This window comes from Pinus tabuliformis, chromosome 1_2, assembly GCF_031772625.1.
Source record: "Pinus tabuliformis cultivar Carrire ecotype Pingquan chromosome 1_2, CPIR1, whole genome shotgun sequence".
Taxonomy (NCBI): domain Eukaryota; kingdom Viridiplantae; phylum Streptophyta; class Pinopsida; order Pinales; family Pinaceae; genus Pinus; species Pinus tabuliformis.
The window spans coordinates 708,546,845-708,691,023 of record NC_142298.1 but is presented as its reverse complement, the minus strand read 5'-3'; positions in this window follow the sequence as shown (position 1 = coordinate 708,691,023).

Below are 144,179 nucleotides of genomic sequence, written 5' to 3'. Positions count from 1 at the left end.
GAAAAGAAAAGAACATGTCAGGGAGCCATGGTTTATGGCAACACTCTATACACTTCATCATGAATTAACAACATTAACGATTTGAAAAGGATATCTTGTTTATATTAGCTACGATTTAACCAGTAATTTCCAAATTAACAACAAAGCAGTGTAAGGAGGCGATTTCTTTACAAAGAAAATATTAGAAAATTTAACATGATTTTACAAAATTTGGTTGAAATTTTTGAAAATCTAAGTTATAATTGTCAAATTTCAGGATTTTAAGTGTCAGGGTTGCATTTCCACCATAAAAAAATGATTCAAACACTTCCATAGTGAAAAAGAAAACACCATATTCCAATGAGAAATTCACTATCCAGATGAAATCGTCCAAATTCTATGAACTTCCTATAAATTATATAAAATATTTAGAAAATAAAATATTTTTACAAAAATATTCACATACATTTTATAGTGGGCATTTTAAGAAACCACTGAATCCAATGAGATTCTTGATGGAACTGAATCACCATTAAAAAAATATTCAAACATTTCCATAGTCAGAAAGAAAACACCACTTCATCGAGGTGAAATTGTCCAAATTCTATTTAATAAAAATACTTTTTTGAATGTTAAAATTTTCTATAAATTATATAATTTTTTTTTACAAAAATATTCTCAAACATTTTAAAATTGGTATTTTAATAAATAAAAATATTTGCCAAAGTTTTTACTCCTTAAAATAAGCACATATCCTTAAAATTTCCCTTATTGTAAGTTTTGAATATTTACCTAGCCATATCTTACCTTATAAGAATATGCATGATCATGTTTTAGCTCATAAATGTTGTTATAGTGGGCTACATCAATGCATACATGATATGATGGTGTTTAGTGATTTTAATAAATTGGATTTATAAGTTCGGATTCTCAAAATGAAGACTACAATAAGTTTTAGCTTGTAAATGCTTTGGCAATTACCCACCTCAATGCATACATGATAGCGTGGCAATTATTCCTTTTAATTGATTGGATGTTATAGGTATTCCTTATCGTTGTTTTGAAGTTTGTTCTCGCAACACTTCTCGTGAAATTTACAATAAAATTGATTAGAGCCAAAAATGCTTCATAGTTTACCATTTTAAAATAGATAATAGTGATAAGTTGTAAGAGTACATCTTATTATAAGAAAAAATAAATACATTATGGTATGTTTTAAGATAGAAAAATTATCTTGGACACATAATTTTTTAGCTAATTAAATATATCAATTTCACATAAAATTAGGAAGCTAATTAGTTGAAGAGAATCTCTCAAACCAACTAGGCCTCAACGACATCCTAAATATAGGAATAGATTTCTTTTTATAGAGACTATAACTCTACATAATAATGACCAATAAACTAAATAATAAAATAAACTTGATCACACAAAGAAAAGGCAAGTACGAGATACATACTCTCACACTCCCCCTTAACTACTACTTGTCTTAATCCTGATCCAGGTGAATATTGGTGGCCACCCACCTATTCTACTTGGACCCCCACCATTGTTACTTTTTTGTTTTCTTAATTGTATCACAACTTACTACTTTTGGCAGTTTTCAGGGCCTAAACTTTCGGAGCTATTTTGAGGGACTAAAATACGTTATTAGGGAAAATAGAGAGAACGAAAAAGTGCCAAACTAATATACAGATTTATTTTTGGCCTCCTCTTTGACATCTTCGAAACAAAGTATTATGATAACCAAACGAAGATCGTATGCCAAAGTTACAACCCCGGGAAGTTGATGTTCCAACTTACCCGAACAAGGCCCACAAGTTTTTGGCGCTTCATCTCCGAGGGTTAGGTTTTTAGATGTTTATGGTTTCTCATAGTTTCTCAATGATAAACAAAGCCACTAAGCCTCATTATAACATAGTTCAGAGGCGTGTAGTTGCCACATCTCTTCTCAAAGATAAGCTAGCATCGTCTGAGCTAGTTTATTTCAATTATGTATGTAAGCATATTTCATTTCTTTGATATTAATGAAATGAAGTTTTATTTCTATTGCATCTTGGTGTTTATGTTTGTATATGTATTCTATTGGGTTCCAGTATAAGTCCGGATCAATGGTATCAGAGCGGTCTACTCTTTCTCTGTTTTTCTTTGCATGTCCCCAACAAGGTCAGGATATAAGGAGTTAGGGCTCGAACTGGTTGAACCTTTACAAGACTTGGAAAACTCCGACAACCTCCCATGGCAAAAGAAAAGAAAGACGAGGGAGTAGGAGATCCTTTCAAAATATTGCTCAAGGAAGCCCTTGACTGACAAAGGAACACGATGATGGATAACTTTACCTAGACCCTTCAGTGGCTACCCACAGACGACACATCTTCATCTAGCAGCCACTTTGGAGGTGCCACTCCCTTTAAGGTACAAGTCAATTTTGACATTCCCATATTTGAAGGCCAGATAGATGCAGACACTATAGATACATGGTTAAATCTATTGGAAGGATATTTTTTGGTTCATGACTTTTCCAATCGGGAAAAGATTACTTTTGCACTCCTCAAATCTACTCCCCATGTCAAGGACTATTGAGAAACCTAATGTGAATAGAAGGATAAGAGGGAATCCTCATTTTTTTCAACCGCACCCACTTGGAATTATTTTTGAGATGCCATCAAGGAACAATATTACCATTCCGGGAGCTATGGAGATAAATACAAAAAGTGGACCACACTGTGACAGGGAAGGGACCAAGACGTGCCAAAGTTCATAAATATTTTTCATACCCTTTGTACAAAGTTGGGTATCAAGGATTCTAAGCGGAAATTAGTACTCAAGCCCTGTGACTGTCTACGCAAGTACATCTAAGATGAGATGGAGTTCCTGGACATCTCTTCACTTGGCACTGTCTATCGATATATTGTCAAAATTGAGCAGAAATTTAAACAAAAGAAGTGAAAATTTGGATCTGCAAATTCGAAACAAGGGAAAGGCACACCCGAATCGCAGAACAAAGGACAAAGCCAAGGAAAGGTGACCCAGGACAACCCGCTAAAGCCGCAAGTAAAGAAAAACACCACGAAGACAAAGAAGGACACATGGAAATGGTGTGAGTTCCATAAGAGCCCCACTCACAAGACAAGTGAGTGTTGAGGCAAGCTGTCACTGGTGGCCAAGTTGAAAGCTTCAGAATCAGATGCATGTTCTGACTCTGAGTCAAAACCCGACAAGGGGAACGACATAGGGAAGCAAATTTTAATGCAAAGACTAGTGCCATCATTGCGACCACCAAGCTCCAAAAGATTAAGCCCGAAGATCCAGAGGAGGGGGAGCGGCTCTTCCACTCACAAATGTGGGTGAAGGGTTCTCCGCTGCAGTTCATTTTCGACAACGAAAGCCAAAAGAACCTCATTTTAGCAAATATCATGAAGCGGTTGGGCCTATCGACCACACCAAACCCACAACCGTACACCATATGTTGGCTTCACCAAGGATGAGATCTCTGCATCAACCAACAATGTTTCCTTCCCTACAACATCAAACCCTTCGCAAATGAGGTACTGTGTGATCTTGCTCCTCTTGAAGTTTGTGATGTATTATTAGACCAACTATACTTGTGGAAACGTCATGTTGTGTATGAGTCTAGACCTCACATTGTTATTATTTCTTTGGGAAATAATTTATATAGGATACTAGAGGTAGCACCGCCTACTGCCATCTCTTTGATCTATACGAAGCAATGTAGTAAGATCATTTCCTAGACTGGGAAATTTGTCTTCCTTATGATTCGCCCTCAGGGCAAGAAGAAGGTTGTGGCCACATCTGCACACTCTAGACAGGGCTCCTCCTCACGACAACAACATATGGACAAGGTCGTGGAGTGGTACAGGGATATCTTCACCTCCCATATGGGTACCCCTACATTGTAAGGTCAAGAACTCCACCGATCTGACTCCAGGCGCACCGATACCCAATGGGTCAATCTATCAATGCTCTGTTATGGAGAACGATGAACTCAAGAGGTAGATTTAGGAACTATTGCAGAAAGGGAACATTAGGCCAAGTTCATCACCCTATGGGAGCTTGATCGGTTGTTACAGAAGAAGGATGGGACCTGGAGACTCTGTATTGACTATCGGGCGTTGAATAAGAGAATTGTCTGGAATAGGTATCCAATCCCACATATTGATGACCTTCTGGACCAACTCAAGGGGGGGATATTTCAACAAGATTGATTTGAAGTCTGATTATCACTAGGTACCAATCGAACCCTTTGATGTGTGGAAGACTTTCATCAAATACAAGGAGGGCCTTATTGAATCGCTGGTCATGCCTTTCGGGTTGATGACTTCCCCCGCAACCTTCATGAGTCTGATGGAAGACATCTTGTGACCCTTCACCAACTCATTCATGGTAGTGTATTTGGACAACATCCTGATCTTCAGCCAGAGTTGGGAAGAGAACCTCCTCCGTATTTGACAAGTCCTCCAGCAAGAGGGCGCTCGTTGGGAGATGGTTCTTCCCGTCTATGGAGGATTCGCAAATTCGTTCATGGATTGCGGCCAGGTGGGCTCCTCTTTTGGGATACTCCCCTACCATTGTTTGCCTCATGAACAATTGGTATTGTTTTCACTTTCTCCGGATCCGTGACCTAGAATTCATCTTTTCGAGACCCTGGGTAAAAGAGAGGAGTTTTTTAGCTCTGCACAGATGGTTTATCGGATTTAATCCGCTCCGTTGCACGCCCCAGAATAATTATATTTGGCTTAAATTGCCTGGATTGCCTCTCGAATTGTGGACCAAGGAATCTATGGAAAATATTGGGAACGCTATCGGGCGTTTCATTTATGTTGACCCTCGTTGTATTGGGGCCAAAGACAAACGTGTGGCCTGGATTCTTATAGAAAAAGAATTCAGGGGTGGTTTTCCTGAGACTATTGATCTTTCTTGGGAGCTTTCCAAAATCCAACAGCGTTTAGACTACTGGGGCGTGCCTTTCAGGTGTTCCATTTGTCATAATACTGGTCACCTTTTTTCAAATTGTCCTCATCGCCGAGGCGGCAAGCAGAAGAAGAAGGTTGTTCATATTCCCTCCTCGACTCATGACAGAGATGCTTCGGCCTTTGATTGGCCTTTCCCCCAGGAGATATTTCGGGCTCCTGTCATTTCCAATGCCGCTCCTCATCCCCGGATGGGCTGCGCCCTTGATCGTTCTGCGAGCCTCCCACATTCTCGTTCTGTCTCTGTGGGCCCATCTATTCGTATTCCTAATTTGTCTGCTGAACTACAGAGATCTTCAACTGTTTCAAAGTCCCCTTCTCTGCCCCTATTTGACCCATCGGCCCGAGCTTCGAGTTTCTCCAATATTTCGCCGCCGATTGAACCGGATCCTGACCCCGTTGTTCCCCTCCCGCCCGCATCATCTAATCCCCCCGGTATTGACCCTGCGGCAGGCCACATTTTATACATTTCTTCGTCTCCCCAATCCCCCTACTCCCTCACTCATCCTATCCCGGGACCCTCGTCTCTCCCTCCGCCTGGTCGCTTTTCTGATATTCGATCTCCTTCTCCTTTTAGAGCTTCCTCCCCTATCCCCCCACCTCAGGGATTGGTACCTGATCGCAAAGGGAAGGCGCCATTTATCCCTATTTCCCCTCCACCATCCCCCCGTACCTCTCCTCATAATTCTTTTGACTAGGACATCGACCTCCTCCTCAAAAGAGCGTCATTAAAACTCCAGCCTTTAACTGTTCATCGACCTTCTCGTTCCCCCTCGCCTCATATTAGCCCTAAATCTGCGGGGAACATTACCGTCCGCTGCAAAGAGAAGCGTGGCAGCAGGCATTTTCGCAGAAGGAAGGGAAGACGGGTTTCCTCTACCAAAGATCTTTCCTTAATCGACATTCCCGTGATTGAAATTGCAGATGAAGTTTTCTTTGAAAATAGGCCTCTTAGAGCTTGTCGGCCTCATGAGGTTCCCAAATGATTGACATCTTGTCCATGAACATTTGGGGCCTTGGTACTGATCACAAATTTCTGGCCCTTAAACATCTTTTTGTCTCTTCGAAATCTAAGATGCTTCTAATTCAGGAAACCATGCACGAAAGCTCTCAAACCATCTCATACTTCCGGCGAATGCTTCCGACATGGCATATGGTCGCTTCTAATGCTGAGGGCATGTCTGGGGGACTTGCTGTTTTGTGGGACCCCAAGTGGATTATTGCTGTGGGCTTTCAATGCTTTACAGGCATCCTTGTTCTGGCTCATTTCTGGGGATCCACTGATCCCTTCCACATTTTGAATATTTATGCTCCTTATAAAAATTGATTCCCTTTCTGGAATCATTTGCTTTTATCTGAACTACTTGATATAGACTCTTTGATAATTGGCGGAGACTTTAACTGCACATTTTGTAATGACGAAATATGGGGCAATGGCAGGAAACATGATCCAATTGGGAGACTCATCCGGGAATCTATTTTTCAAAATGATTTCATTGATGTCTTGCCTATTGATCAGGGACCAACCTGGGACAATGGAAGATCGAACAGCTCCTACCTGGCGAAAAGGATAGACAGATTTATTTTCCATGAGCGACTGATAGAAAAATATGGGCCTCCCACTATGAACATCATCCCATCCTTCATTTCCGATCATCGGCCCATTACCTTTCAATGGAAAAATGTTGGACGCAGATATGGATATCCCTTCAAGTTCAATCGTACTTGGCTTGCTGATGAAAAATTCAATAAATTTATAAATGATACTTGGAAGCAATCTCCCATGCTGGTTAATGACTCTCCTCGGCATTTCATTGATCGCTTGCAATCCCTTCGAATGGAGGTCAAAAAATGGCAAAAAGAGAAAGCGGCATCCAATAAAAAAGAGCTAAAGAACATATGCATGGAATTAGAACGCTTATCTTTACTACTTAAAAATCCTTGCATGCCGACTTACATCAGAAATCGAATTTGGGTCTTGGAAAAAAGAAAACAGAAGATTTTAAAAGAAGAAGAAGCCTCGTGGAGGCTCAAAAGTCGCGCAATATGGCTCAGAGAGGGTGATCAAAACACCAAGTTCTTTCACAGGTATGCTAATAAGAGAAGGGTGACTAATGCTATTTGGGAGATCAGGGACGAGCATGGAAATTCTCACTCCACACAGGACGCTATCTCTAAAGAGGCTGTGAAATATTTCAAAAAGGCATACAACGAGGATTCTGTCTGTGATTTTGAGGATATACTATGGGGGATAGACCCATACCCCACCATGTTTGATGTAGATCTTAACAATGCTCTTTTTGCTGAGGTTACAGAAGAAGAATTATTGGCAACAATGAAAACATTCCAGAAAGACAAGTGCCCTGGGCCGGATGGGTGGACCATCGACTTCTTCATCCACTTTTTTGAATTATTCAAGGAAGATATCCTCAAGATGGTCGAGGATTCGAGAACTCAGGGCATCATCAGTCAGAAGATCTCCTCTACTTATATCGCCCTTATTCCAAAGAAAAAGCTCACATCATAATTTTCAGACTATCGACCCATCTCATTATGCAATGTATTATACAAGATTATATCTAAGACTATAGTTTTCCGTATCAGGAACACTCTATCTCTTCATCTGTCCACTGAGCAACACAGGTTTCTTAAAGACAGAAATATCTTAGAAGCGGTGGCTCTCACCCAAGAATGCTTACACTCAATGCACTGCAGAAATATTGATGCGGCTCTTTTGAAGATCAACTTAAAAAAGGCATACGATTGTGTGAGCTAGGGCTTCATAAGATGCCTTTTGTCTAGGATTGGCCTTGACGTCAGGTGCACTCAATGGATCATGGCCTGTGTGGTGGATGTAAATTTCGCAGTCCTAATAAACGATGTCCCGACTCCTTTTTTCAAGGTGGCCAAGGGATTACATCAGGGCTGCTCTCTATCTCCTCTTATCTTCATCCTTGTCATGGAATCTATGAGCTTACACATAAAGATTGCAGTACATCAAGAGAGATTTAAGCCTCTTCCCATTAGCAAGTATAATTTCATGTCTCACTCACTTTTTGTCTATGATATCCTTTTGTCAGCCATCTTGTGTAGAACTACATGGTTATGTATCTTTGAAATCTTGGAGCGATTTCAAAAAGCCACCGACATGCTTATCAACGACTTAAAATCTTCCTTTCATGTCGCTGATGTAAGTGGTAATACAATCACCTTTATTACAGATCTTTTTCACATCAAAGTCTTCCTATTAAGCAGGGTTTCAAATATCTTGGTTTTTATTTGAAACCTGTGAGCTACAAAGTGGCTGATTGGTCGTGGATTTTGGACCGATTCTACTACAAAATATCAACACGGGAATTCAGATGCTTATCTATTGGAGGGCGCGCCATCCTTTCTCAATCTGTGTGGTACAAATCATGGTTTATTGGGCTCTCCTATTCTATATTCCTCCATCTATTATAGACAATTTAAACAGAATGATTGCCAACTTCATTTAGGGTGGATAGAAAGAGAAGATTAAATTTCATCTCAGCAAGCTCTCGAAGCTAACTCAGCCAAAAAACATGGGAGGCTGGGGCATATTGGATTTACACTCTTTCAAGAGAGCGCTTCTTTGTAAAAAAATGTGGAATGTGATTATGGGGGAGTCCATCTGGAGTAAAACATTCAGAGCTAAGTATATGGAAGACCGCGACATAACTTATTGGATCAGGCAGCGATCCATTGGGCCCGCCAATGGCTCATACATATGGAGAGGCTTTAAAAAATTGGAGCCATTTTCAAAAAAAAATTGATTTGGAAATTTCATACAGGATCCAACATTATTATTGGTATCGATGACTTTGCTGGAGCAGGTGAAATGATTCATATCTCCCCTCAACTTCTGATAAATTTACATAGCAGGGGATATTTCTTTTGGGCCTGTGTAATTAAAAAATGGGACGGTGCCATCCCAATCTGGAAATCTGTCTCGGATTTGCAATTGACTGGTGTTCTTGAATCCCAATGGAACGATATCACTCTCTCCCTGCAGTCACATGGTTTATATTGTTCGATGGACAGGGATTGCATCATTTGGAAAGGTCTCGGTGGCACTTCGGTAGTTTATGCAAGGCATATTTATCTACAGATTTTACTAATAGAAGTCGATTCATTAAACTATATCTTTCCGCCTACATTCTGGAAATCAGGTTGTCCTCTAAAAATCATCATATTCGCCTGGCTGGTTTTTCATAACAGGAATCTCACTTGGGAGAATCTCCAGAAGCGCAAATGGTGTGGGCCTGCTATATGCCCCCTCTGCAGATCGAACACTGAAAATAATTTACATCTTTTCCTTCAGTGTCCTCAGTCCCTGTTGATTTGGTAGCACTTATCTGCACACTTTGGATTCGCCAATGTCATCGCTCCTTCCATCCACGAGGCTTTCAATTTATGGAGTAACATGTGTTGCAAGTGGAGGCCGATCCCTCTGATTACTATCTGGACCATCTGGAAATGGCGCAACCGGATGATTTTCGACTCCAAAAGGGAACCGTTCAAGATTGTCTACGAATCTATTCTTAGTTTAAATGAAGCGCTTGATCGGCATCGACAACCCAAAGTCAAACATGGAACGAAACAACAGCCCATCGATGTCTATGAATATCCCTGTGCTTTCTTTGATGGTGCTGCTCAGCATGACTTATGCACCTGTGGTGTTTATATAATCCCAAAAGAAGGTCAAGCTTTTGAATTACATTGGAACAGAGGACCTGGAACCAACAGCAAGGCAGAAATTATGGCTCTGGCCGGTCTCATCTCCTTCTCTAATTTCCTTGGTCTCAAAAACCTTCATATTTTTGGAGATTCCAAAGTCACCATTGACCATGTTCTGTCCAAAAATAGCATAAAAAATATTCACCTCTCTGGCTGGCTGAACAGGCTTGAGGATTTGTGGCACAACAGGAAGGACTACTCAATCTCCCACATCGTCAAGGAAAAAAATCGGATAGTTAATGCTTTGTCAAAGCAGGGGCTATCATCGCCACGAGGATTATGGAGGCTGCAGATTACAGTGGACAATATATCCTATCAGATCCAAGATTTTTTCATGCTTGGTACATAATTCTCTATTTTATGAAGTCAAATCTGATATGAATTATGCTACCAATCCATTGTCCTTTTATATGTTGTTTCTACATACATATCAGTGGCTCATGGGACTGTTTTTTTTTGGACTTCTATATGAAGATATGTCCATATTGCAATATTTTTCCTCATAGGACACATATATCCTTTCTTTCTGGAGAACTTGGAACATCTCTTCTCTTTTTTTTGATCAGATATTGTATATTTTCCATTTAGATAAACATAATATAACTATATCGCTTTTTTTCGTGCTGAAAAAAAATATATTGAAATATTTTATTTATGAGTTACATTGAGATGATTTTTTTATTAGAATGAAAGAATTAACTTCTCTCTCACACTAGGATATATAAAGCACATTTCAATATAGTACATAAATCGAAAAGATCAACTATAATAATTTCATTTATGATAATAACTACTTGGAAAAAAATTCTTCATACAAATATAAGGGAATTGACATCCATCATCAGCTCAATTGGAATTACAGCTTCAAGAAAAGGATAATTGGAGGTTGGAAAGCTTATTATGGGCTTGAAAACACTTGTAAATTGATAGATCTTTGGGTATGGAGTTAAAAAAAGGTTAATCTTTGAGACTCTCATCATTATATGGATGTGAGGTTTGGGTTTGTAGTATATCTAGATAATCTTGGAGGAAGATTGAGTTGATCCAAAATCAATTTATAACCTACAACCTCAAGATTAAAGGAATACTCTCTACCCTGTCCTCCTGATTGAAGTTGGATTTCCCCCCATTAAAAGCATGACTATGACTAGGTATCTCATGTATAAGCAGAAATTATACAACATAGAAGCCAAGAGGTATCCTTAAATTGCTTCGTATCTCATGTATAAGAAAAAGCTATACAATGTGGAAGCCAAGAGGTATCTTAAAATTGCTTCTAACTCCAGCCAAAACCCCCACCTTTGGCTCGAGTGAGGTTTGCATAAGGATGCCTACTTTTGGCTAGACCATTAGGGGGTAAAGGAGGAGATCATGTTGAAGGATAAGGATAATATAATTAAAATATTATTACTTCCAAATTTAAGGATAAGCTATGGGACAATAAGGAGTTAGAGGGAAAAATGAAGGTAAGGTATTAGAAGGATGTGACCAATCCTAATCTTGAAAACCAAAATTATATTTTTGTCTTGATTAGTGCTAAGAAGAAAGTGAACATTGCCAAGATAAGAACTAATTCTCACGAGATTCAAAGTGAAACAGGGTGTTGGTCTATTCCCAAAACTCTCTGGGACGAAAGACATTGTCACATTTGAATATCGAAGATGAAAAACACATTCTCTTGGATTTCCCAGCTCATACTCATATCTATTCTAATTTTCATAATCTTTGCCACACTACCAACCTTCTTGACTTGTTAAGTTAGTAAAACTACAAATATCTAAGAATACTTCTCTCTCTTCTTTTTAATCATAGAAATAAAATGTTAAAAAATCTCAATAAATTTCTTACTTTCTTAAATTTCAATAAATCATATTAATTTTAATGAACATTAATTATCATCATCACATATAAAAATTTCTATTTATAACTTAACATTTTTTAAAGCCCACCTACCCACCTCAAAAAAAATTACATATAAAAAATATTAATGAAATAAAATATCTCTCCACAGATATACTAAATTTTAAAAAGTATTTAAATATAATGAGTGGATAAGTCCTAAAATGGCTAGTATATATCAAATAGAGAAATTTTAAATATAATAAGTGGATAAGTCGTAAAGTAGTTAGTCCATATCAAATATAGTGGAGAAAGTAAATAAGCATCAGGTTGAATATAAAAATTGAAAAAAATACAAAATTTATAATATCATCAGTAATTGTAATATAAAAATAAAACAATAAAATAAAACTGAGTAGAATGGATCATCAAGAGCAAAATATCACTTGAAAAGTGATCATCACGATTAAAATAATTTTGTAAATAAAAATCAATAATAACATTTAATAAATCTATATTAAATGTTTTTAGTTTATTTTTATATATTTTAATAATAAACTTATATAAAATTATGTCGCAACTATAACCTTTTTGACCCATCAAAAAAATGAAATGAGTAGTTTAAAATTCTATCATCTACTTTTATTTTTGTTAAATCAATTTTAATAAATTGTTTTTTGTGACTTTGAATTTTTTTTTATTAAGAGTTATAATATAAAACTGTAAAGTCAAAGAATTTTGATTTGCAAACGAAAAGTATACTCGCTTTAATAGGAACTAACCTAGGGAATCTCATTATAATTTTTAAAACATCATTCTTACATTGAAATATTATGAAAATGAAAATTTCAAAATATTTGTGAATAGTTATTAATTGTTTTTTAAGTTTGTAAATTTTTCTGATTTTCAGGTTTACTTGTTTATTATTCACTTTATAAGGGAGGGTAGTCCAAGATTTGAACCTAAAACTCCGATTTAGTAAGACAATTTTATTTTCTACAGCGACTAGCCCAAGATTTGAACCCAAAACTGCTTCCAGTTCAACGAGACTTCATTTCTATGGCCATTGCCACTTGAGCTACCCCAAACGTACAAATAGTTATTAAATTATGAGATAAGGGAAAATTATGTTTTATATTATTAATATGAAGAATTAAATATGACTTAGACTAATGATGAGTTAAGTTAAAATGAAATGATAGGTTAAGTTATAAGGAAATGACTTTTTTTCTTAACTTTATTTGTATTACATATTTTATAAATTCGTTCATTTGCTGATAGGTGTATATATATGAACTTTATATGGATGAGGTTTTTTGACTTATTTTTTTTAATTGAGAGTTTTGATTCTCAAGAGAATATGTTCAACATATGCTTAGTCTTAATGCTTATCAACAACTTTAGTGTATTATAGAGGTTTGTTAGGTTGCATTGACTTTTAATAAATTTAAAATATTATATTCGTGTCATGTGGCTCTCTGCGCATGAATTTCTTAGGGATTTGAGATTATTCCAATTCTAATAAGTTCCTCCATGATAAGTTCATCATTATTATTTATAACATTTATTTATATATAAGCAAATTTTATTTAGCAAAATGGTTCATTACTTTTAATAAATTTAAAAAATTATATTTGTGCCAAGTGGCTCCCCACCCACCAATTTCCTAGGGATTTGAGATTATTCCAATTCTAATAAGTTCCTCATTATTATTTATAACATTCATTTATATATAAGAAAATATATAACAAGGTATTTTCGTACGTCTTCTTTACTAGTATTTGAACATCTTCCCTGTCTTCTTTACCAGTATTTGAACATACATATTTTTGTACGTTGTCACAGGCTTCTCATAGTGGCAAATTTAATGTGGACAACTTCTACGAGAAGTTTGGGCATTTGATACTGGATCACGAGGTTGACTTATGGGCCCTTACTCTGAATTTTCCTATATTCGTGGCAAGAACTTACTTCCCTGTCTGCTTTACCAGTATCTGAACATACATATATTTGTACACTGCCACAAGTGTCTGATAGTGACAAATTTAATGTGGACAACCTCTATGAGAAGTTTGGGCATTTGATATTGGATCATGAGGTTGACTTACCAGTGGTTGACTCTCCAGAGGAATATGGGTCGCCGGAGTACAAGGTTTGACCGGCTTATGCCAGGAATTTGAGATCAATTATGTGTAATAATAATATAATTTAATAATAATAATGATTTAACATAATAGTAATAATATAATAATTATTATTATTAATATGATTCTTATATTTATATTAATAATATTGATAATAACATTAATTCTTAATATTATTTATAATTGGTATATGAGCTTATATAGGCTTATTGGTATTTATCAACCACATTTATTAATGTGGTTGTCCTAGCACTAAAATACTTTTGAAATAGTTGAAGAAGTAATTTCATTATGGAGGTGATAAGTATTAGCCATGAAATCGGCAATATTTATTTTGTTCTTATAATATGTTGTCTTTTGAAATTGGTGTAGTTTAATTATTAGACATTTTCGAGGGAATCTGTTTTTGGTGAAATTAAAATTTTAGTTCTTTAAAATATGTTTTTAAATGCATAAATAAATTCATTACTCTCAATTTTTTTTAAAAGGTTTATATTTTATATATTACATAATTGAAACTACTTGCAATTCTGACAATTCTCTACTAAAATTTGAACAAAGCAAAAAAATTATACCAAAAAAAATTATTTTTGTTTTTTACATCCACAAACACTAAATCACTATATGAAATAATCTTTATTTTAGTGAATCATATAATACATTTTTGTAAATATGACTAAAATATTTGAATATCGTTAGTCAAACTTCAAGGAATAAAATTGACACACCATTTATGATGCAGGACTCACCCTGCAAAACCCTGAATCTCTCCATCCTCAGGCATATAAAAAAAAAAATGCATCTTCAAATATTTGTCCAGACAAGACTCCTTCTGGCGATTTTCATCATACCTGAATTGCGGAAGCTTCTCAATTGAAAGTCATAAACTTAAGCATCTTCATTAGGGTACTCATTCTATATCAATTTCTTACATGCAGAACAAATATACAGAGGGTCTGCAATTAACTGCTATCACGGCGCCCTTGAGTTAATAATCACACTGTGGACCATTATTTACCAATTCCAAAGTAAATATGCCCAGCTCCATTTTGGCTCATTCTTGTATGACTGCCAGCACATTTCCCTTCCTTGGACGGCCCTCATCTTTGATACGCTTCTACTATAGTACGCACAGAGACTTAACGACCTCTGCGTCCATCCCCTGCCGCCATTCATTCTCACAACTTCATTCGATTCAACCTCATCATCGAAGGTCCGTTCATTGTTTGCTCTGGTTCAAATTCTCTGGTTCTGCCTTAATTTGTAAAACCACTGAACTGTTCTCGATTCTCCAGTCGAACGATACCAATCTGCATCTACCAAAACACTCGAACATATATATCGGTGAGATGTAAACAACCAAACACTTACATAACAGTTTTACTGGAATTTGCCTCCAACATCAACACGACAGTCCGCTCAATCAAACCCTATCAATTCTGTCTCCAGTGATTGCTCTAACTCCACGCAGACCACTTCGAATTCAGTTTTGGAATCTGCATTCTTCCACATAATGACAGATTCTGTATCATCCAGACCATGGTTTGTTTTCACCACTGGCACAATCTCTGCGCCATACCCCATCACGCAGTCGGTTCCTCAGTTATAATTCAGTCTTCCACAGATTCTTTCAAAATCCCTCCGTTCATAATTCCACCGCGCTAACCTGGAAATCGACCTTCCAAGCCGATATACGAATACCAACTTGAATCGAACCTCGATTCAATCTTCCTCCAGAGTGATCAGTCCCTTTTCTTACATCCCCTTTAGCATGTGTAGATTGAATTCCATTCAATACATAATTTGATATTAATTAAGAACAATGCTTCCCTCATATGCTTTGCACAGTAAATTAAACATTCTCTAAACAGAACTTAACCAAGAATATATATATGATTCACACAGAATTTCCAGAACAAATTCCTCATCAATTTAGCCAAATGTAATCAATTACAAAAACTCACTTGGTTCATGGCCAGATTTTCAGATCGATGGCCCTTTTCAAATGCCCAGAGGCTTACAAACTTCTTGCCTTCCAAAACCTTCCCTCCCTCTCCTCCCCAAAAGGAAGTTATATCTCTATCATACCTAACTACCCCTTTCCATACATGAAAGAATTAGTTACAACTCAATCTTTATCATCTTTTAACTAAACTAGACCACTATTAACTACCTACCCTTATTGAAATTAACACAAATTTAACAACTAAGCTTTCCTCAAGTCTTGCGTTTAGCCGCAACATGTGACCATCTTGTCACATTGCTGGCCTGGTCTAGATGCTCCTGCATCAATTTAGATGGTTCAAAGGTTAAAATACTGGCAACACTTACATTTCAATCACCAAAAAAACCAATGGATCCTTAAGTTTTAAGACCACGTAATTTTTAATAATTATAAATAAATTCAACAAAATGTGACACATATATATAGCTACAATTGAATTCTCCCAATAACATTAAATTCCAACATCTTCATTTCAATGCTCCTCAAGAATTAGAGTTTATTCGAGAACTAATTTATTGTCGTAACCACGTCATCATTCTCCCCCGAAACCAACTATGGGAGATTCCACAAACTTCTCATGTCAGGGACCCATGGTTTTTTTTCAGTGAGAAAAAAAGCTGTATTATATTCATAGATAATTTTGATATATACTACATTTGTCAGATAGCTGGTGACAGTCTATAGGCTCATATAGACAACATCAAAAAGTAAGAACTATAAGTACACAAATTTTGGCATGCAAACCAGTAGGCTGATATACATCCATATCAGTTCAACAAAAAACTGATTCCATCTCTAGACGTATAAAGATATATAAAGATCTTCTGTAAAAAAAGCAACTGTGATGGGGGTTGCTGATAAATATAAAAGAAAAGAAAAGAACATGTCAGGGAGCCATGGTTTATGGCAACACTCTATACACTTCATCATGAATTAACAACATTAACGATTTGAAAAGGATATCTTGTTTATATTAGCTACCATTTAACAAATAATTTCCAAATTAACAACAAAGTAGTGTAAGGAGGCGATTTCTTTACAAAGAAAATATTAGAAAATTTAACATGATTTCACGAAATTTTGTTGAAATTTTTGAAAATCTAAGTTATAATTATCAAATTTCAGGATTTTGAGTGTCTGAGGGTTGCATTTCCACCATAAAAAAATGATTCAAACACTTTCATAGTGAGAAAGAAAACACCATATTCCAATGAGAAATTCACTATCCAGATGAAATTGTCCAAATTCTATAGAATAAAAGTAATTTTTTTAATGCTAGAACTTTCTATAAATTATATAAAATATTTAGAAAATAAAATATTTTTACAAAAATATTCACATACATTTTATAGTGGGCATTTTAAGAAACAACTGAATGCAATGAGATTCTTGATGGAACTGAATCCATTTCCACCACTAAAAAAATATTCAAACATTTTCATAGTCAGAAAGAAAACACCACTTCATCTAAGTAAAATTGTCCAAATTCTATAGAATAAAAGTACTTTTTTGAATGTTAAAATTTTCTAGAAATTATATAATTTTTTTTACAAAAATAGAATATTTTAGAATTGGTATTTTAATAAATAAGAATATTTGCCAAAGTTTTTACTCTTTAAAGTAAGCACATATCCTTAAAATTTCCCTTATTGTGAGTTTGGAATATTTACCTAGCCATATCTTACCTTATAAGAATATGCATGATCATGTTTTAGCTCATAAATGTTGTTATAGTGGGCTACATCAATGCATACATGATATGATGGTGTTTAGTGATTTTAATAAATTGGATTTATAAGTTCCTTGTACTAAATTCAGGATTCTCAAAATGAAGACTACACTAAGTTTTAGCTTGTAAATGCTTTGGCAATTACCCACCTCAATGCATACATGATAGTGTGGCAATTATTCCTTTTAATTGATTGGATGTTATAGGTATTCCTTATGGTTGTTTTGAAGTTTGTTCTCGCAACACTTCTCGTGAAATTTACAATAAAATTGATTAGAGCCAAAAATGCTTCATAGTTTACAATTTTAAAATTAAAGATAATAGTGATAAGTTGTAAGATTACATCTTATTACACAGAAAAATAAATACATTATGGTATGTTTCAAGATAGAAAAATTATCTTGGAACATAATTTTTAGCTAATCAAATATATCAATTTTACATAAAATTAGGAAGCTAACTAGTTGGAGAGAATCTCTCAAACCAACTAGGCCTCAACCACCTTGTAAATATAGGAATAGATTTCTTCTTATAGAGACTATAACTCTACCTAATAATGACCAATAAACTAAATAATAAAATAAACTTGATCACACAAAGAAAAGGCAAGTACGAGTTACATACTCTCACACTCCCCCTTAACTACTTGTCTTAATCCTGATCTAGGTGGATATTGGTGGCCACCCACCTATTCCACTTGGACCCCCACCGTTGTTACTTTTTAGTTTCCTTAATTGTATCACAACTTACTATTTTTGGCAGTTTTCAGGGCCTAAACTTTCGGAGCTATTTTGAGGGACTAAAATACGTTTTTAGGGAAAATAGAGAGAACGGAAAAGTGCCAAACTAATATATAGATTTATTTTTGGCCTCCTTTTTGACATCTTCGAAACAACGTATTATGATAACCAAACGAAGATCGTATGCCAAAGTTACAACCCCGGGAAGTTGATGTTCCAACTTACTCGAACAAGGCCCACAAGTTTTTGGCGCTTCATCTCCGAGGGTTAGGTTTTTAGATGTTTATGGTTTCTCATAGTTTCTCAATGATAAAAAAAAGCCACTAAGCCTCATTATAACGTAGTTCAGAGGCGTGTAGTTGCCACATCTCTTCTCAAAGATAAGTTACCATCGTCTGAGCTAGTTTATTTTGATTATGTATGTAAGCATATTTCATTTCTTTGATATTAATGAAATGAAGTTTTATTTCTATTGCATCTCGGTGTTTATGTTTGTATATGTATTCTATTGCGTTCTCGTATAAGTCTGGATCAATGGTATCAGAGCGGTCTACTCTTTCTCTGTTTTTCTTTGCATGTCCCCAACAAGGTCAGGGTATAAGGAGTTAGGGCTTGAACTGGTTGAACCTTTACAAGACCAGCTTGGAAAACTCCGACAACCTCCCATGGCAAAAGAAAAGAAAGACGAGGGAGCAGGAGATCCTTTCAAAATATTGCTCAAGGAAGCCCTTGACTGACAAAGGAACACGATGATGGATAACTTTACCTAGACTATTCAGTGGCTACCCACAGACGACACATCTTCATCTAGCAGCCACTCTGGAGGCGCCACTCCCTTTAAGGTACAAGTCAACTTTGACATTCCCATATTTGAAGGCCAGATAGATGCAGACACCATAGATAGATGGTTAAATCTATTGGAAGGATATTTTTTGGTTCATGACTTTTCCAATCGGGAAAAGATTACTTTTGCACTCCTCAAATCTACTCCCCATGTCAAGGACTATTGAGAAACCTACTGTGAATAGAAGGATAAGAGGGAATCCTCATTTTTTTCAACCACACCCACTTGGAATTATTTTCGAGATGTCATCAAGGAACAATATTACCATGCCGGGAGCTATGGAGATAAATACAAAGAGTGGACCACACTGTGACAGGGAAGGGACCAAGACGTGCCAAAGTTCACAAATATTTTTCATATCCTTTGTACAAAGTTGGGTATCAAGGATTCTGAGTGGAAATTAGTACTCAAGCACCATGAATGTCTACGCAAGTACATCTAAGATGAGATGGAGTTCCTGGACATCTCTTCGCTTGGCACTGTCTATCGATACATTGTCAAAATCGAGCAGAAATTTAAACAAAAGAAGTGAAAATTTGGATCTGCAAATTCGAAGCAAGGGAAAGGCACACCCAAATCGCAAAACAAAGGACAAAGCCAAGGAAAGGTGACCTAGGACAACCCGCTAAAGCCGCAAGTAAAGAAAAACTCCACGAAGACAAAGAAGGACACATGGAAATGGTGTGAGTTCCATAAGAGCCCCACTCACAGGACAAGTGAGTGTCGAGGCAAGCAGTCACTGGTGGCCAAGTTGAAAGCTTCCGAATCAGATGCATGTTTCGACTCTGAGTCAGAACCTGACAAGGGGAACGACATAGGGGGGAATCAGATGCATGTTTCGACTCTGAGTCAGAACCTGACTAGGGGAACGACATAGGGAAGCAAATTTTGATGCGAAGCCTAGTGCCATCGTTGCGACTACCAAGCTCCAAAAGATTAAGCCCGAAGATACAGAGGAGAGGGAGTGGTTCTTCCACTCACAGATGTGAGTGAAGGGTTCTCTGCTGCAGTTCATTTTCGACAACGAAAGCCAAAAGAAACTCATTTCAGCAAATATCATGAAGCAGTTGGGCCTATCGACCACACTAGACCCGCAACCGTACACCATATGTTGGCTTCACCAAGGATGAGATCTCCGCGTCAACCAACAATGTTGCCTTCCCTACAACATCAAACCCTTTGCAAATGAGGTACTGTGTGATCTTGCTCCTCTTGAAGTTTGTGATGTATTATTAGACCAACTATACTTGTGGAAATGTCATGTTGTGTATGAGTCTAGACCTCACATTGTTATTATTTCTTTGGGAAATAATTTATATAGGATACTAGAGGTAGCACCGCCTACCGCCATCTCTTTGATTTGTACGAAGCAATGCAGTAACATCATTTCCTAGACCGGGAAATTTGTCATCCTTATGATTCGCCCTTAGGGCAAGAAGAAGTTTGTGGCCACATCTGCACCCTCCAGACAGGGCTCTTCCTCACGGAAACAACATATGGACAAGGTCGTGGAGTGGTACAGGGATATCTTCACCTCCCATAGGGGTACCCCTACATTGTAAGGTCAAGAACTCCACTGATCTGACTCCAGGTGCACCGATACCCAATGGGTCAATCTATCAATGCTCTGTTATGGAGAACGATGAACTCAAGAGGTAGATTTAGGAATTGTTGCAGAAAGGGAACATTAGGCCAAGTTCATCACCCTATTGGAGCCTGATCGGTTGTTACAGAAGAAGGATGGGACCTGGAGACTCTGTATTGACTATCAGGCGTTGAATAAGAGAATTGTCTGGAATAGGTATCCAATCCCACATATTAATGACCTTCTGGACCAGCTCAAGGGGGGGAATATTTCAATAAGATTGATTTGAAGTCTAGTTATCACTAGGTACCAATCGAACCCTTTGATGTGTGGAAGACTTTCATCAAATACAAGGAGGGCCTTATTGAATTGCTGGTCATGCCTTTTGGGTTGATGACTTCCCCCGCAACCTTCATGAGGCTGATGGAAGACATCTTGTGACCCTTCACCAACTCTTTCATGGTAGTGTATTTGGAAAACATCCTGATCTTTAGCCAGAGTTGGGAAGAGAATCTCCTCCGTATTTGACAAGTCCTCCAAACCCTTCGACAACACAAATTCTGTGCCAATTTAGAGAAATGCACTTTTGGTGTGACCTAGGTTCAATTTATGGGGTACATCATTGATGAGAGGGGTTTGAATGTGAACCTAGCCAATATACAAGTTATTCGGGACTAGTTAGCCTCAACCACTCTAACAGAGCTCCACAACTTTCTAGGTGTTGTTAATTTCTATCGTAGGTTCGTGTTGGGGTTCTCTCATATCACTTGGCCTTTGAGTCAAGTCACCAAGGGTGGAGCGAAAGAAAAAATATTTTGGTATTAACCCAACATAAGGCGTTTGTCGAGTTAAAGCATCGTCTCTGCTCTATACTAGTGATCACATTACCATACCTGCAACAACCATTTGAGATTAAGAAATATGTCTCCAACTATGCTATTGGTATAGTTCTTACTCAACAAGGGCATCTAGTGGCATATCACAGTGAGACACTTTTAGACACAGCCCAAAAGTATCCAACCTATGAAAAATAGATGTATTCCATTGTGAAGGCCTATCGACAATGGAAGCATTACATTCTGGAGAAGGAAACGGTCATCCACACTGATCACCGACCCTTGCAGTTCATACAGACATAAGGAAAGTTCCAGAATGATCGCCATAAGAAATTATCCACATACCTACAATAGTTCTATTTGTATATTAAGTTCAAGAAGGGAAACACCTATAATGTTGCAGACTGCCTCAACCAACCGTCGGTCATGGCACTAACCACTGTGGTTGAATCTTGTGGACACGATACTTTGGGGTGGCTGCATCTATAAAAGAGTGAACCAAAATTCGGCAACACATAACAGATGCTCCTAGAAGGCAAGCAAGTTCTTGATTTTCACCTCTAGTGTGCACTGCTATGCCACCTAGGACACCTCTGTGTTCCTTCAAGCGAGCATGGCAATATTATTTTGGAGGTGCACTATAGTTGGGTCACTAGACATTTCAAAGTAGAGAAAACAGTGGCAGTGTTGTAGAAGTATTTTTATTGGCCGAACCTTCGATAGGATGTTGGGAAGTACATCATATCCTGCACTACCTATACCATTTTCAAACTGAACATTAAGAAGCAAGGCCTATATAATCTTATACATACTCCTAGTCATCCTTGGGAATCCATCTCCATGGATTACATGTAGGGCCTTCCTTATACTAAGCATGGCAATGAATGCATTTTCGTTGTCGTCGACAGATTCTTTAAGGTGGCCATTCTGGCGGCCTACAAGAAAAGTATCACAACAGAAGCCACTTTGAAGATCTTCTTTGAATGAGTGTGGGTACACTTTAGTACCCCACAATCCGTTATCTTAGATCGAGACAACAGGTTCCTGAGTACATTTTGGTCAAGCCTCTAGTCAATGTTGGATGCCAAGCTCACTAAGTCCACGACCTTCCATCCCCAAACTGATGGCCAAACAAAGGTCGTCAACAGGATGATCATGTACAATCTATGCATGTACGACTTGAAGAATTCACACACATGGGATGAAAGCCTCCCTTATGTCCATCATAGTTACAACAGAGCTCTCCATATCTCAACTGACCATAGTCCCTTTTAGGTGGGATTGGGATTCTAGCTACTATGTCCCATTGATGTGTCCATACCATTTGCAGCTACTTAGGTAGATTCAGCTCATGTCCAAGCCAAAGCTGACAGGGCTAACAACTTCCTTGAGCACATTGAGAAGATATGCCAACAGGTCCATGACATATTGCATATATCCAATGCTAAGTAAAAATAACATCATGATCAACATCGAGTGGCTTAGAGGTTCTAGGTGGGAGACAAAGTTTGGTTACATTTGTAGAAGGAGCGTCTCGCTAGGGCCCACTACTAGCTTCACCCACTCCGATATGGTCCTTACACCATCATTAAGGCTGTGGGAGACAATGCTTTTAAGCTCAACACTCCCCCATTCCTTGGCTTGCGCCCAATGTTCAATGTGGACCGCCTTCGACCATACTTTCCACCATTACTAGACACATCAGACATTGCAGAACAACTCACACCAATAGAGCTAAACCCAAACTACATGGAATAGGCCACAACTAATCGGATCATGGACACGCATATCCATAAAACTCACCAATAGAAGATCCAATTTCATCAGGTTTACAAAGATAGCCAACTCCTGCACCAAGGCAAATGGCTCACCAGGGACCAAGTTCAACAGAAGTTTCCCCATCTTATGGAGGCACTCAACGCAATGGGGACCATTGCTTCCTAAGTGGTGATGACTAATCTAGGTGGATATTGGTGGCCACCCACTTATTACACTTGGATCCCCACCATTATTTCTTTTAAGTTTCCTTAATTGTAGCACAACTTACTATTTTTGGAAATTTTTCGGGTCCTATAATTATGAATCCATTTTGAGGGACTAAAAGATGTGTTTAGGGAAAATAGAGAGACTAAAAGATTGTCAAACCAATTCACTAGTTTATTTTTAGCCTCTTCTTCAATATATTCAAAATGAGGTATTATGATAGCCAAATGGAGATTGTATGCCAAAGTTATGACCCCGGGAAGTTGATGTTCCAACTTACCCCAATGGGGCCCATAAGTTGTTGGCTTTTCATCTCCTAGGGTTAGGTTTTTGCATGTTTATGGTTTCTCATAGTTTCTCAATGATAAAAAGGCCACCAAGCCTCATTGTAACACAATTTAGAGGCATGTATTCGCCACATCTCTTCTTAGAGATAAGCTACCATCGCCCAAGCTAGTTTATTTCCATTCTGTATGCAAGCATATTTCAGTTCTTTGATATTAATGAAATAAAGTTTTATTTCTACTACATCTTAGTGTTTATGTTTGTATCTATATTTTGTTGTGTTCCTATATAAGTTTAGATCAAATCCACTCTTAATGTTCATCAGCTGAGGTCTTCAACATCTTCCTTTTTGCAACAAATTCTTCACTATGACTTGAAGAATCTCCTGATCAACAAATTCTACCTTTGGTCCTACCTGATGCTTTCACCTCATTCCTCGATCATGCACACATCACCAAATTTTCAATGTCCATATAAATTAATAACCATCCACATGAATGCATGGTTACCTAATTGCTACAACCATTAGTTCACTGTGATGTCCTTATCTCAACCTGCAACCAACACTTGGTTTCTTATGAAGTGAGAACAATGCAACTTTCCTTCACCTCAAAAAGTTCCCATGCTCCTACTTACACCTATAGAATTGTTGTCTCATACTAGCTGGAAACAAGTTGTACCATTTGTACCTCAAATCAACTTGGAACTTGTTGTACTTTAGGGCCTAACATCAATCTGACATCACCAAGAGATTATCACACATGACAAGAATACCACTTTCTTCTACAATGGTTTGCATCTCAAAAATATCTATTCAGTCTTTGTCTTGGACCTTTATACTGTCCCTATCATTTATTATAGTCACAAATTCTAACAAAGTAACTCCTATGTCATATTGAGGTCATGAAGCTTAATATGAATGTTAAGACACAAATTAAAAATATTTTGAAAATACTTTTATGGTCAAGGCACAAATTAAAAATATTTTGAAAATACTTTTATGGTCAAGGCACAAATTAAAAATATTTTGAAAATACTTTTATTGTCAAGCATGTACAAGTAATCAATGATCACTCAATGGAATATCTATTTCTTATGTATTTCATTCACAACATCACACTTACCTTCATGGTGTCCTCACATGTGTACTTGCGCATCCTCCTAATGCATTTTATAAAGCTAGATTTGTGGCTATCCTATCAACAAATAGTTCTATTTATAGGATTTACTATTCTCCAATAAACTTCTCTTGGTTCAAACCTTCACCCTTATAATATGCTTTGTTGGCCTTGTTAATATAAAATATGTCATTCATCACAACAACCTTATTAGAATCATTTTGTATATTAGCTTGCAAGTGTTCATCATGTAGGAATTTACAGGGTAGGTTCCTTAGATAGAACACTATTAATTTTAGGTATGTTCTATGCTAGAGCAATTTATTTAAATTTTCCCAGTTAGCAATCACATCAGCATTAAGGTAAACTGCAGATAGAACATAAATATAAATCACAGAAGACAAGCCAAGACAAGAGGACACAAGATGTGGTGCCAGCCAGGGACAAACCCCAATGTGGGGAACCCTTGATCAATTCTTCTTTTATGTTCTTCAAAGTTCAACAGAGAAAGTGAGAAAGATAGTACATTTACAATAGAAGTCAATATCTTGACTTTTGATATCGCATGAGATTAGTTGAAGACATATTGCTTCAACTGATTCTCTAAGGTGACTCCTTCACCTATCAGAGTGCTGCCTTTCATCCATTTGTTGCACATAACCATGTGACACCATGCTGTACTGTCACATGTGTCAAACCTTGATGACTGAGCTGCTCCTGCTCTCATCATCATGCTACTCATTATTTATCATGCCCATCATGCTGCATCATACATCATCACGCTGTCTCATACATCAGCATGCTGTCTCATCAATCATCATGCTGCTCATTACAGAGATGGTTTCTACATATTCTTCAAGCCTTGCAACTGCAACTGCTGTAGATTATGTAGCATCATAATATTAGACCGTTCATTCTTGCCATCCTTTATTATGGTTGAGATCAATATGTCATGCATTTATGTGGGATCACTGGAATCCTTCTCATCATAATGATGACAGGACTATGACTATAGGTCGAGACAAAGAGTGTCACTTCAAGACTCTTGTCTTCACAAGTATGCCTGAGACTGTTATGTCTCCATGACAACGTATCTTCATGATTGTGTATAAGGTGTCTTCATGACAGTATATAGATGACTCCATGATGCGCATATAAATGTTTCCATGGCTGCGTATGAGTTTCCATCCATGACTGTATATAAATGAGTCTTTATTGCCGCGTATAAAGATTCATTGACAATGTTGCATTTGACTGCGACTCTTCCACTGCGGCTTCATCAAATCTCCTTCAGGTATGCCAATAGCCTAGAACGTATGATTGCATATGACTGTGGCTACACCTCCTCATTGCTACAACTCCTCTTCTTTATGACTGCAGCTCCACGCCTTACCTGCGGCTTCACCTCCTCGTGATTGCGGTTATGACTGCGGCTGTTCCATATGACAGTCACTGCGTGTAGAGAGTCTCTCTGTCCTACGTATATCCATAACATCGTATAACAATGACCAGCATATAACCCATATGACAATCACTGTGTATAGGGAGTCTCTCTGTCCTGCGTATATCCAAAACAACGTATAACATTCACAATGACCAGCGTATAAAGATAGTGCATAAGTTTTCTGCATATATGTCTCCATTATGAACAATGTATAAGTCTCCATCATGATCTATGTATATGGGAGCCCCCCTTGACTGCGTAGGTTAGGGCCTGTGTATAAGACTTTTGGATAGTGTATTAGGCCCTGTGTGCTACGTAGATCATCCTCATATGCCTGCAGCTTCCTGCGGTTAGGGCATCGCCCTTGGGCCAATGTATCTTCATTGTGTCTCTCCTTCTCCAAAACCCAAAGACGTGGAGAGGAGGAGACCACATATCAAGAGGATGTGTCTTTAAAATGATTTCAAGTCCTCTATATTTATACTAAAACGTAGATGATGAATAGACACGACTATTGGGCTTCTGAGCCTACATAGGATGCTGACCGACTTGACAATATGTCTTATAATACAAATAAATACATAACTCCATGAATACTTATCAGAATCGGATGATATTTAGATCAATCCTACACCTCTCGATGAGAGGGATCCAATAAAAATATGAGCTGCCATAAATAAGATGACCCACATGGAGTTTGGCCCTAGTTTCCAATTTAACACTCCCTCTCAACTAGGGAGAACTCCATTCATTGATCCATATGTCCGATTGTACTATCTCTGCCATCAGTGCCCTGCACTACTCTGCTCAGCTCTGTTGGCTCTGCTCTGCTCTGCTAAGCTCTTCTTAGCTCTACTAGCTCTGTTCAGAACTGTTGGCTCTGCTCCGCTCTGCTGAGCTCTACTACCTCTGCTTAGCTCTGCTGGCTCTGCTCTACTCTGCTCTACTGAACCATGAAGAAGAAGAATTGATTGAGAATGTGTCATACCATTCTCCACTGACCTGAAGTCAGTCTCAGAGTGTGTACCACTGGTCCCAAACCAGTCCTCAACTGACTTGAAGTCAGTGTCATAGTGGGTACAACTCCTACAACTGGTCCCAGACCAATCTTCTACTGATTCGAAGTCAGTCTCAGAGTATGTACCACTGGTCCCAGACTAGTCCTCAACTGACCCGAAGTCAGTTTCATAGTGGGTACAACTCCTACCACTGGTCCCAGATCAGTATCATTGATCCCAGATCAATGAAGGTCATCCTAGCATAGGGAGTATGGTAGATACAACGATGCGTCCATCGACACTACTATGGTCCCTATCCTCATTTCCCTGCTCATTGATCAGATGAGAGGTACTTCCCATGAGTCTCGCACTGCATGGGTAGGATGCATTGATAGGAGAACTAATCAATCCTATCCACAAGAGAGTGAATCATCCTGTCCCACAAGAGAACAAATCATATTGTCCACAATTTCCATGGAGAACACATCATCCAAGCCTCACAAGAGAACTAATCATCTTGCTACACAATCGTCATGGAGAACACATCATCTAGACCTCATAGGAGAACTATTCATCCTGCTACACAATCGTCATGGAGAACACATCATCTAGACATCATAGGAGAACTAATCATCCTGCTACACAAGAGAGTGAATCATCTTGTCCACAGGAGAGAGAATCATCCTGTCCAGTGCGCACCACCAGGGGAGGGTGAGTCACCCTATGGTCGTATGTTGCTCTAGTAAGAACCACAAGCCCCTAGAGCTCCCAAAGCTTAATGTATACAACATGCAGGACCCTTGTACAAGGGTCTCTTGACGACTCCAAGTCGTTCGGGAAAATCACAGATTTGATCTTTCCCCCGGGGCTTAGACAAAGTGTAGTGACCTGTACATCATCTCATAGCGATGGAGCTTCCTTGCTCATAGACTTACCATATCCCAGATAAGGTAGTATCTGATGTCTATCTGCTAGAGCAATCGTCGAATACAGGATTCCTCAATAATCAAATCCCACCTTTGGTTGTCACAGAGAATCACAGTGGTATTCATCATGTGTACAAACAACTCACTGAAGAGCTTCCCCAACCAGGCAGCTTCATACGAGATCATACTCGTAGATATGTATCCGGTCTCGGTGGTGCTTATAACAACCGACTTCTGCTTCCTGCTCATCCATGATATCGAAGCAGAATCCAAAGAGAAACAACACTAAGAAGTGCTCCAGTGATCCTCCACACTGCCTGCCCAATCAGCATTCGAATAATCATGCAGTTTCATATTTCTGACAGTGTATCTCCATCAATGAGATATTGTGCCCTGAAGACATCTCAGAAGATGCTTGGCACCAATCCAGTGAGGCTCAACCAAATATGAGCTCCCTGTGCTAACAACAAAACATATGTTCGGACGGAAGTTCACCAAGAAATTTCCCAAATCTAGTCCGACATCACTACTGTATAAATTCTGAAAGTTAAGATCCTCGAGGTAGTCATAGGCTTGCAGTTTATCATTTCACATCCGGAATCCAACTCTCTCTTATTTCTGCAAGTGAAAGGGTCTACATAGGTCATCCTCATAAGGTGCTGGTATGAGAGGTCTATCATCCACAACATTCAGATGGTTTGGATATGTTTCACTCCTAGTGAATCTCAGCTTTATCAGACAGCTATCAATCCTCTCATAATATGCCCGGGGTGTTTTTATTCAAGCCATAGAGGGCTTTCTTCCACCTGCATATGCGAGATTCCTGATTATCAATCTCAAAATCCTCGGGTTGTTTCAAACCTGTGGACCTGCTGTATGAAGGGAATGGTCCCCTTATAAGATTTTCCTTCGGTACATCTCAGACATGTACCTTCATTCTCTTTTTGAATCCAGGCATTCCTGTCACCATCTGACTCACAGGCCTCTGGTGCTGTGTCAATGGACATGGTCCCCAGTGTATTTCCTACAACTTGATACAACCCTGAACTCAAAAACATCTTGAAAAATATATTTTCAAACACGTACCTTTCCATTGATGAGTGCCATCCTGAAACCTTTGACTTCCATTTTCGAGATGGACACCAGGTTCTTCTTGCGATCAGGTACATAAAAGAGATTTTGGGGTTCCTTGCTTTCTTTGAAGAGTCAACCATTTCCTTGATGACCTGCATTATCAGTCATTCCTTTGATCATTGAAGATGTCCCTGGAATGATTGTTATCTTCATCAAGAGATGTGTCTCTGCCATTCAGACACTCCTTTGCATGATGGCCAAACTTATTGCAACCAAGGCATCTGCCTTTCCTTCCACCCTTAGATCTGAACTTCCCAATGAAGTGATCTTCCGCTGTGCCATTCTAATAATATTCTCTGCTTCCACTTCACCCTTAGTGAATGAGAAGAGGGATAATGATCCCATTGATCCTTTTGTCCTGTCCCAACTGTCTTCGGTGATTGCTCTTTCACTCTTGCTTGGGCATTGTCTTCACCTATGCTCTGATACCATGTTAATTTTAGGTATGTTCTATGCTAGAGCAATTTATTTAAATTTTTCCAGTTAGCAATCACATCAGCATTAAGGTAAACTGTAGATAGAAAATAAATATAAATCACAGAAGACAAGCCAAGACAAGAGGACACAAGATGTGGTGCCAACCAGGGACAAACCTTAATGTGGGGAAACCCTTGATCAATTCTTCTTTTATGTTCTTCAAAGTTCAGTAGAGAAAGTGAGAGAGATAGTACATTTACAATAGAAGTCAATATCTTGACTTTTGATATTGCATGAGATCAGTTGAAGACATATTGCTTCAACTGATTCTCTAAGGTGACTCCTTCACCTATCAGAGCGCTGCCTTTCGTCCATTTGTTGCACATAGTCGCGTGACACCATGCTGTACTGTCACATGTGTCGAAACTTGATGACTGAGCTGCTCCTGCTCTCGTCATCATGCTACTCATTATTTATCATGCCCATCATGCTGCATCATACATCATCATGCTGTCTCATACATCAGCATGTTGTCTCATCAATCATCATGCCACTCATTACATAGATGGTTTCTACATATTCTTCAAGCCTTGCAACTGCACCTGCTGTAGATTATGTAGCATCATGATATTAGACCATTCATTCTTGCCATCCTTTATTATGATTGAGATCACTATGTCGTGCATTTCTGTGGGATCACTGGAATCCTTCTCATCATAATTATGACGGGACTATGACTGTAGGTCGAGACAAAGAGTGTCACTTCAAGACTCTTGTCTTCACAAGTATTCCTGAGACTATTATGTCTCCATGACAATGTATCTTCATGACTGTGTATAAGGTGTCTCCATGACAGTATATAGATGAGTCCATGATGTGCATATAAATGTTTCCATGGATGCATATGAGTTCCCATCCATGACTGCGTATAAATGAGTCTTTATTGCTGTGTATAAAGATTCATTGACAATGCTACGTTTGACTACAGCTCTTCCACTGTGGCTTCATCAAATCTTCTTCAGGTATGCCGATAGCCCAGAACATATGATTGCGTATGACTGTGGCTACACCTCCTAATTGCTGCGACTCCTCTTCTTCGTGACTGTAGCTCCACACTTTACCTGCGGCTTCACCTCCTCATGACTGCGATTATGACTGCGGCTGTTCCATATGACAGTCACTGCGTGTAGGGAGTCTCTCTATCTTGTGTATATCCAGAACAACGTATAACAATGACCAGCGTATAACCCATATGACAGTCACTGTGTGTAGGGAGTCTCTCTATCCTGCATATATCAAGAACAACGTATAACATTCACAATGACCAGCGTATAAAGACAATGCATAAGTCTTCTGCATATATGTCTCCATTATGAACAGCGTATAAGTCTCCATCATGATCTGTGTATATGGGAGCCCCCTTGACTGCGTATATTAGGGCCTGTGTATAAGACTTCTGGACAACGTATTAGGGCCTGTGTGTTGTGTAGATCGTCCTCATATGCCTGCGTCTTCCTGTGGTTAGGGCATCACCCTTGGTTCAACGTATCTTCATTGTGTCTCTCCTTCTCCAAAACCCAAAGACATGGAGAGGAGGAGACCACATATGAGGATAATGTGTCTTTCAAATGATTTCAAGTCCTCTATATTTATACTAAAATGTAGATGATGAATAGACATGACTATTGGGCTTTTGAGCCTACATAGGATGTTGGCCGTCTTGACAATATGTCTTATAATTCAAATAAATCCATAACTCCATGAATACTTATCGAAATCAGATGATCTTTAGATCAATCCTACACCTTTCGATGAGAGGGATCTAGTAAAAATATCAGCTGCCATAAATAAGATGACCCACATGGAGTTTGGCCCTAGTTTCCAATTTAACAAACACCAAAGGACACCACTCACAAACAGATCACAAATCAGTACACCAGTATTCTTGACGTGGTTAAAACCCTCAAAGAGTGAAACAGTCCACGACCTGAGCCAACACTGCCACTTCAGGCAATTTATTAATGTAAAAGAAAGAAAATTTCCATAAGCTTCTCTCATGAACAGTCAACTAACAAATGACCCTCCATGCTCTTTAAATAGAGATCATGGACCAATTAGGTGTTAAGCCACAAATCAAGTGTCGGTAATACCAAGGAGATAATGAATTGTCGAATCACTTCATTTCTAGAAAATATTGTGACCGCTGGATTGTAAGCTATAAAAAGTATATACTAAATAAACGCACTTTACCTAACTATACACTAGACCAAGTTATACTTAATTATTTCCTTTGTGTCAAAATATCCTAACATCCCCCCTTAAGAACAACTTGGGATAGGATTGAAGAATATACAAAGATGACACAATAGGAGAAGGAAGGAGGCATTAGAGCCTATCCCTCCTTAGTGACAACTTCCTGAACTCCAACCATAAATCGAAGTTTAGTAAAATTCGCCTCTGTGAGAGCCTTTGTAAAGATGTCTACAACTTGATAATCGGTTGAACAATATTGCACTTTAAGAACATGGTCATGAATGCGATTTCTGATGAAGTACATGTGTAGTTCAATGTGTTTTCTACATTGATGTTGGACTCAATCTTTGCATAGTTGAATGGCACTTAGATTATCACACCAAAGTGTAGTCGTATGTTGTTGTTGAAAACCAAACTCTGACAGGATTTGAGGAAGCCACAGGGCTTCCTTACTAGCTTCAACAACGCCACGATATTGTGCTTTTGCTGAAGAAAGAGAAATGGCATTTTGTTTCTTAAAATTCCCATGTAATAGGTCCATAACCAAGACTGAAGACATAACTCGCAGTAGACTTCTGATCATCAAGGTCACCAACCCAATCAGAATAAGTGAAACCAACCAATAGAGGAGATGCTTCTACACTGTAATGAATCCAAAACTGAATTGTACCTCGAACATAATGAATTATTCTTTTAGCTGCTTTCCAATGACTTTTATGTGGGTTTTTCACAAACCGAGCAATAAGGCCAACAACAAAGGAAAGGTCAAGACAAGTATGGGTCAGATACAAAAGTTTTAAACAAGCTGACAATATAAGGTAGCATCAAATTTAGGGAAAGTACAAGTGACTAAAAGTTTGCCTTCATACTGAAAGGGAGAAGGGGATGGCTTATAGTCTTCCATGTGAAAGTGGCATAGAAGATCACAAACATACTTGGATTGGGAAAGGGAAATATCTTCTTTAGATTGCAAGACTTGAAGACCAAGAAAATAATGCAAGTGTCCTAAGTCTGTCATTTCAAATTGCTTTTTCTGGCTGGACTTCACATGGTTTATAAGGTTGGGATCACTTCCAGTAAGGATAAGATCATCAACATAAAGAACAAGAATGATAAGAGACTTACCCACTTTCTTGGTGTAGACAATATTGTCAAAATGACACCTAGAAAAGCTAGTATCTAAAATAAAGCTATCCATTTTGGCATACCAAGCCCGAGGGGCTTGTTTGAGACCATAAAGGGATTTCTTGAGCCAACATACAAGGCTGGAGTCTGTTTGTATAAAGCCAGGAGGTTTTTCCATATAGATTTCTTCATGAAAGTACCCATGCAAGAAGGTGGATTTAGCATCCATCTGATGGACTTCCCATTTGAAAGAGGCGACAAGGGAAAGAACAAGGCAGATAGAGTACATTTTGGCAATAGGGTAGAAGGTTTCAGTATAGTCAATGCCTTCAACTTGTGAAAAACCATTAGCAACAAGATGAGCTTTATGTTTATCAACGTTTCCATCAAGTCCAAACTTGGTTTTGTAAACCCATTTGCATCTAACAAGTTTTCGTCCCTTTGGAAGAGGAACAAGGTCCCATGTATCATTTATTAATAGTGAACGACATCCTTCATTCATAGTTGCATCCCAATCTGGATGCCTTGAAGCTTCTGCAAAAGTGTTAGGATTATAATTCGCTAAAGTTTGTGCCAGTAAAGAAGAGGCTCTATCGAACTGAGAACATTTATGACACTAATATGTAGGATCACCTACAAGAGCACCTGTTGCATCCTGAGTAGCTTAGACCCATTTTGGAAGTTGACGATCTGAAGGAGGATCCAGAGAAGGTGGGGGAGTTTTCCATCCTCACGGTCATCCTTTGAAGAAGGAATATTTTCAGAAGTAGAAGGGATAGAGAGAGGTGGTACATCCGCCAAACTAGGCTCGTATGTTGATATATTTTCAGCAAACTTTACACCTCTTCTAATGATAAAATTTTTGGATTTAGGTTGAAGAAGTCTATATCCTTTCACATCTTTAGAATATCCAACAAATATACATTTTTTACTCTTAGGTTTTAAGGCTTTATGTTTCTCATCTGGAATATGGGCCCATGCTTCACTTCCAACGAAAGTGACTTACATCTGATTTAATTGAGCTCCATGCTTCTTCTGGAGTGATATTATTTAAAACCTTAGTAGGAGTGCGATTTACTATGTAATTTGCACAGTTAATTGCTTCTATCCAAAAATTAAGACTAAGTCCTTTAGATTGAAGCATACAATTAGCCATTTCCTTTAAGGTGTGATTCTTCCTTTCAGCTACACCATTTTGCTGTGGACTATATGGAACAATATGTTGCAAGTGAATTCCATGCTCCGTGCAAAAGTTGATGAATTTGTTGTTAACATATTCTCCGCCATTATCAGATCTTAGCTTAAGAATTTGATGTCCAGATTGTTTCACAACAAAGGCCTTAAAGGCCAAGAACATGTTAAAGACTTCACTCTTGAGTTTTAAGAAGTATACCCAAGTGCGTCTGGAGAAATCATCGATGAAAGTTAAGAAATACTTGTAGCCAGAGAATGAAACAACTGGAAGTGGACCACATAAATCACTATGCACAAGCTATAAAGGGGTTGAGGCATGCCAAGATGCACGTTTTTCAAAACTATCTTGATGATGTTTTCCAAGTACACATCCGGAACAAACACCATCTCTGCAAGATACCATAGGAAGACCTGTCATCATATTTTCTTTACATAGAATTTGAGGGGAGCGATAGTTTAAGTGACCAAATTGTTGATGCCAAATTTTCTCACTTCATCATTATGAGCAACAAATACCGATGGAAGAGCTGATGACCCAAAGTTGTTAAACTTATACAACCTTGTAGAATCATCAATAAAGCCAGTAGCTAAATTTTGTCTAGGATCTCTTAGATCCTTAATTACAACATCATGAGGTGAAAATTCGATGGTTTTACCTTCACCTGAATGAGTTATTTGATATACAGATAGAAGGTTACAGGATAAGGTAGGAACACATAATACACCATTAAATTGGCCATTATCTAAATGAATAGTTCCACTCCCTACAACAATAAGATATCTATACCAACATATATATTTTGGTGTTACAATCATTTAAAGAAGAAAACATGGCTTTGTTTTTGGCCATGTGATAAGAAGCTCCAAAATCAATGAGCCACTCATGAGAATGAGAAGAAGAAGATACATTTAGTGCATAACCAGACCGAGATGCTTGACAACCACATGCAGAAAGTGTTATTCCTGAAGATGAAGTTGAAGTTGAAGAGTGCTCTAAATGGATGTTATGCTTCTTCATTGCTGCTTCTAAGGATTCCATCTTCTTAAATCACTTGGATTCTAAGTGGCCATCATGATTACAAAAGTTGCAATGTCTATCAATCTTCTTCCCTTTTTTTTAGTTGCCTTATCATTTTGTTGAGTTGATTTTTCATTTTGAGACTGAAATTGCTTAGGACCCTTGTTTGGTTTAGGACCATTCTTTTTAGGTTTCTTTGAATTTGGTTGCTGCTGAGCTACTAAGGCTTTCTTAGAAGAGTTTCCAGTATTAAGAAGACCAAGATGTAAGAGTTTTTCTTGTTCTCTTATTAAAGAATCACAAAAGGCATCAAAAGAGGGGGACTTGTAGGTTTGTCCTTGAGAAATAAAGGCTTCTCTAGTAGAATGGAAGGTGGAAACAAACACAGAGTAGGCCGGTCCTAACTTAGTAAGAATGGAATAGATAATGCTACCATCTTCTTTCTTAACCTTACCACCTTCTAAAAGAAGTCTAATGGTTTTAAACTTGGATAAAAACTCTTCAATGGAAGAAAATTTTTCAAGTTGATGGGCTCTAATTTCATTTTTAATTCCAAAAAATTTATTGAGTTGTTTCATTACTTCATCAGGGGTATCAATTTCTGCGCTATGGAATCTAAGGTCTGGAGAAATAAACATCCCTATCAACCCACGTGCTTGATATTGCTTATTTTCCCATTTGGCTTGCTTATCTTCATCTTTAGGTTTAGACTTTTGGCTTGAGGCTATTCTATAAAGACCTTTACTTCTAAGTAAATCCACAATATATGATAGCCATTGGAAGTAGTTGGTGTTGTTAAGAGTAACTAGGCATGGACTTTCCATTTTAAAAGAAACTGGAGTTGTAGATGCTGAAACTAAGTATTCCAATGGAAAGATCTCGAAAAAATAGGCTAATAAAAAAAAACAACTTCCGGATGAAGAAGTTATGGTTTTTTGAAGAAAAGTTTTTGAATATGCCGACGAACCACGCGAATGTTGGGAAGTGAATGATAATGTTATATTTAAAAACAAATCTCTCCCCTTTCCAAACTTAATCTAATTAGCTCACTTTTAAAAAAAGATTAGTTTATGTGACCCACTTTTATAAATAAGTGAAAGTCATTTTTACAATGGTACTTTATGAACTATCCACTAAATTGTAACTTAAATAAAAGATAAAGTGACTTTAGAATTATAAGTGACCCACTTTTTATAATGGGTGAGAACACTTCTACATAAAGTAATTTTAAAATAAAAGTTACATGTGCTTTTTGAAAAATAACTCAACAAAAAAAAAAGACTTGAACCCAAGACCTCTATTCTCATAAAGTAACTTTGGACCAAGTGAGCTAGTTTAAAAGGCTAGTAATTTTTGGAAAGGAGGAGGGACTTTTTTTTTTTTTTGCTCACTAAAGCTTTGGAGTGTGCTTACTTGAAAAACTCATTTTTGCCTACAAAACAAAAAAAACCACAAAAACCAAAACAAACGCACAAAAGAAATCCAAGCCTTACGACTTAAAGTTAGATTTGGCCGGAAACTATATATTTTCCTAAATGTTTCTGGTTTTCTGAGATCACACTAAGGTGCAATGGAAAAGAGCATACGCATGAGAAAAATCATTTCTATATGTTTATGATTTTCTCAAATCGCACAGAGTAGCGGGGCAAAGAAAATACACAGAAATGAAAGGTATAGATCTAGTAATAAAAAAATATAGAGGACTATAAATCGAAATAAACAGAGAGATAAATAACTAAAACTGCAAATAAAGACTGTATACCTCCAAATCTTAAAAATGCTGTAGCTAGGGCTACTCGAAACCCTTTCACGTGAAACAAAACGGGTTTTTCATTGGAACAGACGCTCCTAACACAATAGAGTAGTCCTCTCGGTCCGAACGAGGTCAAAAACAATAGATCTAGGAAACAATAGTCAGATGTAGTTGTACCGGTTTCGGATTTGGACCACCAACGGATCCGACCCTCGAATAGATCTGATACCATGTAGGAATTTACAGGGTAAGTTCCTTAGATAGAACACCAAAGGACACCGCTCACAAACAGATCACAGATCACTACACCAATATTCTTCATGTGGTTAAAACCCTAAAAGAGGGAAACAATCCATGGCGCGAGCCAACGCAGCCACTTCAGGCAATTTATTAATGTAAAAGAAAGAAAATTTACATAAGCTTCTCTCATGAATGGTCACCTAACAAATGATCCTCCATGCTATTTAAATAGAGATCATGGACCAATCAGGTGTTAAGCCACGGATCAAATGTCGGTAATACCGAGGAGAGAATGAAACATTCGATCACTTCATGTCTAGAACATATCGTGACCATCGGATTGTAAGTTACAAAGTTTACATGCTAAAGAAACACACTTTACCTAACTATACACTAGATCAAGTTATACTTAATTATTTCCTATGTGTTGGAATATCCTAACACATCAAGGGTAGTGGATGGTGGGAATTCCTTGAAATTCCCATAGACATCTATAAAAAATATGTTATTCTTTTAGTAGCAAATTAGGCTTGGAGATAAAGATGTATATTTTTTTCTTATTTAAACACACCTTGTGAACACAATAATTTCGTAATACTCTTCTATAAATTCAATGATAGTAATCATATTCAACACATAGATTCAAAATAATATCCCAGAACTTTGGAAACAAACCCCAAGCAATTTCCCCCTACTATTGACATATTCCATGCACCTTCATCCTAGACCTAAACCTATTCTCGCTTAAAAAACTACACCAATGCCGACATTCTAAGTCCACTTAATATCTTCCATCACCAAATACCGCATTCCTCATTTCTTGAAGCTCAACATGAATTCATTTAGTTACTCAGATGATTATGATGATTCCCTATCTTATTGTTTCATGGCCAAGGCCGCAGCTTCCAAGTCCTTCAAGGCTAATTCAATCAACTCAGAAGTGAAAATCATCCCTGATATCGAATCCATGACTAAATAGGTAGATAAATTTTGGGAAATGCTCAAGGCATTTGATTTTCTGTACTCAAATCCAATCCTGACATTGAGATCATCTGTACTGTAGGAGATCATATCAGATGTGGCCTCTTTTAGGAATATGGATCCAATATTGAGTGAGCTGACAGCTAGTGTATCAATGGATTTGGAATTGATCAATTATTCTGGATGCATCCTTTAACTATGGAGCATTCTTTCTAATCGCATGAACCAGATCAACTTGCACTTACAGAAGAAACACTTTTTCATTGTGAAGAATATTTTAATGCTTTCAATGAGTTTCAAATGGATAACAACGTAGAAATTATGGTGTATATTTGCAATTGCTCATGAAATTTTAATCAAAATCACCAAACACAAACCTACTCTACTACTTTGCGGAATTCAATTCACAATTTAGAACATCAATCACAAACATGCAATGAGAAATAATACACATGCACGTGGCATTTATTCCAGGGAAAGAAATATGCTAAAAAACCATTTTCTTACTTGCATTAATATGATGAATATAGATGTATTACAATTGCTAGCTCAATATCAGCTCAACCTGTAAGTGAATAACCTATATCTCTGCTCACTGAGAAGCTCTAACCCGGACTTAATCAAATTTTTCCTTTGACTGAGCCCCTATTTCCTTGCACAATTACTGAGGAAATTAGGCCCTTATTATTTAGGAATTTCCTCCAAAATGCTTGTGAAATTCCCAAGGTTGATCATTTGAATGCATGCAACACCTATACACTCAAGACCAATCTACAACTAATGTTACATTGCCTTGGAATATCCACCACAACTAGGGAACTCAAATTCTCTACATGCACTAGTTATTTTGGGATGATTGATAAATTAAATAGATGATCACTGAGTTAGATTGAAGTCTCACTGCATAACTCACCTTCCACTAGTTCCTCCAACAGTTAGAACTAGTTTAACTAAAAGCAACTTGAAATAACTAACCTTGATTTCTACAAATTATCAATCACACATGCTTAAATGAACGCTAATTCCTCTAACTCAAATTTACTGAGTTAACTGAGTGACAAAAACCATGTCACAAAATTTAAATGCATCCAAGTTGTCAGCTGATGTGGAAATTCAAATTTTCTCAATTTGACCAAAGCAAAATCAAATTGAGACTTTCTTGTTGCATTTTTCAACACTCCCTCTTAGCAAGAAAGGGATTATCAACCACCCATATCTTGTACCTATGGAACTCGAACTTCCCTCTTGAAAAAGCCTTTGTCAAAATGTCAACATCTTGTTCCTTAGGCGGAATGTATTATAGCAACATTATTCATCTCTGCACACAATCCCATAAATGGTGATATTGGATATCTATATGCTTGGATCGATTGTGAAATACATGATTCTCAGAGATCTTGATGCAACTCTGATTATCACAATATATCATAGTTGGATCCATCATCTGACCAAACAATCCCACAAGTATCTTTCTCATCTAAATCGCCTCACATGCCGCTTGATTTGCAACCATGCATTCTGCTTCTACAGAGATGAGTGCCATAAATATTTGTTTCCTGTTGTACCAAGAAACCATTGCGGACCTAAGATTGAAAATTCCACCTGATGTACACTTTCAATCTGATGGACTCCCCACCCAATCTACATATATGAAGCCACATAGCTTCACTATCTTTGTTCGTTTGTACCAAATTCCAAACTGGGTAGTGCCTCTGAGGTACCCTAAAACATGCTTAGCTGCCTTCCAAAATAATTTGGTTAGCCTAACCATAGCTTGGCTCATCTAGTTGATTGCATAGCACATATCTTGTTGTGTGTTAAAAGGATACATCAGTAAACCCACTAGCGGTGGATAAATGGTAGCATCCACTTCTTCACCTGGAGTGGCATCCCCCTTCCTCCAGTTGGTCGCTAGAGGTGTCTCCATGGGTTTACAACTCTCCATGCAGAATCTATGTAGTATCTTGTTTGCATACTTTCCTTGAGACACAAACAATTCCCCATTGCCTTTCCATACTTCCAACTCGAGGAAGTAGTGCATGAGACTCATGTCTTTATTTCAAATTCCCTTGCAAGGTCCTTCTTGCAAGATCTGATAAGATGCTCATCCCTAGTTAAATTTAAATCATCAACATATAAGACAATAATGAGAAATTTACCTTTTACCAAGATGTGATAGAGGTTTGCATCGATTTCACTTTTGGTGAAGCCCAAAACAGTGAGATAGTTTCCGATCTTGGTGTACCAAGAATGAAGGTGCTTGTTTGATATTGTACAACGCTCGCTTGAGTCTACACACATGAGACTCCCGATCAAATGTCTCAAAACCTTGTGGTTTCTTTATGTACACCTCCTCCTTAATAACTCCATTGAGAAATCTTTTTTTTACATCCATTTGGTGCCAGATATTCCACCCCATCTGCGCAACAAGTGCAAGAATTGATTTAATGGATGAGTACATTGTTACAGGAGCAAAGGTCTCCTCATAGTCAATTCCCTCAACTTGCAAGTATCCCTTGGCCATAAATATATCCTTATACTTCTCTATGCTTCCATCTACTGCATGCTTAACCTTGAAGATCTATCTCTAAACCACAATTTATGTATCTCCTGGTCTTAAGACCACTTCCCAAAGACAACTCTTTACAATGGATTCATATTCCTCCACCATTGCATTAACCCATACAGGTTTCTCTACCGCTTCCTCGAAAGAGGATGACTCAATATCTATAAGCTCAATCATTAGATCCATGTAGCCAGTGTACCAATCATGTGACCTCCTCTTCCTGCACAAATTTGAAGGAGATCCCACATTATCCCTTGCATCATGCACAAGTCTATCAACATCCCTGGTACTTTTCCTACCTTCTCTAGATGGTTCTGCTTGAGTGGATGTCTCCACTCTTTGCTCTCCACAACTTCCTGAGGCTCCTCCTTTGGAGCTAAAATCTCCTCTTCTAGTGGGATTTGAAGCTCCCTATCAAGAGAGCACTACATCACTTTATCCTCATCAATCTTAACATCCATTCACACAACTATCATTATGAGGGAAGGTAAGTACACATGGTAGTAGTTGTGAGGAGTTTCTGTGTAACCCACAAAGACCCCCAACTCTGCTGTCAACTCAAGATTAGTCCGTGATTCTTTGGAGACATGGTAGTAAACAAAGGCTCCAAAAATCTTGAAGTGTGATACATCCGACTTTCTCCCCAAGAAGGCCTCTTATGGTCTAATCATACCAAGAGTTCGATGAGGACTCCGGTTCTGCAAGTAGAATATTGTGTTGCATGCCTCCACCTACAAATTTAGTGGTAGGCCTTGGTCATGCAACATAGCCCTCGCAACTCCCACAATGCTATAGTGCTTTCTCTTAGCCACCCCATTCTGTTGTGGGTTGTCGAGTGCTGTCAGTGCTCTTCGAATGCCTTCTTTCGTGCAATAATTTTTTAATTCATTCAAAACGTACTCACCTCCATTATCGCTCTTGATAGCCTTCACCTTCTTTTTATTTTCTTTCTTAACCAGTGCCTTGAATTCTACAAAATTGGAGAATGTCTCATCCTTCTTCTACATGAAGAAGATCTAATAATTCCTTGAGAAGTCATCAATAAAAATGACAAAATATTTGTGTCTAGAAGTGGAGGTTGTCAAGAGAGGTCCACAGACATCAGAGTGGATCCTTTCTAGGAGTTCTTTGTTGTCTTGATCATGGAATGTGGATTTTGCATACTTCCCCTAGGTACATCCTTTTCATACATCCTGTTACTCAAGCTGTCCTTTGGGAAGGCTAGTGGTTATTTGCTACATAATATTTAAGGCACCATGATGCAAATTGCCAAGTCTTTTGTGCCAAATTTCACCGACATCGTGGCTCTGCAATTTCTCTGCCTTACTGCTTAACGTAGCAAAATATCCCACATCTATCTTATACATGTTCTTCACACGAACCCCAATCTACTTCACCTGTCCCATGGCTACGTGTCTTAGGAATGCTTTCCCTTTGCTAAAGATCACATCATAACCATAGTCTTCTAAAACTGCAACAAAGATGAGATTTTTCTTTAGGCCTAGAACAAACATGACATCCTTGAGTCTGATAGGGGAGAGTGAATCCCTATGAAAGGTGACTGTACCAATCCTGATCATGTTGTACCTTCCATTGAACCCCAACTCGATGTGCATTAGAGATATTTCTCCTCTAGGTCATTGAAAAACTCTCTACACCTTGTCATGTGGAACGATGCACCCGAGTCCAAGTACCACACGCTCCCCATCACTATGCTGGCCATGCATGCGATAAGGGTGAAGTCAAGCTCGAACTATGAAGCCAAGGCTTCACCTACTGCTCCTCCTGAGTTCTTCTTGCTTGACTTTTTGTGTGGACACTTTGTGGAATAGTGCCTAAATTCATGACAATTGAAGCATTTAATTTTGGACAAATATTTCTTCTTGTGCCCTTGGCTGGATTCTGGATTGGTTTGAGATTTCTTCCCTTTTCCCTTCTTTCCCTTCCAACCCATGCAATTTTTTCTTCATCCTCGTCCTTGGATGAAGTCACATCTCTGGTATTCTGTCTTATTTCCTCCTATACCAAATCATACCATAAATGTTCTCAATTCGTAGTTTCTCCCTCCTGTTCACTAAATCTTGGTAGCTATGCCAACTCTTGGGAAGGCCTAGAAGGGCTAGGCTTATCAAGTCATCTTCTACAAAATTAACACCAACCCCACCAAGTTCATCACTAAATTGTGTAAATCTGCTTAGATACTACGAGATAGTGTCATTCTTCTGCATCTTGATATTTCGAAGTTTATCCTTGAGTGATAGCTTCTTGTGGTCACTACTATTCTCGAAAAATTCATTCAATGCTTTCCACATTGCGAAAGGAGTTTCTTTCCCATGGAGATTTGAGACAATGTGATCCATACTCCCTCCAAGATTATTCTCCCTGCCCTGGCTACATCTTTCTTCCACTAAGCAAGGTTATGGGCATAAAATTCCTGTGGTTTTGTAATGTCAATCTTGACATATTCTAGCAATCCATCATACAATACCGACTCCATGTGATTCTTACATGCAATGAAATTAGAGCTGCCTTCCAAGGCATACTCTAGCCTTAGCCTGTTGAAGGTCATCTTCCCACCTTTGTAGAGATCCTACTACACTGAACTGCAAAATCGTCCTCCTGAGAAACAACTTCAAAATTCATGATCTAATGTGAATCCTTCTCTGATACTATGCAGAAATTATGGTGTAGATTTGCAACTGCTTATGAAATTCTAATCAAATTCATAAGACACAAACCTACTCTAATGCTCTACAGAATTCAATTCACAATTTCAAACATCAATCACATACATGCAATGAGAAATAACACACATGCACACAATATTTTTCTAGGGGAAAGCAATCTACTAAAAACTCCTTTTCTTGCTTGCGTTAATATGATGAATAGAGATGTGTTACAATCGCTAGCTCAATCTAAGCTCAACCTGCAAGTGAATAACCTATCTCTCTTCTCATTGAGAAGCTCTAACCTAAAATTAGTCAATTTCTGCCTCTGCTTGAGCCCCTATTTCCTTGCGCAATTCCTGAGGAAATTAGGCCCCTATTATTTAACAATTTCCTCCAAAATCCTTGCACAATTCCCAAGGTTGACCATCTGACTGCATGCAACACCTGCACACTCAAGACTAGTCTATAACTGATGTTACACAACCTTGGAATCTCCTCCATAGTTGTGGAACTCAAATTTTCCACATGCGCTAGATATTTTGGGCTAATTGATCAGTTAATTGGATGATCACTGAGTTAGAGTGAATTCTCAATGCACAACTGACCTTCCACCAGTTCCTCCAACAGTTAAAACTAGCTTAACAAAAAAAAATTGAAATAACTGACCTTGATTGCTACAAATTAGAAATCACACATGCTTAAATGAACTCTAACTCCTCTAACTCAAATTAATTGAGTTAGCTAAGTGAAAAAAGCCATGTCACACAATTTAATTGCATCCAAGTTTGTTGATATGGAAATTCAATTTTTATCAATTTGACAAAGGCAATATCAAATTGAGACTTTCTTGTTGCATTTTTCAACTTTCCAATCACATGAACCAAATCAACTTGCACTCATGATAGAAACAATTTCTTGTCGTGCAAAAGATTTGAATTTTTCAATGAGTTTAAAATGGATAACAACGTCATTTTTAAGTCTATGACCCATTTCAACTATCCTAGATTTTAACAATTTGAGAAAAACATATCTAATACCCATATTACTTCATCCCTTATGCCCTTTGGTATATTTACAATATACAGCTAGACCTTGAGAGATTCTAATATGATCACTCTTTAGCACCATATATTAATCCATGTAGTGGAGGGTGACTTTCATTATCTTGATGAAACCTTAGCATTCATTGATTCCATCTGCAACAGTAACACCTGCTATCTTATAACCAACCACGAAAACACCCACCACGTAAGCCAGGTAGTCCACTTGTTCTACTATGAAGCAACTCCACCAATACAAAAACTCCTAACCAATACCAAATACATTAAGCCCTATATAAGCCCCATGTTAACCCAAAAACCCCTAGATATTGAGTGATTAAATTTATATTCTTATATTGCCATGTCAGCTAGAACGACTCATGGTCCTATTTTATTATAATTGTAACCTTTTGTCTCCTATATACATACTAAGGAGACCTAGTATTAGGAGCATCAAATATTGTCTTATTCATTGTATATATTGTAGAAGGATGTTTCCCCCTCAAACTGGACTGTAATTGTTGGTTTATTATCATTTTTAAGACACAAGAATCATAAAATTTGGTATTAGAGCTCCTAATCCTAGGGTTTTTCTTCTTCAAATAGGTCACCATGGCATTTTCACTATAAATTTTTTCTTGGGTGGTTATGAATGGTGAAACCTAGAGAATATTGAGAAGACAAATCAAGAAATATTTGGTTCAAGTTTTAGATCTTGGTTCGGTATATTTTCAAAGATATGGTCCCAGGAAGTCAGGGTTTCAAAATGTTCCTAAATTTTGTCTCATATAGGTCAGTTCAAAATTTTTGCTATATTTTTTTGGGAGGTTTCAAATTGTGAAACTTGACCATATTGAGGAAAAATCGTGGTGAACATCTGGTCTAAGTTACAGACCTTGGTTCACTATATTTTTAGAGATATGCTACAAGGAAGTTAGGGACTTTGTATGTTCCAAAAATTAGTCTCAATCAAGCCAATTTAGAATTTGTGCTATAACTTTTTTTTGCGAGGCATCATAAGTGAAACCTGAACCGTATTAAAGTGAAACTTTGAGGAGTATTTGGCTGCATTCTTAGGATTTTGTTCGCTATACTTTCAAAGTTATACCCTATGGAAGTTATGGTTTGTGAATAATCGAGAAATAAATTTTAAACATGTCATCTTGGTATTTTTGCTATATCTTCATGTCTGGAAAATTTTAGATTGTGAAATTTTAAAAAATTTAAGGAGACAAATAGAAGTACCTTAGGTACTAGTTCTATAATTATATTTTAAGAATTGATCATGTGGCACACTATACAAATTTTCTCATGGGAAGAGGAAAAAAACAAATCAACAAGTTTTGGGAAAGTCACTACAACTTTTAGTTGGCACATCATATTCAATTCACACCTATAGAATTACAAAAACTACATATCAAAGTATTACAAAATAATTTTTCATATCTAGAAGGTTTGAAATCTTAGATATATATTAAAAGAGCTTCAACCATTATGATATTCTCCAAATTAAGGTATGTAACTTACTAGTTACCTATTTGTTCATTAGAATATCCCTTTTTTGTTGTAATAAAGAGGAAGGCTATTATTATTTTCCAATGTACCACCAAATAAAGTTACTACACCAAGTAAATCTACCAAGGGCCCATCCTAGATTCATGAAGAAAGTGAATACTTAGTCTCAATTACAGAAGAAAGTTAATGAAATGGATGGTAGTATGGTTAAAATGTGGATTTATAAGGTTCTCAAGAAAATATTAGAAGAGAAATGGAAACTCACTTCTCTGCGCTATCTTCTATCGACCCATTACATCCATCATCATCAGATTATAATGCCTTAGACTCTCTAAGACACACCTACTTATACAATCCCATGGTCCGCGGACCATGGGTGGATCTCAAAACCGACTCAACTTTACATAGACAAGGGGCTAAAACCCCTTTTACTCCTAATTACCTATGCACTCCGCATCCACAAATCGCGGATACTTTACATATTTTCACAAAAATTACATCAAAACTTGGGTTTTTAACCCCAAAACTGACCCAGGGGACCCCATCCCAACAAATATAAATGGAAATAAGGAAGAAATAAAAAAATCCATGATTAACATCGAAAATATTCTCTTAGAGAGGCTTTTTAAAATGGATGTGGAGATCCAAGGAAATCATTAACATAACGAGAAATATGTTATTGAGAATCAATCTCATATGGGGAAGTATGCTATCGCAATTAGAGAGGACAAATTTTGAATTGTAGAACCATAATAATGAAATTTCAATCCAAGATCCACAACATGAGACCTTCAAGTCAATGCCAAGGAACTAGTACATTCTATAATTGATATGAGGAAATTTGATGGCAATGATCCCATAACATGGTACTTTAGATGGAACAATAATTTGATCTACACCATGTGCAATCCTTACAAAAGGTAAATATTGCATCCATGTTTTTAGAATAAGACCAAAATGTATAGTATCAATGGCTTTGTGAAAGAATAAAATATTTTATTATATCTTGGTCCATTTTTACAAAGGAATCGATAGACACATTATGGGGATATTAAGAGCAAAAAATTCTTTAGTCAATTAGCAAATTTTTGACAAAAAGGTCTAGTTACATAACACATTCAACAATTCGAAAAGTTGAGTCTCAGAGTAAAGAATATTTTAGAGGAAAACTTGTTAGACCTATATATGGGAACTTTGAAGGAAAACATCCAATCTGAGGTGCACCTCATTGAACTTAAATCTCTAGAGCATGCTTTCAATCTCGCAAGGAAATTTGAAAGTAAAATTATGTCCATTAGAAAATTATTCCCTAATAACTATAGAGAAAATCATGCTCCATTTCCTAAACCAACAAGGTTGACTTAACAAATGGATGAAAGAAGAGCAAAGGGATGTTTCAATTGTGACAACAAGTATTGTAAAGGGCATAAATGCAACAATAATAAATTATTATGCATACAATGTGAAGATGAAGATGATCAATAAATGGAAATTTCACAAGATCGAGAGCTAGATGAGACTACTCCAACAATCTCTTGTCATGCATTAGCCAACATTATTACTCTACAAACCTTCAAGATGGAAGGATATATCAAAAGGAAAAAGGTAACAATATTGATTGATTAAGTTAGTACCCATAACTTCATCAATTACAAATTGGCGAAACTTCTTGATTACTTTGTATATATAACACTAGAATTTCAAGTGATGATTGTAGATGGAGGTACCATAAATTATTTAGGGAAGTGCTATAATAGTAAGCCAAATATGGGGGACTATTTATTGGTTAGTCCCATGATTGCAATCCAAATAGGTGGTGTTGATGTTGTACTAAGGGTCCAATGGTTACAATCATTGGAAATAATGACTCTTAATTTCCAAGATATTTTCATAATATTTTTCTCGGTAGGAAAGAAATTGAGCTTAAAGGTATCCAAGGGAAACCTGGTAAAGTGATAAACTCTATTAGCATGAAAAAATTGCTAAAAAATGGACACCAAGGTGTAGTTTCATAATTGTGTTCATTAGATGTTCAAACATCTATATCCTTTGCTCCAGTGGATCTTCAAAAAGTTATCAATAATCATGCTAAGGTATTTGGAGAAATTCCTAAGGGTCTTCCACCTATCTGAGATCATGACCATGCTATTCATTTGAAACTTGGAAGTGTACCACCTAACATTAGGCCTTACATATATCCACATGCACAAAAGAGTGATATTGAGCATATGGTTCAAGAAATGTTAGAGGTAGATATCATTTAACCTAGCCAGAGTGCTTTCCCTTCACTAGTGGTGATGGTTATAAAAATGATGGTTCGTGGCATATGTGTCCAGACTACATATATCCTAACATAATGACAATCAAAGATAAGTTTCCTATTCATGTCATTGATGAAATGTTAGATTAATTGCATGGAACAATTTTCTTTAGTAACTTGGATCTTTGTTCTTGATTCCATGAAATCAGAATGAGGTTAGAAGACATTCATAAAATAGCCTTTAGAACACATGAAGGTCATTATGAGTTTTTGGTTATGCCATTTGGACTTACAAATGCACCTTCAACATTTCAAAGCTTGATGAATTCTATTTTTAAAACCTTCCTTAGAAAATTTATGCTAGTATTTTTTGATGACATAGTATGTTCCAACAAATATTAGGAAGAGCATGTACACCATTTGGACAGGGTATTAACACTATTATAAGAGAAACAACTATATGCCAAAGCCTTCCAAGTTTTACTATGGGGTTAAAGAATTGGAATATTTGGGTAATATTGTATCACATGATGGTGTAAAGGCGGATCTTAACAAAATCAAATCTAGGAGGGAATGACCAATCCCCAATACCTTGAATAAATTCAAAGGATTCTTAGGATTGATATGATATTACCACAAAATTGTCAAGAATTATGGTCAAATATCAACACCTCTAACAAAATTATTAAATAAGGAATCATTTTATTGGACTAAAGAAGTAACCAAAGAATTTGAAGAACATAAAGAGGCTATGTGTACAACTCCTGTCTTAGCAACATCTGACTTCACAAAAATATTCACTGTGGAGTGTGATGCCTCAGGCCATGACATTGGTTCAATTTTGATGCAAAAAGGAAGACCCCTTACCTTTGAAAGTAGAGAACTTAAAGGAAATAACTTACTTAGATCCATTTATGAAGAAGAATTGTTGGCCATACTACATGCAATTAAGAAATTGTGTCCACATGTTATAGGAAGAAACTTCAAACTAAAATAAATCATGATAGTTTGAAATGCTTCTTGAAGCAAATACTATCCTTAGAAGAGCAATAAAAATGGGTCACAAAGATGTTGGATTATGACTTTGAAATTATTTACGAAAAGAGAAAATAAAATATTGTGGAAAATACATTTTTAAGGAAAGATGAAGATACAAATGGTTTACTATCTACTATTTCCATTCCACCATCTAACTAGGTGGAAGAAGAAATGTAGAATAGTAGCAGTATGAGAAGATATGCAAGATAATTCAACAACTACAAGAGGCCCTAATGAAATAGAAAAAATACATGGAAAAATAATATGTTATGGTATCAAGATCACTTATACATATGTAAGAATTATCAACTCAAATATAAGGTCCTATTGGAATTACACACTTCTTCTTTAAGAGGACATTCATGGTTCTTGAAGGCATAACATAGGATCAATAAATAATTTTTTTTGGAAGATCTTAAAGTAGATGTGCAAAAATTTGTGGTGGAATTCATGGTATGCCAACAAAATAAAGGAGACACTATCAAGACCCCAATACCCCTTCAACCATTAGTCATACCAAGCCAATGTTAGGAAGAAGTTTCATTCATACCTTCTCCTATTAAGAGGACATCCATGGTTCTTGAAGGCATAACATAAGATCAATAAATATTTTTTTTTGGAAGATCTTAAAGTAGATGTGCAAAAATTTGTGGTGGAATGCATGGTATGCCAACAAAATAAAGGAGACACTATCAAGACCCCATGACCCCTTCAACCATTAGTCCTACCAAGCCAATGTTGGGAAGAAGTTTCATTGAATTTTATTATAGGTTTACACAACTCTGAAGGAAATAATGTCACTATGGTAGTAGTATATTGAATGAAAAAATATACCTACTTTTGATCTCTTTCTCATCCTTTTAAAGAAAATTCCATATTAGGAAAATTAATGGAAACAATCCAAGAGCTACATGGAATACCAAAGATCATTGTAAGTGACAAAGATCCAATTTTCACTGAAATTTTTTGGACTTGATTATTTTCTTGTTTGGGTACTCAATTCGCTCACAACTCATTTTACCATAATTAATCTAATGGGAAAACTAAGATTGTGAATAAATGTTTAGAAATATATCTATGTTGCTTTGCATATGATAAAACAACACATTGGGTCAACTGGTGGTACAACACATCCTTCCATACTTCATAAAAAATGTGACCATTTATGGATATCATCCTCCATCCATTACATCACCTTGAAAGGGAATATAAAGGCTCAAGCAGTGGAGGACCACATACAACACTTATAAGAGGTTCTCAAACTTACGATACAAAATATGATAAAACAACAAGCAAATCAACATCAGAGTGAAAGGGAATTTGAAGTGGGGGATTAGGTATTTGTGATACTATAACCATATATACAAATGTCCCACCAACAACGATATAAATGATCTTAGAAGTATAATGGCACCTATAAGGTGTTCTAGAGGATTGGAAGTATGGCTTACAAATTGGAGCTACCTCCATGTTCACATGTACATCTAGTCTTCCATGTTTCTTCTTAAAGAAGGCAATCGGTGATAAGATCCCAATCCAAACTATTCTACCAGAGATTTAAAGAAGGGGAAATAACACTATAACCATAAACAAATTTTGAAACAAGGACTAAGCAGCTTAAAAATTGAGCAATTAAACAAAGTCTTTCAGTAGAAATCACATGAGAGATTTTTTTTTTTTTTTGGCCAATGCGTTTCGAACCAAAAAGTGTGGTTCATCATCACGACCAGATGAAGAGGCAGACCATGGCAAAGGTTTAAATAGAGAGCAATTTCCATTACTTGAAATTATGTCTCTACATTGCTCTCTATTAAGCCTTTGCCATGGTCTGCCTCTTCATCTGGTCCTGATGATGAACCACACTTGTTGGTTAGAAACGCGTCGGCCAAAAAATTCTCTCATGTGATTTCTATTGAAAGACTTTGTTTAATTCATTATGGATCACAGAAGCTTGAATACAAGAATTGAGCAATTACTAAGTACCCCATCAAATGGAAGAACCTACTAGTGGAAGAAGCAACATGGGGAGATTAGCTGTTTATGCATAAAAACCCATAGATAGAAAACTATTGAGGATGACACTTCTTCGAAGGGAAGGGGCATGTTAATCCATATATAAGCTCCATGTTAACCTAAAAACCCCTTATTAAGCCCTATATATTGAGTGATTACATTTTTATTGTTATATTGTTATATAGGTAGAATATCTCACGGTCCCATTTTATTATAATTGTACCCTTTGTCTCCTATCTCTCTCTCTCTCTCTCTCTCTCTCTCTCTCTATATATATATATATATATATATATATATATATATATATATATATTTATCTATCTGTCCACACACACACTATGGAGACCTAATCTTAAGAGCATAAGATATTGTCTTGTTCATTGTATTTATTGTAAAAAGAGGTTTCCCCCTCAAAGTGAAATGTACTTATTGGTTTCTTATAATTTTCAAAGAGTAAGAATCATAACAAGATCCACCAAATAAACGTCACATTTGATTACATACAATCTCTCGTGCAACAATGAAAAAACCATTAAAATTCCTCATTTCAGAAGCCATGGCTAATAAAAATTATACTTACACTATATTCTGATTAAAATAGAGGTCAAGGGATAATTTGCATCCCTTGCAACCACTACCATACCTGCGGCTAGAACTATACCCGTAATTTCCTCCACAACATGATATTCTTCTGCAGAAAAGGACTCAAGTTCCTAGCAACATAGCAAAAGCCAAAAACACCTCACCAAATCAGACACATGCAATATTAGATAGAGAAAATACTATAGAACTTATATGGATTCGAGTTTCTCTGATAATGGCCTCTTTGGATATAATAATTTTTTCGAATTCTTTTCTTCAAGATCAAATTTGAGGTGTCATAGTGCACCAATGGTGCTAAACATATGATCCAGAAACTCAATCTTGTAGAGGTCATCTTCCTCTTCAAAACTTTCTATGGTATTTTAAGATAAATGTCCAACCATTAAGGGAATTTTGAGGTCTAAAATGGGCCTCCTAAGAAAAATGTACAACGAAAATAAACTTTAGAAGAACCAATAGGATTCAAGATGATGATGTCAACCATGGGGGATGATTCACCATTTTTGGAGTAAAAAAGTAAAAATATTAAAAAATAATAAAATAATAAAACTACTTTTTCAACTTGTATTTTCAACTTATCTCCCTAAGGTTTTACCCAAATTTCGAGTGGGAGTACTCGTTGGATGCAAAATTTAATTCCTCATCCAAGGATCACCTATGTTGCATACTTTTGATGGACCCCGCTACACGAAAAATGAGAAATGCATGAAAAAATGCCCATCAGAAGTATGCAACATGGGTACTCCTTGGATTAGGAATCAAATTATGCTTCCAATGAGTGTTTGTGCTCGAAATTTGAGAAAACCCATAGGGAGATAAGTTGAAAATACAAGTTGAAAAAATAGTTTTTTCTTTTTTCCCTCTAAAATTTGATGATGTCATCTATTCTTATTTTATTATTTCCACTATTATTTTATAATTTCCTTAGGAGGCCCATTTTAGACCTCAAAATTCCCCTAATGCATATTTATCTTGTTATGGAGCACTTCGGGTCCCTTTCTTCAAAGTTTCAAACTTCTATTCAATGTTGGGAACGACAACTTTTTGAAATGCCACTAGGAAATTTTTGCATCCTATAGTGTAATTGTGTCCAGTCATATGGATACAAATAATCGCCTACATATGTTTCCCTCCACTGCAGATTGGGAATAGACCTACACATTATGCTATTTCCTTTCACCAATTTTGAGCAATGATTCCTCTTAAATGAATTATGGATCTACATCCCTCTATCACTATGATGTGGACCTTTAAAAATCTATGCCTGTGATGTGGACCTGTGTCCCTCTATATCTCTGTTAAGTGGACCCTTAATGCTCTGTCATTATGTTGTGGCTATAATTTCCAACTATTTTATGGGGTGGTATTTGGTCGAGAGCATGGTTTGGCTTCCACGATGACGTGACTATAATTTCCACCATTCACACCCAATTAATTTTTTTTCCACACTGAAGTCAATGCCATAGCCGCAAGCCGCAATTATGTTTGAGTTGCTTGATCTCTACCTCATCCACTCTTTTGCGTGAGGTTGATTTCTCTCGAGACCTTAAAGTTCAGCCCCATCATCCCAAAAAATTTCAACCAATCTACATGTCTCTATACCAAATTTATTGGAGATTGATGCAGCCTATTGTCATAGGCTCTCCATTGTTCAATGGATTTTGAGCATATTGACTCTTTTTTAGTGAGACAACTCCTTCACAATGATATGCCTCCTTTGGGTTGAGTTCTTTACTCTGCATTTCCTCATGAAAAACATACACACCAAGCTTCATTTCCATGCATGAACCAATGGTGGATGAATTTCATTTGAGGTGTGCCAAATCTCTCAAACAATGCTTTCTTTTTTCACATGAAGAAATCATGCCTGGAGCAGCTCTGAGGTGTACATAATCATGTCTGGGATTGGACCATGAGACCCGTGGGCACCAAAATTCCCCACCTAACCATTGAACCACATCCTTTGGACTAATTACTAGACATTTCTTACTGATGCTTCCACTCGTTGTACCTCCACTAGTGAACATCTTTTCACTCTTCGTAACTTTCTGCAAAAAAAAAAGGAATAAAATTTGATATATAAAGAAATTTAATATATATATATAAACAAAAAAAAATAAAAAAATATGTAACCGGACTATGTAAGTCTGTAAACAAATATATTTAAGTTAAGTTAGAACATGCTTGCATAATTCTAGTGAGTAGACCTTGGAGCACAAATTTTACAGTTTACCTCGGGACGTAAGTCTGGATGAGAAAAGGAAAAAAATCCACTCCCATTGCCCCACGCTACATCCTTGGGTGTAACGAAAACCATGGGTCCAAATAAAACCACATGGATTTGATAAAATCAGAAGAAACTAAAAAACCATGTGCCCAATACTATTGCCTTGCTGAATTTCAATGCCACAACTAAATTTCATAATGCACTAGCTCCAAAATCACCGAATGCGAAATGAAATTTGATTTTGAATTTAGCGAATTTGTTCCCAATTTATTCAACTCTTCTTCAAATTTGGTGAATTTTGAATCTTTTGCCTGAAATTTGGCAGATACGGTGACACAGTGTACAAATGTAAATACATCATGTTATGTATCAAAATAGGAAAACTATGTTGGACATGCAATCCTGGTGACATAGTGTACAAATGTAAATACATCATGCTATGTCTCAAAATAGGAAAACTATCTTGGACATGCAATCCCTCATTTGAGCAAATGTCACAACTTCACACCAAGCTAAGAAGTTAACTAGTTGGATAGAACATCTCAAACCAACTAGGCCTCAAAAACATCTTAAATATAGGAAGACTCCTCATAGAGACTAGAACTCTACCTAATAATGACCAATAAACTAAATAATAAAATAAACATGATCACACACATAAAAGACAAGTAGAAGTTACATAACAAATAATTGTTATAACATTCTCTTAATTAAAGTTGGACGCATAAACTTAGAGTCTAAATCCATGATTATAAATTTAGATTATAAATACAGATTGCTTAAGTTAAGCAAAGATGAAATATAAATATTCATAATGCTAACTATAATACAATTATTAAAAAATATAAAATGACCCATTTCATAATACATTGCTTTAAGCATAGCATAAAGCAAAGGATAACATATAATTGGGAAAGATGAAAGATAAAATGACCATATATGCAAAAAAACATAACATGATTATTCAATTATGCTCATAAAGGTTTTGAGGAGACACACTCTTGAAGTCTCATGCTTAAAATTTAAGGTTTTGAGGAGACATACTCTTGAAGTCTCATGCTTAAAATTTAAAGTTAGAGATCACATTGGCTATGTGCCCCAAGAAGTTCTCTTTGGAACTTTATATATACAAATGTCTATAAAAAGAGTTCATAATATTTGTAAAATGAAATGTTCTCATCCAAATAAACCGTGATGGGACTCCTTTTAACCATAAAATAGATGGAAAAGATATAGAAGAACAAAAGAGGAAACAATTAGGTATTTCCCTTTGACATTCAAATGGACTCTAAAATGAAATGTGAACAATTACTAATTGAATGGAATATGAGAAAGTTGGGACTTAATGAGGGATTTTCTTTACTTACGATATTATAAGAATTCTCTCTTTCATTTGCAGGTTGAAGCCTTCTTAAAATTTTGATCAATTGGAGTAGCCCTCATGGTTATAACTAGTTCTTGATTTTTAGGATCAATATATTGTCATAATGATTCCCCTATTAACTCATGTTTAACCTTGATTTCGAATAATTCTTCTTTGATCTCCTTTAATTCGATCATAACCTAATTGATGAATAATAACTTCTCATTCCTCATTTTTATTAACAAAATGAATTAATCATTTCTCAATTTCTTCCTAGCGAAATCAATGAGGTTATTGAATTCATTTTCCCAAGAAATTCAAAAGAAACTAGTTGTTTTTATATCTGATCTTTTGTGAGCAATATAACATCCATTATGAAGTGTGGCTGCTCCATTTTTTTTTGTTATATAAATAAGTTTGGTTAAAAACTCTCTTCTCTTTGTGTTAATAGTGTCACATTTAGAAATGATTTCATGAAGCAATTTGACACTCTTTAACTAGCATGCTTCTATTATTTGGAAAAATATAATTCCTACTTCTCTTTGTTGTGATGTTGGAAATAATACTGAGAGGGGGGGGGGGGGGGGGGGGGGTGAATCAGTATTATCAGATCAATAAAACTTTTTCAATTTCATATTCAGAAACATATACGCTACTTCAGTTAAGTGAACCCGCGTGTACACGCTGCTGTGTCTAAAGCAACTAGCGTATATCCAGAAATCTTATGATTCAGTTAGCTTATCTTCAGTAAATGCATCAGAACATTATTAACCATTTTAACAGTAAACAGGTGCAGTATAACAGAATAGATCATCACACAAAAGCCACACACATGAACACCAAGATATAAGGTGGAAACCCAATGTGGGTGAAAACCACCTGCTGCAAGTCGTCTCTATCTTTCTTTAATCAGAAACTTCAGTTTACAATCTTTTGTACTGGTGCAGCCTTATACTAGTACGTAGGCTACAACCTGCAGAAGGCTACAACCTTCTCTCGTTTTCCAGGCTCTCCTGGAAGGGAGCTCCAACCCCCTTTGCTCTTGTACTAGCTAAGATACTAGTACGTAGGTGCTGGCCTACAATCTTCTTTCCTTCAGGTACCACTTTTCATCAATTTTCAGACTGGATACTCCTGAAGCACAACATTACAATCTGAAGACCACGATTCATTCACAAATCATTGAAGCACAAAACAACCAATACTAGCATCATCAATCTTTGAATCACTGAACCACTGAAACCCTGTCAACACCCAGTCACCAGAACACAGAGCAGACTACAGAACTCTGCAATAACAGTCAGACCCAACTGCAACCCAAAAATTAAGCTTCAAAAGATATACGCTACTTCAATGAAACAAACCCGTGTATACACGCGCTTTTACCGAAGCCAACATGCGTACATATCTAAAAGTATTTTCTTAAAACTTCGCAGCTGTACCAGACATCAGTCATACCCAGAACATAACATTGCGTCAGTATGCAGATCTAAAAATACGCATAATCAACCATATAAAGATAGTTCATTTCAAACAATTTGATCCCGATCTATCCTTAGATCTAGTCTTCCATCAACCGGTGTGATCTCTCCTTAGCTCAGATCAAGCAATGTATCATCAACCCAGAACCTGCATACTAGATCTCTTTCTTCATTAGATATTCAAGACTTTTTCGATGCATTTGCCTAATGATCTTCTTCTCCTTATATAGCCTTAGGCCCTTCACAATACCACGGTCCAAAACCATAGTAACACAATACCATCAACTTCAAAACTCGGGATCAACACGACTGTCGAGATACCTTGGTCCAAAAACATAGGCTCAAGTACCGAGGACTAACTACCACGGACCAAAAGAAAGCTTCTCGACATGTACGCTCTTTTCTGTTCATGAAACTGCGTGTATACACGACTTCGTATATAGCGAGCCTGCGTATCCGCGACTTAGTATATAGCGTACCAGCGTGTATACGCAACTTGGGCTTAATGAACCTGCGTATATGAAGTTTCTCTTCATTCTTGTAGTCTGGACTGAGATCTGTCTTCAAAGAGAGTTGCCATCAAGGACAACACCTGTACCATAGCGCGCCACACCTGTGCCAAAATGCCAACATGTGATTCATTCTATGTTCAAGAGACTGTTCCTATTGGTTAGGAGTTTGTTGAGGTCTATTTGGTTGAGAGATTCTCTCCAACTAGTTAGCTTCCTAGATTGGTGTGTGGTTGAGATATTCACTGAACCAAAATATTGTATGTCCAAGATAGACTAGTTATCTCGAGACATAGCCTGATTTATTTATATTGTATTATTATTTTCATGTGAATACAATTTCTAAGTGAATTTATAAGCTTCACCTGCTGCTCTTCCCGAGGTCTTATTGCTTTCCTTCTTGTGTGGACACTTCGTGGCATAATGCCTGAATTCATGATAATGGAAGCATTTATTTTTTGACAAATCTTTCTTCTTGCCCCCTTGACTGGATTTTGGTTTGGATCGGGATTTCTTCCCTTTTCCCTTCTTTTCCTTTCAATCCAATGCAAAGTTTTATTCATCCTCGCGCTTGGATGAAGTTCGATCTCTGGTATTCCGTCTTACTTCCTCCTGCCCCAAATCGGACCATAAGTGCTCCCAACTCAGTAGTTTCTCCCTCACATTCACTGAATCTTGATAGCTATTCCAGCTCATGGGAAGGCCCAGAAGGGATAAGGTTACCAAGTATTCTTCAAGACATTAATATTGACCCGCCAAGTTCATCATGACACCGTGTAAACTTACTCAGATATTGTGGAATTGTGTCATTCTTCTGCATCTTGATACTTCAAAGTTTATCCTTGAGTGCCAGCTTCATGTGGTCACTAATATTTTTGAACAATTATATCAGGGATTTCCACATTGTGAATGGAGTTTATTTTCTATGGAGATTCGAGATAGTATGATCTCACACTCCCTCCAAGATTATTCTCCTCGCCTTGGCTACATCTTTCTTCCACTGAGCAAGGTTCTAGGCATCAGATGCTTGAGGTTTTACAACATGTGTCTTGATGTATTCTAACAATCCATTGTCATCCAATACTTCCTCCATGCGGTCTTTCCATGCAACAAAATTAGAGGTTCCTTCCAAGGCATACTCTAGCCTTAGTCCATTGAAGGCAATCTTCTCAGCTCTGAAAAAATCCTGCTACAATGGTCTTAAAATTCGAACCTCTGAGAAAAAACTTCAAATTTCCTGCTCTATTGTGAATCCATCTATGATACCATGTATAAATTAGGCTATATATTTGCAACTACTCATGAAGTTTTAATCAAAATCACAAGACACAAACCTACACTAATGCTCTGCGAACATTAATTCAGAATTTAGAACAAAAATCTCAGACATGAAGAAGAAATAACACACTTGCAATAAATAATTTTATTTGGAGAAAGAAATATGCTAAAAACCCCAATTCCTACTTGCATTAATCAAAATAATGGAGATGTATTATTCTTTACTCAACTGAGCTCACCCTGTAGGTGCACAACCTATCTCTCTACTCACTGAAGATCTCTGACCCAAACTTAGTCAAATTTTGCCTTGGCTTGAGCTCCTATTTTCTTCCGTCGTTCCTTGAGGAATTAGCCCCTATTATTTAGGAAATTCCTCTAATTGAATAGTACAATTCCTTAGGTTGGTCATCTGATTGCATGCAATGTAGGTACACTCAAGACTAGTCTACAACTACTGTCACACTGCCTTGGAATCTCCACCTCAACTAGGTAACTCATATTCTCTGCATGCACTAGCTATTTTGGGTTGATTGATTAGTTAACTAGATAATCATTGAGTTTGACTAAAGTTCTATATTTGCTTAACTGACCTTCCATTAGTTCTTCCAAAAGTTGGAACTAGTTTAACTGACAACAATCCGAGATAACTAGCCTTGATTGCTACAAATTAGCAATCACACATGCAAAATTGAGCTATAACTCCTCCAACTCGAATTTACTGAGTAAATTGGGTGACACAAGCCATGTCACACAAGTTAACATCATCCAAGTTGTTTGCTGATGTGGAAATTTGAATTTTATCAATTTAGTAAAGGCAAAATCAAATTGAGAATTTATTGCTACATTTTTCAACATTGACTAACATTTTAAAAAATGTTACTAGCGTCGATAGGTGTATATAAAAACAATTATATAAATAATTAATAGAAATATTTAAAGAATAATATTATACAATAATTCATAACGTTAATAATAATAATAATAATAATAATAATAATAATAATAATAATAACAATAATCATAAATAATAATAACAACTATAATAATTAAAAAATAATAATAATTGCTCATGGGGCTTTAGATTGATGGTGAATGGGTGCATTGTTAAGGAACTCCTTGCGATATAGGTCATTGGTTCAAATCCCCATGGGTACTTACCTACCAAAAAAAAAAAAATAATTAAATAATAATTTAAATATAAATATATTAATATGAAATAACTATTTTATAATAAAATAGAAATATTTTCTTTATAGTAATTAAATAATAATAAATAAAAAGTAAATTATAATTATTTCAATAAAAAAAATAATTATATTAACAATAATAAAACATACATTATTAAAATTAAATATTAATAAATAATAATTATTTTTTATTATTAAAATATATAAATCATAAAAATAACAATATTGATATACAATAAATATTTTATAATAAAATAAAAATGTTCTCTTATAATATTTAAATAATAATAAATAAAAACTAAATTATAATTATTTTAATATTATTAAAAGAATGATAATTATATTAACAATAATAAAGCAAACATTGTATTAAATATTAATACTATAAAATAAGCATTATGAACAAAACTTAATTAATAATATAATTTAATAATGGAAAATAAATAAAAACTAATTAAATATGGTTAAATAAATAATAATTATATTAACAAAAATAAAGGCTAAATTATTTATAATAATTAATAATCTAAATGTATAATATTAAAAATCATAAATTAATTATACAAATAGAAAAAAAATAATAATGTAAACTAATTTTTTTTTTAAGCTTGGCAAGACAACATCTCCAACATGTCCAATATATTACCTTGATTGGACAAAGAGTGCCTTAACAAAACCCCCATGAAGAATGTAAATTAAAAATAATAATTAAACAATCATTGTTTAAATATTCCTAGCAATATAAATTTAATAATAATTCTTTAAAATAAAAATATAAAAATAATTCATAAAGTAAATAATTAATATTATTGATAATGTTTTTGTTTATCAATAATATTACACAAAAACATTATTATTATTATTAAATGTTTATTAATAATAATAATAAATAATAAGATTAATTATTAACATCAATAATAATAATATACTAATGATAAAAAAGCATTGTCAGTTGTCGCGAATCAGTAATGTAAATTAACAATAAATAATATTATTACCATCAATAATTGATACTATTAATAATATTACTATTTAAAATCTTTTAGTTTAGATTATTATTATTCTAATAATAAAAAAGTATTAAAATTATATTATCAATACTTAATAAATATAATAATATTTATAAAACCACAAATAAATTAAAGAAAAAAAATTTAAATTTAAATATAATTATAAGAAAAATGTAGTTATAAAAAAATAAAAAATAGAAACAATATAAATACAAAAACTCCAATTTAAGCATAATTATAGGAAAAAATAAAGGTGTTGAAGAGAACATAAATTTCCACATGATTAGTCGTTGTTTTCAATCACTAACAATCATTGATGATGGTCAACAAAGGACCATTCTAACAATATTTGTTGCATTGTGGCAAAAAAAATGATAACCAATTTGAAACATCACAGGGCCAATGACAATGACAAGGACTTTACTAACATTGAAAGAAATAAAGAATATAATTTTAATTAGATATGTTTCAGTTCTAACAATAAGAACAAATTCAACAACGAAACCCAACTCTCAACACTCGACCAGAACACAATTATTTTATGCCAACCTCTTCAAAATACATCCAGAGCGGTGATGAAATAAACACCAATTCAAATCAACAGTATAATGATCACGATAGTTCACGCTTTCAAGCCAGTCCCTTCTTGTTTTCCTCCTTGATTCTTTCTAGTGCAAATGATATAAATTTTCAACATCTAATTTCATTCCATTCAATACAAAAATATGCTCATCGACAAAATTTGGATGGAAGCCATGTCTTCTATCAAACCTTTTATGAATAAAGGTAACAAAACTAATGGTATCTGCAATAGATTTAATCACTGAAATGAATATACTATCATTGTTCTCCATATCTGCTTTTCATTGACAAAAAGATACAATTGAAATCAATACATTGAAACAAAACGAATAAACGCAAAAAAATGTTGTTATAGGTTTTTGGTTCTTTCGTATCAAATATAGAAATTTTTTTATCAAACATATATCTAAAAATATTCCAAACAAGAAGGAAAAAATGTGGAAACAAGTATAATTCAACCAATCAAACAACAACAACACCATTAAAAAAATTAATTTCTCATGCATTTGCTCCCAAACGGTCAATTCACTTACTTCACCAATAAAAAAATCTATTGAAGGCAACAATAAACGGAACAAAGAACCTATCAAGGTGCATACAAATAATTGAAAAAAACAACAACAACAACTATAGAGAACTATTCATCTTTTTCTAAAATACATGCCAAAACACCAAGCTCAAATCAAGACAAATACCGTTGAAACAATATCGACTTCAATCACTCCTCCTCTTTCTTTCTAAGTGCAACATATGCATTGTCTTTCATTTTAGCATAACGTTCAAAAGAAAACGACAATGAAATGCACAAACCATCTATCGACTTCACTCTTGATATAGTTGTAAACATCAAACCATGCCTCTCGCTATCTCCAATATCCACAATGGCTTGTTGCAAAGTCATCCCCTATGATTTGTGAATTGTAAACGCCCATGCCATTTTCAATGGAATTTGTCTAAGATTCCCCCTAACAAAATGTGCAATCTATAAGACATTAGGACAATCGCTATCAAAGGGAACATCATAGTACTTTTCAAAAATTACTGTAGTGAATTGTGGAAGTTGCGGTGGCTTCAAACCAGGTGCATAGAAAATATATTCAATATAGCCAAGTGCACCATTAACCAACCTAGCCTCAACCCACAAATTACACGTTAACATCACATGCTCTCCACGACATAGAAGCACTTCACGCTCCAACATATCATCATCATTGTCACCAAATTTTGTTCTTCTAGTGTGTTCTGCAACACATCTTGCAATAGGACAATTTAATGATTTAAGCATCTTTCAATTGTGAAAATTAACGAGATTATTTGTTGCGAACAAGTGAATAGAAGAATCAAATAAAAACATTTCATGTCGATCCAACAACTATCAACACGCATCATAAGAAGGTCCCAGTCAACAAGAAACAACTCCAAATTTGTAATACTAGTAAAAAGATTGTGAAAAGATGCCTGTCTCGGATCGTCTCCTTGTTGCATGTATATTTTGTCCAAAGTCACAAAAATGTTGAAGATTTCCCACAAAAATTTCCCAGTTTTTCTATCTACATACAAGGGTTTATCCTTGACAGGAGGCAGTTGGCCAAGGTCTCTGACAAGAATGATAGACCTACCTCCAAAAGGGAAATATTTTCTTTCAGGAAAGGCTTCTCACAAATGAGAATCTATCTGCATGAAAAGCCTTGGACCTATAAAGATCATCTCATCAATCAATATATAGTGAATATGCCTCATTTCTTCTTGAAATACTTCCAGAGCCTAGTCGGACAATGGTTTCATATCTTTTATAGGAATTTTCAAGGCAGAATGTATTGTTTTTCCATGAATGTTAAAAGTAGCTATACCAGTTGAAAAGAAATAACAATGAACTTTTATTAGTCATTTTTGAAGTTATAGAGCATGAGAAATACAGTGAATGAGTGAAGACTTCCTAGTTCTGGTAATACCTTGAATAATCATTTTCAAACCACCTTCATTCCCACCATTAACAAAGTGACGAAAAACAATCTCAAAAGTGGCCAGTTGTTTGTCTGATAGACACGAAGGCGACAAAAATGTCTCTGCAACCAAGCTCCCATTGACAACACCTGAAGATTGAGCATATTTTATAAAATGGATCCCTTTTTCCAAAAATTCATTTGCAGCCATTGATTCCTGCCAATTGTAATGAATATCAAAGTCCCTCCTACCAAGATTGTTAAGGTCTAAAATGCTTACATTGCTTGGAGGAACTATTCGAAAGAAAACTTACCACTCTTCCAAGTCTCAATCAACATTTTCTTCATGTGCAAGGGGCTCAACATCTTCTTCATCACCTCCATCCGACAAAGGGCATCGATCAACATGCCAAGCACGATATCTCAAATTCCTCCAATTTTGAATGATACTTTCAGTTGAAACCCCTATGTCAGAAGAAATGTCACGGAATGGCTTGTACAAAAGAAACTCACTCCAACAAAAGGTTTCAAACTCTTCTGACCCAAGATTAGGAACAAAAAAAAATCGTGGCCAAACTGGAACAATAGCAGGCTTATCTCACGGCCTCCATCGGTGCTGCCTACGGTTGGCATCAAAACTCCATGATATTGTTGTTTCTATTAAGCACAAATGTTCCAAGAAAGCAGGTTGGATTTGATATACCTGAATGAAATTGTTTGCACACGAAACCTCGTCAAAATGCAACGACAAATTTTGGTACACTTGTTACCCAAAATTCAAGTAAAAGAATTTGTGACTACAAACAACAAGAGGGATTTTTAGCAACAAATGGCACATTTCTTGAGCTCTAATGTCACACTCAATAAGTGTTTCAGCAAGAAACCTTCTATACGCAGACAATGCAGGAGCCTTGGACCCACTCCCACCATCCATTCTTGTCAACATTTTGTGATAACTTTCTAATCTTCTCTCTGCCTTTGAAGCATATTTCGCTATATATTTCAAGAGTGCATGTCAAGAGGCAACAAGCTGGAAATCAACATTTGCTCACCACATTGACAAAATATCGACATTGTGAATGTTTAAATGGTCATCATTCTGTGCAGTTCATACTTTTTCCCCTTTTCATCTATATACAATGTTGACTCCACACAAACCACTTAGGGATCATCATAGTGACACAAAAACACAGATCCTTTTCTACATAGACATAAATCAATGCTGCATTTTGTATGCCTTTCCACACGATTCACCAAATGCTCATAGTCTTCTTCAGGATTACAATAAAAAAATTATTGTGTATTTAACAGGCATGGATCATCATTTAAACTTTGAGGGATCAATACATTTCAACGATGCATGTCATGGGGATTCCAAGTAGTAACATATTTTTTGAAATAGTGCTTTGCAGCACAAACAACGATGACATTGGACCAATCCAATGTTTCCATATCTGGTGCTCCAGGCAACCACAAAAATCCATGAATGTTCGTTGAACCTTTATGCTACCACTCATACGTGACATAATTCAAAACATGCAATTAACACACAACCAACAAACTATAATAACTTAACTTTTGATTAAAGGGTTAAAAAAAAAGGAAAAAAAGGCACGATAACAAACCTATACCAAAATTCCTTAGCACCAAGATATCTTTGCAAAACCAACTCTTGAAAGATATTAAATCCTTGATGCATGTACATAGCCACTATATGTGGGTACTGAATAACATTTTCAATTTTTTTGGCATGCTCATTTTGTCTATAACAATGGCTATTTGAAGGCATTAAACTATGTAGGTCAGACCACTTTGTGTCTACTGCAGTCAATGTAAAAAATAAAGTGGGGCTACCCAACTGGGTGATCATGTCTGTCAGTTCAGAACAACACTTTTTCCAATAGGCCCTCTCCCCCTAAGAAAAGATTCAAAATTCATTAATTTTTCATGCAATTTATTATCGGGTATATCACGTAGCTATTGCTGCAACTTTTGTACAATTGTAGGTGCATTTTCATGGATACTCTTCTTCAAAAAGAAAGAATTTGTTCCTTGACTTTGATGGCACAAAATCATATTCAACAAGAAATATTGAAACCGAGGATGGCTTCCAAATATTTGATCATAATATCTGAGTAAATGCAAACCATATTCATGCATCTCAACATTGCAAATACGTGGATGCAACCAATCACCATCTCCTGTAGGGAACAAAGTTGAGAATGCCATGTCCAACAATCCTTCAATATTATACTCATTAATGGGAGATGTACCAATATTAGGCCAATCCATTGGTTCAATGGATGTGCAATCCACATTCTCAATAAATCTTCTTATTCGATCAACTTCCCTAGATTCATTAGGCAAGCGGGAAAGAAATGATGACAGGTGACAATGAAAATAATTAGCACCCTCCCTATCAATCTTTGCATCCTCCCTAGCTACTTCATCTAGATCACTATCAACAAATTGAAACCTGCTAGACACATCAGTAGGCCTTTCTGGGAGAGAAGCAATTAAATCCATGTCAATTTCAACATCCCTATAGTACTTGTCCATTTGGATTTTGTAAACTAATGCATCCAACACACGTTGTCTCTTCACGTAGCATTCATAATATTTGGATTGAACACCTCGTCTTCTCACAATCAAAAAATCTAACTGCTCAACCCATCATGGAAGCTTCCTTGCAATGGAAGAAATATCTTGCAAAAAACTTATTGTGTGGCCACTATATTTATATTGGCCACCATGAGCATGTGACACTTGCAAAATCAGATTTACCCATGCTATTAGAATCTCTTCGACTTGTGTTAAAACTCTTAGAACCTCAGGTTGTTCACCTGGATCCATGTTGTTAAAGCGAGAAAAGTAATGGGCACCTTTCTCACCCCTACATATTTTACAAATGGGTCCCTCATGCCATCTTACAACTTGTATACTAGGATAACATTCATTACACACTTGGCACATATGCACTGCATACAAACTATCAATCTTGGACCAAAATTTTTTATGGACCTCAACCATGTCACTACTAAAATGAGAGGTAACAACGTCATTTTCTCTCCCAAACACTACTTTAGGTTAGCAATGATATGAAAAAAACCCGTCTAATTTTGACATTAATTGCATAATTTCGTTCAATAAAATAATGGGAATCCATTCTTTTACATTGGCTAGAGTGGACCAAATTCTGCTTCCAAGGAAAAAAATAACCTTTATGAGAATGAAGAGATATCTACAAAACAAGATAAATTTCTTAATCAAACAACACAATGAAGAAATATAGGATGAACAATGTTTGGATTGTTGCACTACCTAGGTGCACCTCGAGGAACTGATATTCCTTGTCATCGATGCAAATCTATTTCTCGACCACTATTCATCTCAGCAATGTTCTACCATGAAAAAACATGAAATAAAATATGCATAAAACAATATAAATTTAACATTCACAACTAAAAAACCTTCAAAAATATAAATGCATGAACCATCTGTGTTGTGCCAATAAGATAAGTTTCTACATAATCTCTGCAATGAACAAAATGCTCTCTAAAGTTGTGTGGGAAAATGTTGCTTCCAACATTCCCAACATACTGCCCCAAGTTGTCAACGATCCTAGAAATCATATTACTATCGACAAGAAAATCAGTTGCAACAACATGGTCATTTGAATCAGAGTGTCTATCTTTCATCATAATGTCTCTTTGACCATTTCCATCACACTCATGGTCCCCACTTGTATGAAGCCTCCCTATGAAAAGGCATAACTCCAAAAGAAAATCAATGGATAAAATGTATTGAACAACAACAAAATATAGAGAAAATCAATAATAAGAAAAGAATCATCACAAGAAAATGTTCTTCGAGTAAAACACTGGGCATCCCAAACTTATGATTTGCGGCACCTTCTATTTCCTCATTTTCCATATTTTGGTAATTTATTGGCTTAGCTCACCCTCTAAGAATGAAATTTGAAGGTTACACACATTCAACATCTACTTCCCGACCAACAATATTTTCTACAGTGTTCTATAAAAATAAAAGGGAAAATATAGAACAGTAAAAAGTTCATATCTACATAAAAAAAACAATGGAAAATTAAAAATATTTGAAGTGCCTTTTTGTTTCAAAAAATACACAGCTATATTCACTATATAGCTACTACTAGGAATGGCCCAAGCCTAATTGAAAACAGAATGTCCCAAAGTTTCAACCATCTCAGGAAGTGTATCACCACCACCCATAAAACCAGATGTCGCAATTTGTTCATTTCCATCATTCTGACCATATGGAAAATTAGAATTTCCTTCATTGTCTTTAGATAAAACATGCTTGTCATTCATATGAACACTCTCTTTCCAAACATAATGTCTTGAAATAAAACCAATGTTAGTAGAGCTCGAAAAATAGAAATTTTTTTTGACATCGCAAACATGCAGGGAAACGATCATTGAAACAAAAGCTTCCTCACATTAAAGCACTCCCACTTTCATACTTACGATTTACATCATCTCCTTCCTGCTGATTTATTGAAGCTATTTTTTTTCCATTGGTATGTGTCTCTTGTCCAGACTCTAATGAGATCCTTATTTTTTTGATACCATTACCAGTTGTATTCATTTTTTCTCTGTCTTGTACCCGATGATTGAGGTCTTTTTGCACCACTCTTTCTTCTTCGGTTGCTCAACATTTCTACGGGAAATTGACACTCAATTCAAATTTCATTCTCCAATTCCCTTGGAGGCTAGCATGCAGTCTTTCATCTTAAAAATTATTTAAAACCTTATCTTCCAAAACTATAAACATGAACTGAACTTCAAAACAAACAAAAAGGCCTAACAAAAAGGCCTTCTAACTACAAGGACACACAAACAAAATCAATATTTCAGTTCCCAAAATAAAAATCAACTACATTGTTACATACACCTTATAGTTCAATAACACAACCAACCCATAGAAACAAAGGAAAAATCAACATGCCATCTTTCACAAAACAAACTTCAAATGCATGGAAAACTGATTTGATACAAAAAATCGAACAACTTACACAAATAAATCACATATCAATATGTCTAAAACCAAATGCTTCCAACCATTTCAGTTCAAACAATAGAAAGCTATGTGAATTATGGATTCCTAGCAAGAAAACCTCTTGTTGCAATAAGTATGAAAACCATTCCATTTTCATAGTTTACAAAAGACAAAGATATACGAATTTCATTACAAATTTTCAAAAAACCTTTAAAGAGGAACAAATTTCCAAAAAAATAGCCAGATTTACCATAGCTATCTCGTTAGTATCATTTCGAAATGCGGATTAAAATAATCTTTTAAAAATGTTTTTTAGTTGAAAAAAACAATGGGTCTCTAGCAATCTTGGAAAACAAACACCTTGAAGCCTATAATGCTATATCAATATCCATAGGTAGTGCACATATGTCAAGAATAGAATCTTCATTTGGAATAATTAAAAATTCATTTCCATTTTCAATCAAACCATCAAAATCATCAATCGTTTCGAGGCCAAACCCAGATACTTCCACCACAGACACTCCATCAACAATTGTTGTTTCACACAATCCTATCACCAAATCATACACCTTAAATCATGTTTCCGAGAAAACCAACATAAGTACTTTTTCTTCAACTATGCATAAAGGAAGTTAACTTGGAAATTTACTATTTATATCCACCTATGTATGTTTGAGCAATGACCAAATGTACCCCCAATCATCCTCAAAAGATTCCAAACTTCGTTCCTTTGTGACTAGATAAAATTTGAAATTTTCCATCTCTTCAAGTGACCATACTAAGATGGAACCATTATTAAGAACAAAAACAAGTTGATTCTTGTACATGTAGGTTTTAACCCTGTATAGAAATTACCTGCATACAAATTCTAAAACACAGAAAAATAAACAATGCGAGAGCATAACACATAAAACACATATACATAGAGATTTTCCCATTGGATCCCAAAACCGGGACTACCAACTTGTTTTTTCATTATGTTCCTTTCAATGTTATAATACATATTTATACATGCCAAAGCATCCAATGCCATGGACCGAAAAACCATCGCGTCCAATACCATGGACCGAAAACCATCGCGTCCAAAAACATGTGCGAAAATCAAGCACAAAACCATAGGTGGGTCCACCCATCCTAACATAGGGTCCAAAACTAAAATTTTCTGGGGCGCTGTGCTAGACCCCATAAAGTGGGGTTACAGGTATGCCTCAAACACAACCCAACATTCTCCCACTGTTATAGCTCCGATACCACTTGTTATAGCTCTGATACCACTTGTTATAGATTTGATCTAAAAATATAAGATAATAGAAATAAACCCAAGAAACAATATGAAATGATTCTTTATTGATATCAAACCCTTAAGGTAGGGCAACACCATACATTCACTCCTTAAGGAAGGAGAACACTCCACAAGCCATATGCCTGTTCATATAATAATCCTTGACACTTCCCCATGTGGAGTCTCTATCCTCTATATAGGCCTCATACATACAATACCATGGGTCATTACAATGGTTCCCTCATACCATCAACTAATACCATGGGCCCCTTACATTATTACTAACTACTTGTGGTCCCTTACATGATATGGGTTAACCACTTTATTTATTACTATGGCCCATCTCATTATTACATTATTACCTTGGGTACCTCCCTTGGTACCCCATATTATCCCCCCTAGGTATATAGCACCCACTTGTTGTTTTATTTCCACAGGGGGCCACAAGAGAGCTTAGTCATTTTTCCAGCCCTGAAATGCCCATTGTCTCTCTACACCAATAGAACTTCTCAGATCTCACAGATTTTGTCAATGCATCTGCAATATTCTTCAAAGTGTCCACCTTTACCAGCAACACCTTTTTGTCTTCTATCATATCCCTCAAAAAGTGATATTGAACATCAATGTGCTTTGTCTTTGAATGATATGCGGGGTTCTTTGCCAAGAAAATTGCACTTTTGCTGTCACAGTCTATCCTTATAGCTCCCTGTACTAACCCCATACTTGAACACAATCTCTGCAGCCAAATTGCTTTCTTGCTTGCATGAGTGGTTGCCATGTATTCTACCTTTGTAGTTGATAGTGCCACTACAGATTGTTTCTTACTCATCCAACTGACTGCACCTCCAAATAGGTTAAACACATACCCACTTGTAGATCTTCTCTGATCCAGATCTCCAGCCCAGTCTGCATCAACAAAGCCACGAATATCCAACATTTTGTCCAATCCTGATCTTCCTTGGTAGCACAAACCATAATCACTAGTGCCACGCAAATACCTGAAAACCCGCTTCATTGCTGTCCAGTGCTCCTTCCCTGGTTTTGACATAAACCTACTCAATACTCCCACTGCATGTGCAATGTTTGGTCTATTACAAACCATTGCATACATCAGGCTACCGACTACACTTGCATATGGAACACGGGACATGTCCTCTTCCTCTTCTTGTGTCTTGGGACACTGTTCAACAGATAACCTCACACCTACAGGAATAGGAACCTTCACCGATTTACTATCCTGCATATTAGACCTCTGCAGTATTATCTTGACATACTTCCTCTGGTTTAACTAGAGATTCCTCTTTGTCTGATCTCTTTTAATTTCCATGCCCAAAATATAGTTTGCAGCACCAAGATCTTTCATGTCGAATTTGGAGGACAATTGGGTCTTCAAATCATCGATAATTTCTATGTCATTTCCAACCAACAACATATCATCCACATACAAGGCCAGATAAATAACACGGTCGCCAATTAATTTAAAATACACACAGTGATCTGCTTTTCTTCTGGTGAAGCCAAGTCCCCGTATAAATGTATCAAATTTCTGATACCACATCCTTGGTGACTGTTTTAACCCATACAGAGACTTCTTTAGCTTGCATACTAGTTCTTTCTTTCCCTTCACCGCAGAGCCTTCAGGTTGCTTCATGTAGATCTCCTCTTCCAGATCCCCGTGAAGAAACGCTGTCTTCACATCCATCTGTTCTACCTTAAAATCAAAAGCAGTAGCAACAGATAAAAGTAACCTAATAGAAGTTACCTTGGCAACAGGAGAAAAAATATCACCAAAATCAATTCCCGGCACTTGGGAATAACATTTTGCTTCCAATCGAGCTTTGTATTTGTCCACCTTTCCTTCTGCATTTTCCTTCTTCTTGAACACCCATTTGCTGCCAATGGGTTTCCTTCCAGCCGACAACTCCACTAGATTCCAAGCCTCATTTTTGTGCAAAGATGCCATTTCATCAACCATGGCCTCTTTCCAGAGTTTTCCATCCCCTGAATCTACTGCTTCCTTCACAGTTCTGGGATCATCGTAAGTAATAGATAAAGAAAAATTTGAACAGAAAGTAGATGGACTATACCTTTCTGGTTGCCTTCTTTCTCGAACTGATCTTCTCAGACCTGGAGTTTGTGGCTCTTCATCTTTTGATTCCTCCTCTGATGTAGAGTCTGATTCTTCCTCCTTTAGCTCAAACTCTATCTTCTTAGGTTCCTTTGGTTGGATTTCATGTTTAATAACATCTTTCACCTCTCTAAACACCACATCTTGGCTGTACACAACCTTCTTTGTTGATGGGTTCCAAAGATTATAACCTTTTAAACCATCCTTATACCCAATAAAGATGCACTTTTCAGATTTACTATCCAACTTGGTTCGTTTCTCCTTTGGAACATGTACATATGCATCACATCCAAATACCCTCAGATGTGAAAGAGAGGGTTTCCTACCAGTCCATACCTCTTGTGGAGTCTTATCCTCCAATGTTGATGAAGGTGATCTGTTGACCAGGTAACATGCTGTCTCCACCGCCTTTGCCCAGAATTCCTGTCAAAACCTTGCACCACTGAGCATGCTTCTTGCCCTTTCCATCAACGTCTTGTTCATTCTTTCTACAACTCCATTTTGCTGAGGTGTATATGGAGTAGTCTTCTGCCGTGCTATACCACACGTCTTACAGAATTCTTCAAATTCCTTACTGCAAAACTCTCCACCATTATCTATCCTCAACACCTTTATCTTCTTCTCTGCCTGGTTTTCCAATAGAGCCTTAAATTCTTTAAACCTGTCAAAGACTTCAGATTTCTTCTTAAGGAAATATATCCATGTATTCCTTGAGAAGTCATCTATAAATGATACATAGTACACAGACTTACCTAGTGATGGAACCTTCACAGGTCCAAACACATCACTGTGCACAAGTTCTAATATCCATTTTGCCCTCTTACCACCAGAGGGGAAACTCACCTGATTCTGCTTCCCATATACATAATTTTCATAGAAATAAAAATCCAGAGAGCTATTACTCATACCTTCTACCATACCTTTACCATGAAGTATTCGAAGGCCCTTCTCTCCAATATGTCCAAGCCTTTGATGCCACAGCATGGTCTTCTCTCCAGAGACCACTAGATTTTCTGCTCCACTTTGAGGAACCATAGAACTGTTGCATCTATCAACAACAATGCTACCTTGTAGTGTGTACAGAGTTCCAATCTGAACTCCCCACATCAAGACTAGTGCCCTGCGAACCATCTTGTAGGTATCCTTCTCGAACACTGTTTTTACACCTGCATCATCCAGCTTGCTTACAGAAATTAGATTTCTGGCCAATGCAGGAATATACAGAACACCTGGAAGTGTTCTAACCCTTCCACCTTGCAACTTCAACTTTACTTTTCTGCGACCAACGATTCTAGCCTTCCTTCATTTGAAATTTTAATATCAACAGATGCTAACTGACTTACCACAGTATTAAATGTGTTCAGATGCTTTGTCACCGAGTCTCCATCTTTCATCCTCAAGTTATACAGCTTTTTCCACAGGAACAGTTTATTCACTAGAGACTTAGATTGGTACAAAGTCCCTAACTTGTCCCACAAAGCCATCACCGTAGCTTCCCCTAATACATTCAACAATACTGAATCTATGACACACAATCGTATTGTGCTCTTTGCCTTTTGATCCAGCTTCTTCCATTTTTCATCGGTCACTCCCATTGGTTTAGTACCTAGATCTATAGTGATCCACTAATCTTTATCCACCAACAGATCCTCCATCTTGAGTTTCCACAACTCAAAACTCTGACCATTAAATTTCTCAATCTCTATCTTTCCACTGCTCGCCATCTTCTTTTACCACTAGAATCGATCTCGCAGATCTCCCACTGAACAGGGTCTACCACAGGCCCAAGCGAAACCCCTCAGCAACAAAGGCATCCCCTTGAAGCCAAAATAGCTCTGATACCAAATGTAGGTTTTAACCCTGTACAGAAATTACTTGCATACAAATTCTAAAACACAGAAAAATAAACAATGCGAGAGCATAACACATAAAACACATATACACGGAGATTTTCCCACTGGATCCCAAAACTGGGACTACCAGCTTGATTTTTCATTATGTTCCTTTCAATGTTATAATACGTATTTAGACATGCCGAAGCATCCAATACCATGGATCGAAAAACCATCGCATCCAATACCATGGATCGAAAACCATCGCGTCCAAAAACATGTGCGAAAATCATGCACAAAACCATAGGTGGGTCTGCCCATCCTAACATAGGGTCCAAAACCAAAATTTTCCGGGGCGCTGCCCCAGACCCCATAAAGTGGGGTTACGGGTACGCCTCAAACACCTTGTGACCCCCCTTACTACATAATCGGTGCAATGAAGAGGGGGCTCTGCCCCCCCTCTAACCCCCCGGTTAACTACGTGGGCTAGTCATGGAAAGAATATAACACAACCCAACAGTACAACCCTAATGACATACATCGTATATCAACAATAGGAACAAATGAAAAACCCCAATTGTTTATGTTTAGATCCAACCAGTAGATAGTGAAACCATATGTAGGGTAATCTTCATAATCTTTATCTAGATAAAGACCAAAAAACTTTCCATTGAAGAAGATAGCCTCCCTTGGCGGAATCACGCTACCATATGGAAGTTTCATCCTCTTCCAAACCATGTCAATGCTGCTACAAATAACAAACTGTGAATCCATTTTTGTAGAAACATGTTTTAGTAAGACCCATTCATATTTCTGTGGGCTACAACTTTCCAGCAAAGAGAAGAAGCCTTGCTCCCCAAGAGTGAGAACTCCAAGATTTCTAAAGGTCTTTGTAAAAGGGTTGATAATGAAATAATTTTTTGTATGCAAATAACTTCCAGGTGCACTGAACAAGATCATAACCCCATAGTGCATTGAATTTTGTATCAAGAATGAAGAAAAGGAAAAAAATGGAAGCCAACTGACCCCTATTGTTAAGGTAATATGCAACGAAGCACTCATGGGGCACACAAACAGAGAAAGAAATAAACCCAAATTCTTTATCACCAGATCAATTTCATTTGGTGAGGAAAATTAGGTTCTCCAATAGAAGAATCTAATTAAGACATGGTATATGAAGTATTCAAATAATTAGAACAGACCGTTTGCAGATATTATAGTAGCATTGCTAAGAGAATTTAAGAAGTTGAAGTCTGAGTCGCAGTGCATCACCGAGTTGAAATAGATCAAACGAAAAACTACTGAGTCTGTTTGGGAGTTTGATCAGAGATTTAAGGTGTTATTGGATCAAGTAAGCTTTGACATAGCTACACAACAAAATCAAGAATGATTTATAGTTGTGCCGCTACTACATATCATATTTCCATTGATGCAAGAAAAGATAGAAAGTCAAGTCGAAGCTCTACAGATTGCAATGAAATACAAAGCTTCACCTATAAGAGATACTAATGCATGCATGCAACAAATTCAGAATCAGCTAGCAAACCTAACCCTACAAATACAAGAAAAGAAAAGAAGTTAGAGAGGAAGTATGGTGTACAAATTGCAGATCAGAGGGCCATTCTAAAGAATAGTGCCCTATATTTAGGGATTACATGGATGGTGGGGCACTGAATCCCCTGAATGTAGGATCTAGCATGTGGTGCGAAATATGTAATACCAGAGTCCAACATTGTTTAGAAGAATATTAATTGTTACATAAATATGTACAAACTCTGAGGAATCTATATTGTAAATTTTGTAAATTAGTAGGACATAATGAGAATAATTATCGGGCTTACGAACTATTGATGGAGCGTTGTGTTGATGCTTATAGAATGCAAGCAGAAGAGCACGAACATGAGGACAATGGAAAATGCAGTGGTCAAGGAGGTTACCAAGTAAGAGTTTGAGGTGGTGGAGTTGGTTGAGGACGTGGAAAGATCATTTTTTATAATTGCGGCCAGCCAGTTCATTTTGCGAGAGACTGCTAGAACCCCACAACAACATGTTAAATCCTTTGAACATGTAATTGAAGAAATTCCTGTACTTATGGGGAATATGCAAGAAAAAAGGAATTAGCAGCCAACAACGAATATTCAAATGATGATTGCTGAAAGGAGGACCGATGAACCTCGAATTAGTATTGTCAATAGAAGTGGAGCTATGACTGGTACATGGGGGCTTCAATGAGGGAGCAATACCATACCACGTGGGTTCATATTGGGGGATATATATTGAGGAAAAATTGACTTAATATATTGGGGGATATATAGGGGGTAAAGGGTTTTTATATTGGCAGTTATAAAAAATGGAGTTGTAATGAAAAAATTATAAAGGGCTATAGAAAATGTTAATGGAAAAATGGATACCTACAATATCTAGTGAAAGTAGGGGTTTTTTAAATTGGGAAGGTGTATTGGGTTCATATTGGTAGGGGGTTAAATAATGTGATTTTTAGAGTTATTTCCAATATGTAGTCAATTAGGGGTATTGTTTAGTATGCCATGAACGCAGGCGATATGTTAGAGGTTCATTGAGTGAAGCCCCCGTGGACTGGTAGTGATAAAGTGAATGAAAAGAAAGAATCTGAAAGTGCATGGGTTAGAAAGACAACTAAGAAAGTTCATGTTTTTTTATATTTAGAAAGAAAAAGAAGTATTTATGGAAGAAAAGCAAATTTTTATGGATCTTGGAACTTTGGCCTCTAGTGCACAAACAAAGCCCGATCAGAAAAGTAATTGTGATGTGTCATCAACTTCGATGCAAAACCAAGCTCCGACACATGATTGAGCTCCGACACAAGACCAGGATTCAACAAATCAAATAGGTATTTTAAAGTCTTTTCTCCAGACTTGTATGAAATTGTTAAGAGATCAAAAGGTTGTACAAGGACTTCACAAGTTGATAGATTCATGTGCATCCAATGAAACATCACGAAGTTGAGATGCGCACAGTCAATAATTTGCATCGATAGAAAAGGACCAGAATAGAGATGATGCTTAGTGCATAGATAGGAGAATATGAGATGGATTAAATTATTCTGGATTTGGGATTTGATGTTAATGTCTTAACGAAGCCGACATGGTAATTAATGGGTAATACGAAGCTACAGTGGTCACCTATTCAGTTAAGTATGGAAAATCAACAAAAGATCTTCCGTTTGGGAAGACTACTAGGTGTCATAGAGGATAATGAAGGAGTCCGCACTACTACTGATTTTGAAGTAATAGAGATCGTTGTTGACAGTAACCTTTATCCTGCATTGCTTGGGATTGACTAGGCATTTGACAATATGGCCATAATTAATATGAAGAAGAGACAGATGATATTTGAAGGAAACAATATGGGAGTACTTGCTCCCTTGGATCCATTAGAAGGATTAAGATATACAGAACTAGTCAAGGAAGAATATTGCGCAACTGACATAGACAATATCTATCAAATGAAAGTGAAGGAATAGGAATGTGTTAACCCTACTGTGGAAGGAAAGTTGAGTTGGGAGTGTGATATTTCTTGTACCTCAGACTTAGACTCAGAGTTGGAGAACTGGCATAATAGGTTGCATGAAGTATCCACAAGGCATTGTGCAAGAATTACCATTCATTGTATGATATCTGAGGTATGTAACCTGCCTTCTTATGATGGCTTAAGTGATGTAAATACTTTTCTTAATGATTATGAAGAACAAGTCCCATGAAATCAAAGGTTGTCAGCCTTGGATATAGCCATGATATCTACCCCTGCTAGATGGTAGAACACACACAAGAAGAATATAGGAGGTTGGCAGGAATGTCAAAAACTGATGGGGATAAGGTTTGGATAAATAGATACAGAGATGGAGATAAAATATAATGGTGAAACTAATCCTAGTAAACATATACAGCTATGCACTACAGCATGGAAGGAGATTCCACAACAAGAATGGGTACATGGATTCATTCATACATTAGAGATAATCCCTAAGAATTGGTACCTAGAAATGGAGCTTCAACATGGTATCGTGAACTGGGAAGACACAGTTGATGGCTTCATATTAATATTCATCTTTGAGGACAATTTCCCATACATAGATTTGGCCCTTCAGACAATCAAGAAGAGGATCTTTGAGAATATAACCCCATTGACATGGCAGCAACCTGATTGGGCTGCGCAGATAGAAAATGCACTGGAGTGTTATAACCTTACTGCAGATGAAGAAGAAGATCCTCGTAACATCGACATAGTAGAGTTAGAAGGATACCGCGAAGTAACTAGACCTGAGCTAGAGATACCAGACATAATGAAGCCATTGAAGACCAAGAAGGTAAACATAGGATCAGAGAAGGAACCCAAGTTTGCAACAATAGGAGACTACTAGGATGAGGAGACAGTCAATAAAGTTACAGAGTTACTTCATGAATATCAAGAATTGTTTCCCACCAAGTTTTTAGAGATGAAGGGTATAATAAGAGATCTAGGAGTCATGAAGATTCCCCTTATGCCTGATGTGAAGCCAATCAAGCAAAGACTTTACAGGATGAACCCGAAGTATAAGGAGAAAGTGAAAGTAGAGCTTGATAAGATGATAGCAGCAAGAATTATTGAACCTGTAGAAGAATTAGAATGGGTGAGTCCTATGGTGGTGCAAGAGAAGAAGACTCAAGGATAAATTAGGATCTGTGTTGATCTGAGAAAGTTGAATGATGCATGTTTACATGATCCCTTCCCTACCCCTTTCATAGATGAAGTGTTAGAAAATGTAGGAGGTCAAGAAGCTTACTCATTTATAGATGGATTTTCAGGTTATCATCAAATTAGGATTTCACCTGAAGATCGGCATAAGACCACATTTTCTATGGAATGGGGCTTATATCAATACATGGTAATGTATTTTGGATTAAAAAATGCCCCTGCTATATTTTCTAGGGTGGTGGTCACAGCTTTTAAGGAATACATCCATAAGTTTTTAGAGGTATATTTTGATGATTGGACAGTATTTGGATTGTTGAGCAAACATGTTGGAAGTTTAAGACGCATGCTCGACACATGTATACAGTATCAGATCTCTTTGAACCTAAAGAAGTGCATATTTTGTGTGCCTTCGGCATATTGTTAGGACACATTGTCTGCAAGCAAGAACTAATGGTGGACCCTGCTAAGATTGCTATCATTGTGAACTTTTCTCCACCTAAGACGGTCAGACAACTTCGTACTATGTTGGGACATAATGGGTATTACAGGAAGTTCATCAAGGGTTATGCTCATATCACTGTGTCTATGGAGAAATTGTTGAAGAAGGATGTAACTTTTCAGTGGAAAGAAGAATGTCAAAAGAGCCTCGACATATTGAAAGAAAAAATGGTAGTTACACCTATACTAGTGTTCCCTAATTGGAATAAGGAATTCCATGTCCATGTGGACGCCTCTTGTATAGATTTGGGAATGGTATTGGCATAACTTGGTGTAGGAGAGATTGATCAGCCTATAGCTTTTGCAAGTAGAAAGTTATCTAAAGCATAAAAGAAATACACCACTATAGAAAGGGAAGGGTTGGCCATGGTATATGATTTGCAGAAGTTTAGACACTATTTTTTGGGGTAACACTTTAAAATGTTTACAGATCATTCTGCACTGAAGTATTTAGTTAATAATCATGTCTTAGGAGGAAATATTTGCAGATGGTTACTGTTATTCCAGGAATATGACTTTGAGATCATTGTTAAACCAATGAGACTGAATGCAGGACTTGACCATCTGTCAAGATTGGAAATAGGGGAAGAACCAACCAGCATAGAGGATAATCTCCCTGATGCACAGTTATTTGCAATCAGAGTGGAACATGACCATTTCGTAGATATCATTCATTTTTTTACCATAGGAATGGCTCCTTCAGAGTATACTACGCATCAAAATAAAGAATTAGTGGTTAAGGTAGCTGACTTTTCATTAATAGCAAGATATTTATATAAGATGGGACCAGATGAGATACTGCACATATATGTTCCTGAACATGAAAGACACATGATTCTAGCATATACTCATGGGGTCAAAGTTGGTGGACACTATGCAAGAAAAGCTACTACGCAGAATATTTTGAGAGTAGGATTGTGGTGGCCTACACTACATAAAGATGTGAAGGAGTATTGTCGAGCATGTGATGTGTGTCAAAGAATAGGGAAGCCTTCCAAAAGAGATGAGATGTCATTGGTACCACAAGTTACATTGCAAGCCTTTGATAAGTGGGCCATTGATTTTGTTGGACCCATCAACCCACCTAGAAAGAGGACTGGTGCAAGGTACATAATTACAACAACTGATTACTTGACAAGATGGGCTGAAGCACAACTAGTAAGGGACTACAACACAGAGACTGCTGCAAATTTTATTTTTGAGTACATATTGTCTAGATTTGGATGTCTGAAGATTTTGATGAGTGACCAAGGTTCACACTTCCTAAATAAGACTATTGAAGCATTGACTGAGGAGTTCCAAGTTTATCATCAGAAGAGTACCCCTTATCACCCTCAGGCTAATGGAAAAGTAGAAGAATTTAATAATATTTTGGAGAATACACTTACTAAGGTATGAAATGTGAATAGAGATGACTTGGACCTTAGAATTCAAACAGTTTTATGGCCTTATAGGATCACATGTAAAAAATTGACTGTCATACACCCTTTAGGTTAGTTTATGGGCAAGAAGTTTTGATTCCCATGGAGTATATCATGACTAGCTTGAGGATTGCAGCTTTTACAGATATGTAAGACCTTGATATAATGGGGGAAAGGATGTTGCAGTTGCTTTCTTTGGAGGAAGATAGATTTATAGTAGGATTCCATCAGCAGGTACATAAAGCAAGAGAAAAGGCCTGACATGATAGACATATTAAGCAAAATATGTTCTAGGTAGGAGACTTTGTTCTCCTTTATGACATTAGGTCTATAAAATTTCTAGGAAAATTCAAGATGCATTGGTTGGGCCCATACATTATCAAGCATATTATTGATGGAGGCACAGTTCAATTAACAAAGTTAAATGGAGAATTGGTTCAAGGAAGAGTAAATGGTAGTAGGTTGAAGTTGTATAGGGACAACCCTACCCCTATAGCTTCACTCTGAAGAAGGAGAAAAGTCTTAGTGCCACCTGCAGTTGAAAGTGGGCACTAGACTATAAACTACGTTGCAGAGAGAGCTTCGACGTAGGAAGTTACTTTGCTACATTCTAGATTACGTCAAAGTTCGTCGGGAAAATATGATCGTTAAAAAGGAAAGTTTTCGTTGAAACACACGAAGTGATGCATTTATGAGGACAAATTATGTGGATCTAGTGATAGATATTCAATTAATGAACACAATCTGAGCTAATGATGATGTTATAAATTAAGATTTGTTCTAAAAAGCTACGTCCTGCCTAGATTTGGCACTTTGTTTCCCTGAGAGTTTGATTATTGATATTGCGCAGAAGTTGCAGAAATTCTCGTTGTTGTATGATTCCTGAAGAATTTATTCATCTATTTAGTGAGAAGGGCTTAGGTGGAGTTATGGAAGCATGATCTAATATACCCACAGTATCATCACCACTCGCAGCAGCATCATCAACCACATAGTGGAGATCCCCACGAAATAAAATGACCAAAGAGGAAAGAATGAAGAAGAAACAGGAAAAGAGACATGTTGAGCCTTAGAAAGATCCTGAACATGTGAGAGATAGTGAGGAAGAAGAAAAGCAAGTGCAAATGGAAACAAATGGCAGAGCGTTTCCATCGCCTCTCCCACCGTATATTCCACCAAGGAAACCAGATGCAAAACTAGTGACAGAGTCAAAGGACGTAAAGTATGGCACCTTCACATATTTATTGTCAAATTCAGTGCAATTTATTGGAGAAAACCTTGGAAAGATTTCACAGCTGAAGTTCGTGGACAATGATTTCAATGACAGAAATAAATATCCGCAATTCACACCAGACAAATAATTAAAACAAGTTTACTATCCTGAGAGTGGTGTGGCAAGGTTAGAACCAAAGTAGTGGGTAGTTGGATTTGTGTAGTCGGGCTTATTGAATATGTTGAATGTGCCACACTTCAGAAGAAGTCCAAGAAGCACAACTTGTGTGAGACAACTTCTCGTGCTGGTGCATGATGGATGCCTGTGGATGGGAAAGAGGATCCCTATTGACCCAATGCTAATATGGAGAATCACAAGAATTCCTTATCAAGGGATTAACCCTGCAGAGGATTTTGTTGGGAAAGATTAGGATAGAGCCATAGCAGACAACATGAAGAAGAGGTTTGGACTAATGAAAGGGAAGCGAGGTTATGACATCAACTTGATAAATGACCAGGGAGTTCAATTCGCAGCACATATAATGGCTGAAAGAATCATGAGGAAGTGTTGGGCTAATGAAGTCCCGACACTGGTGGTTTCATTAGTTGGGCAGTGCGCTAATGGGGTTCAGTATAACTGGGCCACATATTTATGCCAAGAGTTTTTGGACGACTGTTGTGAGGTTCAACAGAAAGGTACTTCGTTTCACTACGCATGGTTAATTATAATAATTGTGATGCTTGCATGGAGAGAGCTGGAAGATTTGTAGTTCCCTCCGCTACCCTCGAATGTTTGTGAAGTCATGCAATATGCCTCACTGTGGTATACCACTGAACCAGCACGAGCACAAGATAATAGAATGTTTTTTGTTTTATACCATATGGACTTACACATGTTGGTGAACTAGCACCCTCGCCTTTCACTGAACCTATACGAGTAGTATAGCTTTGTCATGAAGTTTAAGGCTAAATTCCACAAAATTTACATACAGGCTCATAGGGACACAAGGAAGACATGGCATCCCCTGCCATATTTAGTGACAGAAGACGATCTCCTAGCATAGATACAATAGTGGCCCGCAGAGTGGATCACTGCGCTAGAGACACAGACAGAGGATACTCCAATAGAGGAGGACATGACGCAGCTCAGGGAAGTGAGTGGGAAGGATAAGGATGAGAAAGAGTCAGAACAAGAGGATAAATACGATGAGGGTCTCCAGGATCCTCCTGGAGGTGATGAGTAGAACAAAGAGTCTAAAAAGATAGAGATAGACCCAGTTGTCGCAAAGAAGAGGAAGGAACACGCTGAAGCTACCACAAGAAGAAAAAAGAAGCAGAAGGTAGACAAGAAAAAGGACATAATGCCATTGGTCCTCATTGATGGGGACTTAGACCAGATTGGGGATAAAATTTAGGAAGCAACAGTAGAATCATGGAACAAGCTAGAGGATCACTACGCCGCACTTCTAACAAGTGTCGCAGAGTGCATTGCATAACTGAATACATTGGCACAGATAGTCAGACAACCAATGTAGGCAGAGGAGAAGCTTGGAGAGAAAGGACCAGTAGAGCCTACACTTGTGGTGTGGATAGCGCTGATACCTGCCGGAGCCCTGCAGTTTGACTCCGCTGAGGTACAACAGTAGTCCAAAGAGTGGGAGTATGTGAATATGAACATCGCAGCAATGCCACTTCAAATATTACACAATCTGCATCTAGAGATCATAGATGAGCCAAAGCAGTGCAAACATCTCACTTCACAGTTGAACATTCAGGTAGAGAGAGAGTGAGATTCGCTGAAGCAGAAGCTTGACCAAGCAATCCAGGAGAGGAATCGGGCAATACAACAATAGTAGAAGCTGAAGAAGGTGGTCGAAGCAACATGCCACGAGGTTCCAAAAATTGATTTCTGAGAAGAGGAACTAGTGGAGCAAAAGGTAGAGAAGCTCGGCCTTGCAGTAAAAGGATATAAGGATAAGATTGTGGACATACAATTTACATATGAGATGAAGATCAATGAGCTACAGATGAAGCTACATCCATCCACACCAAAGGAAGCGTGAGAGCAGAGGGAGGCCGACCTAAAGGCTACAATGGCCCAAATCTTCACAACATTGGTATATTGTGGGAAGTTATTGGATGAGATCTTATAGATTTGGACTTTGCTGCAGGAAGATCCAAATGCATAGAAACTACATCAGCATATTTAGCAGAAGCAGTAGCATCTAGAGAAGATTCGGGCAACTGTGAGAACCTTACCAATCTCACAGAAGCTCGCAAAGGTCAATGAGGGAAATTCCCTCCAAAAGAAGATAGAGGAGCTAAGGAAGGAAGAGCAGACTCTGATAGAAAGAACTTAGCCATGGTAGGATGAGGCTCTCCAACTATCCCAAGTTGTATATTAGAAGCTTCAAGAGCTTCGATAGAGAGAGGAGGCAGTGATGCAGAAGGCTATGGGACCGGTGACAAAAGCACTACTAGAGGAAGTGCGTAGCGAAGAGAAGTAGGTCACAAACATTCTAAAAGAATTCAACAAAGCCTACAACAACATTGCAACAAAGATCAGAGACAAATTGGCTAAGTGACTTGGGACAAGTCACATGTGAGTGTTGGGGGCCTATTGGGTGCAACCCAACTTGGCCTATATTTTGGCAAAGACTCATAATTTTGTGGGGTGGAGTGCGCAACAGAGCAAATTTATACCGCACAGTGTTGTAAGGACTTTGGGGTGGGTCAAAGCGCCTCATTTTTGTAAAAGCACGTGATTTTGTAAGGGATCAATGGTTTTGGGGCCATAATTGCATGTTTTAAGGAGTCCATGGTATTTGGACCATGGTATTTTGATGATGTAACCCTACAATGTAATAATATATAAGGTAAAATAATAAGAAGATATATCAATTAGTTTTGATCTAGATTAATGTCATGGGTGAATTATTGTGATCTTTAATTTGGTAGCAAAGGAGAGGCTCTACAGCTAAGTGCGTAGAGGCCTAGAGAAGAGTCTGCAACTAAGTGTACAAACAGCCTATAGCTTAGTGCGTAGGCCAAGAACTATTTTTTGTTCAAAGATTTATTATATTAAGCAACAGTTTTTGTGGACATAGCCCTACACTAGGGTGAACCATGTTAATTTGGTGTTTTGATGTGTATATTTGCTTATTATATGTTGTAGAGTAGCAGTTATTACAGTTGCATTTTACTTCAGCACAGTGATGGTTTATGGTTTTATATGGCATGTTTAAGTGATTAATATAATGCGGCAAAGTGATTTATAAATGCTAAGGATAAGATAACATAATAATACCACATCTCCTAGTCCCTCAAGGCTACAGAAACCTAGTTCTGCATCCTCCCATAGTCACTTCGGGTGACACTGCGATCTGCGTGCAGGTCGTTGCCAAAAGTGCTAGTGTTCAAAGGTTTTGTTGGTGTGCAATATAAATCGAACTTGGGTTAGCCCAGATCAAGACAACAATCTCTGCGCATAGCCATCCGATTTGAACATGAACTTCTACATAAATGGTAGCACGCATGAGTTTGAAACATCATGCCTCTGGCTGCAACTCTTGGTCTGAGAGAAAAAAAAATAATAATAAAACCTCAAAACAGACTTAACTTTCAGACTTCGCTTCTTCTCAACGGATGTGGCTTGGATCAAGATTTACTTCAGCACCGAGACTCAATATTGCATCTCCTCCTTGCCTGATTTGTTGGTTTAATGCTATAGTCGACGATATTGGTTAGGAAAAACTACCCAACAAAGCAAGCATGTGAGGAACCATTAGTAGCTAGATATATAAAGTTTTGTAGAGACAGTGTCTTGAGCATTTTTTCTCTCCCTCACGCCATCTATGGATCTCCGCAGGTCCTCTTGTGTTGAATTATAATCCATGCCTCCACCCATAGGTCGCTCAGTGAACATGGAAGAGAATATTCTATCGAAGGCGGTCTGGAATTCCCTCTTTGATTTGATTTTTAGTTGGGTTTTGCAAAATTTTTCACCCCAATAGGTTAGCCTTTCTATCCTGAATCTCCCTGCCTCTAATTCGTTATGCAAAACGCATAGCGAAACTACATTTGAATAGAAAACAGGCTGGTTGGTATCTTCATGGATCACCTCCCTCAAATTCCATTCAAATAATCACCAAAGATGAGAAACTGAACTACTCACTCTCGCCCCTTCATGGACTTTCCATTCTCTATCAAGGAGGCATTTTCATAAAGGGGAGAAAAGAAACCACATGAACTTGACCACTATAATGACAAACAAGAAAATACCCCAAAACTTGGGTTGTTAGCCTAAACCAACGTACCACGTGATCTATTTTCAAATTTGGAAAAGTTGTTTTAGATAAGGTTTTCAAACATGACTAGCTACTTCGATCAGAGAACAACAACTATTTTTAAACCAACAACGAGGGTGAGAATAGACACTGAAGCTTTTAGACTGAGAGAAAAACTGTAACACATTATCATCAATGTACCATAATTGAAGTTTGTGGATATTAAATATGGAGCGAGTGGAATGACAAACCACTAACTAGCATTTTTGTGGACCATAACCAATTATTAGAGACAAAGTCAACAATGTGACACAAAGTCATTCTTGTTTTTAATAAATAATTCCATTGCAGGGTCTTCAATGTAATGTAATGTTTTTTCAATTTTTTTCAAATTTTTTTATTATTATGATTTAGCAATGTTATTCACTCTAATATGTATGTAGCTTTGATTAATGACTTTGTATTTTAATTTTTTAATAATATAATAATTTCAATAATTTTAAATAAATATTTATAGTATTTTATTGCATTTGAGAAATGATTTATAATTTAATGTGGAAAAAAATGTTAAAAAGTCATATTTATTTGTATAAGTATAATATTTCATAATATAATAAATATATCTATATATAGATAGATAATAGACATGCAATTAGAAACAAGAATATTTGCATATAGATACCTATTCCTATTTTGGATGAGATCATGGAGTTAAAACATGGTTTTGATCAAATGTCTTGTTTGTCACATTTATAGGGAGATGAACACCATTGTTGATGCCATGTTCAAGGTAGGCATAGAAGAGAACCTAGGCACATGGAAGATCACAGAGCAAACAGATAGCACACATTATGAGTACTACCACCAGCCTTTTATAGAAGGTCAGCTGATGGATCATTGAACATGTTTGAGGACTTCTCTATTTCTTTTTTTATTTTATTTTATTTTATTTTGTTTCTTTGTTGAGAATTTTTCCTAGATGGGAGTATGCCTTTTATTATGATGATGTATTTATGTAATTAATGCACATAACAATCAATATTTGGAAAGGCATGTTAGGCTTGTTTTTTTTTTAAGAGAGGGTTGTTTTCGAAAACAACCCTTTTTGAATGCATTTATGTGCATATACAAAATCTATTTTTTAGTCTTATTATTAAAAATTATGATTTCTCTTTCCAAAAAAAGAGGAAACAAGAATATTTCTAGGTGTAAAAAATATAAAATACATATATAATATAAATAGTAATTATAAATTAAGATCCATTTCACTGTATAAATTTAAATAATGAATTACATTTATAATTATTATATTTTGGAATTTTATAATTAAATTTATTTAATAAACATCTAAAAATATAATAATTATAATAAACATTTTTTAAAGTTATTTAAATCTTCTATTTGTCTATATAATTAATATTATGCATATTACATTAAAATTTTAATTATAAAACATGTGAAAGAAAAATGTCAAACTCTTATCTATGTAATTATATGTATTATCAAGATTTTAATAAATTTTAAAATAAAAATATTTTTGGATATAGAGATTTGAAATTTATTTAAATATAAATTATATTATTAAGAATCAATGATTCATCTGAAACCCAAATCTATTAAACATAAAAAGGAAACAAATCTCTCTTAAAGTGTAAACTTTTTTAACTTTATACTCACAAAAAAATTACATTTAATTAATAGATTCAAAATTAAAATGAATCTATACTAATGTTTAATAATTATGTAGTAAGACATTTACATCATAAAACAATATAAATTAATGCAGAGATTATAATGTTTACATAGGACCATATACACAAGCTAATAGAACCATCTTATCGTCACAGGTGTCGCTTTGTCATTTTCATTTCTAGGTACCTCATTTAATATGGTGTGTCACATGCCCAAAATCACGTTGATGATGTTGAGCCCCACTAATTTACATGGATACATGACATTATCCACACTGAAATAACAACATTTGCAATTGAAACCATTGTTCAAACTTGATTAACTTTTGTTACATTCTCAAAGGATCTAAGAAGTTAGAAGGGTTACATTATTATTATTATTAAATTAAATTTAATTCAATTCAATTTCATCTATATTTACTTTATAATATATAAATAAAATTTTAATGTTAAATTATATATATATATATATATATATATATATATTAAATGATAATTATAATTAAAATATTTATTATAAATTTTCAAAGTGATTATTGATTTAATATAATGTTTTCTTTGAGTAGAGTGTTAGCCAAGGGACATTGAGCTCTCATTTTATGATATGAATGAGAGAAATTAAATTGAGTACAACTCTCTCCATCAGTCATGCTCAAGGTATGATGTCGGCGATGAATGTCTGTACATGGCTTGAGAAGTGGGTTGTTTTTACAAGACAACCTAAGCCATAGTTCAGTACTTCACTCCAACCAATGGGAAATATGGTAAATGAGGAGAAGGAAGGGACATAGCATGACATGAGGTGGTGGAAACTTACACTCGGAAGCTTAAAATGAGATTACCATACATGGCAGCTCTAGCATAATTTTCTATCTAGAATACTGCCACTTATGCTTTGGTATCAAGTATTCCTTATTGATTTCAATAGTCTTAGTTCTGGTACTTTATATTTTTCGAGAGTTTTTTCTGTATGATAGATGTCTAACATGGTTGTTTTTTCGCCATCTCTCTCATCATGCTGATAATGTTTGCGTTTGTTCTTATTTGAGAAATCAATATGATCTCAATTGGCTACCTTGTGTTTCAAAAAGTGGGTTGATCTATCTTGCAGGCTGGGTTGGAACTCAGGGAGTTCTTTTCAACTCGACAGGCTATCATTTCTCTTCTAGTCTAGTATTGTTCTTTGCCACTTTCTTTAGGTTTTTTGGCTGGGTATTCCCTTGCTTTAATTCTCTAATGACTACTCCCTGATCCTATTATGTTATTCTAGGTTATTAGCTTACCTACTGTGAGATTTATTTTTATGATAGATTCTCATTAGTGTTATTAATATATGTGTGGGGTAAGCATATACTAGCTACATCCCCACACCTCACACAAATAAGCTTGTATTCTATGGTCTACTATACTATTTGAATCTTTAATGTATGTGTTGATTAGTTCTTAAGATTTATTAATGATTAAATAAAGTAACTAATGATTAGTCCTTAAGTCTGATTAATGGCTAATTAATGCAACTTTATGTTAATTTAATATTGAAATAAATAAGGTACTTTGTGACTCATTGACTTTGACTGGACCATTGAGATTGGTTGATTTTATTATTTTGTATTTAATTAATTGTTGAACCCAAGGGAGAGAATCTAACACCCACTTGTTAACACTAGAAAATTGTACACATATTTGTACAATCCAAAAGACGCCCAAAGTTGTCCAGCAGAATACACAAGTGAAGATTTCCCAGTTGAAGACATTATGAAGTTACAAAAATTTAATTTCTCCTAAGGTCTAAGGTATATTGAATTAAAAATTAAGGACTGCGCAACTTTCCCTTCAATAGTCACGTGACGCACGATATTTTCTTTGAAATTAGTGTTGTCGAAGAAATGGCTAACTCAGCAATTTGGGACCACTTCCCACACTTGGAAGACGCTTCCTTGACAGGATTTCAATCAAGTGCAACCGAATTTGAGTTGCCCTGAAGATATGTAACCCTCAAAGGAATCCTCTTGTCCTACTCATAAGTCATTTTCATTCATGAACCAAGAGAGGGAAGAGGGATTCAAAAAATTCTATATAAACAGGCCATGGCAGAAGCAAAAACAAAGACAATGTCATGCTAGCCAAAATGCTATCAGAGCAAACCTTCATTTCATTGTTGAAGCAGAAAAAGTAGAGCACTATTGTGTTGGAAGAGTTGCTTCTTAACAATCCATCACTCTAGTGTGGACTGAATTTCAACATTGAGAGAGCCTTGATACTTCTTGGATAGACATGACAATCTTGCAAAAATAATGAAGAAAAGAACCCCCTTGCTTAGAATTTTTTAGCACCATAGCTCAAAGAATTATCTTCAAGTGTTTAGTATTCTACTATTTGTATTCATCTTCTACCACTAGTAATCAATAAAGGGAGCCATTTTCCATAATTATGTTGACTTGTTTGCTTCATTAAGCATTATTTGTGTGTTTATCTCTTTGTTTTAGTTTATGTTTGTTTATGTATTGTTTCCACCATTTGCAATACTTTGTTTCTTCATGCTTGTCCATTGACAACAACCAAATTGCTTGTTTTTCTTTGCAAGGAACAACCTACTGCTAAGAAGGTGTCTTTTGGTACACCATTGCTACAAAAACACTACAACAAGATTGGCGACTCCACTATTTTCTTTTCTTTACTCTAAACGGTTGTGTTTCCAGGACCTTCTCTCTACATTATCACCTCACAAGGCATGCATCAGGTCTCTGGAATTTTTGCAGGACCTGTTGGTGGCCAAGAAACTTGTTTATTTACAGTTTTTCTATCGACTGCGTGGCTTTTGGATGGACATACGAGTAGGCCGTAGATTTTGCTCAAATAGAAGCGTAGCTATGTCTATGCTGGGAAAACCAGCACATTTTCTAGAAAGCTAAAAATTCCTTATAATTTCACTTTTTTTCAGGTGGTTGGTAGCCTTTAGTGAATTGCCTTCACCTCTGCAATTTTTCTCCAGTTAGTTTAGATTACTTAATTTCTCTACTAATCAAAATTAGTAGGGTAATTATATTATCTTTATTTTTATTTGCAATTCTCACATATCTTAATTAGGGGGAAAAGTAAGTGGCCAAATTCCACACATATTTTTCAATCTATTTTGCTAGTTTTTGCAAATCACATAGCTTAATTAGTAAAGAAGTAAGTGGCCTATCATCCAAAAATCTTGTTACTAACCAAAGCATTTTTTCATTTCATTATTTTTGGGACTAGGGCCAAGTGTCATTATAGAAATAAAGTAATATTTGCTTCCCTTGCATCTTTTAGGTGAACCTGGGCTAGCATATGAAAGCCTTCTTAATGCACTTGTGTTTCCCATCTCCCTTTAGTCACACATAATGTAATAGGAGAAAGAGTAAGTGGCCCATTATCTGCACATCATTTCTTTTTCATGCAAGGAACAACTGAAATCTAGTGTAATTAGGAGGATATTGTAACAGATCATCGAATATCCACATCTTATCACACTTTGCATGCTCACTTGATCACTCACACACAATTACACATCACACACTAAGCTCCTATAACCTTCGTATTAGAAGGCATCCAGTTTCTGGAGCTTTTAATATTTATCTTATTTTAGCTTACATATCACACCCTAAAGAAAAGTAAGACCCTTAAAAGCAACCATAACTTGAACCAACTAAATTCCCCACAGGGGCCACCAAATAATTTATAGTTCAGGTTAGGACCATTGGGGGTAGGCATTCCATAATCTGCCATGGTCATGTTACATCTTTGAGACATAGTAGTTGACATTTTAGGAGCTTAAAATCCTTCAATCACCCCATGGAAAATAATTCTCGAGCATGGCAGAGACTCGATTCAAAGGGGGTTCGACTTAGGTCTAGTGTGTGCGGTACTATTTGGGGCTACTCAACCCGTCTAGTGCTCAGTACTAGTAACTGACTACCAAGAAACTAAAGAATCGAATTCTCACGTGGGACGAAGGTACTTTAGTGGCCAAAATATAGGGCATCCATCCCTATAGGTGGAGGTGCAGGCAGCACCAAAGCCTCATCCGTTACCTTGGTCGATTCTTCAATTGCTGAAAGGTGTCGCCAGTTCTTTCGAGACATTTCCCGATTACCCATCAAAAGATATCTTCGCAAGGCCCAGTTACTTTGAGAGTGGTAAGGATGATTAGGTCTTCATAGGATATTTTATCATATGCAAAAACAAAAGAAAACCATTTTTTTATTTGATTGATCACATATTCTATAGTTAAAGAGAAAGTAATCCTTTTTTTTTTTTTTTTTTTCCGCTCTATTTTATGTATGTGATATATTTTCTTTGAGAATGATCTCCTTCTCTCAAGCATGTTGGGTGTGTGTTATATTATTTCCACGACTATTCGTACATGTGGGGGGGTCACAGGGGGGGTCTAAGACCCCTCTTTTTGTTGTGGTGGGTGTAGCAAGGGGGTCACACGGGGGAGGCAGCCCCCCCTATCAGGGGGTTTACAGGGGGGCATTAGCCCCCTTTCATGGGGTCCCGGGCAACACCTTGAAGAAATGAATTTTGACCCTATAGTAGGTGGGCATACATACCTATGGTTTTGTGAATTGGTTTTGCACATGGTTTTGGGCATGATGGTTTTCTGCTCATGGTATTTTGTAGATTCGATCAAGGGAAGTATATTTATGTTCTAATCTTGGGTTAATGGATTGGTGTTTATGAATGCTTCGGCATGTATATATATGAATTGTAACATTGAAAGGAAAATAATGAAAAAATCAATATGGTAGTCCCGGTTTTGGGATCGATGGGAAAATCTCTGTGTATTTGTTTTATGTTCTTGCCATTGTATATTTTATGTTTTAACAATTTGTTTGCAGGTAATTGTTATACAGGGTTAAAACCTACATTTGGTATCAGAGTTGTTTCGGTTGAGGGGTTTTTCTTGGGCCTGTGGTAGACCTTGTTTAGTGGGAGATTTGTAAGATCGATTCTTGCTGTGAAAGAAGATGGTGAGTAGTGGAAAGATAGAGATCGAGAAATTTAATGGTTGGAGTTTTGAGTTATGGAAGCACAAAATGGAGGATCTGTTGGTGGATAAATATTAGTGGATCATGGTAGATCCATGTACTAAACTAACGACAATGTCAGCAGAAGCCTGGGCGAAGTTGGATTGGAAGGAAAAGAGCGCAATACAGCTGTGTATCTTAGAGTTAGTATTGTTGAATGTATCAAGGGAATACAAGGTGAAGGATTTGTGGGTCAAGTTAGGGACTTTGTACCAATCTAAGTCTCCAGTGAACAAATTGTTCCTGCAGAAAAAGTTGTATAATGTGAGGATGAAGGATGGAGACTTGATGACAAAGAATTTGAATGCCTTTAATACTTTGTTAAGCCAGTTGTTATATGTTGATATAAAAATTTCAGATGAAGATAGGTGCATCATTTTGTTTTGTTCTCTACTAGATTCGTGGGATAGTTTAGTTGTTGCTATAGGTAGCAATATAACTACCTTGAAGTTTAATGAAATAGTCTCATCCTTGTTGTCAGATGATATGAGACAAAAAAATATGGAGAGCCAAAATGGAGATGTCTTGTGTGTATAAGGACAGTCCCAGAACAAAAACAAAAATAAGTCCTCAAGTGGGAGATCTAAATCTCCAGGTAGACCTGTAAAGGTATGTTGGAAATGTGGAAAGGAAGGGAACTACAAAAAGGATTGTAGATCTAAATCTCCTGAGAAAGGAAAGGGATCTAATGATACTCCTTCTGTACAGGTGGAAACCTCCTCAGATGAAGGTGGGGATGTGTATTTTTCTTCTTATTCAAGTATACATGTAGATCATGAGGCATGGTTGATTGACTCAAGTGCATCCAGTCACTTCACTCCCCATAGGGAGTGGTTCTGTGAGTATAATAAATTTGATGGTGTTGATGTCTTCTTAGGGGATGATAGGAAGGACAAAATCATTGGACATGGAAAATTCAAGTTGAAGTTGCAAGGTGGAAGGATTAAAATACTTGCTAGTGTTCTACATATTCCTACATTGGACAAAAATTTGATTTTTGTAAGCAAGATGGATGATGGAGGTGTAAAAACAGTGTTCGAGAAAGATACCTGCAAGATGGTTCGGGGAGCACTAGTATTTATGTGGGGAATTTGGATTGGAACTCTATACAAGCTTCTGGGTAGCATTGTTATTGATGGGTTCAACAATTATGTGGTTCCTAAAAGAGGAACATAACATCTAGTGGTCTATGGATAAAAGACCATGCTATGGCATCAAAGGCTTGGAAATATTGGAGAGAAGGGCCTTTGAATATTGCATGGTAATGGTATGGTAGAAGGTATGTCTAATTTCTATTTGGATTTCGATTTCTGTGAACATTGTGTATATGGCAAGCAAAATCAGGTGAGTTTCCCCTCTGGTGCTAAGAAGGTGAAATGGATATTAGAGCTTGTGTATAATGATGTGTTTGGACCTATGTTAATTCCATCATTAGGTAAGCATGTGTACTATGTCTCATTTATAGATGACTTCTCGAGGAATACATGGATATATTTCCTGAAGAAGAAATCTGAAGTCTTTGACAGGTTTAAAGAATTTAAGGCTTTGATGGAAAATCAAACAGAGATGAAGATCAAGGTGTTGAGGGCAGATAATGGTGGAGAGTTCTATAAGAAGGAATTTGAAGAGTTCTTTAAGAAGTGTGATATAACACGGTTGAAGACTACTCCATACACTCTTCAACAAAATGAAGTTTAAGAAAGAATGAACAAAACGTTGATGGAAAAGGAAAGAATCATGCTCAATGGCGCAGGGTTAGGATAGGAATTCTGGGCAGAGGTAGTGGAGACTGCATGTTACCTGGTTAATAGATCACCTTCATCGGCATTGGGGGATAAGACTACACATGAGATATGGATTGGTAAGAAGCCCTCTCTTTCACAACTGAGGGTATTTGGTTGTGATGCATATGTACATGTTCCAAAGGAGAAAAGAACCAAGTTGGATAGTAAATATGAAAGGTGCATCTTAATTTGGTATAAGGATGGTTTAAAAGGTTATAATCTTTGGAACCCAGAAACAAGGAAGGTTGTGTACAGCCGAGATGTGGTGTTTAGAGAGGTTAGATATGTTATTAAACATGAATTCCTACTAGAGGAACCTGCGAATATAGAGTTTGAGCTAAAGGCGAAAGAATCAGTCTCTACAATAGAACATGAATCAATTCGAGAGAGAAGGAAACCAGAAAGGTATAGTTCATCTGCTTTCTGTTCAAATTTCGATTTATCTATTACTGATGATGATCCCAGAACTGTCAGGGAGGCAGTAGATTCAAAGGATGTCAAACTCTGGAAAGTGGCCATGGTTGATGAAATGGAATCTTTGGACAAAAATGAGGCTTGGGATCTAGTGGAGTTGATCACTGGAAGGAAAACCATTGGAAGAAAATGGGTGTTTAAGAAGAAGATGAATTCAGAAGGGAAGGTGGAGAAATAAAAAGCTTTATTTGTGGCAAAAGGTTACTCCCAGGTGTCAGGAATTGATTTCATGATGTTTTTTCTCCTGTCAAGTTAGCTTCTATTAGATTACTTTTATTTGTTGTTGTTGCTTTTGATTTTGAGGTAGAACAGATGGATGTGAAGACAACATTTCTTCATGGGGATCTGGAACAAGAGATCTACATGAAGCAACCTAAAGGCTTTGCAGTGAAGGGTAAGAAAGAACTGGTATGAAGGTTAAAAAAGCCTTTGTATGGGTTAACACAGTCACCAAGGATGTGTTATCAGAAATTTGATACATATATACGGAGACTTGGCTTCACCAGAAGCAAAGCGGATCACTGTGTGTATTTTAAATTAATTGGTGACCGTGTTATTTATTTGGTCTTGTATGTGGATGGTATGTTGTTAAATGGAAATGAAAAAGAAATTATCTAGGATTTGAAGACCCAATTATCCTCCAAATTCGACATGAAGGATCTTGGTGCTACAAACTATATTTTAGGCATGGAAATTAAATGAGATTGGGCAAAGAGGAAGCTTTGGCTAAACCAAAGGAAGTATGTTGAGACAATACTGTAGAGGTTTAATATATAGGATAGTAAACCTATGAAGGTTCCTATTCCTATAGGTGTAAATTTATCTGATGAATAGTGTCCCAAGACACAAGAAGAGAAAGAGGACATGTCCCATGTTCCATATGCAAGTGTAGTCAGTAGCCTAATGTATGCAATGGTTTGTACTAGAACAGGCATTGCACATGCAGTGGGAGTATTGAGATGGTTTGTGTCAAAACCAGGGAAGGAGCATTGGACAATAGTGAAGTGGGTTTTTAGGTATTTGCATGGAATTGGATAGAGTTTTGGACATTCATGGATTTGTTGATGCAAACTAGGTTAGAGATCTAGATCAGAGAAGATCCACAAGTAGGTATGTGTTTAACCTATTTGGAGGAGCAGACAGTTGGATGAGCAAGAGAGAGTCTGTACTGGCACTTTCAACTACATAGGCATAATACATGGCAACCATTCATGAAAACAAGGAAATAGTTTTGTTGCAAAGATTGTGTTCAAGTATGGGGTTAGCACAACGAGTTATAAGGATAGAATGTGACAGCCAAAGTGAAACTTTCTTGGTAAAGAACCCTGCTTATCATTCAAAGACAAAGCACATTGATGTTCAATATCACTTTGTGAGGGATATGGTTGAGGACAAAAAGGCGTTGCTGGTAAAGGTGGGCACTTTGAAGAATGTTGCAGATGCATTGATGAAGTATATGAGCACTGAGAAGTTTTCTTGGTGTAGAGAATAAATGGGCATTTCAAGTTTGGACCAATGACTAAGCTCTCCTACGAACCCCTGTGTCGAAAATAAAACAATAAGTGGGAGAATGTTGGGTGTGTGTTATATTCTTTCCACGACTAGTCACATGTGCAGGGGGATGATAGCTCCCCATGTTTGTTGCACTAGGTGTACAAGGGGGGTCACAAGGAGCAGAAACCCCCCCTATCGGGGGGTTTATAGGGGGGTGGTATCCCCCCTAGAAGAGGTCTGGGGAAGCGCCCCGAAAAAAATAAAAATAAAATAAAATAAAAATAAAAATCAATAAATAAATAACAAAATAAATAACAAAATAACAATATATATATATATATATATATATATATATATATATATATATATATATATATATATATATATATAAATAGATATAGATAGATAGATAGAGAGAGAGAGAGAGAGAGAGAGAGAGAGAGAGAGGACACTATAATAAGTGGGCGAACCTAGCTATGGTTTTGTGCATGGGTTTTTCACATGGTTTTAGGCATGATGGTTTTCTTCCCATGGTATTTTGTAGATCCGGTCAAGGGAACTACGATTATGTTCTAATCCAGGGTTAATGGATTGGGGTTTATGAATGCTTCGACATATATATATCTTGTAACATTGAAAGGAAAATAATGAAAAAAATAATCTGGTAGCCCCGGTTTTGGGATCCAGGGAAAATCTCTTTGTATTTGTTTTATGTTATTGTCATTATATATTTTTTGTTTTAAGAATGCATTCGCAGGTAATTATTGTATAGGGTTAAAACCTACAAATCACACAAAGTAGTGCACTCTCTACTTGACACCATAGGGGACCCCACAGCTCTTGGTTGATCTAGACGTTTTCAAAATTTCCCTCCATTACTAGGAGGAATTCTACGTCTCTCACCATTTAGGCATATAAGACACCATACAACTATTGTTATAGGATCTTCCTTTATTAGTGCAAATTTGCTTGGAACTCCTCCTCGTCAAAGTATACCATTCACTAACCCCCCAAGGAAGCCCCCATAACTCCCCTCCCGGGAATCCACGCAAAGCTAACCAGGGTAATCATTCTCATCAAGGAACACTTTACATATAGCTGTCCAAAATTGTTTCGCGATGGTGAACAACTCACAAATCTCGTTTTTAGCTTCTTTAAACCTCCATGTTTTAAGCAAGTTAACCAATGCCCCAATTGCTCATGACTAGAATTGGCTAGCCATGCCCACCAAGCCCCCTTCGGACATTCCAAAATTTGAAGGGAATAAGGGAGAAGACCCAGGAAACCATGTCATGACTTTTCACCTATGGTGTTCATCCAATAGTATCATAAATGAGATAATTTGATTACGACTATTTCAATGTACTCTTACTGGGCCCACAACGAAATGGTATATATACCAACCTTCTGCGTCACATGGGAGATTTAGTGCCCTAGCTACAACATTACTAACATTCTTCCAGCTCTTGTTCCATCACGACTCAAGCCTAGAACTCCTCACCCACTTCAAACAAACACTTACTACACATATATCAGATCATATCCATGAGTGACATAAACATCATAGCTTGTGTAAAGCATAATTTGAAGACAAATTCCTCCTCGACCTATTTTTGAGATATCTCACCTCGGAAATCTCGAAATACATGGTGAATTCATCCCCATAGAATTTCTAAGAGGCCATTAGAAAATATCAACAATTAGAGCTTATATATATCCAATATGGATACCTCTACCATGTTCTGCCAGACACCCCACACCTGCAGACTTTTAAAGAGACATCAAGCACATCCAATGTTGTTGATGGATTAATTGGGACCATAGCCCAAAATCACCCTAGAAACACTTTCCAGTACCCTGGATATAATTACAGTGGCCAACCATTTGGTTCCATAGCACCACCACACCACACATCATATTACCCTGGACAACCTATGCCTATGCAGAATCCTGCTATGCAGGTTAACCAATACCAACCCACGTAGGGTGGCCAATACCCTCCCACGCAAGGTGGCCCATACCCCCCTAGGAATGTGGAACCAATTCCTCCTTCCCAGAACTCATACACCAGTTAGGGACAAGGGAACTAGTATTTCGCTTTCCCTGCACCTCAACAGAACAACCCACCAACACAAGCTAATGCAGGGGTTAATCTAGTGTATCCTTCTCTCAACTAACAATAGAAATTAGATGAATAGTTGAACTCATCTAACCCACCTAACATTGCTAAGAATAAACCAAAGAGAAAGCCAAAAGGATAGCCTGGCTAAGGGGGCAACAATTAGAAACAACCTCTACAGGCACTGGCTGGGGAAACCCCAATCAGAACCAAAACTAGGGATGGACCAATAACAACTCACAAATGAAAAACAAGAATACTAGTCTATGGACTAATCATGATTGTGCCATTTGTGGTGAGTATGATCATTAATCCACCACTGTCCTCAAATTCCTGAGTTGAAATGGGTGAAAGACATTGGGGGAAGGCGAGAAAACCAACAACCTGTAGTGATGCAGCATCACTTACCCCACCAAGGAGTGGTAAATACTCAGTAGGAACACTCCCAAAAACCTTTTGGAGGAAGTTCCCAAAGTGCCTCAAACCACAACATTTACATTGCAGGGGAAGATGTTCTCATGTAGACGCGTAACCGAGAGTACGAAACTCCACTAGAAACCAGACCTTCTAGCTCAACTATTGCAATGCCTATAGCACCTTTAAAAATCCCTCGATATTCCATGGATCCCATCCAAAAGATGGTTAAAGGTCCCTTACAATGAGTAGGATAGAACAAAGACTTCTCATAACTATAGCATAGTCGATGACTTAGCCCAAACTCCTTCAGTTATGTCAGCATTGGAATTTTTGTAATAATGCCCAACCAAACAGAAAGCCTTACTTTCTGCATTAGGAGTAATCGATCCTGCCAATTCTTGTTTAAAGGTCTTTGACTTGGATAAATCCACCCCACTTCTACCATCATTCGTCACTTTTCAAATCCCAGTCTTAGTCCACAATATCACCATCCATTGTTGCATAGTCGACAAAGGGGCATCCAAATGTCTAATAACCAAATTCGTTTGGAAAAAACTTGGATCCTCTGAACTCACACCTTCTGACATCATTCTTAGAGCATACGACAGGTTCCCTTCTATTCCCGTATGCCTATACCAAGGCATTCGAGTACAATTGGATGGTAAAACCGTGTTCATAGACATCGAAGTATTGGACTCACATTTGGATTATAATATCCTTTTGGTCTGAAGTTATATGTATGAAATGTCAGTAGTAGCATCTTTTGTATTCAGGGTAATGATGTTCCCCCATGATGGGAAAATTATTACTATTATGAGAAGAAGACATTAACTACACTTGATGGTATGCTACCTTTCATCAGATCTTCTCCCAAATTGGTCACCACTTACATTGAATTCATCTCTAACCAATTTAAGTCATCAGCACTCCTCAGGATATTCCTAGGAGACCCACCTGTGATAGAGGATATCCCTCTAGCTAGAGGACCCCTGGTTTGCATGATGAGTTCATCAAACACCCTTCAATATCAAGAACCAGTTTCAGATACCAACAACAATGTTGTTCCTGATCCTGCTTTCTTACCATATGCTATCACCAAAACACCCTTTGTATTCACCCCACCAGGTTTTGTCTTGCACCAAGTCATCGCAATGCTCTCATTCCCCAATATGGATTTGGCGATTCTAGTCTAGTATCAGGCCCATCAGGCCATGTCAGCAAGCTCAAGTATCACCTCGACAGGCACCATTCTTGTATCTCATCAGGATAACGCCCCACAACAAGCAACGTTTGCACCGACACCATTTGTGTCAGAAAAAGGGATAAGCAAAAATTCAAAGAGGTGAAAGCTTCAAATGCTTCCACGTGTAGGGTACCTCCACCCTGTGCTTTGTGTGAATTAGTTGGGCACCCCACTAATATGTGCCCTGAGTTAGACGAGATCAAAGCTCTTCTACATGCCCCAAAAGCACCAATGAATCCTCCTCCCCCTGCTAGAGAAAAGAGCACAGACATGCGTTACAAGGCATTGCACACCAACCATGCATTTGCCATATGTGTGGAATATGGGAATTACACTCATCATTGCCTCGAAATCTCTTAATATCGATATGTGTTAGGTTCAGTTACTTGATCCAATACCCCATCACTACCAGCAGATGATGGGTCTAAAACCATTTTTTATGTCATGAGGGAAGAATATTCTCGCTCCTATCCCTCTTTTAGTCCCTCAACCTCCCACCATGATCGGAGGCAACAAAAATCAGTGGCACACCAACATACCTCCGCATGCACTTTATGCGACAAATCAAACCATTTCATAAACCAATGTCCTAAGATATGGGAATTTAGGAGGTATTATCCTAACCTACACCCCAACCCGAGCAACAGACCTAGACGCAAGTGTCATAGTTGTCACATTTGTTCGGGAAACCATCATGCTCGATGGTGCCCACACCTTTCCCGATTCTACGAAATGTTGGGATTCATGTGGCGATTCATCACTGAGAACTCTGATCTAGTCGAACCAGATATCCAATCCATAGATAACACCACACCAGTGGGGAATGACGGATCTAGTTCCATCTTGTGCATATTCGAGGACAAAACACCGCCAGAGCGAAAGTCAGGCACCAATCAAGATATCAACCATCGCCGCCATTGGTCTAGATCTAGAAGGAAGACAAAAAGGCCTCAAGCCACTTCGTCAAAATCACCCCACGTGTGCCCTATGCGATATACCCAACCACCTAGTAAATCAATGCCAGGAATTGGGCAAGATTACATTCGTCTTTCTCTTATTGGTCTATACTCCATGACCAAACCGCATTATATATTCGTGCCATCAATGCCACATATTCTCTCAAGCACACCATACGTGGAACTAATAGTATCTTCCACATTTTCGAGCAGTGAAAGCAACATTAAGACAACCTCACATTCGAAACACACCTCATGCTGATACTAAGATCCAGAGGTTCTCAGCACCCAAGATTTCCCCACCTCATGACACCAATCAAGCATCATGATCTCACACTATGGATGATATTTACACCCACACCATTTTTGGTGTTAGTACTAGTCTTGTGTGCAGTATTTTCACCAGTACCTCTCATAATTATGAGACATGTCATATGTTACAAAAATTTAGACAGCTTAGGATTCAACATCAAACTCACCATGTGAAAGAAACTTTTTCCCCTTGAACACCACCCATGTTGTGAGAAAATTTTCCCACTCATCATCAACCCGACATTATGGAAATTTTACCACCACCTAATGCTCATGAAACGCAACATCACATATGATTTATTTCCTTTTCCGTAGGAACCATGATTCGTGCTATCTAATCATCATTTTTTGTTTTCGATACTGTTAAACCCACCACATTGTTGGTGCCATCACTAACGGTGTAGACCCATCCTATATGCTCATTGTCAAATTCGCTAGGTTCTATGGCATCAACCACCGAATCATATTCTTTCTTGTCGACCAGTGCATCTAGGCCTGAACCCCAACACCCGGCACAACCCAATTCAACATTAGATAATATTTTTCATTCAGAAAAAATATATTCTAGAAGCCATGACGAAAAATTAATGTCCATGGGATTCCATGCACCATCACTCGTACTTTCTACCTAAAAAAGCATTTGTACCTACTGACGCACCTAGACTTCATATTTGTGCCATAAAATCAAAAGATTTCCTGCCTCTAGGACAAGTAGATTGGTTTAAGAATCCCATTTTGGCACCAGATGCATTTGAGGAAGGGAACATGGCAAATATTTCACCTATCATTAAGGTCAATATTTCAAACAAACCTAGCATAGTTGAAGAGATCTCACTGGGGACATCTTTCTCTCAGAACAAGGTTGACTCATATAATGCCATGTTCAAAGAATATAGGGATATCTTTGCATGGGCTTACTCTGAAATGCTAGTCATCAACCCCACCATCGTGGAACATCATATTGACACCTGGCCTGATGCCCACCCTATTAGGCAGAAATAACATCAATTACACCCCTCTAAGGCAGAAGCGATCAAGCAAGAAATTGAGAAACTTCACAAAGTTGGTTTCATTTATCCTATTGCTTACACATATTTGGTTTCTAACCCTATACCCGTCATGAAAAAATAGGGCACCATACAAGTTTTTACTAATTTTCGAGATCTCAAAGCTTGTCCCAAGGAAAATTACCCTACACCATTCATCGACCAAGTTATTGATTCTTTTGTAGGTCATGAGGCCCTATCCTTCATGGACATGTTCTTTGGGTATAATCATATTCAAATTTGCCACACTTATTAGTATAAAACAACCTTTACAACCCCATAGTCACATTTTCGTATCGAGTGATTCCCTTTGGCCTTAAAAATGCTAGGGCCACCTTCTAGCAAGCCATGAATTATATCTTCCATGGTCTAGTTCATCTCATTCTCACCTATTTGGACGACCTTACTATACAACCAAAAATCACGATGACCATTTGGAGGACCTTCGCCTGGTGTTTCAGAGATGTTGACAATATAACCTACACTTGGACCCTCTCAAGTGTGTCTTTTGTGTTAATGTAGGATGACTACTAGGATTCATTGTTTCCCAGCAAGGTATTAGAGTTGACGTTCTCAAAGTCTAGGCCATGAAGGAAATTTCACATCCAAAAACTTTAAATCAACTCCAAAGATTACAAGGTAAGGCCAACTTCTTACGCCTCTTTGTTCTCGACTATGCCATTTGTGCACATGCTTCATTAGGATATCCCTTTCCACTGGGACCAGTAGACACAAGACTCATTTGAAACCCTAAAAGACGCATTGTCTTAGGCACATTTGATTAGCCCTCCTAACCATATCAAAGACTATACCCTACACCTCTCAGCATCTGATGTAGCCATCACTGGGGTGCTAGTCCAAGAAGGACCTGATAATAGAGAGCATGTAATCTACAACGTCAACAAGAACCTCTCCGGGTCTACATTGGAGTATTAGCCAGCTATAAAAATAGCCTTAGCCCTCGTTCACCCTGTATAGAAGCTTCGACATTACGTAATCTTATGGACCACCACCATAATAGAAAATATCAACCCTATGTGATACTTTCTCACTCTTCGTATGATGAACCATAAATATTCTCGATTGATCATTGTTCTGCAAGAATTTGATCTTCATTTTCCCTCCCACAAGAGTAAGAAAGCCCTTATCCTCATCATGTTCATCACTAATATCCCAATAGAGACCCAAGGATCCCATGTTAATTATGCATTCCCTGATGAACATTTGTTCTTAGTATCAATGGATGATCCCTGGTACGACGACATCCTCCTCATTTTATGAATTCATAAGTTCAAACCTCAGCTTACTCATGACGATTGGAGGTGCATATGCCATCGGGCCCCCTATTACCTCCTTCTAAGGGATATCCTCTATTAACGAGGTGTCAACACCATACTCCGTCGATTCCTTACTCATGAACAAGAAGAGGAGTTATTAATTGATTTCCATAGTGGGGCTTGTGGTGGCCACCTCTTAGGAATGGCCACCACTCAAAAATTCATTTGTGCCAGTTATTTTTGCCCCACTCTTTTCAATGATTGTATTTAAGCAGTCAATAGATGTGATTGGTGCCAATGATATGGTTATAAGGCGCAAGCCCCACCAGCTCCCCTACACTTGGTCATCATCGTTGACCCCTTCTACAAATGGGGCATAAAATTCATGACCTACAACCCCCCTTCATGAGGAAACCATAAGTATATTTTGGTTTTCATTAACTATTTCACCAAATGGGTAGACTCCATGCCCACATACAATAATACCACAGAAACCGTTGCACGGTTTTTCTTTAACCATGTCATAACATTGTTTAGTGTTCCTACAGAGTTGGTACCCGATCATGGCAAACATTTTGAAAACGAAATATTTCAGGAGTTATCCCAACACCTTGGTTTTTCCCACAAGTTTTCTTCCCCATACTACCCTCAGTTCAATGGCTAGTAGACGCTGGCAACAAATTCCTCAAAACGATGTTGCAGCATATGGTGAACAACCACAAAACCAATTGGCACCATATTGTGTTTCTAGCCTTGTGGGAATACCACACGATGTTCAAAGCATCTACAAGTTTTATGCCCTTCCAGTTAGTTTATGGGGTCAAATTTGTCCTCCCGATTGTGTGCGAGATCCTTACCTTGCACTCAGCCATCGAACTTCTCATTGACACTTCAACTTTGGAACAAAGGTTGCTCCATCTAGAACACATTGATGAAATTTGGTGAGAATCTCTCCAGCATAATGAAGCACACAAAAAGTTTACATAAGCCTCTGTTGACCGCAATGTCACCCCCCAGTCCTTTACTAAGGGGGAGCTATTCCTTCTTTACGATATTTTCAAAGAAGCATTAGGACTAGGTAAATTTGATACAATATGGAAGGGCTCTTACATTTTCAAACATTTCCTCCTCACGGGGGCATACATATTAGCATATCCCAATGGGACTTGCATCAAACATCCCTTCAATGGGCTTTATGGTAAGAAGTTTAATCCATAATGTTTCAAGTAGCCCTAGAACAAACATGTATGCACCATGTCTCTCATCATGTCATTGATGGATCATCCACCAGCCTATCATCACGGGTTCATTGATGATGCTTCTCGATGGTCGTAAAACCTCGTTGCAGCAGCCTAGGCCATATACTCTCCCAACCACACACCATGTCTCACTAGTGGATTATGTATAGGCTCAGAAATCAAAAATCAAGCTGAGTATGACGTCGACATAGGCCTTTTCACCAATGGCTTCCATCTAGGTATCAGTCACTTGCATGTATTCCTTGATTCCCAACTTGTTTTATCATAGTTGAATAGAACCTTCAAAGTTCCCAATCCATGCCTCTTTTGGAAATATTTCCATTCACAAACGTTGGCCCGTAGTTTTGATCATATCACATTTACACATATACCAAGAAATCAAAATCATCTAGCTGGCCGCATAGCTAAGCAAATCCTAGACTAACATGTATCACATATATATCAAAATTAAGAAACATGAAGCATCAATATAATATCCATCACATAAATGCAAACATACATCACATGTATAGAATCATGCACATCAAGACACATCATAATAGCCGCAAAAAATCACATCTCGTATATATATATATATATATATATATATCAAAAAATATGTATATGAGTACAAAAAATATATATACCTCCATTGGCTCAAGGCCAGGAAAAATAGGTCATCAAAATAGGGGAGCATCCTCATAATGGGTGCTTTCCCTAGTACATACATAAAATCTATCTAGGGTTGTTCCCCTGCACCTCCCACCAAAGGTCCCACTGTCACATCTGGTACTAGGAGGGGACACATAGTTGTTATTTTCATAGCAAAGTGATGAAGATTCAGGTGTCGTGCTCTATCATGTGCCAAAACTGTCCCCACAACCTCCTCCCCCAATCTAGCCCACCCCTCTTCGAGCATCCTTCACTCTAGGGTGAATACTCAACCCCATGTATCCTCTGAGTCCTTTAGTTGAGCCTTTGTAGTCTCTTCCCGAGCCTCTGTAGCCACTGCCCAAGCCTCTTCTGCCTTGACAGGCTCCCACATTTGGATCATCTTCGTTGAGGTGGAGAAGCTACCTCCCTCTCAAGAGGGACCACCATTCTCTATTCAACGGCATTGAGTTGGTCTCTCAGGCTCCTCCTGAGCCTTGACAACTCTTCAACGTTGCGGCATAGTAGCCGCACCAACCACAACCATGTGACAAGGATCATTTCCAACCAAGTAAGCCAATGGTCATTCGCGAGATCCCACATATGCAAGAAAACATATATCATATCATCATCATAAAAAATGCATCATATTTATACATGTAAAAAATCACGAATTAATAACTCACAAATCACATACCTATTGGTCCCCAAGGATCACCAGGAGGAAGCCCCATATCTGGATCACCCCTAAAGTCCACACTGCGATAGGGGTACTCTAGAATCATCTGAATGTTGGATTTGAACCAACCCTCTACAGTGGCATTCCAATAACGCCTTGTCACACCACCACTAGCCCACAACATGATTGGATTCCGCCACCTAATCCATGGGTCTCTAGTAGGTCCTGGAGGCAGCGCAAAATAATTTCGTAGCATAAATACTCTTTCATACATATGTCGCACAAAATGTTGGCTTAGCAGAAGCTTTGTGCCTGACCCTGTTGCACCTATGTCAACTGGGACGCCATCCCTCTATACATGAAACCGGATTAGTCATAAAAGTGGCCCGCTTGCAGTCTCTGCAACACTACAATATATGGCCTTGATACCCAGTGAGGGGTCCCTGACCCTACAATTTACACAATCATCACAAGCTCAACTCGCTCAGTGAGATCAAGGATGGAAGCAACATGGACACGCACCTCATCAATAGGGTTGGGAACGTAGTGGCCATCCACCAACTCATGAATGTATACCTACCCACTCAGAAGGGGAACCTATAAGACCTTCCCATGAGGCACCAAAATAGTCACAAAGTACACATCTACCTCAGGAGATATAGGTAGATCATCCCATTTGATGAAAAAAATTAACGGTCCTCATCCCATCACCGAATCAGGAATAGTAGAAATGCATCCTGCGACCTCAAAGTGGGGTTATGAAGAAACTTCAGCAATCCCCAACTTGATAGCGTCCTACTAGCAGTAGCATTCCCTACAATCATTGTGCACAAAGGTTTCCAATCACGCTCTCTCCACAACATTCCCATCATGCTATCAAGCATGTCAAAAGTCAAAAAACTGACCTCCAAGGCTGCCAAACAAACTTTAATATGGCTGAGTGTAGATAGCACTAACAGGTTCATAGGATGCACATCTGTCTTTTGAGCAAACGTGCGCACTGCGCATCTTCCAAGCCTTTGGTCGCGGCAATGCCAAATACCGAACTGCGGGTCTGCTCATTGATCAGACGCATCGTCCGCGCGCCTATTCGTTGAGCAGACCCGTCATCCACGTTCATGTTCTCATTACATACTTGACGACAATTCAACTTTAGATACTTAGTCGCGGCATCGTTCAACCAACAACCATGCGGCTTTAGTCCCCTAATTCACATTGACAACGCAGCTGACCCCAAGCCACATGCAGTGGCTCCGTGTGTTTCCTTGGGAAACCTGTGGTGTCCGCGCGAATGAAACACAGTCACCCATTGATTTGATTTGGAATATTAGATTGTTGTGCTAAGATCCTCCTCAGATTAGAAATAAAATTATTTCATTGTGCTTAAGGATTCATGAATTTTTGCAAGTGAAATGATGAGTTTTTTTATGTTAATTTTATGAGAAATTTAACATAAATAAGAGAATGAACAAAAACATAAACATGTACATAACATCATCAAAAACACATTACAATATGCACATGATAAAGGAGTTCACCCCTCCTAGGCTATGTCTCCTTATGTTGGGTTGTGTTATATTCTTTCCACAACTAGCCCACATAGTTAACTGGGGGGTTAGAAGGGGGGAGGAGCCACCCCTTCGTTGCGCTGATTGCGTAGAGAGGGGAGTCACAGGGGGTTTGATGGGTACAGGTAACCCCACTCTATGGGATTTAGGGTAGTGCCCTGGAAAATTTTGATTTTGGACCCTATGTTAGGTTGGGCGGACCTACCTGTGGTTTTGTGCATGATTTTTGCACATGGTTTTGGACGTAATGGTTTTCGGTCCATGGTATTGGACGCGATGGTTTTCGGTCCATGGTATTGGAAGCTTCGACATGTATAAATATGTATTGTAACATCGAAAGGAACATAATGAAAAATCAAGCTTATAGTCCCGATTTTGGGATCTAGGGGAAAATCTTTATGTATATGTGTTTTATGTGTTATGCTCTCACATTATTTATTTTCTGTGTTTTTAGAATTCGTATGCAGGTAATTTCTGTACGGGGTTAAAACCTACACCTTGGTCTAGCTTCCAATGGCTTGGGCCTCTCTATTATGCTCAAAAGTGTAAAAATATGTGTTTACAATGCATAAATGCTTTTGAAACCTGCTCCAATCAGTCTAGAATGTCCACAAATGGCTATCTAGTCTCTTTTTACATCCAATTTGGTGGAAAACTGAAGAAGTTATGACTTCTCCTAGTTCTCCCAATATTCGCTCCACAAATTGCCCCATTTCTGGCATGATCCTACAAATTAGCCCCAAAAACACGTTAACTGGGTGAAAATTTTGCCGCGCAGTGGGCCATATTCTGTCGACCGACTATCTTATCACAAATCGCAATCGGCGAGGAAACTAGCGGTCTTATGGTCTGTGATCGCAATGGGGCAATTTGCGATTGCGATCTGGCAGACCTAACGAAACAATTAACCATAACCTATAGGCGCATCACATCTGGGAACCTATCACATTTCGCAATCATTAGAGAATCAGAGGGTAATATAATGTGGGACTTTTCTTTTGTGAAGTGCGATTGCGATCTGTGATCCATCGGATCACAACTCTGGGCTGATCCATCACATCACAACTCTGGGGTCAATCTTTTAACACCTTTCTGCCTGTCTTTTGTGAAGTGTGATTGCGATTTATTGCATCGCAACCCTGGCTATTTTGGGGCTGATTTTTAACACTATCTACCTACAACATGCGATTTGTGATATGCGGGGGCAAATGGCATCCTGCCACTTGGTGCCTTCTCGTTCGTTGAAGGGCCTTATCACATCATCTTTTCCTGCCATCTATCCAAGTCAAACCTGAGCTTTAACTTTCTCTAACTTCTTCATACAAGCTCAGATTTGAGTTATGTTCACACCGTTGGAATTAGAATGACGAGCTCTTCGATCTGAAGCTAATTTGATCAAGAATCTAACATTTTGATTTTTGAGCCTAAGTTTGAGCACCTGATCACTCCTCCCCACTGGAAGTCTTTTGGACCCCAAAAGATCACTTTCAATTGTCCAGCAGGTGAGGGTACAATTCCCTCACCTTTTTAATCTCAATCCATTGATCACTGAATTGGAACTTGTGATATGCACGATGCTTGTCGTGCCTTGCTGTGTACTTGCCTTTGCCCTTTTCAAGCTATTCTTGCACTATTTGATGTACCATTTGGAGTCGTTCCATGAACTCTTTGGCTTTGTCCATGTTACTATCAGTAACAACATCCTTCTTACCAAGATGATAAAAAATATTATGATGAAAATGGTAAACAAATTCCTCCATTTGATTCCTTTGACTCAAGCTTGAATATACATCTTTAAAGTATGTATTCTTCTGAACATAACTTTCATGTAAAACAAAATGATGTTCGAGGAAAGTAGTTATACAAACTATATTCCTAGAAGGTACATCAACAAAATTGTCACTCATACCTTTCTTATACCTTTTGACCGAGTGGAATAGTAGACGAAAACCCATCCAATGGAAGTGCCTTGGTCGTTGCAACTTAAACACTTCACCATTGAAATTTTTTAAATGAAAAGAAATGGGTTTACTACATTGCATAAAGACTGCGCCCATGGCATAGTTTCATACATCAACCTGAAACTTAAATGACTTTTTCAATTTTGGAAAAACAAGTATAAAGGATGAACTGATATTTTGTTTTGAAACATCAAATTCCTCTCGTTGTTTGCCTCCCCACTGAAAAACCTTTTTCACGCTTGTCAATGCATGCAAAGGAGCGTCTATAAGAGAAAAATTAACAACGAATTTCCTCCAATATTGGGCTACTCCCAGAAAACTTCTTACCTCTGTAATTTCTTTGGGCCTTGGCCAATTTACATTGACATCAAACTTGGAGGGATCTATTTTCAACTCACCTCCTCCAACAATATGACCCAAGTAAACTAAAGAATTCATTCCAAACTCGCACTTTGACATCTTAAGATACAACTGTTCTTTTTTGAAGACATCAAGAACTTTTATTACATGCATGACAGGTTCATCACAGGATTTACTGAAAATTGTGTTGTCATCTAAGTAGACTATGACAAATTCATCAAGAAATGGCCTCAACACATCATTCATCACACGCATGAATGTAGCAGGAGCATTACATAAACCAAATGGCATAACTAGCCATTCAAACAAACCCTATTTTGTTTTGAATGTTGTCTTCCAAATGTCTCCTTCATCTATTCTAATTCGATAGTAGTCACTTCTTAAGTCCGACTTCGTAAAATACTTTGCATCTTTCAATTGATCTAGTAAATCATCTATTCGAGGCAGTGGGTAATGGTTTTTTACCGTAATTTTGTTTAATGCATGAAAGTCCACACACATGCACCATGTTCCATCCTTCTTTGGCACCAAGACAATAGGTGAACCACAAGGCAAGGAAGATGGTTTGATGACCCCTTTATTCAAAAACTCTTGGATTTGTGTCTTAATTTCTGCGTTTTCCATCACTGACATCCTATACATGCCAATGTTAGGAAGAGGAAAAAATTGTTGCAACTATATCTCGTGTTGGATTCCTCTCTTGGGAGGTAATCCCTTTGGTTCCTGAAACATTTCATCATATTAGTTAACTACGTCAACCAATTCAGATTTCAAATTCGAATCACAACCTTTAAAAGCTTCATTATCAACATCATTTTTGGGTTTGATCATGAGAAGCACAAAATTCTTGCTCGAATTCACCAGTCTTTTCATCTGCTCTGCATTAACAAGCGAAAGATTTGTTTTCTTGCTGTCAGCTCTCACAATATATTCTATTCCATTTTTGAATAATTGATATTTATTTTCATGTTGATGGAAGATAGTTTTTCTGTCATAAAGGTACAGGATTCCCAAAACGATGCCACATATATCTAACGGCACAATGTCAAGCTCCACTTCATCTATAAATTTTGCAATGATGGCGAATTTCAATTTACACTTTCTCGTAACCTGTAATTGCACATTGCCACACACCCATCCAAGTGGATATGGTTTATGATGTGGAATAGTTTCCAGATTTAAACTTTTGACAATGTTTTCAGAGATAAGATTGGCTTGAGAGCCACTATCGAACAACGTATCAATCTTGTTATGTTTTGAGATCACCCTTATGTGAAAAATTTCTATTCTCCTCTTTTAATTTGGAGTTTCATTTTGCGAGTCTGAAGAACTAGTGCTAGAAAACGGAATTCTTTTCCTTGAAACCCCATGGCTGTGATTTTTGTTTCATCACCCGAATCGGATCCCAAATCCTCTTGAATGACGGAAGCTACATTTCTTTTCCTTTGTTGTTGAATTTCTTCGGTTTCATTTCGGGATGAAACTTCTAACAATGAGCTTCATTGTGACCCTCTATGGAACAATGTTTACATATTGTCTTCTCTCCTTCCATTTTAATGGATGCATTTTTCTTTCCCTTGAAACCATTTTCTTTCTCTTTACCCTTAAATGGATTTTTACTACCTTCTTCTGGGGTGTTTTTCCCTCTTGCCTCAAGATGAGTGGTTTGCACGCGCACATCATCTAGATTACTAGGATTAAACATTAAGATAGTATGCCTAAGGTAATTGTGTAAACCTCCTATGTACTTCAGCAATGTGTCATGTAATTGCAAATCCACATGTAACATCAAAGACCCTTTTTTGAATTCTTGGGTGTAATTTTTCACATTTTGACCTTTTAGTTGTCTAAAGTTCTGCCAATTCATGATGGCTTTCTGCGTATAAGCTAGAGGGTATAATTGTCTTTTAATTGCAGCAATGAAATCATTCCAAGAAATTGAGATCTTACCATGTGTTTTAATCTCCTCTTGGGTCTTTGATTCCCACCATACTAGTGTCGCACCCTCCATTCTCAAGGAAGCTAACTAAAATTTTATGTCATCCTCTTGAAGGTTTTGAATCCTACAATAGACCTCCAAATGACGAATCCAATTATCAAGCTTCTCTGCATTCACTTCACCATTATACATGGGAAACTCGAATTTAACATCAAGTTTTAAAAAAGGTGATTTACCGGTTCCTTTTGAAGAATTATGATGAGTATGAGTAAGGGTTGTATTAGTGGAAGAGTGTGAAGCTGCTTGTGAAGAAGAAGATGAAGAAGATGGTGGAGAGGGTGGAAGTTTTTCTCCATTTCCATTACCTCCTCCTGAAGAGCCTTCTCCTTTGGGAGGTTTGTAACTTTCCCCTTGCAACCTGGTATTCTTCTCTTCATAGAGAACCTTCACCATCTTTGTCATATCAAAGAAACCTTTCTGAAGGTCTTCTCATCTTTTTTTATGTTTGTAGATTCTCCTACATGAGACATGTCTCTGGAGTGTCAACTACAAATTGAGGTTGAACTTGTGCTGGAGATTGTGGCAACCTTTCTCTCCTTCCCCTTGAACCAACTTCAGGGCTTCCAACTAGCTTTCCTTCACCTCTTTTTAGTTTTAACCTTGTAAGCATGAAATAAACTTGCAAACAGTTAAATCCTTCTTTCACAAATAAAACCTAGTGCTCTAATACCAAATTGATCTGATTTAGAATATTAGATTGATGTGCTAAGATTCTCCTCGGATTAGAAATAAAATGCTTTCATTGTTCTTAAGGATTCATGAATTTTTGCAAGTGAAATGATCAGTTTTTTATGTTAATTTTATGAGCAATTTAACATAAATAAGAGACTGAACAACAACATAAACATGTACAAAACATCATCAAAAATAAATTACAACAAGCACATGATAAAGGAGTTCACCCATCCTAGGCTATGTCTCCTTGGTCTAGCTTCCAATGGCTTGGGCCTCTCTATTATTCTCAAAAGTGTAAAATTATGTGTTTACAATGCTCAAATGCTTGTGAAATCTGCTCTAGTTAGTCCAAAATGTCCAAAACTGTCTATCTAGCCTCTTTTTGCATCCAATTTGGTGGGAAATTGAAGAAGTTATGACTTCTCCTAGTTCTCCCAATATTCACTCCACAAATTGCCCCATTTCCAAATGATCCTACAAGTTAGCCCCAAAAATGCGCTAACTGGGTGACATTTCACCGCACGGGGGACATAATCCGTCGACTGACTATCTTATCGCAAATCACAATCGGCGAGGAAACCAGTGGTCTTATGGTCTATGATTGTATCGGGGCGATGTGATATTGTGATCTAGCAGACTTGATGGAACAATTAACCGGAACTTATAGTCGCAACGCATCTGAGAACCTATCGCATTTTGCAATTGGTGGAGAATCAGAGGGTAATATAATGCGAGACTTTTCTTTCTGCAAAGTGCAACTGTGATATGTGATCCATCACATCACAACTCCGAGCCAATCCATCGCATCGCAACTCCGAGCCAATCCATTGCATCGCAACTCTGGGCCGATCCATCGCATCGCAACTCTGGGGTTGATCCTTTAACACCTTTCCACCTGTCTTTTGCGAAGTGCAATTGTGATTTATTACATTGCAACCCTGGTTGTTCTTGGACCAATTTTTAACACTATCCGCTCTAATCTCCCAAGATAGTAAGTGCAAATGAGGTGGCATATGGTCCACTTTCCCTATATATCATCCTCTTTTTCATCTTTCTGAGACCAGTATAGGAGCTCATGACCTCTATTTTCAAAACCGTGAGAGAAACAAGGATCAGGACCACATCATCTTCATCATGGTACCCTCCATTCCATTTCAACCCCAAACTCATTTTTTGGGCCCGCCGCACGCTCAGAACATCACTTCAAGTGTGTCTTCTCTTGTTTTTTTATTCATCTTGTTTAGCCCATTTTCAACTTACATATGTTTTAATCAAGTTGTTTTCACTTGGGGTATCGGTCGTCTAAGTTGCAGGTATGTCAACAACTTCCTGCCAGAGTAAGAACCCCAGTGGTCGTCGATAGGGAAAGTATCATTTATCACTCAACATGATAGGCTTCCTATAAAGCTTTTCATATCCTGACATCATTTCTCCAAAGTGCACCATAGGGTCCACCATCTCAACCACATTTACCACCACCTCCCCTTGCACATGGTAAACATCCATGTTGGTTGATAGAGCCTCCCCACTCATGGATTACCTCATGTTATAGACCCCCACATCTTATTTGGAATCCATGACCATATACTCCACCCCGGGAGCCATCTCACTTGCATTCCTTGAATATCAGCCTCATTCTCCTTTTCTTCACTTACTGCTAACCAACCCTAGTCCCGTGCCATCTTACTCATTCATGACAGATAAACGTGAACGCTCTTCCTCGTTCTATGTTGAGCCATACAACATAAGCTCTTTTGTGTCACTTCATCCACCTCATTAGCCCAGCATCAAGGCCAACCAATGCACCGCCGGCGACCCCCCCCCCCCCCCCACAAATACATTTTACCTCCGTCATTATGCAAGTCAGTGCTTTCATGGGGCACTTGTTTCCATGTATGTACATCCCAAACCACATTTACATTCTTTTGGCAAGTGTACAATTTTTTTTAGGAAAATGGTTCCCACCCATATTTTCATGCCTTATACCCGGTGGAAGTCTCCAGTCACCCTTGGTCAAAGCTCACACGCAATACATATTCATTCACCCTCTTCATTTTAGTCAGAGCATATTCACACCTACCTTGAATGTTCTACCGAATCCAGAGACACTACCCTCAGAAGAATTGTTTTGACTGCCGCCACTCGCATTATAGCTCTGACCTTGGGCAAGTTGTCCATATCCATTCATATCATCATCTTTCATTATCATTCCTTGTTGACCCACCATATTACAATCTATTTCACTACACATTTTTCCTGAATCAGTAGTTTTGGCAGTTGATGCCTCTTTCATGTTGACTTCAACACCCATCTTCCAGGATCGAGGCAGTACCTTGGGTGCTACCCCCCTTTTAGCGACATCCTCGGGTGGACAATGGGAATCATTATTTCCCATTGATGTCATCGATACCCTTGATATTTTACACCAACATAAGCTCTCATGTGAGGGTGGTATCGTACTTCATGACTGTTGCAATTCTATCACTTAGTCGAAGACCCACGCATCAGTTAGAACCTCATTCAACAACAGTTACATCTTGATACGTGGGAGGTAACCGCAATCAAAGACCCGTGCATCCACAAGAACCCTACTCCAACAGTGATTCACCTTTTCTTGATGCATGGAGACACCTAAATTTGTGTTAGAAGTGCCCCTTAGGGCATCAAGAATTATCATCATGAGCTATCAACATGTTAGCCATTCCAACATCGACTTGACAGGAATATTTCCTATCTGATTTTCATAAATAGTCACTAGTCATCATAACGAGCATGGGGCATGACCACTTCGTATAAGCACTTTTTTTGGAGCATGGTTATCATTTATCATTAGTTAAGTTTTTTTCTTTACTCATCTCTGAAGCAAGTTCTTCTCTCTATCTAGAAGTTGATCAGGCTCTCAGTCAGGAAAGAAAACATAATGTGTTTTGGCTATATCCTAACCTCATACATCAGGGGGAAACTGTTAACACCAAAAAATCATACACATATTTGTACAATCCAAAATACACCCAAAGTTTTCCAGCATAATGCACAAGTGAAGATTTTCCAGCTAAAGACATTATGAAGTTCCAAAATTTTAATTTCTCCTAAGGTCCAATCTATACTAAATTTAAAATTAAGGATTGTGTGGCTTTACCTTCGATGTCCATGCAACACGCAATATTTTCTTTGAAAGTCATGCGATTGAAGAAATGGCCAACTCAGCGTCCCACACTTGGAAGACGATTCCCTAATAGGATCTCAATCAATGACAGATGAATTCGAGTCACCCTGAAGATATGCATCCTGAAAAGGAATCCTCTTTTCCTAATCATAAGTAGATATGTAGCACAATAAGTAGAGCACTATTTTGTTGGCAGAATTTCTTCTTAGCAATCCATCACTCTAGTGTGGACTGGATTTCACCATTGAGATAGCCTTGATACTTCTTGGATAGAGAGGAGAAGCTTGCAAAGAGAGTGAAGAAAAGAACCTCCTTACTAAGGATTTTTTTAGCACCATAGCTCAAAGAATTCTCTTCAAGTGTTTAGTATTCTACTATTTGTATTCATCTTCTACCACCAACAGTCAATAAAGGGAGCCATTTTCCATAATTATGTTGACTTGTTTGCTTCATTAAGAATTATTCGTGTTTTTATCTCTTTTCTTTAGTTTATGTTTGTTTATGTATTGTTTCCACCATTTGCAATACTTCTTTTCTTCATGCTTATCCATTGACAACAACCAAACTGAGGGTTTTTCTTTGGAGGGAAAAACCTACTACTAAGAAAGTGTCTTTTGGTACACCATTGCTATGAAAAGACTACAAACCCCCTGACATTAATGGGTTAGGTGAAGATTTAAAGAGGAAAAAGATGCCACTTGTGGAGGATTAATTACTTGGTAGGAAAGCCATTAATGAGGAAGGGTATTTTGGAGATTTGTGAGGGATAAACAAAGTGGAGAAGAAAATGGTGAGGAGATTTTTTTCATTTATGGTTTTGTTTGGAGTCTTGCGGGGAGGAGAAGTGAGTTGGGGAAAATGGTGGGTGGGGGGAGGAGTTGTTATAGTTTAAAAGGGTTGAAGGAGGTCGTTATACGAAATCTACGACTGTGGCTAGAAGTATCTTCCCTATACCTAGCGGCCTGGTCTAGAACAAAAGAACTTAAAGACTATAAGGTTTTCCTTAGAAGAATTGGAGAACAGAAAAATGATTAATTGTGATCCATCACAAGCTCTTCTCTCCTCTTGGCTTATCAGCTCCAACAATAGCTTTAATCGCTATGATTAGAACCTGCACAAACAAACAATACATGCCAAAGATATACGATCTATGTAGCATTATCTAATTATTTTATTCAATGGATCAGCATAGCAATGAAACATGTATACAAACATAACATAACACATGTAGGAAAATAGTATACTCTTTGTATTAATATGAAAGGGAGAGAGTTTACAACCAAAAGTGGAAGTTGATCTTGTAGATATCCTCCCAAGTTTACTTGTCCTTCATTGCCACAATGTACACCCCAAAGCCACCCTAATGCATGGGAATGATAAATCTCTTATGATCAAAGCAGCATAATGGTATGATTAGTCTCCAAAATCTAACCTCTAGATTGTGGATGGCAGTAAATATATAGGAGAGGATGGTATTTAGGAATTCTTATCCATTTACCAATCTAGGCGAGAGGATGAGCTCAAGGGATAAGAGGTGAAAAATCCAAGGTAGAATGAGATAGGATTCAAAGTTCTTATCCAAGGAAAATTGTTGTAACAACTCCTAGAAGCTTCTGGAAGAGGAAGCTTTGGGATTCTTTTTATTTTTCCTGAATTTCTAAAATCAACACACCCCCAGTAAGGGAAAACTTGCTCTGATCGGAGCAGGTGTAGAACTGAGCAACCTGTTTCTAAATGTAGGTCCCTAAAGGGCTAGGGTGTGATGGGGCTTAAAAGCACCATAAAGAAGAATTCAATGTTAGAAACTCATGGATTCGAGAGAGTCATGCTTATGGATTTGTGTAGGGATGATGAAAAGGTGTTCATGGATGTTGATTGATCCAGTTTGTATGCTTATTGACCAGATGTGACAAAATGGCCTATAACAGATTTCCCCCTAAAGCGCAAAGTCAGAAATAGTGGTTGATGACTGAAGTGTTTTACCTTGTGACAAGTTAGGATCAAGAACAATTGGCCAGATCATCATCAAAATAAATTTACATCATTATATATTTATTGATGGAGGCATACCCATACTCAGCACATAAGCTAACATTACATGTATAATGATCAATAAGACATGTCCATTGATGAAAAAAGGTGAACCTATGACTGGATGATTGCATGATCATAGCCATAATGCTTTGTAATCTCACATTAATCTTGAAATCATAGCCTGGATGAATGAAAAGAGATCGGGGGTCTTCTATCTTGTTCACCCAATCGTTCAACGTACAATTCTAGCCATGTAAATAAAGGAGTTGAAGTTGAACATGGTAGACACCATTTGATTACCGGCCAATGATGTAAGTCGTTAACAGATGCGCTATAAACCATTTATGATGTTAATGGCTCTCAATGTACAACATTACAATCCATATGGTGTGAATGAATGAGCTGAAGTTGAACACCACGCAAAATCCATCGATCAAAGGCCAATGATGAAAGCATGTCACTGAGAGAGAGCAAACTTGCCATTGATGTATGCAAGCCCCAAGGTACCAAAGGAAGAGTTTCTAAGTCAACTTCCTAGATAAAGAGCTGATGTCAATAGGAAGTGACCCATTGTAGGAGGGTCTTGATGTATTCCTAATCAATGACATGAAACAGGTATCATGATTCAAGGCAAAATGACATCAATGTGGAACTAGTTCAAGAATGGTAGACATGGAATGAAGGCTTAAGTGTATCATATAATATATCAACTGAATGAATTCTCTTGAAAACAGTGGTGACATTAAATGGAGTTGGCAGAATTGACCCAAAAACAAAAATGGAGACTCTGAAATGGTGTGATGAAACAAAAGATAATAATATTTCCCAACCCAATAGCCATAGAGATGAAGTGGAAGAGTGTCGTGTTCAAGAGCAACTCACTGTCATAATAGGTGGAATATCCCATTTTACTAATTTCCCCAACCATTGTTAGTCAGTACCCCTTTATTTTTTTAACAAGATTTAGGAGGATAACATATGCTTGATTGAGTGTCATATGGAGGAGTTGGCCCATGGCATAGTTGAGACTAGGGTCGACGAGCTCCCTATGAGATTGCAGCAACACTATCGCCATGCCTGGTCATATCATTCAGCTACCATGCAATATGGCTTGTGCAGCTGCGTGCTACCATGAGCATTATTATTAGTCTACTAAGAGGATAATAGCCATATTTTGACTGCATGTATATTTTAGTTTGTGTGGCCATATGTGTCTCGGGCACAAATTTTGTAAAACCAAAACTTTCATATCTATCTATATCTATATCTATATATAGATATATATCTATCTATCTATATATATATATATATATATATATATATATATATATATATATATATATATATATAGATATATATATATAACTATCTTCAGTGTTTCTTATGTTTATATTATTTCATTTCAATGTGATGTGATGTGTATCGAATTAATTTACATGTGTCACAGATGTCTATCTAAAACATGATTAGGAAGTGCATCTTCCAATGTATTTAGATTTCTAGAAATATGTTGATACTGGATGAAATCAAAATATCTTTCTAGAAGGCGAACCCTCATGAACATGCGAAACATAGTTGGACTTCTAACCGAATAGACATTAGTCAATTGTAGTACTACAAGTTGTGAGTCAAGTTTGATAACTATACGATGGATACCATGTGAAATAGCATTAGACAATAGTTCGATCATTGTGCTATACTCAACAATGTTATTTGTAGAGCGACTGATACAAATTCCTTGTAAACTCACTAACTCACCATTTGGAGCATATATAGCCCAAGCTACAAAAGAGAGGTTCTGAGTACTACGACTAGCACCATTAACATAACCAACGTATGGTTTAAGGGAGGCTAACATCTGCAAACCAAATGTAAATAGGATTAACAAAAACCTAGGAAACTCTGAAGGGAACACACTCAATCACACCTATATACAGTATGTACACAGTGCACTATGCAAAAAATCAAGCATAGTATTTCTTAAGGTACAACCCATTTCTAGGTTGCGCCAAGGGAACTCCATCGAAATCAACTAGCTCATAGGCCCCTTTAGCAAGAACATGTTTGACAATATATGGACCTAGCCACATTGGCTCGAACTTCCCCAATCCTAATTTATCATACTCTTGATTGTATAAAAAAACAAGGTCTCCTTCTGAGAAGACACGAGGCTTGACACTCTTGTCATATTGCGCCTTGATACGTTTCTTATGGGCTTCATTAGCCATAGCGCATCACGTCAGGTTTCATCTAAGTGCATCAGATGTAAGAGACATTCCTCTTCTGTGGAAGTGGTAAGGAGGAGTTTGACAATAAGTTTAAGTTATGGAATTTCACAGTCAATTGAAAGGATTTCTTCCAGGCCATAAAGCAATTGGAATGGTGTAAACCCAGTAGTAGTCCTAACAAAAGTTTGGTATGCCTGCAAGGCCACGTAAAGAATAATATTTCCTCAACTATCTAGTTTTCCTGAGGGTAGTAGGAGTATAAATTTCATGGGAAATTGCCAGCCTGGCAGTCAGTTCAGAAATCATGTGATTGCGAAAATAAAAAATGCAAGAGCATAACACACAAAACACCTATACATAGAGATTTTCCCCTGGATCCCAAAACCGGGACTACCAGCTTGATTTTTCACTATGTTCCTTTCAATGTTACAAAACATATTTATACATGCTGGGCATCCAATACCATGGACTGAAAACCATCACGTCCAAAACCATGTGCGAAAAACATGCGCAAAACCATAGGTAGGTCCACCCAACCTAATATAGGGTCCAAAAAACAAAATTTTCCAGGGCGCCGCCCCGGAACCCATAGAGGGGGGATACCTACACCCCTCAAAACCCCTGTGACCCCCTTGCTATGCAATCGGCGCAACGAAGGGGGCGCTCTGCCCCCCCACTAACCCCCGGTTAATGACGTGGGCTAGTTGTGGAAAGAATATAACACAACCCAACATTCTCCCACTTGTTGTTTTCTTTCCATAGGGGGCCACAAGAGAGCTTAGTCATTTATCCAGCCCTGCAATGCCCATTATTTCTCTACACCAAGAGAACTTCTCAGAGCTCACATATTTTGTCAATGCATATGCAATATTCTTCAAAGTGTCCACCTTTATCAGCAACACCTTTTTGTCTTCTATCATATCCCTTACAAAGTGATACTGAACATCAATGTGCTTTGTCTTTGAATGATATGTAGGGTTCTTTGCCAAGAAAATTGCACTTTGGCTGTCACAGTATATCCTTATAGCTCCCTGTACTAACCCCATACTTGAACACAATCTCTGCAACCAAACTGCTTCCTTGCTTGCATGAGTGGCTGCCATGTATTCTACCTCTGTAGTTGATAGTGCCACTATATATTGTTTCTTACTCATCCAACTAATTGCACCTCCAAATAGGTTAAACACATACCCACTTGTATATCTTCTCTGATCCAGATCTCTAGCCCAGTCTGCATCAACAAAGCCATGAATATCCAACACTCTATCCAATCCTAGTCTTCCTTGGTAGCATAAACCATAATCACTAGTGCCACGCAAATACCTGAGAACCCGCTTCACTGCTGTCCAATTATCCTTCCCTGGTTTTGACATAAACCTGCTCAATACTCCCACTGCATGTGCAATGTCTGGTCTAGTACAGACCATTGCATACATCAGGCTACTGACTGCACTTGCATATGGAACACGGGACATGTCCTCTTCTTCTTCTTCTTGTGTCTTGGGACACTGTTGAGCAAATAACCTCACACGTACAGGAATAGGAACCTTCACCGGTTTACTATCCTGCATATTAAACCTCTGCAGTATTGTATCGACATACTTCCTTTGGTTTAACCAGAGCTTCCTCTTTTCCTGGTCTCTTTTAATTTCCATGCCAAAAATATAGTTTATATCACCAAGATCTTTTATGTCGAATTTGGAGGACAATTGGGTCTTTAAATCCTGGATAATTTCTTTGTCATTTCCAACCAACAACATATCATCCACATACAAGACCAGATAAATAACATGGTCACCAATTAATTTAAAATACACATAGTGATATGCTTTGCTTCTGGTGAAGTCAAGTCCCCATATAAATGTATCAAATTTCTAATACCACATCCTTGGTGACTATTTTAACCCATACAGAGACTTCTTTAACATGCATACAATTTCTTTCTTACCCTTCACCACAAAACCTTCAGGTTGCTTCATGTAGATCTCCTCTTCCAAATCCCTATGAAGAAATGTTGTCTTCACATCCATCTGTTCTACCTCAAAATAAAAAGCAACAACAACAGATAAAAGTAATCTAATAGAAGCTACCTTGGCAACAGGAGAAAAAATATCACCGAAATCAATTCCTAGCACCTAGGAATAACCTTTTTCTACCAACCAAGCTTTGTATTTCTCCACCTTTCCTTCTGCATTTGTCTTCTTCTTGAACACCCATTTGCTACCAATGGGTTTCCTTTCAGCCAGCAACTCCACCAGAACCCAAGCCTCATTTTTGTGCAAAGATGCCATCTCATCAACCATGACCTCTTTCCAGAGTTTTCCATCCTCTGAATCTACTACTTCCTTCACAGTTCTGGGATCATCATCAGTAATAGATAAAGAAAAATTTGAACAGAAAGCAGATGGACTATACCTTTCTGGCTGCCTTCTTTCTCAAACTGATTTTCTCACACCTGGGGTTTGTGGCTCTTCATCTTCTTATTCCTCCTCTGATGTAGAGTCTGATTCTTCCTCCTTAAGATCAAACTCTATCTGCTCAGGTTCCTTTGGTTGGACTTCATGTTTAATAACATCTTTCACCTCTCTGAACACCACATCTTGGTTGTACACAACCTTCCTTATTACTGGGTTCCAAAGATTATAACCCTTTAAACCATCCTTATACCCAATAAAGATGCACTTTTCTGATTTACTATCCAACTTGGTTCTTTTCTCCTTTGAAACATGTACATATGCATCACATCCAAATACCTTTAGATGTGAAATAGAGGGTTTCTTACGAGTCCATACGTCTTGTGGAATCTTATCCTCCAACGCTGATGAAGGTGATCTGTTGACCAGGTAACATGTTTTCTCCACTGCCTCTGCCTAGAATTCATGTCCTAACCTGACACCACTAAGAACGCTTCTTTCCCTCTCCATCAACTTCTTGTTCATTCTTTCTGAAACTCCATTTTTCTCAGGTGTGTATGGAGTAGTCTTCTATCGTGCTATACCACACTTCTTACAGAAGTCTTTAAATTCCTTGCTACAAAAGTCTCCACCATTATCTGTCCTCAACACATTCATCTTCTTCTGTGTCTGGTTTTCCACCAGAGCCTTAAATTCTTTAAACTTGTCAAAGACTTCAGATTTCTTCTTAAGGAAATATATCCATGTATTCCTTGAGAAGTCATCTATAACTAATACATAGTACACAGACTTACCCAGTGATGGAACCTTCACTAGTCCAAACACATCACTATGCACAAGTTCTAATATATTTTTCGCCCTCTTACTACCAGAGGGGAAACTCACCCGATTCTGCTTCCCATATACACAATTTTCACAAAAATCAAAATCCAAAGAGTTATTACTCATACCTTCTACCATACCTTTACCATGAAGTATTCAAAGGCCCTTCTCTCCAATATTTCAAGCCTTTGATGCCACAACATGGTCTTCTCTCCAGAGACCACTAGTTTTTCTGCTCCACTTCAGGAACCACAAAACTATTGCACCCATCAACAACAGTGCTACCTTTCAGCTTGTACAGAGTTCCAATTTGAACTCCCCGCATCAATACCAGTGCCCCCTGAACCATCTTGCAGGTATCCTTCTCGAACACTATTTTTACACCTGCATCATCCAACTTGCTTACAAAAATCAGATTTTTGGCTAATGTAGGAATATGCAGAACACCCAGAAGTGTTCTAACCCTTCCACCTTGAAACTTCAACTTTACTTTTTTGCGACCAACAATTCTAGCCTTCCTGTCATCCCCCAAGAAGACATCACCACCATCATATTTCTCATACTCGCAGAACCACTCTCTATGGGGAGTGAAGTGAAAGGAAGCACCCGATTCAATCAACCATGCCTCATGATCTACATGTGTACTTGAAGAAGCCAAGTACACATCCCCACCATCATCTGAGGTGGTTTCCGCCTCTGCAGAAGGAGCATCATCGGATCCCTTTCCTTTATCAGGAGCTTTATATTTACAATCCCTTTTGTAGTGCCCTTCATTTCTGCATTTCCAGCACACCACCTTTACAAGTTTTCCTGGAGATTTAAATCTCCCTCTAGATTTAGATCTCCCACTCGATGGCTTATTTTTGTTTCTGTTCTAGGACTGTCCTCGTACAGACAAGGCATCACCATTTTGGCTCTCCATATTTTTCGTCTCATCTCCTCCATCAGCAAAGATGAGACTATTTCATCAAACTACAAGGCAGTTGTATTGCTACCTATTTCAATAACCAGACTATCCCACGAATCAGGTAGAGAACACAACAAATTGATGCACTTATCTTCATCTAAAATTTTAATATCACCAGATAATAACTGACTTACCACAGTATTAAATGTGTTTATATGCTCTGTCACTGAGTCTCCATCTTTCATCCTCAGGTTATATAGCTTTTCCGCAGGAACAGTTTATTCACCAGAGACTTAGATTGGTACAAAGTCCCTAACTTGTCCCACAAAGCCTTTGCTGTAGCTTCCCTTGATACATTCAGCAATACTAAATATGTGACACACATTCGTATTGTGCTCTTTGCCTTCTGATCCAACTTCTTCCATTCTTCATCGGACACTCCTGTTGGTTTAGTACCTGGATCTACCACGATCCATTAATATTTATCCACCAACAAATCCTCCATATTGAGTTTCCACAACTCAAAACTCTGACCATTAAATTTCTCGATCTCTATCTTTCCACTGCTCGCCATCTTCTTTCACCACCAAAACCGATCTCGCAGATCTCCCACTGAACAAGGTCTACCATAGGCCTGAGTGAAACCCCTCAACAACAAAGGAATCCCCTTGAAGCCAAAACAGCTCCGATACCAAATGTAGGTTTGAACCCTGTACAGAAATTACCTGCATACGATTCTAGAACACGGAAAATAAACAATGCGAGAGCATAACACACAAAACACATATACATAAAGATTTTCCCCTGGATCCGAAAACTTGGACTACCAGCTTGATTTTTCATTATGTTCCTTTCAATGTTACAATACATATTTATACATGTCGAAGCATCCAATACCATGGACCGAAAACCATTGCGTCCAAAACCATGTGTAAAAAACATGCACAAAACCATAAGTAGGTCCACCCAACCTAATATAGGGTCCAAAAAAAAATAAATTCCGAGGCGCTACCCCGGAACCCATAGAGGGGGTTTACCTGCACCCCTCAAACCCCCTGTGGACCCCTCACTACGCAATCAGCACAACAAAAGGGGGCGCTCCACCCCCCCTCTAACCCCCTAGTTAACTATGTGGGCTAGTCATGGAAAGAATATAACACAACCCAACAAGCCATGCTGTAGAAATTCTCACTATAGATCACTTGATAATGCAATATACTAAAGCAAAATACTTGATCTACTTACAAACAAACTTGCAGAAGCTTAATTGATTTTGAGCAAGATCAAATAGAACACATATAACAGATGAAGAAGAAATCAATCACACATGAACACAGAAGAATACTCTAGGGAAAGCCTCAGCTAAAATCCCTGCTATCTGTATTATCATACAAGTGGAAATATCTCTGGATTACACAAAGCTTTAACTCACAAGCTATCCAGCTCTCAGTAAAATCCCTCACTGCTGCTCATAGACAAAATAGACAACACCTGTGCCTTCCTTCAGTCCTCCAAGCCTCCTATTTACTTGCACAGTTTCTCCTGGGTCCTCAAGCTGCCACCTTTGAGTCATTACCTCACGCACTTCTCACTAACCTCTGAAATAATTGCGCAATCCTGAAGGAGATAATTCCTTCTGCATGGATGAGTTTCCTATGTAGGAAAATTCCTCCAACTAATAGTACATTGTACCTTCCTTTAATCTCAACTGGGTCTCTATCTGAACTGACATGCATGAGTTATTTATGAGAGAATATTCAGTTATCTGGAGAACACTAATTGCATGCATGCATGCATTAACTGATTGAACTCACAATTAGTTCCTCAATTTGTTTGGAACTAATTTAACTGGACTTAACTCAGTTAACTGAGCTAACTAATTACAACTCAAATACAACTCATCCTTATCTCCTTAATTAAGGAATAACTTCCTCACTCAAAGGGATAACTGTTGCATGTCTTCACAAAGACTTCATGTTTGATTTTCTCCAACTAATTAACTCAAGATGAATTAACTAATTATTTTTCAAATAGCTAGTGATACTAAATTCGAATTTTAATTCTCAATTTTAAGTCAGGGGCTAATTAAAATTGGAATACATCTCGAAATGTTATTTTTAGCATTTCTATTTTTTTGCTATTTCCAACAGAGTTGGAGTATATCCTGAAATGCTACTTATAGCAATGCTATTTTTAGCATTTCGATTTTTAGCATTTCTTGTTGCTATTTTCAACATGCCAAAGCATATTTTATACATGTCGAAGCATATTTTATACATGCCGAAGCATCCAATACCATGGACTGAAAACCATCACGTCCGAAACCATGGACCGAAAACCATCATGTCCAAAACCATGTGCGAAAACATGCTCAAAATCATAGGTAGGTCCACCCAACCTAATATAGGGTCCAAAAAACAAAATTTTCCGGGGTGCTCGGACCCCATAGAGGGGGGTTACCTGCACCCCTCAAACCCCCTGTGACCCCCTCACTACGCAATCGGCACAATAAAGGGGGCACTTCGCCCCCCTATAACCCATCGGTTAACTGCTTGGGCTAGTCGTGGAAATAATATAACACAATCCAACAAGCCATGCCCCCTGGATGAGTGAGGGTTACATGTCATGAAATCAATGCCCCATTTCGCAAAAGGACCAACGATGATAACAAGATCCAAAGGAATTGGTGGAGCATGAATGTTTCGATCATAAATCTCACATGCATGACACTTCTGTACAACAAGGATACAATCACGAAATATGGTGGGCAAAAAGTCCCCACCACATAGGATTTTATGTGCGGTGACATATCGAGACAAATGACCATGACATGCCCTCGAATGGAATTCATTTAAGACTTTCTCAGCCTCCTCATGAGTGAGGCACTTAGGAAAAATTGTATCAATATAACGGTGATAAATAGTGTCGCGATTATATATAATGTTTGGATTGATATCAAATATGTCAGTAATCAAAGTGAGAAGTATCATATCAGAAATCCTAGGTTTGGAGTTATATGAAAATGTCTCCATACCACGGGTAAAATAACAAAATCAGAAACAATGATTCATTTGGAATAGAATCGCTAGATGTCATTTTGGTTTTAGAATTGAGAAGCTCGCAAATTAACTCAGCAAAAACTAGGGCTTTCTTCGACTTGGATTTGATGAATTACAAAACAAACTCTTGTAGGATGACAATCCACTTAGAGTATTCCCCCCCATTAACTATCATAATAGGATGTATGCCATGGGGTTGCAATCTGAAACAACCATAGTTTTACGGAGCAATATGTAATGGTTAAACCTCTGGACAGCTTGAACAACTACCAAAGCTAATTTCTCGACATGGGTGTACTTGATTTCAATATCATTTAGATTCCGACTCAAGTAATAAATAGGATGTTATGTTCCTATATCATCCTCCTAAACCAATACCATAGCAATGGTAGTACTTGCAGTGGTGAGGTAAAGGAAATAATCATGTTGGTAATTAGGGGGGTATAACAAAGATGCCCAAATTAGTACATCTTTCAAGGCATCGAACGCCTTTTGAGTAGTGTCATCCCAATGGAAGGGGACCCCTTTCTTTAACAAGCGAGTAAATCCTTTGGTTTGTTTGGCGTAATTGGGAACAAACCTCCGAATAAATTTAGCCTTCCCTTGGAGTCGTTGTGCTGAAGGAGGGAAGAAGGAGCAGGAAAGTCAATGATCCCCTGAAATTTCAAGGGATCAATACGAATTCCTTGTTTTGATGCGACAGACCTAACACAAAACACACATTGTGTGGATTGAGTTAGATGTTATAATGTCTATATCATAAAAATATGGCCCTAAGATGCATTGGGTGATTAGCCCGAAGTAGTGAATGAGCACGAAAATCGTCCAAATAAGGTTGCACAATATGTTTGATGGCATGGAAGCCATAATTCATCACCCTCTGAAATGTAGCCCCAACATTCTTTAATCCAAAAGGGAGCTTTTGATATGCAAATGTACCCCACGGAAAAATGAATACATTTTTATTTTGGTCCACCCAGAGAATATTGATTTGATTATAGCCGAAGAATTCGTCCATAAATGAAAATATCTCACCACTGACACAATCATCAATAATTGTTAGAAAATTATATATTACAAAGCAATGGAACACATAAAATATATTGCAGAAATATAAAAACAAAAAACACATAAGACAAGAGAGGTACAAATATACATGGTTCACCCAATTTCGGATACATCCACGGAGAAACAATCAGTCCTTCCGTTTATATTATCCAACAAATTGAAGAGATACAACCTACAACAGATCTGTTGTAATTCCCTCTTCTCTCTCACTCAATCTCCTCTCTCTTTCTCACTTAGAACACAGATATACATAGACGTAATATAATTCCCTCATATATAGCGAGGGGTTTCCTTCTAGGGAAAAAAACCCTAAATTAAACATAAATTCTACCATCAGATCTCCACCTAATGAACAACCCAGATTGACTACAAAATTACAACATTTTACAAGGCAATTTTAAATCTATTTTTAGCTTCTGGGGCACTACCCCCGATCCCCTACCAGGGGGGCTCCTAAAGATCATTGTCGCCCCCCCGGACCCCCCTTGCAGTGCAAATATTACGGGCAGGATTGCCGCCACATTACGAACTGTGGTCCAATACAGTGATACCTTTGGATAAAGAAGATAATCATGCTCCACACCCAACAAGAATTTGGTTGATGAACAAGGTCAGATAGTTGTCCTTCGGACAAGCATGATTGATTTCTCGATAATTGACACACACACAAATTGTTCCATATTTTTTCATGACAAGAAAAATATTAAACACCCAGTCAGTCAAAGGTCTGGGATAGATGAAACTAGTTCGAAGAAGTTTTTCAAATTCATCTTTGATAGTGGTTGCCTTCTTTGGATGAACAAGAGAAAGGCATCATTGGACTAGTTTAGCATTTGGATACATTTTAATTTCATGCAAAACAATGTTCGGATCGATACTAGGCATTTCTTCACAGACCAAGCAAAAACATCTTTGAATTCCTGGACGGAAGAAACAGATGCATCGATATGTAAATTTTTGACAATGTCGAGTTTAATTGAAATGTCGAGAGATATAGTCGCTTCAATGTTCAACAAGTTCTTCTTATAATTGACATTTTAAATGGATGTGGGATTCGTAGATAACTCAATGATATTGGGTCAATAAAGCTCATTAAGATTGTCCTCGAAGGAATCTGGAAAGGAGAAACGATGATGATCATTGTCCCATGGTGTAGCATCAAGAATCATGATCTCCATGATGCTCTCATCGATGGAAAATGTACGAGATAAAGGATCATACAATGTACCATAATATAAAGAACGATCAACTTAATTGATCGAAGAGGAAGAATCAGAGTAAGCTGAATAGATGGCTTCGTAATCTAGCTCAACAGGGTTGAGCGACATACAGTCACCAAAACTATCAATATTAGATTGATCTTGTACCACCCATGGATCAACTGGAGAAGTACAAGAAGATATCATTTTAATATAAGAAACTAAGGTATATTTTTCAGGAAATGAGGGAGGAGGAAGCGGAAAGGTTCCCATGAGAGAGGAGCCCTTAAGTAGTCCAACTCCAACATGGTTATATGAGTGAGGGGTGTTAGCACTCAATAATTTATGTGCCATTTATGATTGAATTCACTCATTTTGTAGAATTTTGGAATTTACGCAACAAAATGGAAATTTTACAATACTCATTTCATAGCACTCATAAATTTGATTCTTTTGCAGCGCAGGGCAGCACACTCTCCATAAGATGAGGAAACAATTGAAGAAATCTCAAAATGAAATTACTAGGATTAGAGAACAAGATGAAAGTGCCAAACAAAATATACATGACCACTTGAATCTCTGTGAGAGAATATTTTGAAGCTAAGTATATGTTGAAGAGAACTCTGCCCCTACACATACAACTCAAGAATATTTGCAGGCAAAACCTCACTTTGAAAAAGGAGTTGAGGGCTACAAAACAACAGTTACAGGAGGCATTGCAGGAAAAATGAAAGGCAGAAAGAGGAAATCTAGACTTGTTGGCTGAGGTAGCAAAGGTTTGAGTTTGGATAGGAAACCAAGATAAATTTTTCTTTTTGCCTTTTTGTTTGAAGTGCATTAGCCTATATCAATCACATCCTCTTGATTTTTGGGATTTTTTTTTAAAGGAAATTGACACAGTAATGCAACAAAGTTGTTGTGCTATTGTCAAATCATTATAATTAGATGGAGGATCAGGGTTTTGGTGCTATTTCTTATGTATGGAGGCTCAAGGAGGTTTTTAAGGCTGTCAACATCATCTATCAACTATTTTTCTTGGTTAGAGACCCCAACATCCAGTCAAACATATGCAGGTGGAAATTCGATGCAGTTCTGTTGTAGGTGGTGTTTTTCAAGGATGTTGATGAGAATATGTTATCCTATAGGTATATGATGTTTTAAAAGTTGTATCTAACTTATGTGACACATTCAAAATTTTGGGAGGTGATCAAAAGCATGCAAATCATGAACTCATTGTGTTTTTTCTAAAGAAGGAAGAAGCACAACAAATGTGTTGTGCTTCCACACAGTCAACAGTTTCACCTTTCAATTTGACTCCCCACCACTTGAAATCAGTGTATATGATTATGAAAAGTGTAATTAAGTGTATTTCAGGTTCATAATTCAAGCATTGATCATATAATATGAAAAATAAGCTCGTTGTGTTTTGGTTGCAGGGGATTCGCTGCATTTTTTACTGTTTTAGCAGTTAATTTCAAAATCTGTTTTTGGAAAAATGGAAATGAATATTGAAAAATAAAAAGAGTTTTTTTTCAATTTTTTTTTTATAAATAACAAAAACCTCCTTCATTTTATTCACAAGTGTCATATATTGAATATTCAAATGAATATTTACATATTATTTTGTATATTTCTTCATTTCTTGTTTTAATCATGATTCTTGGGCATGTATACTGAGGATAGAATTTTCAAAAATTGAGAGGGTTTTCTCTCAAGAACAAGATCATATACAAAATCCTCCTTCGGTTTTGTAACATCTGTCATGATTCGAGAGATGTGATCTAATATTTGACACTTATTTTCCATAAATTCGGTCCCTATTGCCTATTAGGCAATTTTAGTAAATCTAATGTAACTGACTCCATCTTTGGGGAAATGGTTGAGCTCGATCCCCTAAGTCCAAGGATGACATAATTGTATATATTTCATGAATTTTAGTGTGAAAAATGTCGGTTGGTCAAGGTTTGATAGAGAAGACATTGTGCATTGTATAGTTTCATTAAGTTTCAGTGAATGATGAAGGTTGGAGTCTACTTTTACAAGGATTCATGTGCCAATTTCTTATGGTGATGTTTTCTCCTGTGTATGTGAATTTCTATCTTCTTATAATCATTCTTGATTTGTTATGTCTTCATGTTTAGTTAAGCAATAATTTGTTTTACAATTCATTGTTAAGTGCTTTGTTATAGCTAACTAAACATTTAGTGTTTTTCCTCTATTGTGATATCTAAAATTCATCCTTAGCTAGATTCTTTAGATGTTATCAAATCCAGTACTCCTCCGCTCACCATATTTGAAACTAAATTTGACAAAAAATACCATAAGGATTGCCTACCTTTCCCCCATCTAAGGATTTGTCATTTTCCCCATCATATCACTAAAAATCATTAGCTCCAAATGAATCCATGCCCAATGGATTTTCTCTCTTCCCTCTGATCAAAATGTTAAACCTATTCCTTTCTGATCTTAATACCTAGCCTAACACCTAATATTGAAGATTCATATAGAGAGAGCCCTCTCTGAAACTTGAAGGGATGGATTTCAGTTTTAAAGTGGTTTGTGGTTACCTTTGGGTTCCTCTCCTCAACCTGGAGGAATTAGGAAGTGATAACAAGGGGTTCCCCCCATGAGAGGGATAATTCCAGTAACTGGAGAATCAATGGAAAATAAATTGAGTTGATCAATAGCTACAATACCGCCTTTATGAGGAAAAGCGATCATTTGAAAATATGTGGAAACAACTGCAGCCATGGCATAGACCCACATATGACCCGATAAAACATTATAATCTAGAGGTCCGTCGATAACTTTGACTTCTGTTGATATTGTTTTTCCACTTAATTCTACCTGTAGAGAATCCAAAATCCCACATGGTTTATAATTTATTCCATCAAAAGATTTCAAAGTGCCTAGTGATTGACTTAATTGGGGAGATCATATAGCGTTCCAATAATAAAGGGACATAATACAGGTTGAGACACCTCCATCCACAATGGAATGATGAATATTCTTACTACAAAAAAAAACCTGGATCATGAAAGCCAATTAAGTCTGAAGTCGAGGGCTATGGTTCTCATGGTTAAAGACTACTAGGTTTGAATCTGAAGGATCAATACATCCAATTTCCAAGAGAAAATCCTTCTTTTGTGCGAGGAAATTTTGCAACACCTCAAGAGTGGACATAGCCGATGGATCCTGAGATAGGTCCTCAATTATGTTATAATTTTGAGCAGCACTTACGTGAGGGTTGAATGTCGATTTATGAATAACACCCTTGGAGACTTAATCGTTAATTCAATAGGTACGACATTTGGAGTAGAGTCTAGTGGAGATGTGGTCAAATTGGTAGGTTGATTAGCAGCTTGATCATTTGAAGGATGTGTATTACCATAGTCCTTACTTCGGGTAGCCACAAAATATCATTTTTAGGCTTAGCAAAGGAAAGCATCAAAACCGAATTAGAGGAAGGGTCTCGGGAAACCATATTGGTCTCCTAATTTCGAAACAGGTTTGTCAACACAACGGGTGTAGCGGATGATTTAAGGAATTGATTCACCTCTGCTTGGTGTGGACAATCAAGAGTGAAATTCTCCTCGTTATAGATCAGATATAGGTAACAAGGTTTCCTCTTCTCTTTAGGAGACTGATTGTTTTGTTTATCCTGCGGATCATTGTCTTTCTTCTTCTTGCATTTTCCTTTCTTCTTACCTCCTGGTTGTAGAGATTTTCCTTTAGATGACTGAACAACATTGATCTCAGAATTAGAAGTCACAAAGGCAGAAGGAGGGATTTGAGTAGCAATAGCAAGAGTTTTACCAGATGGTTTACTCGTTGACTATTGGCTAGTAGAACCAATCACAGCATCTGCAACATGTGATTCTTGTTTAGTCAATTTAGTTTCCTAAATTGCTTTGCATAAATTATCAACCAAGGCTCGTAAGCTGATGAAGTGTAGTGCACTCTATGTGCTAGTTAACCCTTCTTACTTCGTTGTTTTGCATTTTTATATTGTTTTGTTTTGGGGGTTTCCTTGATTCCTAATGATGTACAGTCTGATTATGAGAAACTGAGTCTAAATTTCCTAAAGGTGAACTAATAAAAATATAAATTAAAGGAAGGAAAAATAGAGCATTTATCCTATCTTGTCATTTAATCCTAAGTCAAAAATTAAAAATGTGAAGTTGTAAGGCAAATTGAAATAATTACAGAGAATGAAACTGACTAAAGCCCTTTTAGTTATCCGAACCTTCAATTTTGAAAGATAACTTTCTTGAGATGGCATACAAGCAACTTACTGTGCTTTATAGTCCAAAGAACTAAATCAAATATGCAGAGAGTAACTAACTGATTTCAATCCTCGTGTGAAGTGAATGTTTAACCATTTAGTTTAGGATGGATATCATCTTGAAATGGTGACCAAAAACATTTATCCACACAATGCATTGGCAATATGAACTAGGAAATAAATAACAGAGGAAACAAACAATAAGTAAACTAATCAACAATGCATCCTTGTTACTTTTCCACCTTACCCTGCTAAAATAAAACAAGTTTCATTTATGAAATATATAGGAGAAACAAGACTGCACCATTGAATTCTAACATTATGCTACTGAACAGAATTACAAGAAAACAAACTACAGGGAATCAACCTAAACTACAAATACTGCTAAAATTAAATAATGAAACTAAACTAAATAGTAAAAAAAAAAAAACCTCCTTCAGTGCAGGGGCCCTCTGCAACTGACTGAGTTGAGTTGCTAACTAGCTGAAGATACTCTTTCAAATGATCACTTGGTCAAACACGGCTTCATATTATTAACAGGAAAATAAGTTCCAAAATTACAGAGCTGTAAGTCTGAGCTTAATACATACAAAAATTCAAACTCCTTCTCAGTTCTATACAACTGATATTTAAAGAAACATTCCTAACTGTCTTTTGAGAGAATTTAGCTACAAGTGGTCTCCACGTATTACAACAGATCTGCGTAAATGGTTGATCAGCTACAGGTGACTTTAAGTCAGCAAGATGGTTGCATGAAACTGTTATCATCGGTGGCTGCTTCGAGTTAATGCTACAAAAAATCTGTCAGATTTATTAGTTAGCCATGAAGAGTGGATACAGAGTCCTATTGCTTCCGGGTTTCTTCATTTGACTCCACTTTTGACTATGGTCTTGAGCTGGCTTTTTTTTCAATCTGGGCTAGGTGACTAGGATAGGATCCATGTCGAGATAATTCCAAAGATGCGCATGTGGCCAATTTCCTCGTTTGACACCTGTAACCTGTTCAATCATGGAAGTAGCTCCAAAACACACGGTTAGCTGCAGAATGGGCTACGTTTTGTAGCTAATTTGCAAAAACTTGTTTCAAATAGCAAAAACAAAAAAGTATAACATGTCAATCATTTAATGTCTTCCTTGAGAAAATTTTTATCATTTATCACTGATGGGGATCTGTCTTTTATGGAAAAAAACAAGAGAAAGAAGTGAGAAAAGTTGTCAAAGAGAGTAATTCTGAGGTCCAACATACCCCCACTGCAAAATCATTGCATGTTCCCATGCAATTTTGCCAAAAATGTGAACTCTTCTTTCCTATTTCATTTGCTCAGATACCTCTGCTAGTACATCTAACTTTCTTCTCTTACTCCTCTTTGAAGTGACTACCATCCTGGGTTTCTTCATGAGAAGTCTGTATTTAAGGTTGATGATTGTTTTGTTCAAGTTTCTATTCTTCCTCTTCAACTTCCTATTCTTCTTGTACCATAGCCCTAGGTGCAGTATTGTATTATCATGAATGGCTTTATCCAATTTGCTTTGTTCCTTCAGGGTTTCATTTTCTTTCTTGATATGCATGTTCAATATCTCTAACTCATAGATTTCCTATTTGAGAGAGTCAGTCAGAGGTTCTTGTGGATTGACAGGTTGTTCTGGATTGGCTGAGGATCCTGGATCCATTGAGGCACTTTTCTTTTCCAGTGATTCTATGTAATCATAAATTTGTTGCTACACTGGGTCTATGCCTGGGGATCCTCTGTTGGGGCTGCCTTCAAAATATTGTTTAGGAGAGTTTTGAGGACTGTATGTAAATGGAACATTTTCAGGAGATGGTACTGGGGTTTCTTCTTCTAGATTTATGAACTCTGTTCCCTTTGATGATACCTTCTTTACCATACCTCGGAGTCTAGAGCTCCTTCTAAGTTGTAGGGGGTTTATGTTCTCCTCCTTTGTACCCTTTTTCTCCTTTCCTATCTTTTCCTTCCTCTTGATTTGTTTCCTAATCTCTGTCAATTTTTCAAAGATTAGTTGTTCATCATCTTGTTGTAATGGAGATTCAGGTTTGTTCTCAGTAATTCCACCAGCTTTCTTTTTTATCTTCCTCTTCTGCTTGATTTGCTCCTTGATCTCTGTCAATTTTTCAGAGATTGGTTCTTCATCATTTTTCTGTACTGAGGGCTCAGGGTTTCTTTGAATGGTTAGATTAGTCTTCTTTCTCCTACTCTTTCTGATATTATCTTCTTCAGGAGATTCTGGTGCCTCTTGGAAATGGTTTCTTATCAGAAAATTTTCCCAGGTATCTCCTATTCTTTTCAAATGATACTCAACCAGTATTTTGACCAACCCATGATGGTACATGGTTGTCTCTAGGGATTCTATTTTCTTTTGTACATTTGAAGCCATCCTTGTTAGATTGTTTAGAAGGAAGAAATGGAGGTCAATGTTTCCATTTTCTAGAAAGTTCATCAATAAACATATATGATAAACATACATGCATCTAAATCTTCCCTCACGGGTAATAAATTTTTGTAATATCAAAAGTATGCTTCTCCATTTATTTTTAAGTGCTGAAATATGAATTCCTTTTCTAAACACAGTGACATCCATACCTAGGTTCCTGAGGATTACCTTCCACGATTCACTGTGAAATTCTTTGTTTTTTAACCATCTCTCATCAAGTCTTGGCAGTTCTGTAGCCTCTGCTATGTAAGATTCTGTTACTACAAACTTAATGTCTCCAATCTCTACTTCTGTACCATCGAATGATCTAGCAAAAGATTTTGTGATCTCCTTGTGATATCCATCAAATTTTTCAATGAAATTGAGCCATCCAGTCTTTTGCAGCATCTCCTTGAGTTGTGGGTACCCTTCCATAAACTTTGCCCCTACGGGCTTTGCCCTGACAATGAGTCCCATGGTCTCTGTTTCGTAGAATTTTCTAACCTTCAAAATTACTCTCCTGGTCTATGAAATGAACTGACTATTGTTGGCTAGTTGAATTGTTTATTGATTAAACGATCAAGTACCACATTAATTTGTCAATCTGGGAAAGTCTTTTATTTCAAAGGCTACCGCGTACTGTATGTACTTAATTTTTAAAAGCATTAAAGAGCTGTAGTATACATGATTCTGTTTCTCACTCTATGTTATAACAGTGCATTACAAAAGTAAAATGAAAGCAGTTAACTAAGAATACAAATCTAAAAAGAGAAGTGATGGATGCTCTGTTAGCAGAGGATCAGGACCCTATCCTCCAGGTAAGGACATTCAGCACCTGCCCCTGTAACCAGATTGCTAATACACACTGCAATTCTAATTCACCGGTGAAATATCCTTTTACAGCTTCAAGCAATTAATAAAACAGAGTACCAGCAAAAAGGAAATCATCAGAGGTAATGCTACAGAATCCAAAATAGAGTACCAGCAGAAAGAAATTACCAAACACACTTACACACTTGAAAGAAAATTAAATGGGTGAATCTTGTGAGGAAGGTGGGCCCGGTCCCTCTCACAAGATTCCCCAGAACACAAATGCTAGATTAGGTGCTCAGAACAATCTTCTATTCATCTGCCAAAAGATCCAGTTACAATAAAAGTTCAGACTTTGCTGATGTCTTTCAAAATTTCCCTTACAGACTGTTTTTCTCCCCCCCCTTCTCTAATGTAGATGTCTCCTCTTTATAGAGGAGACATCTATTACGATCGATTGTCATAGTTCATTTAGTTAAACCTTTCTGTCAAAAATAAGAAATCCATCCTTGTTACAGGATGTTGTTACAACAGTGTGACAGTGTATTCTTTCTTGGGTCTCTTATTGTTACACAGCTGGTAACCGAACTTCGATCGTCTTCTTGGAATCCTCGCGCTATCCTTTGCCGCTTCCCCATGGTTGTTGATTTAGTAAACCCGTGCTGTTCCTGATATTTTAGCAACTGTAACTGTGTTTTACCCTTTTTGGACAGTTGCTGATCATGCTGCGTCAGCGTGGAATTCTAGCGATCTTCTGATAGTTGCCGTTTGTTATTTCCGGTATTCCAGTTGTTGCAAAATAACATTTCCCTGTTTTAGATAGTTGTTGTTGTTGGCTGTAGCAACTGCGTAGTTGCTATTTCTGGTGTTGCAGCAACTGCGTAGTTGCTATTTCTAGTGTTACAGCAACTATGAATTATAATTCCTGCAGACTTTAGACAGTTCAACGGTTACTTGGCAACTTAGTTAGCTTTTCCAAAGATAAATATAAAGATATCATGAATATGTAATGAACAATTAAACATATAGACATGCGGAGAGTTACTTCATACCTTGGGGTGATTAAGTCATTATGTAATCAAAGCTTTCAACTTATGAACTGAAAAAGGGTAATATTATGGCAAAAATATAAGGTCAAAAATGGTCAATTCTGAGTCCTAACATCCCCCCCAACTGAAGAGATTGCATGTCCTCATGCAATGCTTACTCTGAGTCTGAGTCGGAGTACTGGGATGAACAGTGTAAATTACTGAGACAATAGTTATAGGAAGTGGTATCAAACTTGTCTCTGAACCCACAGACAGTCTGTATTTGCCTCCATGTTGCTGCCTCCTCCTTTTTGGATAGTCCAAACTGGCCCTTGTATTGCTGACCAGATAACCATAGAAGTGGAAATTTAAATCTGTAGCCAATCCAATTTTCAGCACATTGTTGCATGCATCTAACATAGTAAGGTACCCTTGAGATTGCTGCCTGTAAATTAGGTGGATTATAAGGGTGATATTCCTGCCTCTCCTTGGGGCAGTTTTCCCAGAATAAGTTATTGGCCTTAATAGCCAAAGGTGCCTTGGTTCTCACATAGTGTTGGCAATCTCGCAGGACCGTTGTTTGTAATTGCCTAATGTGATCCTTCATTCAGGGTCACTTAACATTCTTTAATGCTGTGCAATGAAGGTGGCTGCGTTTTGAGGTTCAGCCCTGATCCACAGAAGGCAATTCTGTTCATTATGTTGTGCTGAGATAAAAGCGTTTTTCCATGTAAGTTGGTTGGCTAAAAAGGAAATGAAAGCTCTGAGTTGTATGTCGCCAAAAACAGGTAGCATATTCATGTTTCTTTCTTCGGACATGGCTTCATTGTGGAGATAAAGCTCGCATAACAGATTTTGATCATTTTTAGGTGCCTCTGCAAAGGTTTGCATAAATTGTTCTGATGTAACCACCTGATGAGGTCTACCTTCTCTAACTGCCTTTATCTGTAAGAATGTCAGTCGTTCCCTCAAAAATGTTGCATAATTAAAAGAGGGTTTCCTTGTGGCAAGCATTCTTTGGAATAACTCAAACATCTGGGACAATCTGGCTTTTAGTTCCTTAATTTCTTTGTACTGAGCTCTAGACTGCTCAAGTGCTTCCCAATTCTTATATGCATAATTGAACCAGATCCCCTTTTGCTGTTGGAATGCTTTGCCTTGTGACAGCTCATATTCTCTCCACCATTTTCCTTTTAATTCTTGAAAACTATCGGTTTCTGTGCATGCATCACTAACAGAGGGAAGTTCTGTTTGTGTAAAGGCATCAACAAGGATAATCTGCTCTGTGATAATTGGAGTAGGCCGGGATGATCCGATGTCTTCCTTTCCATTTCCAGCTACTGTTTCTTCTTCTTGTTCTATATTCTGTACTGATTCCTGTGTAACTACTTCTTCTTCTCGTTCCATGGCAATTTGAGTAGGCCTGGGTGAGTCTATGCCTTTTTCTTCATTTCCTGCTGTAACTACTTCTTCTTCTCGTTCCATGGCAATTTGAGTAGGCCTGGGTGAGTCTATGCCTTTTTCTTCATTTCCTGATTCCTGTGTAACTGCTTCCTCCTCTTGTTCCATAGCAATTTGGGTAGGCCGGGGTGAGTCTATGTCTTCTTCTTCATTTCCTCCTGATTCCTGTGTTACAACCAATACAGCAGTTTGGGTAAGCCGTGGTGACTTTATATCTTCCTCTTCTTTATTCCCTGTTACTTCCTGTATAATTTTTGGAGAACTTGCTGGTTCTTGTGTTTCAGCAAGTTCTTCTATTTGCTCCTGTGCAATTTCTGGAGAACTTGCTGGTTCTTGTGTGACAGCCGGTTCTTATGTCTGCTCCTGCGCTTTTTCTGGAGAGCCTGCTGGTTCTTGTGTGACAGTAGGTTCTTATGTTTGCTCCTGCACCTTTTCTGGAGAGCCTGTTGGTTCTTGTGTGACAATAGGTTCTTCTGTTTCAACCACAACGGCAGAGACTTCAGTCATTGGTTCTGCAACTACTTTGTATCCTGCTTGAGTATATATCTCACCACAATTGGCACACATATATTCATTGTCCTTACTCTTCTCTGCTGCGGATGCTACTCGTGCTAAAATATGCAGGCTAAATTCATTTTGATAGGCTTCCTTGACCCTTATTATTTCCTCCTGGTAATCCTGAATTTGGGACTTCAGAAATTCAATTTCTTCCTGCAGGGCAGATATGGTAGGCTGAGCTTGTGGAGCGGCAGGTTCCAGTGGAGGCAGAGGTTGTGCTTCAACATTGATTTGATCACTTATACCCTCGACAGGTGGTTCTTGTGTGTCACCTGGAGTAGTGGCTGTTTCTTGTGTTGCAGCTTCTGGAAGTGATGTTACATCATCGGGAAAAGATTTTGTAGTAATGTGAAAAGGTGTTGCAGCAACGGGAAAGTGGTGTTGCAACAACGGGGATTGGTGTTGCAGCAACGGGAAATGATGTTGTAGCAACAGGAATTGGTGTTGCAGTTGTTATCTCAAAATCAGATCCTGATAGGCTGCTGACCAGGAAGACTTCAAGTAACTATTTCTACCTACTTTAGGCTGAGGCTTAGCCTCCTCAACCTGAGAGGGCTCTCTCTTGATGGATTAATGATTTTGATTAAAGATAAGATGGCTTACTCTTATAGAACAACTGTGAAAAATATGAATGGTGGAAACACATTAAACAAAACTATCCATTGGGCTTATGGAGTCAACAACACCTCAATATAACAATGAACTCAACCTTACGTGGAAGTCAGGGCATTCAGCGTTTAAACATTCAGAACATAAACTCATATGGGACCACACAGTTTATGCATGTATACAGGAAGTCAGAGCACATTTAGTGAATTCTGAGTGATTATACATCCATACCACTGTAAGAATTAAGAAAAGGACAACATCACATATTATGAACATAAAAAACCCTTCATGAATCCTGAGAAGTAAAGTCAAGCATGCATTATTGAAAATGAGTCTTACATATGCCAAATACAAGCTTTTTCATAAAAATTTCCAACCCTTTGTACATCAGATCTTCTTCTATATATAGAGCTCTTTACATAACTGAGATTCCTCCTCCAGCATGAGGGGAATTCGAATTCATCCTACTATGACACCTATTGATACATAAAACTGATTATTAAATGCAAATGACACCTAACTAGCAGTCCTAGAGACCTAATGCAACTAGGAGTGTAACTCCTTATCATGATTCAACAACATTATCTAAGCATTTAAAGCATTATTTGACAACTTGCAACCTCAAGAAGTCGAATTTGATGAAGCCTCCCACGTGGTCACCCAACTGCTGATGACAAACCCTAGAAATTAGGGAACATGTTTCCCTGTTTTTAGGTTTAGATCCTTGAAAATTGGCACGTGGGACAGAGCCTTTATCTCTTCATCCATGACACATTTTACGAAACTGAAGGAGGTTTTTGTATCCCATGTTGTCCAAAACAAAAACCTCTCTTGGTTTTTTAAAACATTTCTCCAGCTGTCCAGAAACTGTCCTTAAAAAACACGTGGCAAACAGGAAAAATCCGTTTTTTGAAAGTAGGGTCTCAATGAAAGCTTAGTATCTCCCAACTGAAAACACTTATGAATAAAGTGAGATAGGTTATTGTATCTGGAGAGTTTATGAAGAGAAACCTCCCTCAGAATTCCAAAATACATCTTCTTGTAACCAGAAACGGATCTTGAAACAGACTGCTAAAACCAGAAGACAAAGCTTGACTTTCAGCAGTTTCGTAGCGCAAGTTTAACCATAAATTTCTCCCACCTCAGAATGGAATTAAAGAAACTGAAAGAGGTTTATGTAGTGCAGTATGTTAGGAAGAAAAGCCTCTTTTAGTTTGAAAAATTAAGTTCTCATCTGCTCAGGAAAGCTTTTGGAAGTTAACTAGTAAAAACAGTTTTTCTGCTAAAACGGGCTGCTACAGGGGTTTCGTAGCGCGCTACAAAAACTCCTAGTTCAGTGATTTCGTAGCTACTTTCAAAATTTCTCCAAAATGATGTGAGATATGACTTATAAACACCTGGTAAGACTTCTAAAACATGGAATGAGGCTGTCAAACATTATTTGGAAAAGAGATATGATCTTAAAAGACTTCTAACCTTATGACCTAACTCTTAAAGCATGAAATGACCTAGAGACCCTTTAACACCATGACTAGAAGAAGGGTTTGTAAATGAGAATGACACTAATTGTGATGAGATGACTCAAAAATTATAAGACTATGACTAGAAACAAGGCAACTTACCAAAGCTTAGAGACAAAGATTTTAGGGTGATAACAATGGTTCCACTAGGGATAGTGTGCCCTTGTGGTATACTAAGAACTTGTAGCTCCAGTGCCGCTATCCATCCTCTAGAAGAAAACTCTGAACCTCTGCCCAATTTTCTCCTCAAGCCTTTTATGTTTTCTGAACGAAGAATTCAAACTGCACCTACTGAAATAGATGCTCAGTCAACCTACCCTGAGCTTATTTGCACATCCCTACCTACCCTATCAGCTGCATTCTCCAATTTTAGCTCAAGGAACATGAAACTTCCAATGAAGCCAATCATCAATCTGATCTGAAACTTGGATCTCCTTACTGTGCTTGAAGCATAAATAAACCAGATACTGAAATAACCAAGGGAGCATGAGGTGTAACTGTTCTTCAAGATGAACATATAATTGGAAGCCTGAACAGTAAATCTTTTCCATGTAGTCAGCTATAGGGTCAAAAAACACATGGTTAGTTTGATGATTCTCATAACATTCTATATCTTCAAACAACTGATCCTCAGCCACACCAAATTTATTTGATATGCTATCCAACTGCCTTTCTGAATGATGCCCACAAACAATGTAATTTTCTTCATTATAAAGATCATTCTTTGATGCAAGCTGCTGCAAGGAATCACAAAAATGAACAACCTTTTCCTCCGCTTGAGGGTCATAGAAAATTTCCTCCAGTATTTCTTCTTGCTGTGTGTAATCATTTTCATCTTCATTATGATTCGAAGACTGAGAAGTCTGCTGCATCTCTACATCAATCTCAGAGGATGTAATATGATTTTCATAAGTAAACCCCTGCTGATCTTCATGCTGCATTTCATGAGATGTTATACTTTCTTCTTGGTGTTGAAATGCATTGTTATGAAGAGCCTCTAAAATTTCTTCATCCATAAATTCATCATCATCATAACAATCCTCCAAATATTGAATAAAACTCGTAGAATGTTTACAACAATCTTTGACCAGCAATAAGGAGGGATGACACTCTTTATACATGTCATAGAACACATCATGGAAATCAGCAAGAGAATATAATGAACCATTTTCCAAACTTTTATACCAAGACCATGCTTTTCCTTCTAAAGTGGTCATAAACATCCTCATGAGACAATCCTCAGGAAAGTGAACCTTAAGATTGCGTACATGCATATGAAACCTAACCAAATGAAGAGCAGCATTGTCTTTCTTTTCATCTTTGAATATCGGAAGATCCTCTAACCAATCAACCTTTGGCATAGGATTTGGAAAACCAGGGATATGAGACCGATTCATAGGAGCATACCTGGCATTCATTCTTGCAGTGGAATTCATCTTGAAACTTCATCAAGCTACTGATCTTCTAGCAGTGGAGTCACCTTCCAATTTATTATTTGATGTGTGGAGTCGCCAAGGTAGTTTTGCAGCCTCAAAAAGATGTCTGAGCTCCTGCTACCTTAAGAA